Raw genomic sequence first — 143,346 nt, forward strand, 5'->3', positions numbered from 1 at the left:
ACTCACGTTAGGGGGCGCTGTGGCGTAATTTGGGGGCGGCCATTTTGGATTCCATTACAGACCGGCTATTTCACGCGGGGGACAATTTACTGCCACGTTTTCCTGAGTTTTTGAATATGCGAAGTCCCCGTAAAATGCGTTCAAAGTGCTAAAAGAATCGTAATAATAATAATAATAAGAAACTTTCGAAATACAATAGGCCTTCGCAGCGCTTTGCTGCTCGGGCCTAATAATAATAATAATAAGAAACTTTCGAAATACAATAGGCCTTCGCAGCGCTTTGCTGCTCGGGCCTAATAAGAAACTTTCGAAATACAATAGGCCTTCGCAGCGCTATGCTGCTCGGGCCTAATAATAATAATAATAATAAGAAACTTTCGAAATACAATAGGCCTTCGCAGCGCTATGCTGCTCGGGCCTAATAAGAAACTTTCGAAATACAATAGGCCTTCGCAGCGCTATGCTGCTCGGGCCTAATAAGAAACTTTCGAAATACAATAGGCCTTCGCAGCGCTTTGCTGCTCGGGCCTAATAATAATAATAATAATAAGAAACTTTCGAAATACAATAGGCCTTCGCAGCGCTTTGCTGCTCGGGCCTAATAAGAAACTTTCGAAATACAATAGGCCTTCGCAGCGCTTTGCTGCTCGGGCCTAATAAAAAAGAAATCCCCAAAAACATTAAACATTTAACATAACCTACCTTTCAATGCCTGGCAGTTGAAAGTTATTTATACCAGTATGTATTCAGCCTGAACATCCTATGGATGTTTCAGCTCATCATTTTTTGTTCATATAAGCTCAAAATCACTGCAACTAATATAATCTAATTCAAGGAACCTGTAAATATTTAGAAAACAGTTAACCCTTTTTTACACATTGTAACACTCAATTCATGGATTAAATAAATGAATTTTAAAACCATTTCTACATCATAGCATATTAAGTTTTAGTTTCGTCTAAACTTGTAACTGCATTTTAGTTTACTTCTATACCCTCCCCAGAAAATTATTAGAAGTTCTTTAATCTCTAAGGAAAAAACCCAGCTTGGCGCAGATTCCCCCTATTTAAAACTCCCCCATCAGACCTTGTATCCGTGAATGTTAGTGCATGAAAAAAACCTCATTCCCATGTGGACCCTTGTGTGTTCTTCCAGTCGTTAACCGTGTGTGGGCGTGTTGTTACGTGACAGTATGTGTGTGTGTCTATGTGAGTGGATCTATATGTGGGAAACTGGTCAGGAGCCATCCCGCTACTGGTTTGGAAGAAAAAGTGTTTCTTGGAGCAGTGATCCTCTCCAATATGCAAAAAAGTTCGATGTTCGGACAAGTCCATCAGGTTTCCCTCTGTTACCACAGCAGCTTTGAACCATAAGAGTCTTGGGGCCATGTGTCCCCACACCCCCTGAAGGATAAGTCTTTACCTGTGTCATCAGCAGTATCACATAGAGGTAGAAGGAAACAGTGCGTCAAAGGTGTTCCTCCCTTCAAGAGGAAATGTCATATTGAAATGTTCATCTGCTCAGAGCACAGGATTGTACTCTGACTCGCTGCTGCGTTCCCAAAACTCAGCAGTACACAGTTCCTGAAGGTGTTGAATTCGACTGCACCCCCTCTATGCAAAGTGTCCAGCTATAGTCCATTTAAAATATTCTCCAAAAAAGCAGTGCTCCGATGAGAAAAAACAAACAAAACAAAAATCAAAGAACAATGAACAAAATAAAAACAAAAAGAAAAATCTGTTCCAACATCCCCAGAACCAGTCAATAGTTGTCATATCTGGACCCCTGACCAGATCCAAAAATGTGCAGGAAACATAATCTCCTCTTATATGTGTTATCTCAAATAAACTACCATATTAAGTGTGCATTCCCTCTAAAGTATCGATTGCAGCTGTAGTGAAGTAAAGTCAGGTGTTCTTATTGCTTCATGCATGAAAAGTATGGTTACCCATCCCCCAAATTGTATATAGCCCCTCAAATGCTATTTATAACTCTGCTCGCAGTAAAAAAAACAAACAAAAAAAACAAATAAAATTAATCAAAACAAATAAAATAAAATAAAAAGATAAAATAAATGGTGAAGTTTTAGTCCCTGGGCCTGATATTGAATCGCCATAAGCTCATTAACACTAAGTCTTCATCGTTATTGCTTATATTGAAAAGAAACCATCATTTACTTTAAACATTTGCTCCTAAAATGTTATAATTTCCCCTAAATTGCATTCTGTTGATGCAACTTTACCATTCCCAAAAGTTAAAGTTTCAACTTGTTGTCCCTTTAATAATATTATGCTAATTAACAACTGACCAAACTATTTATCAAAAAACCCAGTCTAATTTATCACATAGTAAAACATCTCTAAATCCTCTTTTTTATTCCTCTATGTAAGAATACCCCACCCCCTGATGATATAAAGAAAATTTAGCAGACCATTTAAAATCTGTCGGTAAAGTTACTCCTATAATTTATACTCTATGTTGTTGCCATCGCTTCTGATATTTCTCTTTAAGAAAATAAATAAATAAAGCAATAATACTAATAATCCCCAAAGTACTGCCGCGTTGTTCAGAAAGATATTACATCTACCTGTTGATCCCCGTAAAGCTAATATATTATTCATAGATCTGTATTAATAAACCGGTTTAAAATAAGTTGCCCATAATTTTTCATTGTGAATAAGAAATCTGGTGTGTCAGTTCACTTATCTTTTTTTTTTTCATCCGTCTTGTCCGATGATCCCATGACCTTCCATCAACCCATCACTGCCAGTGTTCTTTTCTCATCTGAAGCAGTGGGCATCCAGTCATTTCCTTAATGTTCGCATCTCAGCAGCTGCAAACCATCCCTCCTTCTGAAGTTCAGGAGCAAAGTTAGTCTCTGTGCCCCTTGTAGGTTAATCCATCCTGCGACTCAAGAAAGAAAGTGTCCAACGTCTCTCCAAACAAAGATCCATTGTTCATTTTGAAACATTCCCATCCGTAGTGTAGTCAAAACTATTCAAAAAATTTAACATGCGTGCCACGTCTTTTTTTTTTTTTTTTTTTCATAAAGGCTAAGATGTTAGTAAACAAACAGAAAAAACAAAAAACAAACAAAGAAACATACAGACACAAACAACGACAAACATGTAAGACAACAAAAACCCCAGTGGTGCCTCCGACTTCTCCAAATAGTTGTTGGTTCATCTTTTCATTCGTTAAATGCCTCTGTCAGCATGACTGCTCTTAATGGGGGTGCAATTCCACCCCAACAAAAGTCTGTGAGCTTCAAACCACCACATCAATCTGTACCTCATAGCTCATATCAGAACCAGAGAGGAATTAAAACAAACTCAGAGCTCACCAGAATGGCCTTCAGCCGGGAACAAAACATGCAGCTCACAATCTCTGCACCCTCTCTCTGGCATGCTGCGTACTTACACCATCTCTCTCATGTCCTGATCCATGGTTCCGATCCAGTCCAGTTACTAACCAAGTCAGTCCAGTCAGTTCGAACCTATTCAAATCCTCCTATCAAAAAGTTTTCAACTATCTGAACCCCTCTCTCTCTCTTGCTCTAGTCACTCTCAGCCAAGTTGTCCATTTCACATGCCAGAACTTCTGCAGCTGTTGGGAAAATAAGGGTTAATGCACATCTTAAACAAAAATACAATGAAGGATGAGACTTTTGTCAGCCTGTCCTGTAAGAAAAAATGTTAACATTTAAGGATTGTTACAAACACAGCCTGAAAAAGAAAAAAGAACATGTTTAAGCAAAATGATCTCCTGATCCTCCTTAAATGGGCCTCTGAATAATCATGCCTGCTCCCTGACAGCCGCACTGTCACCCTCTACAAGCAGGGAAAAAGTAAATGACCCCTCTGGTTTGTTACCAGGAAAAAGCAATCAAACAGTTCATCAATTAGTCAATAGTTAATCACTTCATTTACAGAAATTTGTAAAGTTAGCGGAATTTAACAAGTCATGCAAAGAAGGTAAGGCCCAGATGAACAGTGAAAAGTGTTAGTAATGATTAGAGATTGAAATTAATCAGTTTGTGCTTAGGCAGTTTCCAAGCGGCATTATACACAGATAAAAATAATTATGGATAAAAACTGAAGGCTGAAAAAACCCAGGGTCAGGTCACACCGAAATTGTTCTTAACTCTCCAGCCTTGTTTATAAAAGTTGACCCCGCTAATCTGCTGAGCTCCTGCGGGTATCTTGGCCATATGCTGTGTCCAGTTCCAGCTCGAAGTGTGAATTATCCTGTCCCTAATCAATCTCTAATAAAATCCTAATGAGAGAAAAATGAAACTAATCAATCTCTAATGCAATTCTAATGATTGAAAATGAAACCACCTTTAAATTAAAATCATGTAATGCCCTCGTCTGAGATTTTTGTTTCCCAAAAAGTAAAAACACCCATTCTGCTTCTTTCTGGATAATTACTTATATATTTAATTATTTTTCTAATCTATAATCTATTAATCTACAGTATCTCAGCTGCACTCCACACCCAAAAATTACCTCACACCTTACAACAGCAACCTGCTCTGGTCTTGTCAGGGCCTCTCATAGGTGGGGCCCCTGAGCAACATGTTTGATACGATTACCCTTCTGTTATGCCCCCAGTGCTCCTTCTCAATCCTGTAAAAATGCAAATCATGTTAATGTCACATCAAAAAATATTCTTAATCATTCCCAACTTGACCACACACATTCTACCTCACTTGCATTCCACATTTAGGACAGACAGACAGACATTGGCCACATAAAGTTTGTTTAATCCATCAGTATCAATTTAGATTTATCTTCTTAGAGGATTTTTTCCCAATTTAAACAAAAATCATAATCTTTTCACCAGTTCGGTCTTAAGACCTCTGCACCAGTGTTTGTCAGCCTCATGTTAGGATCCTTGTTAAACTATATGTGCACATTTATGGAAACCTAAGATTTATTTGCTCACGTTAGACACCAAAATACGTTTTCACACCCAATGATTTTTAATTCTAAGCGTCCCCCAAAAATGACATGTTTGAATTTTCAAATATGAGAACACCTCTAAGGGGTTCTGAAAAAGTGGTATGTTTTGTTTTTCTCCTGAAAATCCCATTACCTGTGTAGTTTTTTGGCAGGGGGCACGTGAAGATTCAGGGTGCTGTATCTGGCCCCCGTATCAACCCTAATAGGACAGTTACTGCCCTCAATCAAAATATCTGTCACTGCTGCTGGAAATTTCTAAAAAAAAACTACCTCCATAACTACACAACTAGTGGGATCCCGGCCTCCCTAGTATTGCTGCATTTACTTCCTTTCTCTAATTCTTACTGAACCCGCACTTCAATATTCTTTGCCCATTTCTCCCCTTCTCTATCAAACTCACCCTCCATTTAATCTATCTGCCTCTCTTGTTTTTATCCACTGAACTCAACCTTCCTAGTTTATCTATTTGATGTAACCCACTCTATTTTGAACAGTTGACTGAGTAAAGATCCATTTAATCCACCTTAGAGTATCCTCAGTGATCAGTGTTTAATTTATATTCACTTTGCTACAGTTTGACAAACTTAGCTTGTGTGGTCAAACATTTTCAAATATAAGCTCCTGAATCAGTCACTCTAAATGCAGATTCCAATACCATTCTAGTGTAGTAATTGGTAGATGTCTTTAAGGTAAAAACTGCTTCTAGACTCCTGGGCCCTGCCTCTGCTGTGACCGGCCCTGTGTGCACTCAGTCTCTCTGTGTCTTCTTTTTCTTCTCTCTCCTGCCTCTAAGTGAAGGGCTGCTCTGTGTGATCCACCTTCTGGAGCTCAATGTTGGGCGGGGGTTTACAGCACTGAAAATGTACTAATTGATCTTCTTACCTTTAAAATGTTCATTTCAAGACATCGTAAATTGTAAATATATCAACCTCTTATATTTTAAGCTTTCCTTTCCATTTGTATCATATCTTCCTCATTGCTATCCGTATGTGGCTTCCTCTGCTCATCTCTCCCTCTTAGACTGTCAGCTGCCCCTAGACTGTGCCCTTCATGTTCTGTGCCCATGCTATCAATTGTTGACATTTGCTGAAATGCTTTATTTACCGCCTCCTCTATTAAATCTTGCATATGAAACTCCTTTCGTACCTCTTGTCCCAATTCTTCCTCTGTAGGCCTTATTTCACAATTTATCTGACCTTCACGCAACTCCATAACAGGCATCTGCACACATGGGTTTGATGGAATCATTGCATCACCAGCCTTACGAAAAATTTCTCTATCACCTTGGTGTGGACTGGGGTCCATAATAGGCTCTGTTTCTGCAATATTAGATGTACTCATGAAAGGTTTTTCTTACCCTCTGAAGTGTCGAGTGCCTGCTCACCTCCCTGAGCCCCGTTTTGCTCGACCTGTTCCTGTTCAGGGTCCTTGTCAGAAAAATAGTTACTAAAATTGAACTGGGTTTGTCTAATCAGATCCAAAAATTTTGTTTCTTCCTTCTGGCGTTTGTCTCGTCCGAACACACCAGCACCAGCCATTTTTTCACGAGCTTGTGACAATCTATTTTTTAGCGTATCCAAATAAAAACCACGTTGTGAAGTGTTTGGAGGGGGCCCCTCTAATTCCCCAAACACTCCATCTCATTTTTTCAACCCATTCATCAAATTTTCTAATGTGGTGTTCTGCATCCTTCAATGGATAACTCGCCATGATCATATTTCTCCCTTTATCCAGACTCGCTTTTAACGAGGTGTTTCTGGATTCAATTTCTAGTCCACATGCATCCATCTTTCACACCTTCCGTTCACACAGTGTATAAAATTAGACCTCGACGTCTTACGTGAGATCCCTCGGTGCTTTAAACTTTTTACCTATAAACTTCAGTGAGCCGCTTTTCTGCTAAGGAAGCGCGTCCGTCAAAGAAATGCGTCCGTCAGTGAAAAGGAAAAAAAGAAAGGAAAAAATGAAAAGAAATTTAGAGAAAAGAAAAGATTTAGATATAGTTCCGCCTAGTTCACTCCACCAACTTTTAGGACTAGACAAACAAGTTACCTAATCCGGGCATCAGTCTCTTCTAGTTTTATGAGGAATATCATTTTATCGTCTCTCTCTTTTCCTTTTATAAGAGAAGAGAAGGAAAGAGAAAAACACCTCAAAGGTCCGTTCCAACTTGATCCGCTCGCTTACTTCCAGTCTCGGTTTTTCGTAAATGTCCTTATGGGAGGTACACTATATTGCCAAAAGTATTTGCTCACCTGCCTTGACTCACATATGAGCTTAAGTGACATCCCGTTCCTAATCCATAGGGTTCAATATGACGTCGGTCCACCCTTTGCAGCTAGAACAGCTTCAACTCTTCTGGGAAGGCTGTCCACAAGGTTTAGGAGTGTGTTTATGGGAATTTTTGACCATTCTTCCAGAAGCGCATTTGTGAGGTCGCACACTGATGTTGGACGAGAAGGCCTGGCTCTCAGTCTCCGCTCTAATTCATCCCAAAGGTGTTCTATCGGGTTGAGGTCAGGACTCTGTGCAGGCCAGTCAAGTTCATCCACACCAGACTCTGTCATCCATGTCTTTATGGACCTTGCTTTGTGCACTGGTGCACAGTCATGTTGGAAGAGGAAGGGGCCAGCTCCAAACTGTTCCCACAAAGTTGGGAGCATGGAATTGTCCAAAATGTCTTGGTATGCTGAAGCATTCATAGTTCCTTTCACTGGAACTAAGGGGCCAAGCCCAGCTCCTGAAAAACAACCTCACACCATAATCCCCCCTCCACCAAACTTTACACTTGGCACAATGCAGTCAGACAAGTACCGTTCTCCTGGCAACCGCCAAACCCAGACCCGTCCATCAGATTGCCAGATGGAGAAGCGCGATTCGTCACTCCAGAGAACGCGTCTCCACTGCTCTAGAGTCCAGTGGCGGCGTGCTTTACACCACCGCATCCGACGCTTTGCATTGCACTTGGTGATGTATGGCTTGGATGCAGCTGCTCGACCATGGAAACCCATTCCATGAAGCTCTCTGCGCACTGTTCTTGAGCTAATCTGAAGGCCACATGAAGTTTGGAGGTCTGTAGTGATTGACTCTGCAGAAAGTTGGCAACCTCTTCGCACTATGCGCGTCAGCATCCGCTGACCCCGCTCCGTCAGTTTACGTGGCCTACCTCTTCGTGGCTGAGTTGCTGTCGTTCCCAAACACTTCCATTTTCTTATAATACAGCTGACAGTTGACTGTGGAATATTTAGGAGCGAGGAAATTTCACGACTGGATTTGTTGCACAGGTGGCATCCTATCACAGTTCCACGCTGGAATTCACTGAGCTCCTGAGAGCGACCCATTCTTTCACAAATGTTTGTAAAAACAGTCTGCATGCCTAGGTGCTTGAATTTATACACCTGTGGCCATGGAAGTGATTGGAACACCTGATTCCAATAATTTGGATGGGTGAGCAAATACTTTTGGCAATATAGTGTATACTGGCAAACTCTAGCCGGCTATGTGACTGGTTTCTGTCTGTGCGTCTGTTTTCAGAAGTGCATCTTTCGTGTCTGCAGGCAGACCGGGAATAAAATCACCGTCCCTTTCTGCATGCAGAAACCGTTGGGCTTTCCAACCAACTTATCCTAGTGAGCAGTATAGTTCTTGAAGACGTTTGCGCAGTCGCCTTCAGTCGGACTTTCAACCGCTACCCACAGCAGAACGCACGACTTTCTTCCTCTCTCTCTCTCCTTTTTTTTCTTTTTTTTTTTTTTTTTTATGTGTACACGTTCGCAATGTAAAAAAAAAACAACAAATACAACAAAACAAAAACCGCAAAAACAAAAAACTAAATCACTCTGAGCAATTTCTCTGTCCTCTTTTGCATAAAAAGCTTCAGCTCACTTCAGAAAATCACATCACAGCCAAAGTGTTTTAACAGTAAAAACACTGGAGATATTTTGTAATAAGGAATCTCCTCACCTTATCAGTTGTTTCGGCCGCAGGCTGTGGAGCTTTTTCCATCGGTGGCTCTGTTGTTTTGCTTCCAGGTCACGGGCGGAAACACCAATTTGTTAAAGTGAGGAGATTTGTCCCCTTGGAAGGAAGGCTGTAGCGCCCCGGGGCCTCCTCACACGGTTCTTTTCCTGGGAGCAAGTTATTTACTACTCTTAACTCAAACTCGTTAAAACCATATAAAAAGGACTATAAAAACAGGAGTAAAAAAGTAACAGAGTTTATTCCAAATCAGGTCGTTACAGGACAGAGAAAAATGCTTCGAGCTACGCACAGCTGTGGTCTCAAAAATCACGTCCGCAAGCGTCCGGCAAAGTTTGAGCCCCGAACAACGTCATCACCTGCTTCTTATACCTTCTGAGTCTGTGTCGCATCATGTGGATGCTTAGCTGTCCGTATCAGAAACTGACACGCCATCCATGTCTTGAACTCCATGCAGGTTGCCTCTCTGTCTCAGGGTTACAGATACAGCAGCTCTCCTATCAGACCGGCTCCAAGATGTGCTCATATCCTGTGTACTCTTAGAGACACGAAGGCTGTCTTGATTAGATGACCTCCGTACACACCGCGACATCCACAATGTGAAGGAAGGCCTTCTGCTCTGTCTAATCTGACTAACAAATTAACAGTGCACATGATGTATAAATAATAAACCCTAACAGGACCAAATGATTTTTCAGGGCAAAAAGCTCCTCAAACACAGTTGAAAACACAAAAAACACAGTTGTAGTCTGTTTTTGAAGAAAAAAAATTCCAGAGAAGGCAGCACCTGTAGGGAATCTTCAAGTTACAGGGACTCTTGCGTTACTTTGTGTTTATTTTTTGAGTACTGAACTCAAAATAGTGCAGTAATACTAAAGATGCCCTGGTCATCATCGACTTTTTTACAAAACACGCTGTAGTGACTCCTACTTCCAACCGAAAGGCTCAAACTGTAGCCAAAACCCTGTATAAAAATGCTATCATCAATGAGGTCATCCAGAGAAGTTGCACTGCCATCAAGGGGCACATTTTGAATAAAAAACTTTCAAAGGCCTGTGCAACCTAGCTGGGATACAAAAGGTCAGAACAACATCCTACCACCTATCTGGAAACCCAGTGGGGATGTTTAAAGGAACTTTTCTAGGAAGTTAGGTAGCTTTACAGATGGAGAAGAGAGACATTGGCACAACTTTTTAAAATTACTGGTACATCTTTATAACTGCATCAAACATAAGATTACTTGTTTTACGCCTTATGAATACATTTTTGGTAGGTAGCCTAGACTATGATTTCACCTTTCTTTCAATGTTACTCTGAAGCAACAACATGAACAATTCCACTTGCTCACTATATCAAAGTCCTTAAGTCAGCATGTTCTATTAGTTCAATCAGTGAGGTTGAAAGTCTTTTTTTGCCACTCCTTTTTTAAGTTACTCACTTCATCAATTGTCTCTCACTAAAAACTATCAACATTTTCCCTTTACCTATCTGAGAAATTCCGATCAAAAAACATTAGCTTTGTCAACACATTTTCTAGTTGTGATAACAATAATTGAATATTAGCAGAGGCCTTCTTCACAAAAGCAAGGGAAAGGATTTAGATGGGATCTTCTGGATATCTAGGCTTACTGTAATTTAGCCTCGACTTCATTTTACAAATGTAGTGACTGGGGGTGTTATGTGCTTCGGGCACATTATGATTTTTGTCCATTTCTTTTCTTTGTTTTCTTATAAACTTTAGTTGAAGGATCTTTTGTTAATATATTTTAGGATTCTTTTAGTAAATTAATTATGTTAATTTGTGGTGCTGTCGTCCGCCTATAAATAGGCTGGCCTTCAGCACGTTAAGGCGCGTTCCTTTCCAACCTCATTTTTGGACGCCGCTTTCCACCTGCTTCCATTTGCTCCATCGTGCGCGGTGCGCACTTGTCTTGTCGCTGCGGCCTGCAGCGGACGTTCCAGCCTGCCATGTGGTTTTGTTAACTTTTCTTACTTTTTTCTCGAGGTTTTGGCCTGGCGGGATCGGTAGTCCTGTTTTCGATTTTTCTTTTGCTTAGGTTGTTTTTTGTCTTTAGTCCGGTATCAGTAGGGGCTTCGACGGCCCTGTATAGGGTTGGCCCCCTGCTGTACCGTTTTATTCTGTTTGATCGGCCTGCCGGGTCCAACTTTCTGTTGTTACTTTGGGTTTCTTTTTTTACTTTTTGGGGCACGGGATTTGAGGGCCGTTAATTATTTTTCTCTTCGCAGAAACATCTGAAGAAGCCGAACCAAGAACAACTAAAACGGAGAGAATTTATTAATAAACTATCTTTTTTTGAACCCTCATTTTCGTCTCGTGTCCTCAAATATGTTGTGTCCTTGGTGGGCGTAACATATTTTTGGGGGCTTGTCAAAACAAAGTTTGCTTTTTTTGTCCTCCAAATATGTTGTGTCCTTGGTGGACGTAACATATTTTTGGGGGCTTGTCAAAACAAAGTTTGCCTTTAGTGCCCTCCGATATGTTGTGTCCTTGGTGGACGTAACATATTTTTGGGGGCTTGTCAAAACAAAGTTTGCCTTTAGTGCCCTCCGATATGTTGTGTCCTTGGTGGACGTAGCATATTTTTGGGGGCTTGTCTTAACGACTTTACTTTGTTTAAATATTGCCTTTCGTGTACCCGAATATGTTGTGTCCTTGGTGGACGTGACATATTTTTGGGGGCTTGTTTAAACAAAGTGTGCCTTTTAGAGACAGGTCGTGTCCTACGGTTGGTTCTTGTTTGTTGGCGGTTGTGCTGGGTTTGTGTGTATTTTTGCGCAGCTGACGCGCGTTGCGCTGATTAGTTAGAGCATTCGGTTCTGGTGGTGCTGTAGCTTTGTTTGTGCAGAGGTGTTCCTGATTTGGTGTGGCTTGATTCCAGGGGTAAACATGGAGTTTGACCTGGATGAGTTTGTTCGAGGGCCCACATTGGACACTTTGCATAAATGCACAAAGGATCTGTTGCTGAACGTGCGCCCGCTCTGCATAACTCTATCAGTTGTGTTTCCAGTGAACGAGATGACGCAGGTGTCGGGGCAGCTGCAGATGCACGGGAAGCCGAGCATTTTGAGGTTATTGTGGATTGGACGATTTGGCTCTGGTGTTTTTGTGGTTTTGTGTGGCTAGATTCCAGGGGTGGACATGGGGTTTGACCCGGATGAGTTTGCTCGAGGAGCCACATTAGATGTCTTTAGTTAGTGCACGAAGGATATTTTTCCTGCTGCAGTTTTAACACAGAGTCTTGATGAATCGCCGAATAAAACTTCACTTGCAGCTGACCCGTTTCGTTTATAGGAACTTCAGGTCAAATTTGGACAGCTGGCTTTGATGGAGAAGGGGCTGTTTTTGGAGGAATGCAGACTGGAGTTGGTGGAACGGCTGTGGTTGCTGCGCTGGGTGGCATTGAGGGCACATTGGATCATGTCTTGGATGTGAAAGCTTTTAACGTGTTTTTTCTTGTAGGAAGAGGGGACAACGTAGTGGCTGACGCACTCTCCTGACTCTAGTCCCGCTTTCCTTTTAACGTGTTTTTATTATGAGAAGAGAGGACAATGTAGTGGCCGATGCACACTCACGACTCTAGTCCCGCTTTCTTTTTTTTCTCTGAATGGGTTGAGTTTTTTCAGACCCCATTCAGAGTCTTTGGGTGGGGGTGTTATGTGCTTCGGGCACATTATGATTTTTGTTCATTTCTTTTCTTTGTTTTCTTATAAACTTTAGTTGAAGGATCTTTTGTTAATATATTTTAGGATTCTTTTAGTAAATTAATTATGTTAATTTGTGGTGCTGTCGTCCGCCTATAGGCTGGCCTTCAGCACGTTAAGGCGCGTTCCTTTCCAACCTCATTTTTGGACGCCGCTTTCCACCTGCTTCCATTTGCTCCATCGTGCGCGGTGCGCACTTGTCTTGTCGCTGCGGCCTGCAGCGGACGTTCCAGCCTGCCATGTGGTTTTGTTAACTTTTCTTACTTTTTTCTCGAGGTTTTGGCCTGGCGGGACCGGTAGTCCTGTTTTCGATTTTTCTTTTGCTTAGGTTGTTTTTTGTCTTTAGTCCGGTATCAGTAGGGGCTTCGACGGCCCTGTATAGGGTTGGCCCCCTGCTGTACCGTTTTATTCTGTTTGATCGGCCTGCCGGGTCCAACTTTCTGTTGTTACTTTGGGTTTCTTTTTTTACTTTTTGGGGCACGGGATTTGAGGGCCGTTAATTATTTTTCTCTTCGCAGAAACATCTGAAGAAGCCGAACCAAGAACAACTAAAACGGAGAGAATTTATTAATAAACTATCTTTTTTTGAACCCTCATTTTCGTCTCGTGTCCTCAAATATGTTGTGTCCTTGGTGGGCGTAACAGTGACACATAAGTTACCTGCTCCAGACCAGGCTAAGAGCCAGGTTTAAGTAATCCTGATGCCTTAGAAGAATAAACTGCATAAAGGAGGGTTTCTACAATAGAAGCACATTAAGGTGATTTTGTTAACAGAAAATCCTAACTTTAAGGTCAGATTGAGTTATGGTTAAGCATGTCAAATACTTACATTTATCATGTGCACTGAATAATCTGAACACCTCTTAATGCTTCAGATGATCTGTGATGCTGACTGCATCTTCAGCAACAGGAAGGCAAAGTGGCCTGCATCCTTCTGTGAGTCCAAAACCTGTCTCTCTCTGGTGTCCTTCAAACACAGGACTGTTGTTGTATACATTAAGGGCTGGATTTATGCAGGAATTAATTTTGGGAATGATGGGCCACAATTAAATATGTGTGAAGGCACTGTCTAATTAAATATTTTTTAATGGCACTGTCTAAGTCATTTGTGCAAGATTTCAATATTATAGTCAACAATTTATCAAGGTATTTCAATTCTGCAATATGTTCATATATTTCAACTTGAACTGCTGTGAGTTTGCTCTGGTCCAGTCATATTATTTCTGTATAAATATGGATGTGTATTAGAATGTGTAACAAAAAATACAATCATCAACTGAGATATTGTGATAGTGTTTATTTCAAAGTGTATCAAAATTAATGAATCCATAACATTGTAATCATTATGAACACCTCCATACCCTTTAAAAAAATAAATCATGGATAAATAATTCAATTATTCTCAAATGAACTAAAAAAAATGTGGATTTTGAGAAATCAAATTTTAATTTTTTAAGTATGAATATACAAAATAAGAATTGACTGCAAAATTACTAGAACTGTGTACCTGGGATATTAAACAACTAACAAATGTGAGTTTTGTGTTTTTTAGGATGTTTCCATCCCTGACTTTGCAGCAATTGTGTACAATGGGACACATAGAGATGCATAATATTCTTTGCATGATATTCTTTGCATAGATAGATATTAGATAGTAGATATTAGCTTCAAGACTGTAAATCTTCACACAGCTAAGATGTTTATGTTATTTTCTGCTTTCACAGCTCCCTGTTGTATTGATCACTTTTAAGCCACAATTTCATGTTCTGCAGCCTAGATAGTCTCTGACCATCCCCTTGTCAGATCTCTGGTTACTCTTTGACTGATTGCAGTTATGCAACAGGATTGATAAGAAAACACGAAGGAAAAACAATAAATTGGATTTTAACTATGTGGTCAGGTAGGAGCTTATCCTGAACTAATGCTTTGAAAACCAAGTTCATCTGGTAAAGAAAAACTGCTTCTGCAGACTGAACACCTGGGTATTTTTTTTACATGTCAGGGGCTGTTTGATTTAAAATTGAAAAATTAGATAAGAGAGGAAAGAGAAATGTAGAATCAACAAAAACTAGAAGTAGGAATGTGACTGAGTGTGTTGTAACTTCCCATGTTAAAACACTAGAGGGCAGTAAAACTCTTAACTGTTTGATCAGCAGCATCTACAATTGATGGAATAAATGAAAACATGCTTTTTATGCTTATTGACCTATATGATGAACACCAATTAGATAATTGAAGAGTCGTTGTAAGCTTTCTGGAGATAACATGTGTTGTGAATTGGTGCTTTATAAAGGAGATTTAAATTAAATTAATTAATTGAACAGATTTTCTTTTTTTCTTAACATTACCAAAACACGATGACATAATTCCTCTTTAGATCAAACAATTATGTCAAAAGAGTTGAAAGTTCTTTTCATGCATCTTTTTATACACAAAAGGGTAGACCAGCATCTATTGTGATCAAGTTCACTGTAGTCACATTGTTGCAGGTATAGCATTTTCCCCAAAGACATGCTGTCAGTATGATAGGAGTTTATATAAATTTAGCAAAACAAAGTGTGACATTTACTTATAGAGATGAAGAAAATCCCTCAGAGTGGACTAAATATCAAGGCAGTCAATCCGTCAGATTTTTTTAGCAAAATTTTGCTTCGAGAACCATAACAGAACTTGTACAAGTTCTGGATACACATTCAGTCGCCACAGCCTGCACTTCATTAAACAGGCAGAAGCTTAGGGCTATTTGAAAAAAAATCCTGATTCCAAAAGATTTTTTTTTCTTTTTTAAATTCTAGTTATTTTCCCATGTTGGCATTACACAATTATTCTTTTTAATCAATACTTTTTCCCTTTTTTTTTTTTGGGGGGGGGGGGTACATAAAGTTGAAGATGACTTTATGGTAAACAAATCTTATAGATGAAACTATTTAAGTGTTACTGGGAGGTTTGCCATACACTTGCAGTTTTTTTTTCACTAACTTTAAATACTGTTATTTTCAACACCTGGCATAAAGTTTTTTTTTCTAAATCAAACATTTTTAAGCTATTAAGTATCTTTATAAGGTAGCATATTTATAGTAGAAACATGACTATAAATCATAATATTTGTAATCAATAGCTTATTTAACAAAAGTAAAAAAAAATAAAGTAACATAAGTTTGACAGTGCTTCTGTAATGTAGAAGTAACTATGGGATTAGCTGAGGGCAAACATACAAACGCAGAGATGGAGACATTTTCCTCATCAAATAATTATAACCAACATTTAGCCAACTTGTTTAATTTGCAATTTTCCATATAAGACAGATTTTTTTTGTATTTTTAGATGACGCTATCACTAATGGTAAAGGGTGGTTTGATTTTATGCAAACTCTCTGGGCACCTCCTGCCTCTGGGTTATTAATACCTCATGTCAACTGAAAGTAAGATCAGTTCCAAAGCACAACATGTCTCCTGTAGCTATTTTGCTGCTGCTGGCAGCTGGATCATGTAAGTAACTCTGCATCAGTTGAGACTAACAGAGTTATTTTAACAGTGCTGGAAAACATTGTCCCTTTTTTTTGTACCAGTAGGTGTGAAATCTGAAAAGCTGACACAGCCAGACTCAGTCAATGTACAGCCAGGTCAGCGACTTACCATCAGCTGTCAGGTCTCTTATTCTGTAACAAGCTACTGGACTGGATGGATCCGACAGGCTGCAGGCAAAGGACTGGAGTGGATAGGATGCAGAGTTGGCTCAAGTACATCCTACAAAGATTCACTAAAAAATAAGTTCAGCATCGACATAGACTCTTCCAGAAACACAGCAACTCTTAATGGACAAAACATGCAGCCTGAAGACACTGCTGTGTATTACTGTGCGAGAGACCACAATAACATAAAACATCAGTCAGCCAGAACAAAAACCCCCTAAGGTCCTAAAATACATAGAGGACTCCTCACACAAGGAATATAAAGACAAAGACGTCAGACAGAATTTGGGCAGCCTATGTGGCTGCCCAGGAGCCTGATATTTACCCTAGTGAAAGTCTGAAAGAACTCTATGATTGTACTTACTGTTAACAAGTGGATACAACTGCTGGAAAAAACAAGAAAAGCTAAGAAAAAAAGTGCAGTTTAGAAATGTATCCTGCTCAGCTAGTAGAAACCTTCACAGTGTGTATGGACACTTGCCACAGTTTGTCTCAAAGGTAGAAACAACAGTTAGTCTTCCCCATAACCCAAAGGCAAAGAGATGCGGCCCTATTGCCCGCCAGGGTAAACTCCAACACAAGATGGCTAAGCTAAGGGGAAACAAGCAGACCCACCGCAGAACTCTGCCTGTCCCAGTGGGTAACTCCAGAGTAGAAAAGAGTCCATCCTCTTTTCAGTAACTGAGTTCCAAAGCCTAGGCTATGTTTTGAGGTGAGCCCAACTATTTTTCTAGCCAGTATCGCTCCACCTCCTGCACAAGTTCCGGCACCTTCCCTCCCTGTGATGTTACAATTCCATGTACCAGAGCCAAGTCACCAAGGCCCCTGCCTTTTGACTGCCACCTACTCTTCCTTGCTTATCTGAGGAACTATTTTGACAGCTGTGGCAGGCAGACTGAGTACTTTGACACACTCAGTAAAGTAGGATGATACTTCTGGATAATCCGGGGATGGTTGTTTAAAAGCAGCAGTTTAGGGATTTAATGGTTGTTAGAAAATATTTGAAAATAGAGGTTCCATAGATTGATCATGGTGGTACTGTACAATGACTCGATGACCAACGGTTGGCTGTAAGTCCTAACTTAGGCATCAGTTTTCTCCAGACCACCTTCCAGGACCACCTGTGCTTGTAATCTCTTGTGTTGGAGATTGGGTATCCTTGTGTTTTTGTATGCTTAAAAAATAAATTATTATTAATGCAACCTCGTTGACCAACTCTTGTTTTAATAGACTTGTTAACATGTAATTATGGAATGCAGTACTTTATTATATATTGATTCTAACCTTTGTAACTTAATTCCTCCTACAAATGAAAACTTGTGAAAAGATAAAGCATTTCCTGGCAATAAATGAAAATACATACAGTTTGTCTCATACAAAAAAACCCAAAACATTAATATAAATTGTATTTTGACTCATGACAGAGCATTGAAAGCAAAAGAGCAAGCTTTGTTGACAAATTATCTAAAAAAATATGTATTGCTTTAAAATCTTTAGACTGACAAGAATAACCTCCATGCATAATCATACTTCCAACAATCAAAGTCATTTAAAAAGGTATTACTGACATCTGGTGGCGGCTCTATCTAAGCAGTTTATTCTGTGGTTAAAACCTTTATACACCTTTTATGGACGTCCATTTTTACAGCATATATAAAATATAAGTTAAAAGAAAGTATATGTGATGTTTCCATATTAAAGTTTTCTTTTTTACTGTATTTGTTGGTTTTATGGCCATCTAATGGTTTTAATTTATTTCAACATTTATCTGAAGTAATTTGATGTAAAAAAAAAAGTTTATATTGACCAGTTATTATTTTGTAATCATATGATTTCTTTGTATTCTTTATTGCAATTTAGTATTTAGATAGCAGGTCCTACACCCAACGTCCATCCTGACTAAAAATCAAGATAATAACCAAGTACTTTTTATCATTTACTTGAGTCGTTTCTTGAATGATAAGTTTTTACTTTAACTCTATCAAATTAAAGTAGTGCTACTCTTACTTAAGTAATTTATTATTATTTTTTTTTTGTATTATACTCAACTCTTACTATATCCTCAGAAATACACTGCAGTGTTGTGGTAATTCAATTACCCATTTTTCCAGCATAGTTAAAGAACAGAGGTATCGTTATACAGATGCATAATTAAAGAACAGATGGAAGCTACCTATGTGCATTATGAAAAAAAATATTGTCTCTATTTTATATTTTCAGTCAACATGCTATATAAAACAACAGAGCCTACCCAGACATTTCCCAGCAAGTAATTGTTGAAAAGGTAAACATATCAAGAATTGGCATTTTACTGTTTGAATATTGTCAGAAAATATTTTATTATATAAAATATATATATAACATATATAAATATAAAACTATTTGTTATAAAAGCTGTAAAGAGTTCTTACTGAAGAAAATAAAATTTTGTTTTTTGTCACTTACCTCCCAATTGTGGCAGACCCGCCTTCAGTGACAAAGAGTGTTATATTTTTGTGCTAGAGTTACTCGTGGTGATTATTACGGCCACAATGAAACACACCCATACAAAAACCTTGGAGGAATAGAAATAGATTTCCTATATCTAAATTTACTTCTGAATATCTGCTCACTAATTTCCAACCTTATTATGATTCCGGACAATATCCCTGCTTTTCATTTATAATCACTGCTTTAAAACATCCAAAAAAATTCGACTAGTTATAGGAAAGCTTTACATTTTCTCAGATTGATAAGCAGTTTAAAAATTAAAAAAAATTTGGAAAACCAACTATTTTCTCACAGATGTAAAATGTAATAGGGAGTCAGTAAGAAATATGCAAGAGAACAACAAAAGAAATAGTACAGTGAATAAGTACAGCAAAATATTACAGTAATTGTACGAAAAACTATGACACATGTACTAGTTTTGTAATATATTAGAACTTCAAGAACTTCAATGTTTTAACAATTCAATAATGAATAAATTGGGGAAGTTACAGACACGACGAACAGAAGCCAGAACAAGAACAACAAAATAATCAAGCAAGAAAATAAAGAAAGAAGCAAGTTCAAATACTCTAAAGGTATACATGCAACATTGGGAACAGGTAAATGCAGTCAAATGAATGAAGGTAGCTAAGTGGTAAGCAAGGCTGTAGGACTAATTAGAACAGACACATTAGAGCATAAAAAAATTCCTGTTCCTATATTACTATAGGCAAAGTAAATAAACAAAGTTCAAATATAGAGCATTGTAATTTCACCAAACACAACATAAGAGCAATGCTGCAGACTGTTGAAAATATGATTTATTTCTCTTTATAGGGTATAACCAAAATCAGTTAACATAGACTATCAGAAAAAAACTGTAGCAAAACCACCATGAATAAAGAAAATAAACAAATACAAATACTGTAATATCAGCACAGTTTAATAGTACTGGAAAGTTAAAAAAAACAAGTACTGGAGAGTAAGAAAACACAAAATAAATCCTGAATAATATATATACTTCAGATCTCTTTTCTTAGCTGGATCTGGGCGGATCATTTCATTTCATAATTTCATTTCACGGGCAAGGAAACGCAGGTAGAACCATCCTGATCCATCCTTGCACAGCTGCAGCATTGATTAGGTCAAAAGCCTCCTCCATAGCCTGAAATGGAGAATATGTTAAAAAGTAGAGTACTGTAAACTGTGGATGTTAACCAGTCCTGCACCAGAGCACAGCGGTGGAGTTACATACTGTCCCATAAGACAATGCATTTTCATCTGGAACAATATGTGTTATAGATATTATACAGTGAATGAAGATGTAAAAACAACAACCTGATATTTAACATCACAACATTCTGATACTGCATCTGTTTGATCTCTCCGAATTCTGCTCAAAACGCACCTTAGAAAGTTGTTTTATATTAACTTCATATCTTTCTAGCATGCATGCTAATGTTATCAGACAGATCTCAGGGGCATTATTGAAGATGTAATTGTCACCAGTAATATTGGGCTGAAGGTCGCTGAGCCTGACGGCATAACTGCCAAAAAGGTTGATATGGTGCATATAGTGCAATAAGCCTTGGATTACTTTGACTATAACTTCTTGTCAAATTCTCTTTATGACAGATGCCAATCTAGAAAGATTTTGCTTAACTGTTAGTCCAGACTCTCTCAACGTCATTCCATGATTTATGACATCACAAAGATCAACTAGCATTGCATAAATTTATTTTACAAGTTTGGTGTTCGGCGTTCTACTGTTCCTTGTTCTGGCATTCCTTGAACTCTACCTGCTATTTGTCCAAAATGGATTCCGCCTTCTTACATCAAACTCTCTCTTCTACATCAAACTTCTTCTTCTGTTTAAGTTAAAAGGAGATTAACTCGACTGCTGCATTAACTGCTAAAACTTGAATGGTTTGTCAACAATAAAGAATCATGTGTTTGCAAACTTGATGTGTGTCTTTAGCAAACTGGCTCATGGGTTGGGATTTGTCAATCAGTGCTCTGGCAATGGAAAGAAGAGACATCATGATACACTTCTGTTTTTAATGTAAACAAGTGTGTTTAGTATTTTACAAATCACTGTTTGTATTGTTTAGCCAAATAAGTGTGTTGTGAATATAGTGGTAAGAATCTGATAGAGTGTTTCGCTTCATGAGTGGAAGGTGTTGGTTATGGTCACAAGGTTCTTCCATGTCCTGTAAGAGGGGAACCCCAGCCTGGCTGGAGATCATAAACCTCCAACAGCCACGATGAGACACCAGAGTAGAGGAATGGGGTGACTCATATGATAAGGATCTAGTGCATTTGGTCCTTAATTGTGCCAAGGTTTGCAATTGGTCAAAATTGCAAGGACATTATCTGTGTTGTAAAGACCCATATTGACATGATGACATAGGAATCTTTTCTTTGAAATGGCGCTAAAAAGGGTGATGTTAACTCTCCACGTATTCTGCCTCTCACCCTCATGCTTATTCCTCTGTCTTGTTCTGTTTTGATAGAAAGCAGGCCAGCCCTACTCCTACATTTTTTAGTGCTTAAAACAGATTTTTATATCTACATAAAGAAATCATGTGTTTGCACACCAGGTATGTGTCTTTAATCATCTGGCTCCAGGATATAGCACTTCTATAGCACTTTGAGAATCTGATTGACTGTTTTGAACCTTAAATATAGGGTATTTACAATTATGCCATTGTTTACTGTAGTTTTTAATGTTTATGCAGTTGGGTGACACAGTGGGTAGCACTGCTGCCTTGCAGTTCTGGGTTCGATTCCCGGCCTGGGGTCTTTCTGCATGGAGTTTGCGTGTTCTCCCTGAGCACGCGTGGGTTCTTTCCAGGTACTCTGTCTTCCTCCCACAGTCCAAAAACACTCATGTTTTTGGACTGTGGGAGGATAATTGGCTTCTCTAAAGTCCCCTTATGCGTTAGTGTGTGTGTGAATGGTTGTCCTGTTTGTCTCTGCGTTTCCCTGTGATGAATTGGCGACCTGTCCAGGGTGTACCCTGCCTCTCTCGTTGGAGATAGGCACCAGCACCCCTTACAACCCCACTTGGGATGGATGGATGGATGTTTATGCAATCATAAAAATAAAAAACTATAATGCAAATCGGTCAGTCAATTTCCTAGAGATAAAAGTATGACCAGGAGTTTAAACATGACTGTATGATCAATTTCTTTTTTTTATAAAGTAGAAGCCAATCATTACTTTCAGCTTCTCATTTTTGAGGTTCTTTCTCTTCAGAGCACAAAGAAAACTCTTTACCCTGATATTTCCCTTTGCATTTACTGTCTTGTTCTTTGGACTTTTTGCTTGTGTGTTGGGCAACACACAAGAATTGGTCCTTGTCAAAAGAAGGCTCTATATATTTTCAGTGTTGTCTATGTGATATGGTCCATAACACTGCATAGGTGCAAGCACACATTCTTAATGTCATACTATAAAATCACTGCAAACATCTTTAATATAAAAAAGTTGTATATAATGTTCATTTATGTAATTATTTAATTCATGTTAGTGGTGTGTTAGTACGTCTGTAAAAAGATAGAGAAAGAATTGGAGAAAAGACAACCTTTTTGTGTAATGATTCAAATATATATATTTAATGTCCTAAATGATATACATCAATAAAAAAATATTTTCCTTTTGCAAACAAAATATAATTTAGTTTTAGTCCTTTAATTTTCAGTTAATCATGTACAGCTGCTTGTTCCACTTCAGTACCCTTGTGGTGGTGTTTTTGTTATAGCATTTATTGTAGTGATGGGCTGGGGCCACAGTGAAATATACTCATACAAAAACCTGAAAAAACTATGGCCTTATTCACAGTCTAATGAAATGTGTAAATCAAATATAAAATATAGTGACCACTCTGTGTACGTTTTATATAGAATAACAACTCATCATAATTTTCTTATGAGGAAATACATTTGAGTTTAAGCATTGGCAATCACAATTGGTGTATTAGAGTACTGTTAAGAATGCTATCTTTATTTTATTTTTTTTCTTGAGAATTGAATCCCCCATTAAAATGACTTTATAACATTTGAAGAGGAAGAACAGACTGCCATTTTCCTCTATAAATTTAAAGAAATTAACACTATCTGCAAAGAGATGCACTTTTTTTAATCAAGGGAACCTTAAAAACATAGATCAGTGCCCTATTTATTCAAACTAACTCCAGCTGTGTTTAGGTTAAAGTCAGTATATAAGTATTTGATATGTTCTGTTAGTGTTTTTAACACTTGATTGATAAAATGTTTTTAAACAGTTTATGTGTGTGAGTTTTTATAAACAACATTATAATTCTGAGAAGAGCTTAGTTTTCCCTGATGCAAAACTCCAATTGAAACTGTTAATCTATCAGACAGTCAGTCCTTTAAAATTGAAAAAAGGTAGCTATTTAAAAAAAAAAAGAAAAAAAAGCATGTTAGGCTTTTTTTACTAAAACCTTATTTCTTGAAGTAGATTATTTTTACTTTGGATTACAAACTTAAATATATTGGCCCATGTTTTATAATCTTAAAATTTAAAGTTTTGGAGGGCGTCTACTGTTTGAAAACAAAATCCCCCAAAATATTACTACTAAGGATGTATATCTGGACTGTGTTGCTGCCTTCTGGTCTATTGCAATAAGAACATTATTAAATAAGCTGCGCAAAAAATTAACACAGTATAGCCTCCGTAATAAAAAAAGCATTGCCATGTTTACCTGTAACTTGTATTGAATTGATTGAAAGTATAAGTAATTTGTAGTGTGTTAATTCCTAAAATAATAGACTATTAATAATCTTCTTGAATTCTTCAACAAGTAGTTTTACACATTTCAAAGCAAGGACAGATATTATAAAACATTTGAGCTAAAATCTTTATAATGATTTAAAATCTAGATTTTTAAAATAGCAAATGCTTTGGCATAATGATATACAATTACACATTACACCTTTTTGTTATTTTACAGAGACCTTTTCTCCCAAATCTGTTCCCACTAATTCCATGTCATCCAAGGGAATGTGCCAAATGCCTAGATCAAAGGATTTGTCTTACACATGTTTACTTTATCACACAAAATGAAACAATGATGTGCAAGTTCAACCTGAAAGACGTACAAGAATAAAGGAGGCAATCAGAAGAGGTTTATTGATACAATTCGATTGTATTAAGTGTTAAGAACGAAATTGAGAACTAGAGAGCACACCTTATATGTTTAAGGCAAAATCGATAGAAATCATTCACTAGAGGGTTTCTTTGACGGCTTTACATGTTTCATAGACTAGAAAATTACTAATCTAGAGTGCATCTCTTGGAGTTTTTGAGTGTCATTTGTAGTTATCTGATTGGTTCTAACCTGATGAGGTTGACCCTGTTAGCCTTTGAAATCAAGATCTACCAGCTCTTTATCTGACTGATATCAGGCTGGCTGGCAAAGCTACAATATGACAGTTGCCTTAAACTGCATTGACATTATAACTGAAGGGTAAGACTTCAAAAGCTTGTGATCCAAAACCTCCTTATTTATCTTCCTCTTCATATTTTCTCTCTCTCAAAACAGGAATATCAGCTTGATTCAGTAAAACATGGAGGGGATTTTTTTTTTTAATTTTCTGAATATAGTTCCACTGAATAAAATTGCTTCAGTATAGACATAAAAACTTGTTTGAGTCAAACATGATTTTCCGCTTGGTTCAGGTAAAAACAGAGATTTTCTTTCCTTAGAATTTAGTTCACACTAGATTCATATTCACATCCTAGCTTAAGGAATAGATTTTCAGACTTGGAATCTATTTATCTCCATTCAAGTCATTCATACCAACCTGTTTAATGACAGCAAACATGAGAAAAAAAGACAATAAAACAGGAAAAACTGCAATGTTCAATTAAAATAGATTTTTTTTCAAAAGGACATAAAAGAGAAGAATGACTAAAACATATATGATAGAGCTTTGATGTCTTCACTGTACGTTTCTTAACATGTGAATCATTTGAAAATAATGCTCTATTCTTTACAGGAAATATATATATTCAGTTATATATTACAATAAACATGGAATTTTGTATTTGTTCCATAGCATGTTTATTTCAAAATTATTCAATTAAGCATGACCTTTTTTGAGTAATGAGATTTTAATGTTATTAACAAAGTTTTTAATGATGTTGTTTTTCTGCAAATATTGGGCTAAAGTTTTAAAGGTTGTCTAAACATAATGTTTACTACTGTACATTTGAATGTGGTTTTTTTACCCCTGGGACCTCAACTGAAACTTTGCTGAAACTCTCGAAGTCGAACTTGCTTGAAGGAACATCTGTCATCAGTTTTATTTTTGCACCTTTTCTTTATTACCTATCGAGTCCATAAAGTCTAAATCTTTTTAATTAAATCTGCAAAGTTGCAATAAATCAGTGTATAAAATTACTGACATAACTCATTAATAGTGCTTCAAATTGTGTTAAAAAAACGTGTATATGCTTGTGTGACTTCCATCCACCGAGTTGGTCAATTCACATTCTTATTCTTATTACCTGCATCCTCCCAGAGAATCATTACTGGGTCTTCTGTTTTAGGCCCACCTGTTTGATGTTGTAAACTGTTAATAAAAGGCTTTGCCATGAAGGGATCTGTGTGAGAAGGTGCTGGTTTTCCGAGCCAGCAGCTTCTCTCCACCCTGCAGACGCTGACGTCACAAAACCCTGTCGTCTCTGTGTTGATCATTTCCTTTTAATCTTTTAAACTCATATTTTTCTGGATTAAAACCCAAAAAAAAAAAAAAAAAAATATATATATATATATATATATATATATATATATATATATATATATATATATATATATATATATATATATATATATATATATATATATATTGGGTTTTAATCCAGAAAAATGTGAGTTCAAATGAGTCATATTAATATATATATATATATATATATATACAGTATATATATATATATATATATATATATATATATATATATATATTGGGTTTTAATCCAGAAAAATGTGAGTTCAAATGAGTCATATTAAAATATATATATATATATACAGTATATATATATATATATATATATATATATATATATATATATATATATATATATATATATATATATATATATATATATATATATATATATATATATATATATATATATATTTTAATATGACTATATATATTAATATGACTCATTTGAACTCTTGAAGTCTTTGAAGAGGTTTCTCAAGCCAGGTGTTTAGATTTTTCTTGTGATGTGAAGATCCAAGGGTTTTTTAAAATGTACTGTATCTGTAATAAACTCAGAATGTTGGACCCCGAATTCGATGCGAGACAGGCAGTGGGAAAGTTCAAAGCGTTTATTAAAACTTACAGGATCACTGGACTGCTAGTCAGCTGAAGGGCGGATCTCTACAGAGATAGGAGAATACAGGTTAGTGACATGATGTGGAGCTGAATACGACTTGGAGCAAAGTCACTGACCTGATTCAAAGTTCAGTCAGTTCACGGAGAACACAACTGAATCCAGATGGGAGGTCTGGGAAGATTGTTACTACTACTCCTCATAGCCCAAAATCTGGGAATGTGAAAATTTTACTAGATTAAGTTACCTCATTTATGCTCTTCAATCGTAACCCCCGCCATGCTTCTGTGTTTTCATCTGAGAGGAAGAAGAATCCTTGTTTGCGCATGCCAACTGAGTGATTTGCCCACGATGGCCGACTGAAAATCAAACATGTTTGATTTTCTCCCGACCTCGCGATTCCTGATCGGGAGGTGGGCGTGAGAGGCTGATCGCCCCTCGTTACCCCCCTGTACACTACACGACACACGACGCATAATGAAGGTGAAAGTCCACTGGAAAGTCACCCTGCAAGGGCAAAAAAATGCACAGTGTATGCCCGGCTTAAGAGGACTAATACATTCGGCCAGATTCCTAGAAAGAAGAGCTGCACCATCTAAAGTTTTTTTTATTTTTTATATATATATATATATAAATATACTCTAATAATCCCAGAGGGAAATTACTTCTCTGCATTTAACCCATCCCCTTGGGGAGCAGTCGGCTGTCATTGTGAGGCGCCCGGGGAGCAGTGTGAGGTTAAGGGTCTTGCTCAGGGACCCAGAGTGGCAGTCTGTGGGAGTGGGGGATAGAACTCACAATCTCAGGATTCAAAGCCCTATGTCCTAACCACAAGGCCGCCACTAAAGTGGGATGGATGCTGTCTCTCCAAATCAGACCAAGCTTTGCCCATTGGGTGCATCACTGAATGAGGAAAATCAATTAGAAACTTGGTGGTGATCACTGGGCAGAGATCTTCAACTTTTTATTTATTTATACTTCTTTCTTTTATTTATACAACGTCTCTGTCGTTGGGTTTGTACAGTAGCACGTTCACCTGCCTCAGTGAGCCGCTGAAAACCTTAACAGCATAGTCTTCATGTTTTTATAGTGCTTCCCTCATATATATGTGCAAAAATTGTGTGTAAATGTGTGTAAAAACACTGTTTAAGAGGATGTCAAAACTCATTAAATGTTGGGGTATTGGCACTATTTCCTTTGTAATAGACACCTTATCAGCAACTGGCCTGAAATACGCTCAGGGGAAGCACGGATGTCAGTCAAAGGGCTATTACTCTAATAGAAAAATAGTGTTTCGGCCTACGTTTCAGTGTAACATTGACCTTTGTGAGCATATTGGCCTGCTTTGCTGAAATATGCTGGTGAGAACCTTGTTTTCATTGCTCACAATGTGGATTCCTGCCATCTTGTTCACAGGTTGTGTGTTGTAGAACTTTAAGTTCAAATTCAATTCCCAGAGGAAATGCTTGAAATAAAGGCATTTTTTTATCTTCAATTTCTTACATGTATCATTGGGTGTAAGAACAAAAAATCTATTAATTGGATTTGGTGTGATAAAATTTAAGATTTATTTTTAAGCCTCATTGGCCAATGTGATTTATACTTTGTTTCTTGAAATCTCAGAGTGTCCCCCCGAATAGTAAATAATGGTTTAGTGACAAATATTTTTTAATGTTTGATGCATGGGCAAACAGTTCCTGTTCTGTTTTCAGCTACTCCTTCGCTGATCAGGAACAGGGTTTACAATTTATTCCATGTCAGATATGGAAGGTGGCAGCTTCAAGGCTGCCTGCGGTTAGATTATGCAGAGGTCAGAAACTCAGTGACCACTGTCAGAATTTGGAGAAAAGCATGGGGAGCATAGTTTAAGAGGCATTACAGGCACATCTTTCAGCTTTCAGACAGAAAGCTGAGTTACAGTTTGTAACTCTTAAAAGGTCTTGACATTTTTTGTATGAAAAATAAAAAAATCGACTCAAGTGTGTTTTTTAACATGTCTTCCTAACCATAATAAATTGAACTTTATTGATCTCACATTGGAGAAACCTATCTCTGCATTTAACCCATCCCCTTGGGGAGCAGTGGGCTGCCATTGTGCGGTGCCCAGGGAGCAGTGTGGGGTTAAGGGTCTTGCTCAGGGAGCCAGAGTGGCAGTGGGGGATCGAACTCCCAATCTCAGGATTCAAGCCCTATGCCCTAACCACTAGGCTGCCACTCCCCCAATTCATGGAGTTCAATAGGGTTAGACCAGTGGTTCCCAACAGGCCCTGACTGGTAATCTGTGATACCGGGCATTTGCCCGGTGGGCCGATCCTAATTTCAGCCATTCCAAATGATGGAAAACTCATGACAAAAGAACACAACAACTTGGACAAACACCAAGGGAATAAGACTTTAGATAGATAGATAGATAGATAGATAGATAGATAGATAGATAGATAGATAGATAGATAGATAGATAGATAGATAGATAGATAGATAGATAGATAGATAGATAGATAGATAGATAGATAGATAGATAGATAGACAAACGGAGGGGTAGGGTCGAATGGGGAGATATGACTGAATGTCGAATATGATAGAATATGTAGAATATAAAGAGGTTTGATGCATTGCCTCTTCCAGTGTTTTGACATATTTGAATAAATATAAATTTCTGCCTTTTTTTTTAATCTAATTATAAATAATGTATTAGTACAAATTACAATTTTTGGTTGTTACCAAGCTTATTTTTTCCATATATTTTGTTACAAACCTCAATATGATGTTTGAAATTTAATTTTAACTCTATTTCAAACTGCTTTTACAGTAGATGTCTTATGTGAGTGCAACAGTTGGAATTTCTACAGTTTTTTTTTTTTTTACATTTGTTTCTTTACCACTGGGATCTGAAAAAAAAACTGTCAAAGCAAAACTTCCTCAAAAGAACATCTGCCATCTTTGATATGTTTCCTAACCAACCATAAAAGTGCTTTACATTGGTTTTCAAGGTGACAGCATATTCAACACTTTAGTAAAATAACATAAACCAACTGCATTACAACCATTTACATTACAGATGCTCACTTACACTTAACTACTATTTTGTTGGGATTTTTTGTTATAAGTTTTATTTTATTGTGGCTGAAAATAGCAAAAACATCACATTGAAATAGGTAATTGTGAAATGTATGGTAATTGTGATCCCCAGCTTTAATCAGGTTAAAAACATTCATTAAATAATGTATGAAAACCAATTAAGTTAATATGATCATCAGTGGTTAGATATGGTTTAAAGTTTCTCTTCGTGTCATTTAAATTCAGCATGAATTTATGTCGGAAGCAAATTCAGAGTTTTTATAGTGTGCAGGTTATTGTTCAAGCAGTAAACGGAGATGCAGCACTGTGACTACTTCGACTACTGGGGAAAGGGAACCGAAGTCACAGTATCTGCAGGTAAGTCACATTTAAATCAAGTGTCCCATCTGGCTTTTTCTAATTGTGAATGTTTTTTTTTTATCTTTTTATTATTTGAAAGGTAAACTGGATATACTTTACTAAAAACCTATACTGAAGGAATATATGAGAAGAAAAAGTGTGTCAGCTCTTTTATTGTATTTAAAGAAAACATTTTAAAGGGATAAATCCTTGAGAATGTTATTCAATTAGATTTTTAATAGATATACCGTAATACTGGTTAAAAAGCAAGTATTCCGTTCGATTGCACTAGATAATATTATTCTTCAAATGTCACTTACATTTATGCTGTATATATTATGCCTTCTGTAGCATTTACAAAAATATGTGTTCTGTGGCAATTTCAAACACATTTCTATAGATATAAAAGGCACTGAACATATTTTGCTTTGAGGTACCGGTGAACTATTTAATCACCTTTGCTGAAAAGAATAATGAGGATAAACAGTCGGATAGTAATAAAGACAATATCCATTTATGACTGGCGGTTGAAAAAGCAGGCATGTTAAGAAAGTTACAATTTTTTTCTGATTTTAGATATCATTCAGAAGACAATTTTACTTTAGAGTTTATATTTTCGATTGTCTTTATTTGATCATATTTAATTTACAGGAAGTAGTCAATTTGGTATTTTCAAAGATGTGAAAAGACTTTGCATATTTAATTCATATTAAAAACAGTGCATAGTATCTCCTTTTTACATTTTGTACACAATAATAAATAGCTCATCTTTTATATTTTTTTTATAAATCAGCAATATTAATAGGTGCATGTTTTTATTTTTTAGTACAGTCTTATTTGATATTGGAAAGAGGAAACATCCAAATTAGGTAATAAAATTATTGCTTTCATAGTTTAAGCGAAGTTAATCTAAACAAAGTTTTCTCTTACCTTAATTTTTTTTTTTTTTTTTTTTTTGCTTGACCTAAAAAAATTACATGTAGCCAAGATATTTCAAAATATAATAGCAGCTTTATCAATATCATCCACAAAAATTTTATTCATTGGAAAGAATATTACAATCATCTTATGACAACATTATGACTTAAGGGACTTATCCAATTTGCCTCGGCAAATCTATAAAACATTGTTAGGTTTGTCAGATAATTGTTAATTATTTCATTTCAACATGTGATCCAAAAAAGTTGAGTAAGTCTTCATCAATTTTTCAACCTTGATTTTTTATTATTTTATTAAGATACAGTTAATGATTGTTGCAATTCATATTTCTGAATTTTTTCAGAAATACATGCAGAATTTTTTTCTGCATGTAAAGCTTTTTGACTTACACCTTTCTGTTATTTTATAGAGACACGAAAACTTCCAGATCTGTTCCCACTAATTCCATGTGATCTTGGGGAAGGAGAAAAAGTCATTCTAGGATGTCTGGCCCAGGACTTTTTTCCAAGAAGTGTTTCATTCCAGTGGACCAGTGACAGCAACACCGAAGTGGATTCTGACAACTTTATTTTTTCTCAACATAACAGCAACAACAGATTCACTGGAGTCAGTGTAATTAGCGTGCCAAGATCAAAGGTTTTGTCCTACAAATGTTCACTTAACCATACTGAGGGAAACAAAAATGTGGAAGTGGGATGTATGTTATTTTCTTTTATCTATGTTTTCTTATACTTATTCATTGTATACTTAAAATGTCTAAATCTAATTGCCTTGTTCTCTAATTTTGTTTAGATGCAATTTCTTTACCCGATGTAACATTGGTGTCAGTGCCAAATGGAGAGAAACAGGTCTTAGTCTGTTCCATTGAAAACATGGCCACAAAAAAAGCATCTTTTACGTGGGAGAAAAACAACAACATAGTCATTTCCACTGCCATCAAAAGTTCTGCTCCCCAAAAAAGCGGACCTCTTTATTCTGATATTAGCATCTTAAAAGTTAACCAAACAGACTGGGACAATAAGGATGTTTACACATGCAAGGTGATGCACCAGGGACAAACTTACATACAGAAGGCATCGAAAGGTAGGCCTACAATATGTTGAGAACATTACTTATTCTAATTTAAACTAAGAGTCATATGACAGCTTTGATATGTAATTTCAGAAAATGTTCTGTTTTATTTTATATAAAGTGTCTTAAAAAATCTTAATGTCTAAATCTGTTTTTGTGTTTTCTCATTTAGCTCCCATTACAGTGACACTGGACCCTCCCAGCCCAAAAGAAATGTTCACAAATAAACAAGTAAAGCTCAAATGTAATGTTCGTGGACAGGATAACAGCATATTATCCAACACTGAAATATCTTGGTTTACTAATGGACAGAATGTGACCAATAACATAATACAAAATAATGGTTCTCCAAAAGAAAGCACATTAACATTAACCCTTGATGAATGGAAGGAAGTCAAAAAAGTGAGCTGTTCTGCTATAAGAGAAAACATGACACCAATCACTCAGAGTCTGATTGTCTACAGAGGTATGTCATTCAGTTGCTTCTGGTTAATTGATATATATATATATATATATATATATATATATATATATATATATATATATATATATATATATATATATATATATATATATTTTTTTTTTTTTTTTTTTTTTTTTTTTTTTTTTTTTTTTTTCTTTACATATACATATATGTGTGTGTGTGTGTGTGTGTTTATTTATTTATAAAAGTAATATATACATATATATTTTTAACCTTTTACTTCAATCTGAAATATTGATATCTTAAATAATTCCAGAATCTCTTTCAGGTGGGGGACAGGCCAAGATTCAAGTCCTAATTCCTTCAGACATCAAAGAAAATGGAGGCACTCTGGCATGTCTGGTGACTAGCCCAGAGCAGCAAGATTACTACCTTGCATGGTCCAAGACTTCTGGACAAAACCCTGAAATATTTGTTGATGGGATCAACTTGCCTACACAGAGGATTGAGACCAATGCAAACCCTCGTTACGTAGTTTCAAGCTTTTACAACGTCTCAAAGGAAGAATGGAACAAAAACAAGTTCAGTTGCAACGTGTGGGCTGCTGGTTCTGATGAACCTATGAACCCCAAAGAAGTGTCTAGTTACTCAGGTAACGCATTAGAATGTCGCTAATGTCTTGCATGTCTTTAAAAGAACTGAGCAGACATGTGTTGTGTTGTTGTGCTTAGTGTGATTTTGTGTAAATTCTGTGTTGTAAAAATCTGTTCTATGTGGTTGTGCTGTTGCTGTACCAAGAACCTGTTGTTTTTGTGATCTTGTTGATTGTTGATTTGACCTTGTTATGAAAAGCTTAATGAATGTTTTATCTGTTCCAAATAAATGTTGCATGGAGACACTTGTTGTATGTGTGCATGTCTTAAAATGACTGAAAACAAACAAAAGGAATCCATTTTGACTCTTGGTGATTAGTAGTCTGAGAGGCTTATGCTGCATAATATTCATTAAACATAAATCTGATGTTTAATCACTTATTTATTGACCAACACTTTTTTTCTTTTCATATATGACAGCTGACATAAGTTGCATTGAAAATATGACTGAAGAAGATGACTTCAGCAGCTTATGGTCCACAACTTCTTCATTCATCTTCCTCTTCATATTCTCTCTCTCCTATAACATGATTTTCAGCTTGATTCAGGTAAACATGGAGGATTTATTTCCCCCCAGAACCTAGTTTCTAATAACTAAAGTTGCTACACATTCACAACCTAGCCTGTGGAATGCATTTTTGGTCTCAAACTGTAATCAACTTAATTCAAGCAATTAATAAAAAAAAAGGAAAAAAAAACACCATAACAAGGGAAACTCCAAGGTTCAATTAAAACCTTGATCATTATTAACTCTGTTTATTGAGGCGTTTTTTTTTTTTTTTTTACTAATATTGCTTTGTTCTGCTTTTGTTGCCAGATGAAGAAAAGATAAAGGTTTGCCCGGACACAACAGAGACAAATGACAGCAGGATATTTACGAGAGTTTTGAATTTTTTTCTGTTCAATTTCTATATGAAAAGCCTGTAAAGCATTGTAATACAAATAAGTATGCTGTTTTTTTTATTTATTTTTATTTTTAGTTTTTGCTTTTCTTTTCATTTTCTGCCTGTTTTTAAAACCCAAATACAAATAAATTAAAAATGACACAATCTATGTATACCTTTTAGCAATTTGATTTTGAAATGGTTATCAGGGAAAGAAAATCAAGAGGATGGGTTAAAAAATTCAAATGAAAATGTAAGAAATGGAAACCCTTTAATTTTCTTCTTCTATTTTTGAAAATAAAAATATAAAGTTACTTAAAAACTAAGACAAGAAAGGCCCATTCAGTGAATCCAGGTGGGATTGGTTCCTACAGACTCCCGGATGAGATGTGTGCAGTCAACCAAAGGGATATCTCTATGGCCAATAGCCAGAATGCATGATCAGTAGGATGCATAGTGACAGGACCACACACTCTCAGATTTACCTGTAGACCCATACTCATTCCTGACCATGATTTAATTACCTCTTTCAACAGTGTGTGAAAGAGAAAGAAATAAAGAAAAAGGGTGTGAAAATGGGCCTTGCTCTGCCATGTCTTAAACTGAGTAAGGTTCTGCAGACATTTATACCTGGCTAAAACAGTACCCTGTCAGCTCTGGTGCTTATGTCACTTCTGGTCTTGGAATATGAATATGAATAAACAGCCCATTTCTAATTTCTGTTTTTCTATATTTTTGTAATCTAAAAAAGAAAAGGAAAGATTTTGCTGATCCCTGTTTGATCGTGAAAATGAAAAATGCCAATGCTGTTCTAAAAGGTGATGGTCTGACAAAAATATATTGCCTCAAGAAGTATAAATTAAAATTCAGCAAATCAAACAATAAAAATATAAAAAGACATTTTTATAAAATGGACTGGAGCAGAAGTTTTTTTTTCCTTCAATTAAAAAAAAAGCATATTGGTTCAAAAGAAAAGAGGAAATAACAAGAAAAACAATGATTAGCATCAAGTTCACCTATGGAAAACCATTTTTACTAATCCAAAAGTAAGAAAAATGGGATGTTGTATGTCTTAATCATGAGATTCAAAGTCATATTTTTGACTTTCATTGTCAATTTGAGAAAAAAGACATAATTATGAGATTTTGACTGTCATTGTTATTAAATATTATAATTATGAGATAAAGTCATATTTATAAAGTCATAATCATGAAGGTTATAATTATGACTTTGAAAGTCATGATTATGACGTACAACATCACAGTTTCAAGTTTTAAATTCATAACTTTTATATACTGAGTCATATCAGATATGAGATTTTAAGTAATTATTATAAATAAAGAGTTTTGATCTTTCAAATACGTAATTATGAGATTCAAAGTCATAGATATGAAAAATAAAGTCATAACTGTCAGATACTGCATCATAAATTCCAAATCATGACTATAATAGATAAGAAGTCATAATTTTGATATTCAAAGTCATAATTATGGAAAAATTAAGTCATGATTATTAGATTTTAAGTGATTTAAACTTTCAAATACATTGGCCCTATTACAATATTTAAAGAACAATATTTAGATGCAGGGTGTTGTTATAAGATATAAAGCTTTAATTATAAGACACAAAATCTTGTTTTTAACTTTTAAAGTCTGAATTTTGAGAACCTAAGTTAAATTCACTTTCACACGCATAATCACAATAAATTTAAAGTCATAATTTTAACTTTCAAGAAGATAAATATGAGATTTAAAGTAATAGTTATCAGATATATGGTCATACTTTGATGATTTAAACTCATAATTTTGACTTCCAAATGGGATTAAATGTAGTAACCAGACAAGTAAACTTATTTAGACTTTCAAAGTCATGATTATAAGATTCAAATTCATATAGCTATGAGATTGTCATAATACTATCATAATACTCTCAAACTATACTCTGTATGATAAAACTGTTTTTTATATCTGAGTAGCTATAAATATATATTTTATCTTTGGTGCCTTATAAAAACTGTATTTTGTATTTACTGTAATGGAATGTTTTTATGGTTATGACTTTGATCCATTAAATTATTTAATAAATTATACTCTGGAGTACTTCTCGGAGCAATGAGATTTTAATGTTGTCAACAAAGCTGTTTTTTATGCAAAAATTGCTTTTTTCTTTCTAGCATGAGTACATCTCTTCTGGTTGTCAGATTAGGGTGTTTGTCTAAACATAATGTTGAGAACGAAGTTGAATGTGTTTTTTTTTTTTCTCCCCTCTGGTACCTTAACTGAAACTTTTCTGAAACTGTCGAAGTTAGACTTCCAAGAAAGAACATCTGTCATCCGTTTTATTTCTGAGCAGCAAAAGACCACCGGTTTCCAATGCTTTAAGCTAAGAACAGGAAACTGAGGCTACAGTTAAAAGAGGCTCACAAAAATTGGACAATTAAAGATGATGAAATAATAAAGGACGGCACAGCAGAAACAAGTGATTGTAGAATATTTACACGACTTAATGTTTTGTGTGTACTGTTTAGTGTCCTTTTTTAAGGTACTTTTTAAAATTTTTAAAAATCAAATGCACTGCTCTACTGTCTTTTAAAACATCGATAGTGAAATAATTTATTATTAGGTATACAATTTAAGCACGTATTTTATTGTAAGGAAAACATTTCTAATTTAGTAAGTTTTACTTGCCATTGTTCTCAGGACTTCCTCTTTCAATAAACCAACTGTAAACTTGTTAATATATTTATAGTTAGTCCATATGACTTTTTCCTTTGCAGCTGAGTCCATATATGCTTGTCATGACCCCTTTTTGTCAGTTAATGGTTGGTGTTTTTCAGGTTTGTATTTTCAAAGATTGGAATGTGTTTTTGTACCTCTGGGACTTGTGCTAAAACTTCATTGAAACTGTCCAACTTAAACTTCCTGGAAAGAACATCAGTACAACTCTCTCAGCCCGTATTATTTTCAAATGAGGAAGAAAAATTATGTTCATTAAGGTTAAATAAAAGATTATGGGTAAAAAAAGGTGAATTTGCAACAGATTCTCATAGCAATATTGGAATTACCTGTAATCAGACCAATAATTCAAATTAAAATGAAAGAATATAAATTTTATCCTCATTTTTTTTAAGAAAAGGAAAAAAGACCATGCATAACCGCAAAAACGTTTGCAAGAACAGTTTCTTTTGAAATGTCCAAATTGTCCAGGTCGATCTTTGTGGTGATATTGATCATTTTAAAGTAAAAATCTTTCAAAGAATAGCTACAGCTCTGAGAATAGTTGTGGCTTATTAACTTTAAATAATATCCCAGCAAGTAATTGAAGCGATTTTTGTCCAAAATATCGTTTATTTCTTGTCTGCTCCTTCAAAAAATTCTATAGGATATGAGATGAAGAAAATAAAGAGCAGGAATTTACTTCTGAGAAGCAGAGCAAAAAGCTGAGGGAGAAGAGAAGGATGATATATCTTCCTTATGTTTATATATCTTCCTTATCTTTATATACTTAGGCATGACTGTTAATCTGTAAAACTGTGCTGTGAAGAATTCCCTTTGAAGTATCTGTGATTCTAAATATATTCTTAGGGTTTAATATTTCAGTGATACGGAAAATGAAAAGCTATTGTCGGCTCCCCATTGGTTCATTAACTCAGGTTATTTTCTGGTACGTACACGTTTGAAAATGCTTTTTCAGAAGGTCTTACAAAGTGAAATTACTTCAACAAAGGCTTCTTACAAACATTTTGGTTCTCATATATCAATCAATAGTGTCCCACCACAGCTGCAAGTTTCATACAGCCGAACTACCTCCTGTCTCCATCGTACAATGCTTAAAGGTGCCTAAAGTTATTCGATAAAACATATAAACACATATTCACAGATTGATTGTGTAAGCATCACATAAAGATTGCATCAAAACTAGTTTCTGCAAGTCCAACTCACTGTCTTCTTTGCTGACCGGCTAGAGATCTTTATTGCACCTATACTGAATAGAAATGTGTAGCTGCAAGCAGAAGTACCAAAGGCAGCGAAACAAAGTACTCTATTTGGCTACTATATGCTCCTTTTTTGCTTTGCTTCAGTGTTGTTGTTCTTCTTCTCTGCTGGTGCATTGCTAAACAAATTCATTTGCACTATTTCATGAGTAATTTGCGCATTAATTAGCTGTTGGGCCCACTCTAGGATGCTATCTGCCTTCTGTTCTGGAGCAGCAGGATATGCCTTTCAGTCTCTATTCGAAATTGCTTTGAAGCAAGCAGTGAGAAAGTAGGGTGCTGAATGGACATCAGTTTCCAGAGCTAAATTGGCAAAACAGGACACAGACACAAATAATTGTTATCCACTCAGATAAGTGAGGATAAATAACAAAACTGCTGTGATAAGTTTAAAAGCCTGCTTCGAACTATTAATAAGCCCATTATATTGTTCAAAAATTCCACAGGGAAATACAAAGTTATTGTTAAAACATTGCATGGAATAGAGAAAAGAATACATAAACCACAAAAACAATCTATCAAAAGGCTAAAAAAGTGAATCTTGCATTATATCCTACTGAAGTCAAATAACAGCTCAGTCTTACCATAAACATCTTTTATGTACTGTAATGTTCAAATATGACTGGGCATGTACTGTCATATTTCATGTTATTTAGTTAATCTGTAACCTTACTGTTGACTTCTTTGAAAACCATTTCTTTCTCCACTTTTAGTTTTGAAGTACATTATGTGTTGTCTCTGTGGATGTTCTAAATCACTAAATAAGATATGAAAAATATCCTTTTGGTTATTTATGTTTTGATAGCAGTTAGCAGTTTGAAATTTTTGATTTGCCTATTGAAAAACAATATATTGTTAAAAAAAAAGCTTTTTTGACTTTTATTCCAGGAGTTTTTGTTTTGATTTGTTTTTCAATTTTTATTATCTTTGATATACAGCATTCTGTTCCAGGTTTGGCTATTGTTAAGGTGCTTTAATGAAATTGTCAGTACTCATTCATGTCTTATATACTTGTAAAGTTGATTGAGTTGTATTTCTTGCTTTGGTGGTTTTTTATCTCATAAAAAAATACTTTTTATCCAATGTAGTTCCAAATGTATAATTTTTATTGTTAGGTACATTTCAATAATAAATTAATTTACAATTTTGCTCCTTTATTATTTCTTAAATTTTATTTGTTGTTTTTATCCTTAATTTCTCAGTAAAAAAATGTGAAGAAGTTTACATTTTTATTCTGATTTTGTTTTCATTATTCATCTTAAGGATCAAATTTAGAGAACATTGTTTAGTAAACATCAACATTTATTAAAATAACAAATAAGAATCGTATGTGTTGAACATAGATGATAAATATTTTTACAATGTTATTTTTTTTTCTGATTGACCCTTTTTAAAGAATATATTTTATACATATGAATGTTGTTAATCAAATAAAATAAATAATGTATTTTATGAGCACTCTACTTCAATGCCTTTCTTTTGATAGTGTCGGAAAACAAATTTATACAGATCAGTTTAATCAGTATTACTGTGAGCCATGCTCAGACAGACAGGGCACAGTGTTTCAGAGCAGTCTTTTCTTCAAACCTGCTTATCTTTAAAGCAAATTAAACAAATAAATAAGTAAATAAATGTATACATACATAAAATTGCAACATTAAAAACTTTGAAAATATCTACTAGTTTAGCTTTAATCACTATTATTTTCTTCACTATCTAATATTACAATACTGCATAAACCTAAATATGTAGAAAAATATTACTTAAAACCAATGTTTTTATATTTCATAATTAAATCTGATATTATATTTCCCTTTCCCTACCACAATTATACGATTAGACAAAACAATGTCTGATATAAAAAAAAGAAATAATATATATATATATATATATATATATATATATATATATATATATATATATATATATATATATATATATATATATATATATATATATATATATATATATATATATATATATATGTGTGTGTGTGTGTATTTTTTGTTTGATTCAGGAAAACACATGCAATTTAAAATGAAACAGATTCAAGCATTGAAAAACAAGAGTTTTGAGTGTGACATAATAAAACAAACATTAATTACAATCAACACACCTTAAAAACTCTGAACTCTGAATTAACATCTAGAGATTCTTCTCTTCGGGGTTTCTAGTTTCTGATCTCTAAGAAATATTTTATTTTCAGACAGCAACGTCCTGACTCTCTGCTCCCTTGAGAAAACACCTGCTGTAGTGAAACTGTTAGAAACATTAGAGCTGTAAATACATTTCTTGGAGGAAAACATATAAAATTTAGTTTGAGCTACAGTGATGCATGATTGGTGTCTGTAATAGCTGCAAAGGACAACAACATACTTTTATGTAATAAAACATGTCAAATGTTTGATCTCATTCACCACCTCCTCCTTTATATTCAGTATGACATTTCCTTTATCCTGTAGTGTTATATTCACCTTGCATCATGTTAAAATGCACTTTAAACAAGTAAAAAACAGCTTGATTTTGACTCACAAACTATATTTCTATTTCTAACTATGTTATATATTTTAATTTATGTTGCATACAGGATTTTAATACGTAAAATCTTTCGAAAGAAATCAGTTCTTAAATACTTTTTCAAATAAAAATATTTTTTTAATATCAAAGTTGCAATTTACTAAGCTTTATTTAACTCCTTTTAGATTAAATACAGTGAAGAATGTTAGCGTGTAGAAAAGTGTTAACTCCAAAATTCACACTTTTTCTTAGAACATTTTTTTTCTAAAGATACACAGGAAAAAAATGCTATGAATAGGATAAAACAAAAGGCTTCTATCTATATTTTAAAGACACTAAAACTAAGGAAGCAAAGAAATATATTTATTATATATTGATTTAGTTTGCTATAAATTTGTAGATAATGGTATTTCTATAAGTATGCTTATAGTGGAGATTGTAGATACAGGGTGTTATATTCTTTTATTCCTTTTTGGACTGTTATTGGACATACTTGGTATCAATAAGGGTTTAAAACATCACTATTTTCATTCAGAGAGAACTGACACATGCACAGGAGAACATGCAAACACTTTGCAGAAAGACCAAGAGCGGGGAATGCAGAACCTTCTTGCTGCAAGGCAAATGCCACAAATTGCAGCCCTACTTTCAGTGCTGTGAAATTTGAATAGGTCTAACGGTCTAAGCAATGTTGCAAAGCACTGTGTAAATTTCTTAATTTACTAGTATTTATTGGTTAATAAATAGATGATTAAATTTTCATCTAACAAAGCAAAACATTTTTAACCTTATACTGGGAAAATAATAAAGCCAATACTGTAGCTCTAAATCAAACAGAACAAAAACTGGAAATATCTTAAAAGATAAAGATTTGGAAATACATTATATCATTTCAAATATTTATAAAAATTCATTTTACTGAAAAATGCAGTTCCCTTATGTCTCTAAATACTCTGTTTAGAGATGGGCCTCCTGACTCACAGGACCCCTGAGACTACACCTGCTTATGTGAAACTTCGTTGAAACCATTAGAGCTGTAAATAAATTCCCTTGAAACCATGTACACATCAGTTAGTTACAGAATTCACCCATGCTTAACCTGTTTTACATACTGTTAGCAAAAATAGTAAGTCCAGCAGTACAGCAATCGAACCAGCACAAACAGTTTTTGAATGTTATACAAAGGGATGGTTTGCACATTGTGCACATTCATCATAGTTTTTTTATTGTGTATTTCAAAATCATGCTTTTGTCCCACCGAGAGACTACAGGGGATAATTAAGATAAAAGTCAAGGTGCCCCTGTGGGCCCAACACTTGTAAGATGTCTAAAGCCTGTTTTGCTTATAGCTCAGGCCAGCCCTTATATGCCTTAGCAGTGATTACAAGAAACTAATCTGAAAGGTTGTACCCTAGGAATAAAGTTAAGTACTTTGTTAATATATGACACATCAATGGAGCCTTGTGAGTTCTGCTGTTTCTTACTTACCATACCAATTTGCAGTGATTCTAAGGGTTTTAGGAATTGATCTTCTGTTAAGGGTTTGTTTTACTACTTCCTTGGTGTTTACTGTGCTTTGTGTCTATCCCCACAAGGTGTTCTTGGATTGCTATGTTTTATTTATTAGTTAATTCTGCTGTGCATTTTTCATAGCTGATCTTGAATTATTTCATGCAGGTTTGATTCCTGTCAAAACAGCATGTGCCAGGAATTCATGGCCAAAGACCTTTCTGCATAGAGTTTGCATGTTATCACTGGCCATATGTGGGTTCTCTCTGGGTACTCCTCCCACAGTCCAAAAACATGACTGTTAGGTTAATTGATCTCTCTAACTTATTCCTAGGAGTGCATGTGCAAGGTTTTTTGTCTCTGTGTTGCCCTTTGACAAATTGGCGACCTGTCCAGGGTGTACCCCGCCTTTGCCCATAGAATGCTGGAGACAGGCACCACCTTCACCATGATCCTGATGAATAAGCAGATGAAGATTGATGGATTCTTCTCTTGTGCTTGTCTTTGGTCTGCTACTCTGGAAAATGATGTATCCATGCTAATGTCCAGTGTCAGCTGTAGGTTTCTCTTTAGTTCATAGTTAAATTGTCACGATCTGTGCACTGATTACTGGCTTAATGGTTCAATCTATTCACCTGTGTAGCTCTGCCCAGTTTGTCATCACTGTTTATTTGTGTCACCTGCTCTGGTCTCTATTTAAACTGCTTGCTCCCTGTCATCAATAGCAGATTATTCGAGCCTTCGTTGAGAGTTCTCTAGCATAGCTGTTTGTATTCTTATTGTCTGATCCCGGGCCTGTTCTGCCTTCTGCCCTTTGAGCCTGCCTGTTGCTGTTTGGGATCTGTTTACCTGACCTGTCTTTGGACTCCTGCTGGTTTCTGCCTGCGGACTGCCTGCCTACTGACTTTGACCTGGATATCCCCTTGGTATCTCTCTGATCTTCTGGCCTGGACTCCTGTGAACCTCTTCTACACTGGCTTTGGCTTCATCTTCCGAAAAGTCCTGCCTTCTTCCATCTGCTTAGATCAGCTCATAAGCCAGTTCAACAGGCTTCAGGGCTTCTACACCCGAAACTCCTGAAACTCGCTTTGTCCTTGGCCACATACAACTTTGGATGAAGATGTCATCTATGTTAGGTGGGCATAGGCCATTTCTACTGTTAAATTATGTTAAAAACTGCTGATATATTGTTATATTTCATATTGTTTTACTGAATAATTTGAATAATCATATGATAAACTTGAATCATCATATAATATATTTCTAATCAGTTACACTAAAATAGTATTTATTTAAATTCTAAGAGTTTATCAACTTTTCTGTTTACCAAAATGTTTTTGATGTGTTTGGTTTTTATTTTCAAATCTAAGCACAAATATGAACAAAGATTTCAAATTCACTTCTAAAATGTTTTTTTTTTTTTTTTAAATAAATGTTTAGAAAAAAATAACTGAAACACCATGTTTGCCTCATCTGAATCTATGCAGGCTGCCTGTGTGACCAGTAATACCAACAAACTGCTCCTGATTAAGTTATGTTAATTTTAATCGGGGCCACACTAACTTTTGCGAATCATCTGTTCAAAGAGACAGTTTACAAAAGAAACTTCTGACTTGCTAAGTGCTGGAATAGGTGTCATCCATGTGGATGGACTCAGGAATAAGGAATAGTTCACTCAAAGTCAAAAATTGTCTCTCAATAGTCTGTGGGCCAGCGTTTATTTATCTCGTAATTCTTCCTCCCTGAGATCAAATAGCAGAAATTATATGACACCGGGTAAATATTACAAAGGATTTTTTTGGAAAACTACAAAGCGGTCTTACATTTACTTGTTTCTGGGCTGCATTTTTTTTTAAAAAGGCAGGTATACTCTAGGGACCACTACATTACTGGTTCTGTTGTACACATACCATGTGCACATATAGAAAAGATCAATATACATATATACAGAGATGATTATAACTCAAGTGAGTTAATGTAATGTTAGGGTCTTTGTGGAGGTTACTCCTAATATATCTGTTAGTATTTTAATGTTTCATTGTGAGAGGTCAGTTCTGGTTTGTTATCCTTGGTTAAATTTGTTGTAGTTGATACCCCTTGTGAGACCACAGTTAGCCTTTGGTTACTCCTAATACAGGACAATACTATACCTCATGTGGCTGGATTGTGCCAGCATGTCCTGCAAGATGAAGGCTTTGAAGCAAAGGACTGGCCTGCCCATTCCCCAGAAATAAGTCAGATTGACAACATCTTCGACATCAGGTCCCGATCCATCTACCAACATCATGTTGCACCACAGAATGTCCAGGAGCTGCCGGATGCTTCATTCCAGGTCTGGGAGGAGGTACCTCAGGAGACCTGTTTTAAGGAGATAATATCAAAGTTAGATCTGTGTGTTTTTCCACATTAATTTGACTCCAGATCCAAGCCTGCATTGGTTCATAAATGTAATTTCATTTTTGTTTATGTCAGCTCATCCAACTTGGTACAGAATAAAGTATTAAATCATAATATTTAATTAATTCAGGTCTAGGATACAGTGATGTTTAAATAGCAGACTTTTGAAATATGTTACATGAGCTCCCTCTTTTGGTGAGATTGTTCCTCTGCTCTTTTTTTCTGTGGTGATTGATCAGTGCAGATTTCAGAAATTGTAAAAATGCAAGGAGCTTCAAATTCCTATTGCTAAAATAAAAAATGCCTTTAATCAAGGCTGATTACCAATCTTTTAAGAGTGGTCTTTGATTAGCAGTGTGGAAACATTTTATGTTTAAACATACGGCAATGTTTTTAAAGTTAAGCAGTCAAAAAATATTATGTAGTGTTTTTTAAGAGAAAAATAAGGGGTCATTTTTTTCCAAGTCATTTTTTCAGCTTTGTCTTTCATTCATTTATAAAATTCTTACTTTATAATATAGTTAAGTATTTAGTTTGTTAAATAAAATTTAGCTCCAAACTAAATATTTAGCTTGTTAAGTAAATATTTAGCTCCAACCTAAATATTTAGTTTGTTAAATAAATATTTAGCTCCAACCTAAATATTTAGTTTGTTAAATAAATATTTAGCTCCAAACTAAATATTTAGCTTGTTAAATAAATATTAATCTACAAATTAAATATTTAGTTTGCTAAATAAATCTTTAGCTCCAAACTAACTAGCAGTCGTTACTATGGCAACACAGTGACGCCCCATGTGCAGCTGAAATAATATGAGCAAATAAAAATTTTAATTGAGTTAATTCATTGATTGCAATTATTATGAATTTTAATTGAAAACCATAAATCAACAAAATAAACAGACAAAAATTACACCACAGGTTTACAAGTACCAAGCGAGTACAAAGGTTGACACATGGTAATTTAGTATGTGTATTATAAAATGGGATTGTTGGGATTAAACTGGGATTAATAATTATTTCCCACAGAACACACTACATATTGATCCTAAATGTTAAGAACATACATTGACTAATGTGCTATAGCTTAAGAAGACAAAGCTAAGAACCATGAATAGGGAAAAAAAAACAGATAATAGTTATTAGGAAAATAATAATAATTTAGATTGAAATTGTTTTTAAACTTCTCATATTTTTACTCAATAGAACAACAGGACAAACAATTATAGAAAGGGGCTGCACTTCATGTTATGGTTTTTGAGTGACCTTGAAACACTGTGGTAACAACCACAGTAATGAATAGTAATACAAAAACTTGCTTTTAGGTAATAACAGATGCTCCAAAAAGTGTTTTTGTTTTTATGAGCAAAAATCTTTAAATAGTAATAAATAATAATATTAGATATCAACAAACATTATAATACAGATCAGATTGTTCATAAAGCATTGAAACAGTTTCACATTGTTTTGCAAAGTAGGAGAATAAAAAAGAATTGAACTCCGAAGAAATCACAGACAGCTTATTTAACTTCAAATAATATACTTAATAATGTAACTGAATGAATAACCATTTTTGAAGTAAATTACTGCTTGGCATAAGGATGGAAAGTGTTTAATTTTTTATGCATTTTATTTTTTTTTTTAATCATCAAATCATGGGAAAGAATCACATAATTAACTGCGAAGAAATACATGTGTAGCTTTTATCAAATGTTAATGAAAGTATTAATAGAGCTGCCTTAAAACTGTTAATTTAAACATTTTTATATAGTGCTTCATCACAGTGTATAATTGCCACAGTGTACATACAGGGTACATACAACCAAATTTCATCAAATGGTGGGTGAGCCTGATCAACTGACATTAAGGGAGCGGGCACAAATGGCCGACCTGTCTAAAGAACTGAAATACATATAAAATTACTTTCATTTCATGGAATGAAATTATAAGTTGATACGAATCTGATCTGTTTTTCCTGCAGTGCCATGGCATGGTATTTGCAGTGAACTGGCTTGGTACAAAGTCTGATCTGAATCTGATTTTAAAATGCAAGAAATTAAATGTTCTCCCTCCCACCCCCTAAAAAAATAAAAAATTCTGAACTTCACTGGCACTATTCATAAAAATAGGTACATATACAAGGAGTACATAAGAATGAGCATAAGGTACATGAAAAAGTATTTAAGGTTTCTGCAGCAGCATGTATCAGTGTGGACAGTATAACTACCACAGTGTAAAACAGCAACACAAAATCCTCTTCTAAATCTTGTGATGGATTTGATGCACAACTAAATATTTTCATGATTTAAAATGTGTTGTAATGAGAATCAGTGATAAAATATCCTAATCAAAATATAGAAACACAACATACAAAACCTTTCCATTTAATGCTTTATTTGTAATACTGCAGAGAGTTCACTTTATAAAGAAAGAAATTAGTCTGTAAAGTCCCATTTGACATGTGAAACATTATCTGAATGAAATTATGTGAAATTATAGGTATATGACCCTGGCCAATTGTTTTTGTAGCCAGAAGAAAAAAACACAAAATATGGGCAGAGTGCATAAAGTACTGTATGCCTGTAAAGTAAAAACCAGTGTGTGATGAGTCAGGATTTTGTAAGGGACTTAGATACTGTGCAACTATAACGGCCACAGTGATATTTGTTGTGACAAAAACCTCTAACAGCTGGAACTCAAAATCAGTCCAATATGCACTACAATAAGAACTTCAGCTGTAGGTTATCATTTTTGATCCTGCTTGTAAAAAATACCTGATCTTTAAGCTTACTTTGGAATTTATTGTATTCACTTTAGTCCTTGCACCTTTTTTGGTTAGGTTTTTTCTTTTGTTTTTTTTTTTTTAAACTTCCTTATTTTTCCTCCAAACACCTTATTCTAGTTTAGTAACATCCACAGCATTTTGAGGATAAATGCAGTTAATGGATTTTAATCCCAGTTCTTCAGGTACTCTATATCAGATTGTGATATATATACTTTTTTCAAGGGATTCAGGAAGTGCATTTTCCCATGTTTTTTTGTTCTTTGCTTCTAAATATAAATGCCTTAATGTATAAGTATAATAAATATATATTTTTATATTCAGATCATCCTTAAAATTTGTTTTCACAAATGATACAGAATTATAATGACATAAAAAAATCACACACGCAGCTTGGTCCAAAGCCATGGAGGGATTTAGTAGTAATCAATATGGAAGGTAATCTTAAAATTTTTTCTAAAAAATTGTGAGATTCTAAAAAAATTATAATATAATAGTGTAGTAGCATGCTTCCATTTCTTTCAGGTTGTTTTATATCTGGCATTCTCTATATTAACTTGTCATATTTTCTCAGTGGCACGCTGCTTAAAACTCACCTCACTTCTCACAAATAAAAAAAAAATGAATACAGAAACATTGAAACTGGATTATATTATTATTTATATTTTAGCTTGGTTCAGATTCAGGTTGGAGTATTTTCTCCTGTTAAGTGACAATTACAGACCCACACGTGAATCCGTAACTTTTAAAATCAATATGATCTATGCATCTATTATGGAATGATTAATCCATATTAACCAGCCTTTCATTTGTTTGGGCTAAAAATATTTTCATTGGCAGTTTTGCTTGTCCAGCAGTCATCACATTTTGATTTTAAAAGACACAAAAGATTTTGATACAGAAATAAAAAAAAGTTACAATTTTATAAATTAAATATTATAATAGTAAATCTTATGAATATTATAGTCGTAGTGGAGGGTGGCGTTTTTTACTAAATATCGGAGGCAGTGACAAACCATTTGTCGAAAATTTGGAAAACTATACAGCTACATATTCTTTCTGCAAGAGGATCATATAAATCTATATGCTTTTGTAGCTTTGATAGATTGATCTATTTTTTCACGTTTCCCCTTCACACTTCCCCTTCTTCCTTCTTAAGACGCAAAGTACTTAATTAAAAATAAAAAAATAATGATATCAGGTAGATGGGCAACAGCAGGTGTTTTTGCTTCGTGCTCTTCCATTGTGTACTATGACTACCACATTGATCTGCTCTGTGACAATAACATGCTCACCCTAAAATAAATAATAAGAACAAATAAGACCTAAAAAACATGGTCAACTTAACAGGCAAAGGTTCTTGTATGAGTATGAATTGCTGTGTAATATGGCAGCTACCACAGTGGGAAACACCAATACAAAATCCCCTCCACAGATTTTTCTATAAAGGTGACATAAAAGGTAACCGGATTATTTTATTTGCCAGAGGAGGAATATGATATTTTGGGGTTTTATTTGTGGTAAAAGAAAATGTTATACAGCTTTATGCCAAAACTTTTCAGAATCATATTAAAAAAAACCTTTATGGCCACGTTTTTTGGAGGAGCTTAATAATAAAAGTGGGAACCAAACACTGCAAGATAGAAAGCGTAAGCATTAACCTAAAGTAAATTTTCTATGATAAAACATATTAAAAAAAAACACAAACAGTTGAAGATTCTCAGTCATCCATGTGATAGTCATTCGGTAAAAGTTCAAAAAATTTCCACTGGACTTGGTTTCCAAGATTTCAAATCTTGGAAACCAAGTCCAGTGGAAATTTTTTGAACTTTTACGGAACAAAAACAGTTAAAAACATGATATAAGTATTAAATTGAAACATTGAGTATATATTTGTCAAATGTAATAAATTTGCAAATTAAAATTCATTGTTATATCATCAACAGTTTTTATGATTATGTTTGCGTTTTGCTATAAATCTTGGATTTAAAAAAAGCATAATACTTATAGTTTTCTTATAGTTTAAACTAATACATGTAACTTTATAATGTAAAACCAGAGCAGGTTCTGTTCATAACATCAGAGAGAACAAACCAAACGTAACTTTGAACTTAAATTAATATATTTGACAGGTACAGTGTGAACTAACATTACTGTAAATTCACCAGAACCAACCATCTATTTATTATCTGCTGTCCATGGATAGTTGGACATTTTTTCCAAAGGAAAAAGTTTACACATTGTACAATAAAGATTTAAGATAAACCCAACAACAGAAACTGAAGATGGCTGTTTATTTTTGAATGGACATAAGTCACTGTGTGGGTTAGCGGCCACAGTGATAAATATCAATACATAAACCCATTTTAAGTAACAGCTTTATGAAATATTAATCTGTTAATTTTTTAAGTACAAAATAATGTATTTACAAAACTCTTAGAATTTATAGACTTCATCAAAATTTTGAAGTATTTTTAAGCAGAGTTTTAAAAGGTGCTTCATAAAGCAGTAGAATAATAACATTTAGATTTTAACATCTACATTTAATTCTAGCTGGAGAGTAAATTTCCATTTCTTATTGCCCTAAAATAACTTATTTATATAGATAAAATGTTTTTGTCTTGGTAATATGTATTGATATGCTTTAAATGTAAACTGTTTGCACACTTTCTGCAGTTGCGGTTGAGAATCTATTTTCTTGGCCATAGTTATGTAACACATGACACTTTATTCACCACAACCGGGTCTTCCACATCTATTTTCAAACTGACACCTTTGACTGAAAGCCAAAAACTTCTATCAGCTTATATTCACTCAGAAACAGATCGCCCACAAGAATTTTTCTTAATAATGGATTAAAAGTTAGCTTAAACAGGAAGAGCATGATTAAAAGATAAGATCTTTTTTATGTGTCTCACTCTTTCTCTGATGTCTCTGATAATTCAACCATGTTCAAGAGCGGTAGCTAATAACTGCAGGAGCTTGGGGTTAAGAGATATGCTTTATCATTTGCTCCTTACAGAGCATATAACAAAATACGCTTTGACAGTAAACAAATAAATAACAGCAACAGAAAAAATTTCAAATAATATAGAATAAATGTATCGTTTGAGGGTTCCAACAGGAATAATTTTTTGCACATACTAAAAAACCTATTGACTGTGAGGTTGTTCTTGCTACTGAAACAGCCATATATATTACAATAACAGATTTTTGGGAGCAGACCTTAGAATAAAACCTTTTTGTGAACAGTCCTGAATGTGTACAATTTTCAACCATACAGAATATGTATAAAAATGGGAAATAATTTTTATCCTATATAAAAAAACAAACAATGTTTTAATTAAACTTCTGATTTGTTTGTGTGCAACAAAACATTTTCTTAATTTTAAAAACCCTGATTTAGTAAAGTCCATTACTAAAGCCATAAATAATAATGAAGGAAGCAGTAATAAATTCTGGCATTAACGGAGAGCACAAATTATCTTTAGATGTTCTAAATATTTTTTACACAATTTTTTAACGTCAGAGAAGTAGTAAAATGAGTCAAATCTCACATGTGTCTTGGGTACATGGTATTCCTCTTTTATTTCTCTTATTTCTTTTTGCTTTTCCTTTTTCAGAAATCGTGTCGACTGATATATTCTCTAGGTTCTGTATGTAAAGTTAGATTACAGAGCAAAGGTTCTCAAACTTAATGATGGAGGGTCCCGATATCAAAGGTCTTAAGCAATTAATGATAATAAAATATATTTAATTAAATTTGATTACAGTTCACACAAAAGGCAAAAAATATATTTTACCAAATTGGTTTGAGACAGAAAGTAGTTCTGATTTTCATATTAAGGTGTAATAAACTTTCTATTTTATTTTTTTTGAAAACTTGACAAAACCTTTATGTCTGCATCATCAAATGCAAAAAAAAGTATCTTGTTACAAAAAGCAGAGAAGGAGTTGTGTTAAAAAGAATTACGGTTTTTGTACAGAGCCAGACTGCAGTGTATACTATGGTAGCGGCCACAGTGATAGAGTCTATAACAAAAACCTACTGCATATTAAGAAATAAATAAGGTAATTAGTTATGATGCAATGATTTTATATATACTATGAATGAGACTGAGGTAAACAAACTTAAAAATGAGCATTTTTCCAAATTAAGTTTTGAACTTAAAAAACAAACAAATATAGCAATGGAAAAAGCAAAAAGAATGTCTAAAGACATATTTAATTAGCCTTGTTGGCTGCTCATTTAATCAGGAATAAACAGCAAATCAACACAAGTTAGCAAAGTGTTTTATTCCAAGAGTCCTTCCTCAAATAAATTGGAGTTTAAATGTTGGTCCCTCTATCAAAGACACTGAGGTATCCCATGTACCCCACAACACAGGTATAAATGTTTAGAAACAACATTAAACTACACAACTTGCCTTTATATATGATTATATTGGCAATAAAGCTATTGGACTCAATTCTTAGTGCAATATTTAATTCTTTTTTTGACACTTCAATTTTATTCTTAATGGGGGGGACTGACCATAGCAATGTTGCTGTACAGCAGAAAATGTATTGTAATGTACAATGTATTCTCTAAACCTTTATACAGTCTGTCGTTACAAAATCATAAACATTGTAGGCCTATATCTAATTTTTAAAAAATCTCTCAAAAAACAGAAAAAGCATAAGATTATATTGTCTTATTAGAAGGTTTTTTGGGGGGGTTTAGTACCAACATCCAAATACCAACAAAAGTTTAAGCTCTTTCAACTTAAAAGTCATATTCAGAATATTAAAGCCATTATACAGGGGCTGTTTTTGTCCAAGGTTGTGTCACAGTGTGGTATAGCGGCCACAGTGATTTGCTCTGTGACAAAAACCTGCCATCACAGAAAGGAGGAGAAAATGAAACTTGTTTTACAAAGGATGCTCATTGTTGCTAATTAAACCTTTTTTTTATCTAAGTATCTGCCAGAATGTATTATTTCAAATGAAAGATGTATTCCATGCACACAGTCAGTGTAGAGGAAGGAGTTTTTGTATTGCACTGTTTTACAGTGTACGACGGCAGCCACATTGATCTATTCAGTTACAAAAACCTCCTGCCTAAAAAAAAAAACTAAAGTCTCTAAACAAACAGCTGTTAATAAATAAAGCAGGAATCTTACTTAGGTTTAACTTTACGGCTTCAAATTACACTATAGAATACTAGAGAAAGTTGTGCAACAAACAACGTATAATACAGGGAAAGTTTGATTTTTACCTGAAAAAATAATGAGAAAATAAATTTAGTCTACTATTAATGTATGACTTATGTTTTGTTTTTGCTAAGACCTTTTATAAAAAATGTGAAACTAGGTGAAATTACGAAATATTCTATGTAGAAATTAAATTTAAATACGCTGTGTGTAGGTCACGTTTGTCTGCTCTTTTTAAAAATATATACCGATATGTATTTTGCTAAATGCCATTTATGATCAACTACATATGTGTGTACAGTAGCTACAGGAGTTTGTTTAATCTGATTTGAATTGGTTTACATTAATTAGCTCACTTTCCATGGGTTTGTTTATTGCCTAAATAAAAACAAAGCAAAAATATCAAAAATTTAAATGCATGTAAGTAGAATATGTTTTACTAATTATCAAAAAACTGATAAAAATATATTACTTTAAATAAAGGTTAAACTCTTAACTGAGCTGCAACTAATTACACAAATACAAATGTTTCATATTTTAAAGAGCTTTTAAGATACAATACATTAGGATTGAGTTATAAACAAAAATCTCCCACAGCACAAAACCGTCCCTATTTAAGAACCCAGTGAATATTGTAGTGTGACTGCCACGCCAAACGAAGCACGTTTTTGTGTGAGTTTCAGTCATTGTGTAAAATGGTGGCTACCACTGTGTGAAACACCAATACTAAATCCTTTCCTGGAATTTCCAATTCCACAAGAAGCTACATTTTACGAAAAATTTTATAAAAATGTTCTGATAGATGATATGGAATATCATATGTCAGTATTGGTTATCATATTACAATATTGGTTTAATTGATTGCATTTTGTTCTTGAAAAGAAATTATATTTATTTTCTGTTCAAAATTTCTTTTTTAATTATCCTAGGCAATAATGATTGGTGTAAACTTTATAATAATACAGTAAACATTTTTAAAAGGTGAAAACTAAACACACAATGCCCAAAATACTTAACATAAAAAAGATTTCAAATTCAGTATCATCTCACATACAATTAGAAATGTAAATTTATTTATAGACATCTCATGGATATTAAATTCAGGTAATAAATTCTTGAATTCAGCAATCTTAGTTATAAATATAATATCAAAAAAATCTTGTCTCTTATTTTATGTTAGATACAATTTTTTTTTCCTGTTAGTTTGAAGTTAGTAATAGTTTATGTTTTGTATTGTATATAATAGTTGTATTGTATTGTATTTCAGTATAAAAATCACTATGATTAAATATTAGCAGAAAATTGTTATTTTAATGTCACTTTAATAAAACGAATGACTGAATAATACTAAATGCAATTTAAAAATGACATGGTTCTTTTCAAAAACCTAGAAAAAATAAAACATTAGGAAATATATAAAACAAAACAGAATTATGTGGGAAGTTATTTTTAATTACAAGTAGTCAAAGTAATAGAATGAAGTTGTTCTTAGTTCTACTACCAAATGTTGTTATATAAATAAAACAGCTATCAAAGATTTGCCCTAATATTCCATCATTTCCATTTTTCCTGTAGAGTATTTAAAAATATAAATGTGTTTTTTTTTTCCTTCAATCAGAAAGAAATTTGTTTAAATAAAGCTTATGATGGCCTTTTATAGTTTGTGACTTAAGGGAACTGAACTCTAATACTAGAGCAACATCAAAATAAGTTGATTTGGAGGATTGTACACTGCAAAAACAATCCAGAAATCAGTAAAAAATGGCTTAAATTAAGTATATTTAGCCTTAATTTGAGCAGGTAAATAAGATGATTTGCCAATGGAATGAGTATTTCTACTCTTAAAATAAGATAGTTAGATAATATTTACTTGAAATAAGACGATAAAATAGTTTTTTCTTATTTTAAAAGGAAATTGTCTTGTTCCATTGGCAAAGTGTCTTACTTACCTCCTCAAATCAAGGAAAAACACACTTATTTTAAGAAAAAATAACTTATTGAGATTTCTATTTTTTGCAGTGTACAGACTTGTGCAATTGGCCAAATATCTTTTGACCAAAACCTAAGGTTACCAGAGATTTACCTCACTGATGAAAAATGTGCATACAGGAAAAATTGTCTGTGTCAAATATTTATTGTTTAGTTAATATAGTTGTAGGCTGTGCTTTATGTTAACTGAGCTTTTTGCTCATTTGTTTACAGTAGTGTGGGATTTTTTTCCCAGTTGATACAAGCCATATATTTTGACTACATAAAAACAAAAATCAAGAATTTAAATTAAAGTTTTCTGGGGTATCTGTTGAAAAGTGATTACCTCCTTTGAAAAGTACATTACACCTCAAAAAGGTTTTTGTAAAGCTACAGTTCACTGTGTGGGGTGGCAGCCACAGTGACATATGGCTAAACAAAAACCAGCCCCAAGCTTAAGTGAAGAAAAACCAATTAGTTTTCGTTTTCATCTTTTCAAACAAGAAATTCTGAATATTAATTCTTTATATGGTAGGTGATCCTTTTCAAAAACTTAGTTACTCAACAATGTGAGCCTTCATTCTCTACGTTTATTTTCTATTACTTAAGAATAAATCTATAATTGAGCAACAGCCTACCCCAAAACACATTGTATTATAATGACATTTGCTAAGTGTCCTAAAAAAAAAAATCTGATTTTTTGAGCACCGCTATTGGAAAAGCAGCAGTAATGTTAATTATTTAATTATCCAAACTGAAAAGCAGCATTTACCAAGGATCTAAGGATCTAAGCAACTTTTGCTCTTTCAGAGAGTTTAAGTAGCTTACAGAGTTGTAACAGCTCTCCTATACTCAAGACAGAAGGGATGTGAAAATATTTACGGTGTAGAAATACTAACTTCTTAGTAAAGTGACTGATAGTCAATGCAGAGGAGAATTTATCTATTCTCTTCTATAGCTACATGAAAAACCGCTCTGGTACATCACGTCTAGTGTGGGAGAGAAGAGAAGTCTGGTTCAGTAAGAGGCAGAGGGTTATGCACAGTTCCATCTACAAAAAGAGAACGAAGATGTTGGTAGCAGCAGCCAGGCCTCCCTTCAGGAAGATACCAAACACAATGATAGGCTAGAGTAAGTACTATGAATGGAAAAAAGTCAAGAACGCACAATGTTAAAGGTTTTGATTATAGTGTGTAATGAGAAATTGGAATAAATAGAGTAGTATGAAGTAGATAGGTGAGGAAATATTGGTCATTGGCATACAGCGATTGTTTTCAATATTCTGGGGGTAAAAGAAAAAATTATGGAAACATAATAATTACTTGTTATTTATTAATTTCAGTCTGTTTTGCCTTTTCAGAAACACCTCAACCATCACCTTGTTAAAAGATTAGCTGATAAACACACCACAGTTTGAATGACTGAAGGGTAAACCGTTTCACCAGGTTATCAGCAGCACAAGAACATCCCAGGAGCACCACAGGGGAATTTGCTGTTACTAATGCTTTTCACCAGTGCAAGGCAATCTTGTCAAATATGGAAATATTCAGATGACACCTTGGGTGGTTCAGAGATGGACAAGTAGATCACAAGCAGCATACAAATGTAGATCCATGGAGGTCTTCAAGCTTAGCTCTTTCAAACCCTCTTGGTACACATCATCAGTGTTGTATCTGATGATGTCTTAAAACACATCTAATTGCAATGAAAGTGACATTTATCAATGGATCTGTGATTTTCTGCATGACTGCCAGTCACATCCTTCAATCCAAACTTCTCAGCAAGAGGATCCCAAGGAAACAGATTTAGCTCCCAAATGTTTATTTATTGAGATAAAATGTTGGTGTGCTACATAACATATATAGACTGGCTGTCGGACAGTGAGGGACCAGGACTTAATGTCCAAAGCTTCAGCACCATGATGAAAACCTATCATTCACAAAGCATGTAAAAAAGTCAATTTAGAAATTTAGTTTTTTTGCTGTTAACTGACCATATATTATTTGTTATTTTGGCATGTTTACCATTTTATATCCAAAATGGTAAACGTGCCAAAATGTAACTACTATTTCAATGAAAAGACGTATTTAAGATTTAAGTTAAAGATTTAGTTCCCTGTTAAATTAAGAAAAAGCCAGAGTACTATTTGAAATTTATATAACTGGATTTTTTTTTATTATCCTTTTTTTTAATGAATAAAAATCTTTTACTTTTTAATGCACCTAGTTAGGCCTTAATAAGTTTTAAATGCAATAAATTATAAGCCAAAACCAAACATTCATTAAAAATTACAAATATCCACATTACAAGACACGGTAAGGATGTTGATGAAGAGCGACAATGACAACTGGAGGAGCCAAATGATTTTGTGTGACTGTCAATCATTGTGTGAAATAATGGCTACCACCATGTGAAATACCAATACCAAATCCTCTATAAAGACTCCTTAGTCCACCATTATTCAGAGGTTATGAAAAACTGAATGACATTTCTCTAATAATAATATAGAACTGTGTTTTACTCGAGAACAATGTTTATTTCTCTTTTTTGTGCAAAAGAATTTTTAAATAAACTTTTTTTTGCTTTTTTCTTGTTTGTTTGATATTTTTGGACAGGAACATCTCATATAAGTCATCATAACGGTAGGATACGTAAATAGTTTTATGATACAATTAATTTATATGTTTGAGAGTAGTAGACAAATTACAAACTAGGGATTATTTTCATGACATATTGATTAAAGTTGTATAGATTGAAGTGCTAAGCTCTGGTACTGCACTAATTTCCTTTTTTCCTGAAAAAAAAGCTACAAAAAGCTTGCCATGATATTTTTCATTAATTTAGAGTAAAAAAATCAGAAAGAATAATCATCAACCTTAATTAAGCTCATTGTGGCATTTTACAATCTATGACTCAAGCAAACTAAACTCTTATCAAAGAGCCATGGATTGTGTCAGTTTGCTGGGTAAGTTTTTGCTCAGTGACATATCTTCTTAACAAAACCTCTTTGTATTTGAAGGAGGCTTTAGTTACATAAATTTAATATTTAATCATGGGTCAATTCTTCCTAACTTTTTTTTGTTTTTTATCAATCCAAAAGCAGAACATTTTTAAATTTAATTTACAGCTTTGTAAAGGAATCAGCTGAATGAATAAAATGATTGAAGTAAATGACTTTGACACTTATTAGACCTCAGAAAGGTTTTTGAATGGCTACGATTAACGGTGTGGGATAGCAGCCACAGTGATATATGGTTGAACAAAAACCTGCTCCAAGCTACGTGTAAGCAAAGGGCCTTTCTTTTCCTTCACATTCTTTCTTTGATTTTCTGGATCGAGAGACTGATTATAGTCTCTAGATCCACGTGGTTCTTGATTTTTGTTTTTTTAAATGACCCTTAGAGTTACTCAAAGATTACCCCCCCTCACATTGTAATACTCCCTGAAAGTAAAGGAATGCTACCTGATAAGTGGCCACAAATATGTTATTTTGGTTATTTGCGAAGATACTTTTGAATTACCGGTGAACTTTAATCTATTTCAATTGCCCTCTGGTTCCGTCATATAAACCAGCAGCAATGTTTTGGGTATGTTACCCCTCCTTGGAACTGATCTTTTTTTACATTATGCACATCATAGACTTGTGGTTGGTAACATCCTTAATGTGGGATATTTATGTAACAGAGAGGAAACAGTGTTTCACCACAACAGGTGCTTCCACATTTCACAAAGAAACTGAAACTTAAGCAACTAAACCTTAAAAACAGAGCCGTACCCCAAGGCAAAAAAAAAAAAAAAATGTACTTGTGCATATTAAGCATGGTGATACATTTTCAAAACAAAAGCTTATCTCATAGTTTTTCAAACTTAATTGTACTTTTTTTTATAAAGTCTCTTTAAACTGAAAAAAAGTTACTTAAACTACTCAGTTTCAATTAAAGAGTTGTCTTCAGGCTTTTTGCTGGAATAAAATTAATTATTCCAATTAAAAGTGAAGTTGCTAAGGGTTGATATTACATTATTTTAGTAATTTCACAATAGCTGCAACTTTTAAATAATAGTAGAGTAAATTTCGATTCATCAAGTTTTTTGGTCACTTAACAAAATCCATAATTTAAATGGCCTGTACTTCTATAGTGCTTTGCCAAGGTAGGAGACTTGACCAAACTGCTCCTAACTACATTCAATCATTCACCCATTCACACTAGAGCATGAAACGGGCCTTGAAAGTCAGCCCGAAACCGACCCGAGTCCGAAAGAACCAGGCCCGTGCCCGGCCCGGCCCGTTATGATTGACAGCTTCGTAGAGCCCGACCCGTTTGCAGCCCGACATTTTTCAATTGTGCGCATTGTGCGCATTGTGCGCATTAAGGGCTAATCTCCGCCCGGCCCGAATGAAATAATAAAAAGAACAGCCCGAACCCGCCCGAACCCGGCAGGACCTCTCGGGTCCCGTCGGGTTCGGGCTAATATTCCCTGCTCTAATTCACACACACTGCTACATCTGTCTTGGGGTTCACTCACAGAAGTGAAGTTGCCATACACTGGCACCATCAGTAGTCAATGTGGGTGAAGTGTCTTGCCCAAGGACACAACGACACTGAAAGGTGTAGCTGGGCTTTGAACCATCAATCCTTAGGTCAAAAGGCAAACTACCATTATTTATTATCTAAGCACTCTTATGGTTAAGTGGCAGTCAATTGTATTACGTAGTTAAACTTGCACGTTGAAAAGCAACATTTGGTCAGAGAATCAGAGTGTTTTGCTCTATCAAAGAGTTGCTCTAGCTTACATGGCTGTTTCATATGTCTTCTGCTGCTTTGCGGTGTATGATAAAGATTTGTTTTTATAAAGGGGAATGCCGTTTTTTTTACATCTGGCCCTTGATTTTACGTTATTACATCATGTTCTACTCACCCATATGAGTCTTGTGTAATTTGGAGCTGTTCTGAAGATATTCCTTTAGGCTATATCCAAGTAACGTCTTCCTATGTTGAAAGTTGAAGGCACAAACTAAACTGTTCATAATTTATCATCTATGGTAAGCCAGCATTGATAACATGTAGGCAAATCACTGTCCCCCAAACATCCGTGGTTATATTTTTTATATTTATATCTTTTAAAAACAAAGCGGCGCAGCTTTAACTTTTTTGGAATGACTATGACCTGGATGACTGAGAATCGTTACCAGCATATGGTAAATATGACATCTTCCATTTGTAAAGTGAAAATTACCTTCCAATTGTATTCAACTGCTTATGTTGTGGTAGAGGAGACAAATATTATGGATTCTCAGGTTATCCTTACCTGCTATTTGGGCAAGACTGTTCTAGACTTCCTAATTTATCTGCTACAGAAGAAGAGGATGCATCAAATCCATCAACTGACTGTTAGTGAGAATTTGATCAAATCAAATGATAACAGTCATTTTAAATATGACATGTTAAAAGGAAAATATGTGTTTTCTTAAGTGTATGTCACTGAATTGTAAAGGCTCCAAACTCAATGGGAAAGAACATTTAACAATGCAGTACTCACCATAGAGTATAGTTTCCGCTGCTCTGTTGCTCTGTTTAAAGGTCAAAGTTTACCTCATCTCAGCAACTTGGCTATCATATCATTTCTTCAGCTTCCAATGAAAGTGTCAACATGACTGGGTGTTCAAGTGCAATTTTAATGTCGATTTTTGGTATTTACTATAGATAAAATAACACATGAAGAGGGTGTGAAAATATATACAAGCAAAGCATCTGCAAGTGACTAACTTCTCAGTGATTTACCTGTAAACTGGCTATCCTCCCCTGGTACAGAACCTTTACTGTGGCAAAGAGGAAAAGCATGTCTCACCAAGAGTCATAAGTTAAGCATTGAAGGACAGAGCCAAAAGTACCAACTATAAAAGGAGAAAATAAAGGTGTTAGCAACAGAAACTCAGCTGATGCTCCCCTTCCAATATAATGACACGGCTAAAGAGAGTCATAGGTTAGATATAACAACTGTGAATTGAAACAATAAAGAGCATAACAAAAGAGACATAGGGATTTCAAAGACTTGAGTCCAAAGACAACTTCAGTCAAAAAACATGTCATGCCTGTACTGTTTTCAGCCAATCACAGCGGCCATAGCAGCTGAAATAACATTCTTAATTTGTTTCACAGAGTTAACACTGGAATCAAACTCTAGCCAAAATGTCCTTTTGCTCGTTTTTCAAAAAGAAATTGAGGGTATTCCAACCAAAAGCGATGCAGCCATGTCATTTTGCTTTGTCCTTCCACTTCTAGTTGATGTGTTAATGTCATACACATCACTGCATTTCATTGGTCCAAAATATGTCTGCCGAAACATAAATCTGGTGGCTACTGGCAAGCAGTTTTTTCTGGAGATTTTCAATTCACAAATCTCTCTAAACTTCCCTTGCATGCCAGGTAATACAAAAGTTAAATATAATTTATTTAAAATAAAGGTCACCTTATTTGGTCTTTTTTATCTAAATAAATTAGTTTTGCTTAAATATCACATTCCCAGTATCATCAGAGTTCGCAGGTTCCCTGTTTTTGTACTAAGCTTTTTTGCTCATATTTTAGTCAAGCTATTTTGATTTGAATTTAAAAATGAAGTCAATCCCTATGATGCCACTTATTCCAGATCTTATCCCTTTTTAGAAGTGACAATTATTAATTTAATTTGTATTGTTGGTGGCAAGAAACTGCCCCTTTATGCCTTATTAAATCCGTTATGTAGATAAGGACTCAATTTTAGTTTAAGTTATTTATAAAACTTATCAATTCCGTCGGCCCTGGACTTTTGCTGTTTTTAGAAACAGAACAAAAATAAAAACCAAAACTTTGCTTTAACAGTTTCCTCACATGTAATTTTGGCATTAAGGACTTTAAGACCTGACTGTGCAATGCCTGGAAAGAATCTGGAGAGCCGATAATTCAAGCGATCCGAGGAATAAGCATAAGAGAAGAATTTAAACTGTTGTTTGGGAAACAAGACGTGACTGGAACTGTTAGTGGCCTGGAATAACTCAGTGATGTTGAAGGTACAATAGATGAAAGCCATGAACCTTCTCAGATGCCGGAATATTGTGCTAATCATTTTGATGATTCAGATCACTGATTGACTGATCCACATCCTGAAAGTGCTGGACAGAGGAGGCTAGCTGGGGAACATTGTAGTGAGGAGGGAAACAATACACAGGGCATTTACATAATACACATTTCAAGAAGGGCTAGACAAGTGGGTAATCTGGGATCCAGGCCAGAGAAACAGGAGGCACACTAACTGTAAGCAGTGTCACATGTGCAGACTGAGGCTACACACCAAAATTAGAGTTGTTATAAACCCAGGTTCATAGTAAGTAACATTGCATATTGAAATAATAAAGCATTGCAGCAGCAATTTCCATTAGTTTACTTAGGGTGACCAAACGTCCGTATTTCCCGGGACATATCCGTATTTCACGTCCTGTCCCGGGCTTCCCGGGTTTTTTTTAGAAAGTGAGGAAATGTCCTGATTTCACTGCGCACGACGCTCCGTGTGACGTAATCCCTGAGCCGCGTCAGTGCGAGCAGCCCTGTTCTTAATCAGAGGCTCTGTTCGAAAACCTAGGACACATTCCCAAGGACGCGGTCTACCTAGACTGGATCCTTCGAAGTCCTTGAAAATAAGGAGGCCGGAAGAGTTTTGTCTGTAAATTCGAACAGGTCCTCCCTTCAGCGGGTTTTACCGACGTATGCTCTGTTGCTTAGCAACCGTGAAAGTTGACACACAAAGCAGGAAATGAATGAATACCGAGGTTTTCAAAACTGTTTGTTTATTTATTTATTTTTTTTAAAGTTAAAGCCAACAAAGACTACACTCACAAGAATCTAGAGTGGAATAAAGATTCCAACCACCGGGAGCAGGAACAAATAAAATCAAATGTAATGATAGAAACCTTAGTCAGTTAAATGACCTGCTGCTGTCATTCTGCACATCTCTGATGTTGCTGCTATTTTCAAATATCCATTACTGTAAAAATGTCCATAGCTGCATATTGGTTATTAATTCTCCAGTTTTATATTGTTAAAACACTTTACAGTATTTTATTGTTTATATTTTAACTCTTCCCTATTATGTTATTCTTATACATTTTTCTAAGGTCCACATTTGTGTGACCATTTTCAATAATTTCTGCTGCTGTAAATTTGCCCATTGTGGGACAATAAAGGGATTTTCTATACTATAAAAGGGTTAGAAATACATAAGTAAATCTAAACAATGTATGTATAAAAATATATCTGCAAAATCTCTAATATTCAACAACAAAAAATACGTAGTTAAGCATATTGTGCAAAACAACAATAAAAAAATTAAACTCCTATCGGATTTATTGTTCCTACTCTGCAAATCTATTAGAATCTGTCCTTAAATTACAGCCAAACTCATTTACACAGTAACAGATAAAAACCTTTAGATAAATCAAATACTACAGCCTCATATCTGACTCAATAACCATTAAAACAACTATTTTCATTTATTTCAGACGGAACTATTCACAGAGTTGTATTATATTAAACTGAACTTCCAATTTTCACCACTGTTCTGCGCCAAGTAACATCACGGAGCAAATCCCGATGATGAGACATTTGTTCTTTCAAATCTCGTTATTCATGTTTGTCCGATGTGTTTTCTGTTTCGTGAGTCATGTCTGTGGTTCATGTCATGGCTCTTGGGGGGCCTGTGTGTCGGAAGGGTATTAGTATTTGTCTCCTGTCTCCCGGTCGCTTTCAGGCTCCTCTCCACTGAGCCTGTTCTGGTCATGTTCGGCTCGACGTGCGGCAGAGTCAGTCTTAAGTCCTGTGATCCTGGCTGCTGGATGGTGCCAGTTTAAAGTTCTGCAGTTTCTCCTGGTACCATGTCTTGTCTCTGTTCCTCTTAACCACTGGGCCTTTCTCCATCTGAGTGGGTCAGTCTGATCTCGTTGCTGGGCTCATCAAACTCTGAACCTGCATGGGCACTCCGTGGATTCCTGGAACCCTGGATCTGTCAGTTCTTGTTCGGATTGGAACCCCTGGTAGGGCTAGGGATTCCTGGATCTCAGAACTATCCTGTTCTGAGCAGTTTCCCTGAACTGGATCAGTCTCCTGCCTGCTCACTGGGGTTGCAGCATCTGGGACACACTGACGGCTCAGCGCTGCATCTAGTTGGCAGTCCATCCGCTGGATCCTGCCTCACCCAAGAGGATGAACTGAACTGTTAAACCAGGTAAGTGACCCACACGAATAATCATCTTCGGTCAGATTATCGTGGTCAGTTACCTATGTTTCTCCCACAACCAGAGTGCCAGTGATGGGTGTTACCCCACCTCCCCCCACAGCCGCTGCATGTCAGCAGATCCACAGCAGCCTGTTTCTGTTCTGTTTCAGTTTTGTCTTTTGTCATTAAACATTTTGAAACTTCCCACTGTTTTTCTCGCCTGAATTCTGGATCCATTTGCCCCGTTTTATAACAGTAACTCTTTGTCAGTAATAGGCTACATTTAAATACACTGTTGTTTAGAGTTTCTGCTTACATAAATTATATAACAGCATAACCACTTAATGATTGATATCCATAACAATAAATAAAGGTTAACAGAATATGAAGAAATATGCAATTTCAAGACGATTTCTAAATTCTGGTTTGATTTGATTTATTAAACAAAATCTTCTTTCACAATCAGCACTGGAGGCTTGAAATGTAGCACAGATATCCACAAGCTGTGAGATCTGCTTCAGCTCCTCACATCTACAGTAATTGCTGCAGCCACCATATCTGAGAATGTGCAAATTGACCCCGTTTACATTTTACATCATCATGTACTTGAATTTATCAAAAAGGAACAAAAAACATCAGAACAGCTGATATTCAGTAAAGCCAGCTGGCACATCCAGCAGGAGGTCATTCATGATGAGATGAGATAAAGATGGGAATCAATAGAAGTTTAAAGTGACATAAAAATAATAGGATTTTAATCACTATTTATTTTGATATATATATTTAATTTAGTAGATCTATGGCAAGCAAATCTATGGCAAGCAAAATTTACTGTTGTCCATTTTTTTATATTTTGTTACCAAATTTGGAGGCAAAAAATGTTTCTCGTATTTTCTTGTTGGTTTTCAGTTAAAAGATGATACGCGGATTCAAAACTATACTAAAAAAATGGTATTGGTCTAAATGATTTAGAGATTATGTTGAATTTCCTTTGCACTGAGAATGCAGGAGCAGTGTGCAATTGCGTCTTATAGTTCAGTCCGAGCCCAGAAGGTGAGGTTGCTTCAGCCGGTCTGCTGCCAACACAAGTGCGGGCGCTGCCCAGAGTCCTAGATGCTGATGCATCATGGTTGGAGGACAGGCAGGAGATTAGAACCAAACTGAGGAAGGTCGGCATGATAATCCAAAGGGCCAAGTAAAAGCCAGTGCCTGTGAAGTGATTGGTAGTTCCTGGTTCGGTACATAGACAGGCAGAGATCCAGCAGGAGTCCAAAGACAGGTCAGAAATAGATCAGATCGGGGACAGGCAGGCTCAGAGGACGAGAGGCAGACAGGTCAGAAAAGGCAATCAGAAACACAGGAATGCGTGAAAACTTCTCACCAGGGGCTCGAAATAATCTGGCACTGATGACTGATCTGAAGGCTGGTTAAATAGAGACTGAAGCAGGTGGATCAGATGAACGGTGATGAGAACTGGGAGGACATAAGCAGGTGAATGAAATAAGTAATCAGACCAGGTATCAGCGCAAAGATCCTGACAACAGCCCCATTCCCATAATTTATCTCAACTTGATTAATCCCCAGTTGTACAGTGTATGTATGGGCAGTCACCCACCCTGCCCTTCCAAAGAACACTGTTGGACAAAGAGAAAACTGTGCAAAACCTTTTCTCTTGTGTCAGACAAACATAAAAATCTGTAGTTCTCTTCATGGCTTAATTGAAAAAAGTAAGCATATAAGAATTTTAAAGGGTTGAAATCAGATCCCAGGGGTTGGGATCCCGGCATACAGACTGTTTCTACAAATATTTGTGACAGAATGGTATGCTCTGAGGAAAGTGACTTTTAGCGTTGTACTGGAAATAGGATATAAAACAAGTCAAATTGCTCCTAAGTACTCCAGACTATGCTGCATTTTCTGTGCTACTGACTTGATACTGATATTGATTCTGCAGTGCAGCATTTAAAATCACACCACCTCATTCGAAACCTTTCTGTCACAATCAACTCAACTCTGACAAACTCTCCTTCATCAGCTGTCTTCATGCTTCACTCTTTTTCTTTACTCACTGAACAACTATTCTCTGCATGCTTGACTTTGTCTCTATGCACTCAGCTCAATTCCAGGAAATTCTGCCTTTAAATCAAAATACTTCTCCTACAGTGGCAGAGATTAGAAAACCAAGCAGCGGGATTTTTGAAAAATGACGTGATTCATTTACATACAATTAAACAATGATAACTTGCAGAGATAAATGGCCTGTACTTATATAGCGCTTTTTCATGTTAGGAGACTTGACCAAAGCGCTTAACACTACATTTAGTCATTCACCTATTTACGCACACACTGATGGTGGCAAGCTACATTGTAGCCACAGCTGCCATGGGGCTCACTGACAAAAGCGAGGCTGCCATACACTGGCGCCACTCTAACCACCATCAGTAGACAATTTTGTTTCAGTAGACAAGTTTGTCTTGCCCAAGGACACAACAACACTGAAAGCCAGAGCTTGAACTGTCAACTCTTCAATTTTGGGGCAAACTCCTACACCCTATGCCACTGTCACACCAGATAAGTCAAGATGAAGTCAAACTTGCACACAAACATTGTTGAGCATGTAAAGAAAAGGACTGAGCAAGAGCACAGGTGGCAGAGCAGAGATATCAGAGTTGAGAGCATGGCAGATAGATTATGAGCAACGGATAGTAAGTTTAAATGCTGTACATATGATACACTCAGGTAGGTGGAACAAATATTATGTCATATCAAATAAGATCAAGCAGCTTATAGATGGTTTAATGGAATAGTTTTTTTATGGCCAATCAGTTGATTCAAAGGCCAAGATCCGCAAGTGCTATCCAAAGTGTCATCATATAAAGCCTGCCACCACAACAATCTATAAAAGTGGAGAACCATTCTCCCGAGTGACAAATCACATGACTCCGTCCGGCAATATGATCGATGGGTCTGGGATTGGGGATTCTCAGTAGAAGTGCATTGTGCAAAGTGTAAAGTTTGGTAGGATGAAGGATACAATGTGAGACTGTATTTCAGCCAAAAAGAGATGGATTAAGATTAAGATATTTGTAGAGTAAATTATTTTTTTCTCTCAACAGCACTCTATTTGCAGAAAAGCGCCCTTCATTTATTTAAGGTATTTCTCAGTTAGTGTATCTTTAAAAAAAAGAAATTAAGGGGAATATGACAAGTCTAATATTTTTTCTATGACTTTATTTCTCTGCTCTTCAAATGAATAATTCACTTTGAAACAAAATATGATTTTTTAATATTAAATTAAATCGCTTGAATAATTTTTTTTGCTGTGAGAAACGTCTGACCAAGTTTTGGCTGGCAATAAGCTCAGGCACAGAGGTAGTAAATGCAGCAGCAGTTGAAAAAAAACTGGCATCCTTTTATATGACCCAGACCACAGGAAATAAATATCTCTAGGGAGATGGAAATAGTACAAAATGAAATTCTTATTCTGTTCTTTTTTCATACAAACTGATTATTTGTATTAGAAACAGACTAAAGTTTACCACTGTGATAGCTATGGCTACTTTGACTACTGGGGGCAAGGAACACAAGTCACAGTGACTTCTGGTAAGTTTTAACTTTATATGTTTTAAAGTGACATAATTTAATATTTATTTTCCTGCATGGTTAATTACTTTATTCCTTATGAATAGTGAATTATCTCTATCAAATACAAAAACTGTGGAAAACAGGTAGATACAGGTGAAAAAACATCTTTTCATATAAGTTTTAGATAACAGGATATTTTTGCACTAAAGTGGTATTGTGATTTGTCACCGTGGCAACTACTTTGACTACTGGGGACAAGGAACCACGGTCACTGTCACATCAGGTAAAATACAAAATTAATCATCGACATACCTATATTGAAATAATTATGCTCTGAATTTCTTTTATTTAGCCTGAAAACATAGATGTCTTTTTTTCTACTTTAACTGAACTTAAATCAGACATCATTTAAAATCCTGAAAAATGAGACAAATCATAATAGCGAAACCACCAAAGTTGTAATCATTAAGGTATTTAGTTAACCATGTTTTAGACACATTTAACTGTACATTTCGACATTTTGGTGGTTTTTGTATGTTGAATGTATCAAGTTATTATACTGTGACAATGCTTTTGACTATTGGGGAAAAGGAACTACAGTTACAGTAACATCAGGTAAGTCAATCCTATGTGGTCAATCTAATTTTCAATTTTAACTTTCAGACGATTTTCAGCAAATATTTGTTGAAATAGAGGTAAGAAAGTTGATAGTTTCAATTGTTCCTGCCAGGTTTTAATTGTTTCTGCCAGACCTTTAAATCATGCGCTTAAAAGTTTCTGAGGTTTTATTAGAATTTTAGAAAGATTGAAAAAGCCTGTCTGTGGAGGTAAATCCTTGGACAAGTTTTAGTATGGGATAGATTAAGTCTTCTTTTACTGTGACTACTATGCTTTTGACTACTGGGGACAAGGAACTACTGTCACTGTCACCTCAGGTAGGAAAATATTTTATTTCTAATTTCGATATTTAAATCAAATTGAAAATAATAGTTAATTTTCAGTTGAATTCAACGATGAGAATTTGGATATAGAAAGACTATGAAGTATTTTTACTGTTGAGGGACAAAGTGGACAAAAACTAAAATCTTCTGGTTGTTAAATTCCTGTGAATTATCATTAAGTGGGTAGATTTATACCAAACAGCTTTAACATAGTAGGTATTAATGTGGTAGGTTTTTGTTACAACTTTGAGTGAACTGTATTACTGTGACAACTGGGCTTTTGACTACTGGGGGAAAGGAACGACTGTAACAGTAACATCAGGTAAGAATAGTCACTCTAAAAATATGCTACTGTATTTTGTTAAGTTTTACATTTTAACCTACAAATCTAAATACTCAGTTGTCTGGACTCAATTCATTTTACTGTAAAAGTAATACTTCACATGCGATATTGAATTAGTTGGTAATTAGAGATAATAACCTTTTAATTGGTTTATAAAAAAAAGTTGAAGGTGATTACATGTCAAATAATTTTTTGGTCACCATTAGACTGTTAGGCTTTTCATACTAAGCCTTAAGTAGGTTGATCACTGTGCTATGGTGCTTTTGACTACTGGGGAAAAGGAACCACAGTCACCGTCACTTCAGGTAGGAAATTAAACTGTTTCTAATCGGCAAAGTAGATTTTCATTTAAAACCGATTTTTGTCATATTTTGTCCCTCAACTGTGACATTAGGGCTGGTTAATATAAAGACTTGTGACTTAGTTCAATAGGCTGAAACAAGCGCTTCTTAAATATTGGAATGGGAAAATGATTTCAGAGTGATTTCCAGAAAAAATTTTCGAATGGCTCAATTGGGTTTTTGTTAAAAATCGTAATGAAAAGTTATTTTGGTAATATTCAACAATATCATCAAAATGAACTTTGCTAAAACCTGTAATCTAAATTGACTCATTGCCTTTTAGCATTCTAAAAACAGGATTACAAAAAATAATAAAAATATTTAGGTTTTAAACAATTGGAAATTCTAGACTATTATTTGGAGCTTTTTATGTACAAGAGTTAAAGAGATTCATTACTGTGCTACGATGCTTTTGACTATTGGGGAAAAGGAACGACAGTCACCGTAACCTCAGGTATGAAATTAAATTGTATCTAAATAGTAAATTAGGTTGGAAAGAATTCTACAGGATTATATTTCTAAATTAATTCAGATAGATTTTCTTTTTTTTTCATGCTTAAATTATGTAATTTGTTTGTGATGTCTAAAAGGGAACTTTGAAAAGATATTTGTTTTAATATACCGATGTCCTTAAATTGGATATTGGTATATCTGATAACATTTACTCTATTTTAAATTGTTTAAATTGATTTAATGTAACAGTAAAAACGCTATGGTGTTACAAGCTTGAGTTCACAATCGGTAAATTCGACTTTTAATGTTAAGAAGTCAGTCTGATTAGTCACAGTGTTACTATGAAGCTTTTGACTATTGGGGAAAAGGAACCACTGTCACCGTCACTTCAGGTAGGAAATTCAACTGTTTCTAATCGGCAAAGTAGATTTTCATTTAAAATAGTTTTTGTCATATTTTGTCCCTCAACTGTGACATTAGGGCTGGTTAATATAAAGACTTGTGACTTAATTCAATAGGTAGAAACAAGCGCTTCTTAAATATTGGAATGGGAAAATGATTTAAAAATGATTTCAAGAAAAATTTTCGAATGGCTCAGTTGGGTTTTATTCAAAGATCGTAAATAACTGTTATTTTTGTAATATTCAACAATATTATCAAAATGAACTTTTCTGAAATCAGTAATGTTAATTCACTCGTTGCTTTATAGCATTCTAAAAACAGGATTACAAAAAATAATACAAATATTTAGGTTTTAAACAATTGGAAATTCTAGACTATTATTTGGAACTTTTTATGTACAAGAGTTAAAGAGATTCATTACTGTGCAACGCTGCCTTTGACTACTGGGGCAAAGGAACAACAGTCACCGTAACCTCAGGTATGAAATTAAATTGTATCTAAATAGTAAATTAAGTTGGACAGAATTCTAAAGGATTAAATATCTAAATGAATTCAAATTCATTTTCTTTTTTTTCTTGCTTAAATGATGTAATTCGTTTGTGATGTTTAAAAGTGAACTTTGGAAAGATATTTATTGTAATATACCGATGCCCTTAAATTTGATATTGGTATACCTGATAACATTTACTCTAATTTAAATTTTTTAAATTGATTTAATGTAAAAGTAAAAACGCTATGGTGTTACAAGCTTGAGTTCACAATCCGTAAATTCGACTTTTAATGTTAAGAAGTCAGTCCGATTAGTCACAGTGTTACTATGAAGCGTTTGACTATTGGGGAAAAGGGACAACGGTCACCGTCACTTCAGGTATGAAAATGCTTTTTGATGATTATCAAAAGAATGTTTTAGAACCTAACTTTGTATTTTGTCACTTGATGGACATTTTTAATTTAAAGATGTTGTAGGCTCTTAATTAGTTTAGAAAAAAACTCAATAGAAAATGTCTTTATAAAAAAAGTTTCTTATGTAAAAATCGTTCGTAAGAGGTGTAATTTCTTCATTTGGTTAAATTTTCTAATAATATATTTATATTATAGAAATTATTGAGTGGTGACTTAAAGTGAGTTGTCATTTATTTTGGAGGGTATTTACAGTACCGGTTAAATACTCTAAAATAAAACCATTAATATGTATTATATTGACCCCAAATAGTGATTTAGTATTAAAGGATTTTGTCAACATCATAGTAAATTAGCCCTGTAACATAAAAGAGTTGATCAGATCTTTTGGTGTGTTGAATATTTCTTAAAGGTTTGTCTTTTGTTTATGGACCCTTATAAATTAAATCTTATTTAATTCTTTGCAAAAGTTCTGGAACATTAATCAGTCTTTGTAAAACGGGTAAAAAATATATAGATATTTGCTTGTTAAATTTTTGTGAAATTACACATTATTACATTTGTGAATAAGGATGAGATTGACCTTTCAAAATCTGAAAAAAAGTTTTTGTTTTTCCTTTTGTTCAACTTAACATAATTTCTTAGCATGTTTTGGTGTTTTATATCAATGAGAAAAATGTATTGTATGAAATTTGAAACAGTTACGTTGATAACTCAATATTGCTTTTGCAAAAGGTATTTTGGTAACAGTTTCATCAGGTAAGACTGGGAGGGTTTTAAAATTGATGATGTCTAAAGTTTAAATTGTTTTTCTATGTATTAAGCAAATTTGATGGTTGTGTATGCACTAACATATTTTGTTAAAAATGAATTACCTTTATATAATTGAGCGTATATATCTAGGAATTTAAAGTAAGAAGGTATTTAAAGTAAAAAACACAGTAAAACAACTTATAAATGATCAAACTTTTTGCTTCTCCTGTATTTATCAAGTTGAAGATCATTGTGTCCTAAGTTTTGTTTATTTTAAATATTGATGCTTATAATAAGCTTTTGCTTTTTCTTTTTCAGCCACTCAGCATGCTCCAACTGTGTTCCCGCTGATTCCTTGTGGCTCCGGGGGGAGCGACATGGTCACCCTCGGCTGCCTTGCCACTGGTTTCAACCCCCCTTCCATTACTTTTTCCTGGCAACAAGGCAATACTAATTTGGACAACTTCATCCAGTATCCTTCAATACAGAAGGGCAGTGAATACGTCGGAATTAGTCAGGTCCAAGTAAGAAGACAGGACTGGGAAGCAAATAATTCCTTCAAATGTGTCGCAAATCACGCTGCAGGACAACAACATGCTTCAATGGTCAAACCAAGTAAGAATTTTATAAACCAAAATCATTTATAATATTGTTTTAAATACCTTTGGTATTATTTTAAGCTATATTTCAAATAGATTGAATTTTTTTCTTTTACTAGAAAATGTTTCATTTTCTAACAAACTGTAAAACTTTAGTAATCTCACTGGTTATGGATATTCAACAGCTATAATCAGTTTTCAATCTTAAGTTTTGATTTTATTCTGTTTGTAGTCATTAAAGTATTAAATATCTGGATTAATTTAGCTATACATTAATACCCTATCATTACACATATCTGGAGAAGATTTATCTAAATGTTATGTTGAGGAAACTAAGTGACAAACAATTTCTTTTAAGTTTAGATAGATGAAAATTTGATCTTAGAAATGCTTAAATGGGGGAACTGCTTATGAATGTCTTTATTGATATATAGTAATATTAACCTAGATGGAACAATAAGGTAAAGCCAACAGTATTTTCAGTATCTGACTGTTTTTTCTCATCACTAACACCTTTTCTTGTTCTATAATAGTCTATATATGCACCTTCTGCTTTTTTGTTCCTAAACAGTCCTACATGTTTGAAGACTTCTGTCTGTGTCTTTTTTTCTGTCGATTAACACCCTCACTGATATCAATATTAGTCTGTGCTTGCCAGTCAATGTATATGCAGAAGTGAGTGTCTCTTTGGAGTGCATTAAGGCCAATTTTAAAAACACTTATGCCCCTGGTAGATGACATACTTATAGCTGCGTAAATATGATGCATGTTGTCGTAGGACTTTGTTAAAAGAACTGATTATATGAACCAAGCAGCACTTTCTCGGGGCTTCTGCATATATATAGATTTTTTTTCCTTGCTTCTGCATACATATATGTGTATTTGTTTGTCTTTCAGAGGAGGTTTTTCAGGCTCCGACTCTTAAAGTGTGTTCCTCCGTTGATGAGGACAAAGAGGAGGCTTACTTCTCCTGCTTTGCCAAAGATTTTACACCAAATAAGTATGAGATCACATGGAAGAAAGATGATAAAGACATCAGCGAGAGGATAGATGAGGTCAACACATCGGCTCAGGGAAGAAATGACACAAACGGAACTATTCTGTACAGTGTTGGAAGTCTGCTCACACTGAAAACCAGTGAAGTGCTTGAAGACACAAAGATAACATGTATTTTTAAGGGAAAAGGTGAAAATAACACTCCAGTCTACAGAAATGCAACTGTGTCCCACAAGGAATGTACAGGTGGTAAGTACAATGCTGTTTTTTTATTGGACTTATTTATTTTTCCTGTTTTATGCATTTGTTCAATAATTATCATCTTTTTTTTTTCTTTTTTTTTATCTCTTAGCGACTGAGGGTTGTCTTGAAGCAGATGTGGATGTAACCATCATACCCCCAACATTACAAGACATGTTTGAGAAAGGACAAGGAAAATTAATATGTCAAGCCAAATTTAAAAGGGGCAGATTTGAGAACATTTTCTGGGAGAAAACGAACGACAACACAAAACTTGTAGGCACAAACCGGACTTTAGGATCAAGAACATATGAAGCTGAGACTGAAATCACCTATGATGAATGGCGCAAGGGGGAAACTTATACCTGTGAAATCCAGAACAAGGATTGGCTTGAACCATTAAGGAAAGAGTATAACAGAAATAATAATGGTAAGCAAACTTCTCATAATCTTTACCTATATTTAAAGTATATCTGCTTCTCACAGTAAATACTTTATGTGAGCAATCTTTTCAGGAACATAAGTGTTTCACTTATTTTATGTGCTAATTTAATTTGTCATCCAGATCCTAATTCTTTTCTCATGCTTGCAGGAAAGGAAATGAAGCGTCCATCAGTGTTTATGTTGCCCCCAGTAGAACAACCTAGAGAAAAAACAGTGATCCTGACTTGCTATGTGAAAGGCTTCTATCCTCAGGAGGTTTATGTGGCTTGGCTTGTTGATGATGAGGCAAACACAATATATTCATTCAATACCACAGAACCTGTGGAAGTCGACGGATCCTTCTCTGTTTACAGCCAGTTGGTCCTCACAACAGAGGAATGGGAGCAGACTGATGTGGTGTATAGCTGTGCTGTTCAACATGAGTCACTTGCTAAGCCAGCCAGATCTATTGTCAGATCTATTGGATACAGAACCTTTAAAAACACCAACGTGGTCAACCTCAGCATGAACGTCCCTGAAAAGTGCAAGGCCTAGTAGATGTTGACTAGTGTCTGTGCGTCTTCTGCTTCGTTTTTTTTTTTGTTGTTGTTGTTGTTGCTTGTGATTTTTGAATTCAGTTTGTGTGTTTTTAGTGCAAATTAAAAAATCAAAATAAAAAAAAATGTCCGCCAACTGTGTTGATGTTTGTCGCTCGTACTTTGTGTGTACTTGACTTGTATTTGAAACTGAATGTTTATATTGGGTTTTAGGTTAAGTCTTGTCTTTATGCAACCTAAATAAGGAGTTATTCATATTCACATTTTAATTAGTTGTGCTCTAATATTTACGAAGGCTTTTAACTACATACTAGACTGCTATTACCTCAGCAACTGTCTGCGTTTCTGTCATATGTCCTCTTGTGCCTGTGTTTCATCTACTGGGTCTTGCACCCCAACAAAGTTAGATGACTCATAAACTCTGATGATAGGGTTTTTCACAAGCAAGTCAGTATCATAATGATACCCATTTAATTTCTGTAATACTAGTTAAATACTTTACACTATTTTACTAAAGCTTTGAAGGAACAGCAACAGTTTATATATTTCATATAATTTTATGATATTTGCAACTTTATATGTTACTGAAAAACTCTAAAACAACAAGTATGGACCTCACAACATAGCAGCACAATGCACTTACTTGTCATTTCTAACTGTGCACCAAAACCAGACGTCGTGACTGAAGTAAACACCTACAGCGGAATCATTGAAGTAGAGGAAGATGACATGACTAACACAGCTATCACCTTTATCCTTCTCTTCCTCCTCGCCCTGGTGTTCTCCATTGGAACCACTGCAATTAAGGTAACATGTTAAGTCTGTGTTGGCACAAATGTCAATTGATGAGATAAAAACTTGAAATCAAATGAAAGTGACAAAAAAGTACAGTGGGTTTCAACAAAGCCTTTGGTGGAGAGACTAGTAACATCCTTGGATAAATTTGGTTTCTAGCCGCCATGTTTTCAGGCTGCAGCGAATTATGATCACTACAAATGTTTTTATATTAGATTACACACATCCGGCAGTAGTATGCTAACATTAGTGTTTGATTTATATATGTTCAAATATAAAAAAAAAACAGAGCAGAATATAATATACAGGCTTTGCCACGGATTTCTACTTATTTCTGGTTTCCTTTTAGAAAAGAATAAAATAGAACAGAACAGAAGAGAATTCAACTTTATTGTACACTGTCATAAGTAAAAAGCAACAAAATGTAGTTTGCAGCTATCCAGAGGAGCCATACTGGATATAAATATCTGTTTACATTTGCACAGAAATGTATGTATGTATTGACTAAAAATAGTATATATACCGTAAACAGAAAGCAATTGTAAGGCTATACAATATATAAATATGAAAACTATATACAGATTATACAGGAAAGTTAGGATATGGATTATATATATATATATATATATATATATATATATATATATATATATATATATATATATATATATATATATATATATATATATATATATAGATATATATATATGTGTGTGTATTACTGGGGTTATAATACAGGACATACATAATGACAGATAAAAGAAGATAAAAGATTTAGATTTAGATTTTCTATTTACATATTATATTTAAATCTGACTGAATTACATCAGAATAATTTAGAAATCATTAATGCTCATATTTAAGTAAGAAGCCATTCCAGTGACTGCTTTATGTGTTTTTATGTATTTATTTTAGAAATTTAATATATATTAATTGAATGTATTTATTTATTAAAATTAAGTTTTAATCATGTGCAGATTAATGTTGATTATTCCAGTATTGTATAAAAGTTAAAATTTCACCATAAATTATTACCTTAAAATGCTTTTAAATCCCTGTAAGATATCAGACATTTATTCTAAAAGGTTATTGCTTTGGACTTTTTATTTCTGATGTTGACTGTTCATAAGATGTTATAAAATCTAGCTAAGTATTGTTGTATTAATTTGTTAATACAGGAGAGACATAAACTGACCAAGGAATACCCTTATTTAACCATCTTAGAGCAACAAAAATATATATTCTATATATATTCTAAAAGTTTGATAAAGCTCTTTGAGTGTATCAAAAAATAAAGTGCTTTACAAGCAAAATATATTCTTAATTTCAATATTGTTATGATAAATCAGAGTATTTTTTGGCATTCTCAGAGCAACAGTTTATTTAGCAACTATAGCTTTTAAATATTAATGTCTGAGCAGAGGATATAAATAGCCCAGATAAAACATTTCAGACAATTATTCTTCATGATGCAGAAAATGTGATTCTCCACTGAAATATCCTGTTTAGTTTTATTTTTTTGTTCACAAGTCTTCAGAATAAAAAAAATCCAATCTTTTTTATTGCTTTGAAGCACGATATGTGCAGTAGTAGTGACTGAATTTTGATGAGGTGTTTATACATTTTAGGTATTACTAAACCAGACCTTTTAGATTCTATATTTTATAATCTATCTGATGGTTTTTTTGTCCCTTAATTATATATTTATACAACATCGGAGACCAGAGAGGCACTAACACAATTGTTTATAATTTAGGTAAATTTTAGTTATATTTTGGTCAAGGAAATAATTTAATATGTCATAATAAAAAGTAAAGCTTATTAATGCTCATAATTAAGTAAGAAGCCATTCTGGTGGCTGCTTTATGTCTTTTATGTATTTATTTAAGAAATTTAATTTATTATTAATTACATTTATTTTTTTTTATTAAAAGTTAAGTTTGAATCATGTGTAGAGAGCATTTGCTGATTATTCCAGTATTGTATCAAAGTTTAAATTTTACCATAAAATATTACCTTAAAATGCTTCTAAATCCCTGTAAGATATCAGACATTTCTTCTAAAAGGTTATTGCTTCCTTTGGACTTTTTATTGCAGATGTTGACTGTTCATAAGATGTTATAAAATCTAGCTGAGCATTGTTGTATTAATTTGTTAATACAGGAGAGACATAAACTGACCAAGGAATACCCTTATTTAACCATCTTAGAGCAACAAAAATATATATTCTATATATATTCTAAAAGTTTGATAAAGCTCTTTGAGTGTATCAGAAAATAAAGTGCTTTACAAGCAAAATATATTCTTAATTTCAATATTGTTATGATAAATCAGAGTATTTTTTGGCATTCTCAGAGCAACAGTTTATTTAGCAACTGTAGCTTTTAAATATTAATGTCTGGGCAGAGGATATTAATAGCCCAGATAAAACATTTCAGACAATTATTCTTCATGATGCAGAAAATGTGATTCTCCACTGAAATATCCTGTTTTGTTTTATTTTTTTGTTCACAAGTCTTCAGAATAAAAAAAATCCAATCTTTTTTATTGCTTTGATGCACGATATGTGCAGTTGTAGTGACTGAATTTTGATGAGGTGTTTATACATTTTAGGTATTACTAAACCAGATTCTATATTTTAAAATCTATCTGATGGGTTTTTTGTCCCTTAATTATATATTTATACAACATCAGAAACCAGAGAGGCACTAACACAATTGTTTGTAACTTAGGTAACTTTTAGTTATATTTTGGTCAAGGAAATAATTTCATGTGTCATTATAATAAAAAGTAAAGCTTATTAATGCTCATAATTAAGTAAGAAGCCATTCTGGTGGCTGCTTTATGTTTTTTATGTATTTTTTTAGTAATTTAATTTATTAATTACATTTATTTTTTTCATTAAAAGTTAAGTTTTAATCATGTGTAAAGAGCATTTTCTGATTATTCCAGTATTGTATGAAAGTAGAAATTTGAAAATAAATTATTATCTTAAAAATTCTAAACCCCTGTAAGATATAAGAAATTTCTTCTAAAAGGTTATTGCCTCCTTTGGACTTTTTATTGCTGAAGTTGTAAAGTTCATAAGATGTTATAAAAATCTAGCTGATCGTTGTATTAATTTTTTTTAATACAACAAGAAACATAGTTTTTAAAAAAGGTAGAATGCTGTCATTAATGCATGTTTTCGTCTTCTGTTTTTTTTTCAGGTCAAATGAAAAAAAGAAGCACCTACAAAAGACATTTAATTCATAAAAAAACAAAAATATATTTTTTATTACTTTTCTTATTCTTTTTAGATCATGTAAGTAGCCACAATTGTGCTTATATAAAAGCTTCACTTTTTTTTTTTTTTAAAGAACACAATTGTTGGGCTTTTTCTGATTATTTCTCCTTAACAATATTTTAAAACTTTTTATAATTTAGAGGTTTCTGTTTGACATTGTTATCATCATCCCACCACCAGCACCTGGAATCAATGATCCAAGTTGAGCGCTGTATGTAAATTGCCACATTTCACAGTCGGTTACTCTTTTCAGTTTGTTATTACTGGACTTGTAAACTAAAACCTTTGGCAAAGTCATGAGAGATTCTCTGTGTGATATCTTATGTAAACCAAGCTGAGATATTTAAATGTGCTCTCTGTTTCTCTTTCTGGCATAACTGCGCCTCACACCTGTTGTCTGTGCTGCTCTGTTGCTTTCTGCTGTTTCACTTCTGTTTTTTGGTCCCAATTTTGGACTCGGGTGTTACACAAACCTTCCGCTCATTGCATGCCCTGGTTGCTCTGCTCTGTCAAACTGAACATCTGGGCAACAGATTCTTAACCCCATTTTTGCATTTTGATAGAATGTAAAATGTAAAACTCTGCCATCTAGCATAAATAAAAGCAAACTGCACCGTAAATTCAAAGTTGGTTGGTAATTTAAGACCACATTTTGGAGGTATGTATAGATTAACTCTTATTAGATTTTATGTTTTAAAAAATAACTGATAAGACTCATGGTGCAACATTTAATAACTCGTAATCTTTCCTATTCCACAGCTGTAAGGATTATCCAGCCAAATATCACTTTGTACTCTGAAATGGAGCTCTCAAAAGTCAGACTCGTCTGCGATTTGAGAGGGTATTTTCCCAATAAATTGACTGTGAAGTGGTACAAGAATGGCCAAGAGATACAAAACATCTCCCCAAACGAAACAACATTCCAGAGTTTAGATGGGGAGGCGATAACCTACAGTCGAACCACTGAGATTAAAGTAGATATGGAGGACTGGAAGACAGGGTCAAGCTTTACCTGCGAGTCGATTAAACAAGGCACTAAAATTGCAAAAACAACAGACATTTGTCAGAGTAAGTGAAAAGTTCTACCTAAATGTTTCTTTCTCTGATTCCTGGATTTATCTTCTGCATCTGCAGGGACATTTGTTCTTCCATCTGAAAGTATCTGCTGAAAAAATGTTTTTTTGTTTGTTTTAGATCAGCTTTAAAAATGCCTACTCACAAGCAAAGAGGTGTCTTGTAGATCCCAGATTTAAGATTGCAACTTTCTCAATAAGATCCAGAAAAGTAGCTTGCTATAATTTGGATCCACCCTAGAGAGCTGAGAGTGGTTTCTCAGAGTAGAGGTGTTTCGTGAAAGCTACTTCTCCTTCAGCTTGTAATTTTGGCAAATTGTAATTGTCTAGCAGTCCTAGTAATGAGAAGACCCTTGGCAGGTTGCCAGTGTAGTACACAGTGACAAAAAATACACTTGATAAACTACTTTATATACTCATTCATGTCTAGAAGCAATGCAGAATAATTTTTGCTCCAAAGTAAAAACTCCAACAACTTTTCCAAACAGAAGGCACTTTATTTATTTCTCTGTGTTTCTCTGTATATTCCCTTCTTGTTTGCCTATAGAGAGCTTAATCTAAGCAAAGATGCACAACCAGGAAATAAAAAGTAACTGATAACTTTGTGATCATTTATTGGGATTTTAATCATGATTCTTTTCATTTCTTTTTTCTTTCATTTTAGCTTCAAGCACACCTCCTGTCATTGAAATTGTGAATCCAGTTTTTGCTGTTGTAATGACACAATCTTCTGTGAGTGCTACTTGTCTGGTTCACACTTCTCTGAATGCCAAGATCACCTGGCTTTTGGATGGAAATGCTCCTTCGAGGCTGACAGAGAAGGTTAAACAGGTTAAAAGCAGCTCTCTTATTACCAGCAATGTGGAAGTTCCCAGTGATAAATGGAGGAAGCTGAAGTCAATCACATGCAAAGCACAACATACATGTTTTTCTTCTTCTGAAAAGACAGTAACTGTAACAGGTAATGCAACTTTACAAGTAACATATTGCATTGATTGTATGGCTGAGAAACAGAAGCATGAATTCTTGTTCTGCCTTTCTTTCATGACCCAGGTTCTCCAGTTACATCTCCACAGGTGGAGATAAGAAGATCTTTCCCAGACCTGCTAAATGGAACTAGCAATGTCTTCCAGTGTTACATCTCACAGCTCTCATCACACGACCTCTTTGTCACATTCCAGACCAATGGAAAGAATATTCCAGAGCAATATTATGTCAATCTTCCTGAAGGCCCTGTCAATTATTCAGTCAGTAGAAAATTCACTGTTCCCATGGAGAATTTAAAAAACAACCCTGATATGACCTGCACAGTGAACCAAGGATTCTCCAACAGCTCCTTCAAGTCTAATACCATAAGAAATATATTTGGTGAGAATGTTTTTAAATCTACTTGAACATAGTATATATTACAACAAAATTTTTTATAATTTAAATGTGTACATTTTTCAAGAGACATTAACAGTTTGTGGATTTCTGTGAACAACTTTTTAGTGCCACCCTCTGTTGAACTCTATCTGGACTCCAGTAAAACATCGGATGAACAAACACTCCTGTGTTCTGGATGGGGATTTAACCCACAAATTAAATGGCTAATTGGCTCAGACCAGATAGTTACAGCGAATAATGACATCAGCATTGATAGAATGGAACGCGCTGCAGTAACAAGTCGACTGCAAGTTCCTTTGTCAGAGTGGAAATCAGGAATGGTCTTCACATGTGAAGTCTCTGATCCATCTCTGAAAAAGGTTGTCAAAAAGGAAATCAGTGTCTGCTCAGGTAAGCATAAGAAATCCAATAAACAGCACCACTTACAAATGTTTTTACTCCAGTAATGACTAAATGCCATATCAGAAGCTGAGGATACTTGAGCCATGAAGATATATAGGTTTACCTTTTGTTTGCCTGTTCATTTGTTTTCTTCTTCAGTATCTGCTGCGTAGTTTAAGACAGTTCAAGGCAGGAATATTTAGTATTTAGTTAATAAGCAACTAGACTTCTTTTCTCTACTCTAGAATAGATTTAGCCTTTCACCAAACAGGCTTTTCACTTCTGACTATTGTTCTTCAAAATAACATGCCTTTTGGTTATATCAAGTTGTACATTAAGACTGGCAACAAAAATATATCCCTATGCTTATCTATGGAAGTCTACTTTTAACTATGTTGCTGCCTTGTGGTCATCGTTTTTCTTCTGCATCTATATTTGCCACAGTAGACACACTGGGATACACGGGTACATTCATAGCTTTCTCAAAAGAAAATTTAATTGTATTTCAAGAATGAGATGGAAAGACGGTTGTCCAATAATATGCAGATCTGTCTAAAGTAATGGTGGTCGTAGTAGCGGATCATGTCTAAGACATTTCTTGCCAATTACGACTGTGTCTGATATGAAAATAAAAGTTCAAAATTATGTGACATTTAAATTTGAAACATTTTTCTTGGAACCAACTGCAGCTATCAGTTGGTTAGTAGGATCTATGTGGTTTTATATGTGATGTGATGTGATGTGGCACCTCTGAGCTGAGCAACAAGAACCGCAGATTTTAGATAAAGATGCACAAATAATTTTTTTTCTGATCCAATCCGATACCAATACCTGAGCTGAGCGTATCGACCGATATCGATCCTACTCAATAGGAACCATATAGTATCTTGCCATGTGAGTGAAGGATTTAGCGTTGATATAAATATTTGTAGAAAATCTTTCAAATTAACACAGATATAAATTTGCCTTATATTATTTGTTAAGAAATTTGGAGCAAAAGACAGAAACAAAAGTTCCATGTAAAGTGTGCTGGATTTGATCTTTGATATCCAATATCAAATCACAGATATCCCATCCAGGTATAAGTCCATGCTTTTCACGATTAAGGTAGCTTTTATAACTTACTTAATGCTGTTGTAGATGAGTCTGAGTGCTATCCATTTCTTGTATATCTTTAGAGAGCTGCATCTGAGCTGAGAGGCCTAAAAAGGGTATATAAAGTAACCGATCACTTTTTGCTCATTCTATTGAGATTTTACATAATCGTGTTTCTTTTTTTTCTTTCCTTTTAGTTTCTTCAAGCACACCTCCTGTCATTGAAATTGTGAATCCAGTTTTTGCTGTTGTAATGACACAATCTTCTGTGAAAGCTACTTGTCTGGTTCACACTTCTCTGAATGCCGAGGTCACCTGGCTTTTGGATGGAAATGCTCCTTCGAGGCTGACAGAGAAGGTTAAACAGGTTAAAAGCAGCTCTCTTATTACCAGCAATGTGGAAGTTCCCAGTGATAAATGGAGGAAGCTGAAGTCAATCACATGCAAAGCACAACATACATGTTTTTCTTCTTCTGAAAAGACAGTAACTGTAACAGGTAATGCAACTTTACAAGTAACATATTGCATTGATTGTATGGCTGAGAAACAGAAGCATGAATTCTTGTTCTGTCTTTCTTTCATGACCCAGGTTCTCCAGTTAGATCTCCACAGGTGGAGATAAGAAGATCTTTCCCAGACCTGCTAAATGGAACTAGCAATGTCTTCCAGTGTTACATCTCACAGCTCTCATCACATGACCTCTTTGTCACATTCCAGACCAATGGAAAGAATATTCCAGAGCAATATTATGTCAATCTTCCTGAAGGCCCTGTCAATTATTCAGTCAGTAGAAAATTCACTGTTCCCATGGAGAATTTAAAAAACAACCCTGATATGACCTGCACAGTGAACCAAGGATTCTCCAACAGTTCTTTCATGTCTAACACCATGAGAAATATATTTGGTGAGAATGTTTTTAAATCTACTTGAACATTATATATTACAACAAAATTTTTTATAATTTAAATGTGTACATTTTTCAAGAGACATTAACAGTTTGTGGATTTCTGTGAACAACTTTTTAGTGCCACCCTCTGCTGAACTCTATCTGGACTCCAGTAAAACATTGGATAAACAAACACTCCTGTGTTCTGGATCGGGCTTCAACCCACAAATTAAATGGCTGAATGGCTCAGACCAGATAGTTACAGCGAATAATGACATCAGCATTGATAGAATGGAACGCGCTTCAGTAACAAGTCGACTGCAAGTTCCTTTGTCAGAGTGGAAATCAGGAATGGTCTTCACATGTGAAGTCTCTGATCCATCTCTAAAAATGGTTGTCAAAAAGGAAATCAGTGTCTGCTCAGGTAAGCATAAGAAATATAATAAACAGCACCACTTACAAATGTTTTTCCTCCAGTAATGACTAAATTTCATCTAAGAAGCTAAGGATAATGTTTATCCTGTGTCCTGTGTAGTTTAATGATGAGCTGGAAGATCTATGTGCATATGTGTTGGCTTATGTTGGCTATGTGGATTGTTAGGTCACATATCCAAGCTAAAATTTAATTGTAAGGGTCTTTCTTAATTTTGTGCTTTATACTGTAATTTATTTTTCCCTCAGTTATGGCAAAATCCTCTCATATGGCTTCAGTCTTCATTCAAAGACCTGCACTTGAGGAGCATAAAAACCGGGGACAGGTGACGGTTGCTTGTCTTTTTGTTGGAACTAGTCTAAGCGACTTCTCTGTAACCTGGGTAGTGCATGGTCACCAATCTTCACCAAGTCACATCTATACAGAAAGACCAAAAAATCACAACAATGGGTCTGAAACTTTGCACAGCTTCCTCAACGTTTCAGCTGAGGACTGGTACTCAAATAAGAGAGTATCCTGCGTGGGAAAACATCTTTGCTCCAACAAAAGTTATGAAGATCATATCAGCAAAAGTATAGGTATAATATGCACAATAAGAACTATTTAAAATGGTTGCCTGAGGCATAACTTAAACAGTATTAACCGTCTGATTTGTGTGTATTTTTCCAGATCTGTATCAGCCAGTTCTGAGGATATTGAAACCAACTTTTACTGAGCTATATATGTCGAAGAGCATTATGATTACATGCTTAGTTTCAGGGTTTTTTCCATCTGACATAATTGTTCAGTGGAAAGAGAATGGCCAAACACTTCCAGTTTCTCGCTATATTAACAGTCCATCATGGAAAGAACCGGGAACCAGCTATTTTTCAATGAGAAGCAGACTAAATGTAACTAAGGCTGAGGACAATAACTCAACATACTCATGTGTTGTCAGACATGAATCGTCTGAGGCCCCAGTTGAAACCAGCATAAGTGACGTCTTTGGTAAGCTAATCACTAATCACTTTTCAGAAATCATACTTTTGATCTCCAGTTTATTCTAAACAGACTGCAACTTTTCTCCCAGCCTCTGTGACCTACACCAAACCTTCAGCTGTATTGCTCCAGGGAGAGGATGAACTAGTGTGCCTGGTCTCAGGCTTCAGTCCTCCAGCCATTAATATCACATGGTTCCGGAGTAAAACCACAGAACTGTTCGACTATACTTTAACAGAACCTTCTGAAGGTCAGGATGGAAAATTCATCATTCAAAGTCACCTTCGTCTGGCTCCAATTGACTCCCTACCTGGTGTGGTTATTACCTGCCGTGTCACGCATGAAGGCACCACACTGTTATTGAATATGTCCAACCCAGGTATGTTAGCAACATATTTATGAGTATTAAACAGTCATTGTTTTTCTAGTCAGTAAAAGGAGATAATTAATAAAACTCTGTTTCACAGACTCACTGGAACACTGTAATTTTTTTGATGCTATCAAGGACGTGGATGTGGGTGAGGATGCGTTAAAGGAAACCTGGTCTATGGCATTAACTTTCCTCTGCTTTTTTCTCTTCGCCATCATATTTTCTGTTGTTGTCCTAATTATCAAGGTGAGGTTTAGTAGCAACTGTTGCAGCCCTGCTGTTATGTATAGTTTTACATTGATTAAACTCCCTTTTAAGATGAGTATAACATGTTTACAGCATTTATTTTCTTCTTTTTTCAGACCAAATAACGACAAGCAAAGAGCAACTTTCATCTCACTGGATGGCACCATTTTAGGATTTCTGAGTTTGTGTATTTTGATACCGTAGTTTTTTTGTTTTTGGCAAAATGCATGTGTGTTTATTTGTACTATTTTTCTCTAGTTTATAGGAAATCTTTTTTTAAGCGTTGCAGGAAAAAAAAATTTTTGTTTGTTTGTTTTTTTTTGGTGTGGGATTTGTTTAAATGCCTTTATGATTAATAAAGTGAACAATATGCAAGGATCTATGATCGTTTCATATTTGCTTGTGATTTTTTTCTGTCTTCAAACAATGTCCACAAGAGGGAGACAAAGCTTTGAATTTAAAATTTCCCATTTCAACATGTAACAAAGAGGCCATGCAGTTAGATGAAAAAAATCACAGACCTCAAGCTATTTTTTTGCTAAGAAAGAAAAAGAATGAATTTTAACTTACTGAAAAACTAAAAAGAAATTTATGTTTCTATGAACAAATTCTCAGTTGGTCAGTGTACACATTCCCAGTTATTCTCTACCTGAGGCCTCTCCTTGACTTTGTGTAGCTTGTGGGTTCATTGGAATCTATATCTAGTGGATGACACCAGGATCATCAAGGTTTACTATTGGCTAGTTCAGTGATCTGGCAGGGTTTGTGTCCCTGATTGGCTGGGAATCCTGTGGCAGTGGCCCATATCTGTGACGCTGTTGCTGGGGGGGAGTTGCATCGTGCTGCTGCCAGTCTTGTGTCAAGGGGCCAGTAAGAGGGAAGCATGGAAGCATCTCCCTGCCTGAAATATTTTGTCCTCTAATCTTCAACAAACTTTCAGATCTGGCAGTAATTCCTCTGCGTTATCAGGAAATCCTGTTTAAACTGCAAACTGACATCTTATACAAAAGTAGCAATAGTTTGTATGGGGAGTGTTACAGTACCTGAAAGTAAATGAGTTGCTTTTAACACGTCTATTTATTCTTGTTCACTCATCCGCTTTAATGTTAGATCATTCATAACCCAAAACACAAACTGCTGAGCAATAAAAGGTTATTTAAATTTGTTTTATGATGAAGCCCTTTTATTAATAAACAGCTTCAACTACCTATTGCTATTTTAAAATGTTTGGTTTAAACACCCAAGTACTTATCATATAACCTGGGGAAGAAGGACAAGAGATAACAGATAAATTCTTTTTACTTGCGGGGAGAGACCCGGCAGAGATGTCCTCAGTTACAATCTCCTACCGCTCTCTGAAGCACCTCTGCTGTATTCCTCGCTCAATATTGGTATAAGGGAGTCCGTAGTTACAATAGATCATGCCATAACTCTAAAGGAATTTGTGGGAAGTAGGTTGCAGCGTGATAAAGTGATACACATGCATTTCTTCATGCAGACTGTGACCTTGAGTTATACAACATGAGAAACATTCAGTTCCTGGCACCTGCAAAAGAATACTTTCCCCAGAGTCTAATAAAAATAATAGAAAGAACAAACAAGGTCAATACAGGATAAGATAAAATAAAATAGCTCCAACATAAAGCTATATTGGTCTAACAAAATGTGTACCTATGCAGTAGAAAATATTTTAAGAAGACCTTTAGAAAATCTGCAGTTATCTTATAATCACATAATTTGTTCTGCTTTTAAAGAGATAGGCCTAAAGTTTAACATTAGGGTAGTTACGGACATGATGTGAGCTGTAAGATTCCTCCTTGTGAGCTAATCTGCAAAAATACCGGATAGTTGTATTGGTAGAGATAGGGAAGCGTTGCCTGAGGCATATGGCAGCTTTTAAGCCTTATCAGCCAATATCAAGGCAAGGATGACGAGCAAAATAAAGGTAAATTTAGTTATATATGTACATATTTTCTATTTTAAGGTCTTTCAAAGCAGGAGAAAAAAAATTATTAGGTATACAGTCACATTGGCTATGATTTAAAAGGCTGTGTCAGACACATTAATAATTAAATCACTAATTATTGCAAACCAGACAAAGCATAAAAAAATGGCACAGCAAGTTCTAAAAATGAACATCAAATTAAACTATTAATTTCACAATGTAAAGAAAACCTAAGACTTAAGTGTATTCATAATTCGAAGTTCCCAAAATGTTGTCCAAGGAAGGGGACAAATAAATTGTCTAAGTCTAAGGACAGTTACTGCAAGTAATGAAAATTTAACCAAGGAAATAATTTAAACTAAAAAGTAGTTAGGCCAGCTTCTGACAGGTCAATTGAAAAAATTGTGATGCCATGACATGTCAACTGACAGTTTATCTAAAACATGTTTTTTAAAATGATTTGTAACAGTGTCATCTGGTGGTTGTGACTCTTATTACAGCTGGAGCAGAGGGAGTAAGACAGAAATAACTCTATGGTCTAAGGATGATTGCATAGGGAGAAAAATACCTCGGGACAGGAGGCAAGATAAAAAAATAAATAAAAAAAAAACAATAACAATCACTGTAAAATAAACAAATCAATGTCAGTAAAATCCCTTGTCATCCTAAAATTAATTACCATACCTGGATGAGTTAAAAGCACAACCATGCAGTCCTCTGTTAAACCTGTAGTGGATGATTCAATACAACATCAGTCCACGGCTTATATTACTGCCTAATAAGGCAGACAATTTTCAGGAGTGACATTTTCCTCTGTGATTAGTCAACAACCATGCATGCCAATCATTATTTATATTTTTTGGTACAGGATTGTTCCATTTATTATATAAAATCAAAATACGAGGAATTACATTATACAGCTAAATAAAATTGAATACAGTTTGATATACTGGTCAAACAAAGTCACAAAGATAAAATTATTTTTGATTGTTAATATTTCTACAATGTACAAGTTGCAAAACATTTCTGAATTCCTTATCATCCAAGGTAGACAGATAACAGTTGAAAGTTGAATAGATAAAAGCAAAGTCCAATAAAGAGAATTTGTATTTCTAACATTAAAATTATTTGCTCTAAATCCATCTAAATAATATCTTTCTGTCACTTTTAGAAATTTTTCCGGACCGTGAGGTGAATCTCCATCCCAACAGGGTCCATTCTAGGTGGCAAATTCAATTCAAAAATACAATATTAATACCAAGTCAAAATTAAATGTTGCAATAACTCAAAGCTTCTAATTGAAGGCATATAAGAGGTGCAGACAGATGTGAAGGGGGCATCACCATACATACACATATTAATTTGTGGTTGCTTCATAGGATTGGGGTTAGGTGAGTAATTCTGTTCAGTGTTGCCAAATTTGGCAGGTTTCCAATAAATTGTGCTTGTTTTGAACCTGTTGGAGAGACAAATATAGATTTGGATTGGTTTTTTAAAATCTAAGCTCCTCTTCAGAAAATTTGGAAGGTTTAGAAAGCATTCCTTTGAAAATTATGTTAAAATATCTACCTTTGTATCACAGAAAAGTGAGACAATAGAGCATGTAATTTCTATTTGTAGGACATATTAGAAAGAACAGGATGAATAAGTAGTCTTGAAAAAGGAAAAAGATCAGCATAAGTTTACAAATCTCTTAAGGAAAGATCACGTTGATGTATGTAATAGGATTATTTTTTATTATTTAAAGCTACAGTGTGTAATAATTACAGGGATATACAGTCAGAAATGTAATATATTATACATAACTATGTTATTTATCATCATCTACGAGCTCAGCCTCTTAACCTTAATATTTGCGTTGCCTTAGAATTTGTTATTTATAATTACATAGGAGCGGGTCTCACAGCCATGGAGGCAGACATCTTTGCGCTACGGCAGCGCAGAGCCAACAAACTAGCGATTGCAAGATCGCCAAAATGTCACAACGATGTAAAAAAAATAACGGATATATTTATTATCTTAAGTCTACATGAAATCTATACCTTACACAGACTAATGAAATACTATCTGTAAAATCATCTATGTAAACAAACCTCATCACTTGAGAAGGTAGGTGATGCGGACGTCGTGGAAGACATTTTGTCCCGTAACACTCGCCGTACTGTTGGGGGGGAGAAGCGGTGGGGGGGAGATGTTCATGTTGCTGCAGTCTGCAGTCTGACCGCTAGATGTCGATAAAAGTTACACACTGTAGCTTTAAAGTACATTTTATTACTTTAAAGAATATAGTAAGTTTACATATTTATTTTTCTTCTCCTTATATATTTATCAAGTCATTTCGACCAACACTCCTTACTGGTCAGTGGCGGTAAGGTATTGCAAGGTGCTGGTTGCCATCTCCTATTAAGTCTAGAAAGAAAAAAAATGCTACAATACACTGGAGGAGATTTTGAGTGATTTACATTTAAACTTAGGTTAGTACTTTTCTTATTTTGCAAATTTAACAACAACAATATTTTCTGATTGTCTTTGAGGACATAATTGCTTCACAAGCATTTTCAGTTCCTCTCAAAGTGTTTTGCAGGATTTCACAGGTATTGTTAGTTAGTTACGCCTTACCTCTCAGAAACTGACCACTTCCCCTGTTCCTGCCAAAGTCACCCTTCACAACATGTTGTAGGTGTTCAACTCAATTTATTTAGTAAGAGTCAATTTACAACCAGCGTAGTTTCAAAACAGTTAGAAAAAAAACTTTAAGAAAAACAACTTTTGACAAGTCAGAGCTGTTCGATCATATGCATGGATTCAATCAATCTGAATCTTTACATTTTAAAACCATCTTTCCGTCCATCCATCGTTTCATCCATCCCGTCCATCCATCCATCCATCCATCCATCCATCCATCCATCCATCCATCCATCCATCCATCCATCCATCCATCCATCCATCCATCCATCCCAAGTCTTTTACAGCATTAAATAGTAACACAGACACATTTGAACCTAAGAAGTAGAGATACCATGGTTTTGGACTATATGGGGCAAGCCAGAGTATTTATTCATTACATTTCATATTTTTTTTTTAAGATTTTTTATTCAAATGTATAACGAAAAAAAATGCTTCAAAGGAAAAACTGTCAATTCAATGAAGTCACTGAGGCAACTCCCTATACTATGCATAAATGGAGAGACAGTGGAGAAAAAAATTCTCATTAACACGAAGAAACCTCCACAATAGGAGTGTAAATAATAATAGTTTTGTATCGATCCAACAGATGACGATCTGATGCATCGACATGTCCACAAGAGTATCGATTCATGTTATTTTTATATCCATTTTCTCCTGGACTTAATTCTGACTCCCGTGCTGCGGGGGACCCCTAAACCTATTTTGCCCTCCAAGCCCGCTCCCTTTAGCCACTGCCCTCTTTCCGCATGCGCACACACTCGCATAAACACAGAGGCATTATTATTTTTCAGTGAATAAGGTTTGAATAGGCCTAGGTGGAGTACAACTTTGCTGCTTCTGTTATTTTCTGTTTTTTCTCAAATAAAATGCATAACGATATTACAGCTTTCATTGATTTATTTCAAATTTGAAACATTGTCTAGCCTGTAAGGTAAAAATAAAAAAATTAACCAATTAATCATTTGAATCGTATCGTGGTGTATTCTTGAGTATCTAAAATAATCGAATCGTTGGGTCAGGAAGTTGATATTGAATTAAATCGCCATGATGGGTGTGATTTACGCCCCTACTCCAGAAACTGCAGCTCTCTCTAGAGGTTAGTAACATTAACAAACAAAAACAAAACAACACAGAGGCATTTGCAGCAGAATTTCATGTATAGCTTTAATCATTAGGGTACAAACACAGAATAAAAAAGAGACAGGCATATAAAAGGATGAGAACATAAAGTTAATTGCAGCAGCAGCTTAGCTTATGCCCCCCCCCACCCCTCTAATTTCTCCACTAAACATAATACCAGGCTGTGAAGAGGCAGAAAAAGTTAATATGTAAAATAACAGCAGATTATTCTAAACTGGAGAGTTGTAGGAAATATAGCAGAAATTAGGAAGAGTGGTTAATATGTCCTCCAGCAATCAGGGTCAGTAGAATAATAACCTTTTACTGTAGATGTCGCAGCTTCAATACACCTTAGTCAAAAAATCTGGTCATTAGCATAACTCTTAAGAACCTAGTTTATGCCAAAGAGGTAGCTCAACCATTTGATTCAGTTTTTCCTCAAAATTTAATAAATAAATAAATTTGATTATGGTGTGGAAGCAGAGAAACATCCAAAATATGCAGGACACCAGACCTCAAAGACCCAAATTAAGGATGCCTGCTATAGGGAGAGGGTCTGCCTAACTTAAGCCGCTCGCACTTGTTTTATTTTTTAAAGGACAGTTTTATTATTAAGGTGTTACATGTGAGAAGTATAATTCTATTAACAGGGAGATGATAAAAAAGATACACTGGGAAATATATTCTCTCTATGTAAACTTCAACAACTTCAGAACTCTTGCTGCTGCATTTAAGGGAATATTTCATAGTAAGAAAAATTCAAGAGTTCAGGCTTAAGGTAAGAAATGCATGATTTAGTTTTTCTGCAAATGATATTTCTCATTTTGCCAATGTTTGGGATTTGGTAGAATGAAAGAAGGTCTTAGCAACCTGTTATCGTTCAAAGAATAAACCAAGAATCCTAACTTTTTAACTGGAGGCCAAATTAACAAAATAAGAGACAGGCCAATTGTTTTTCAAGAGTTTAAGGTCCAAAAAGGACAACTAGATTCTGTTCTAAATTGAGAAGATTTATGATGCCATATTTTTGCGATGGACTGTGCTTTCAGTGAATATATTGTTTGTTTTCCCCTAAAAGTTTTGCATGAGGATGTTGGCGTAGTGTTTAGAGCAGTGCGCTTAGTCTAGTCCATCCATTTAGTTTTATTAAAAATACTTTCTTGATCTCATCTAAGCAGAGCAACTTCTTCCATGTATTTGCTATCTACTCTGAAGGATCTATTGTTATAAGGGACTTTAACATCTTTTTTTAGATAACTGCATTCTACTTGAAGCTCCTAAAGAGGCCATAATTGTAATGCTCAACTCATGACTTATGTCATACATTTTGTAGGTTTGAAGTCATGCCATATTCTTTTAAAATTTTAATGATGAATTAAACAGTCAGACTGAGATTTCAGAAATTTGATCTAAGATAGATATACCAAGCTAAGGCTATTCTAATACTTTAAGATAGTAATTTAACTATTTTATAGATTTTAACATAATAAATTAGGGCTGAAATTTAACCCATTAATTGTTGAATTAATTGTTTACTGGAGTGTAGAGACTCTAAAACAGGCCTTTCACTTGCAGAGCAGCCCACTTAGGGCAGTAATTATACCAAAATTGTAAATTAAAACAAACAAAAAAAACAGATAAAAATCTTTTTTTGTCTGTTAATATGCTCTATCAAGAACTCTTAAAGTGGAAAAAAATTTAGTTTCACCTGGTTTAATTTAGCAAAAAGTCTTCTTTAAGGAACCTTTGTGTCATGGTTCCTGTTTGTGGGTTAGTGTGAGTTGTGCATCTCTACTATAAAGGATCTTTGTGGAGAACTTGGGTAGCCTACACAGGTGAAAGAAATCTTTATAATCATAGTGCTGAACTTAAAAGAGCACCAGAGCCTTCTTTCAGTGCAAGTTTCCTCTGTTTTGTAGAAGATGTTTAGTCTCTTGCTTCCCTTGAGTGTTTTTTTCTGATGTTTATTGGTTTTGTTTAGTTTTCAGTATTTTTTTATTTTGGCCTCTGTTTCCCTCTGACTTTCATTAAACCATCCAAACTCATCTGTGCCTACTCCTGTCTGCATTTGGGTCCTCAAAACCTGCACCTATCTTGAAACTTTGGCTATCTGACTATTAATCGATTAATCAAAGAAAAAAAATCAGCGGATTAATTGATTTGCAAACTAATCACAAGTTGCAGCCCTAGTATAAATGCTTTTTGCAATGGATGTTATTCATCTGAATAATGTTACAGTAATTGTGACTTGTGTCATATTGAGTACTTTTCAGCATTATAAGAATAACCAAGATGTGGATATGAGCACCTTACTAAAACGATAGACCTTACTCGTCTGTCATTAATACCCAGAACAAGTTTCTTATAGTTTTTTTATTAATATGGGTTGAAAAAGGAGTTAATGAGGGTGAGAAAACAAGGGGATAACTAAGGGCCTGTTTAAGCCACTATGCTGAAACAATAGACTGGACATAGTACAGATAATAAACTAAATAAAGGCTGGACTAACCTGAGTCAGTTTAAACTACACTGAAAGGTAAGGGTTTGTTGAGGCTCCCGACTGTACCCTGCATTTGCTCAGATGTTTTTTTTTGTTTTTTTTTGTTTTTTGTTAGTGTATATCCCTGCCCAGGGCTTAAGTTAGAAAAAAGTGGTTTCACTCGGCCTACTTTCGCCCCTGACAGGCGTTAAGAGGGAAAGAAAGACTGGGAACTAGTCCTTCTCATTGCAGCCTTTCTGCTGTGCCAATGCGCAAACTGTCTCCGCCGTTCAGGGATAGGTCTCTCCCCAAAATGAGGCTGCGCTCTCAACGATCATGCGATTGAGTGACGAGGACGTCATGCTCGCCTTCCTCCCTCCTCTGCTCTGTGCGATCAGTGGCTCTGTGTTCCGCAATCCCTCGGGATACTGTACCGCCCTCGATGGCTCTGTTATCGCCGTTTCTTTCGCACTGAATGGCCGGCTGGACTGAGGGGAAAAGGGGGGAGAGAGCGCCGCGTCTCCTCCTTTAAAGCAACGCTCCGCATCGGCTTCCCAGTGAGGGGGTGAGTGTCTCGCTTTATCTTATAGCCGTTGCATAGGGGGGTGGGGGGGATGATGATCCACCAGGAGCTGCGGAAGTGAGGGTCAAATGGGTCCAGCGGATGCAGGATGATTAAAGTTTTTAGGGGGTAACCAAGCTAAGAACGCGCATTTTTGAACTTTCAGATTGCTCTATCTCCGGATCAGATCGCACTACATGTTAAAGATCTACTCCATATGCATCACCAAACTCTCATTTGGGAAAACAGTCTCTTCCCAAATGGCTTTTCTTTTTAATACTCGGCTCGGTTTTGAAGAATCGTGCCTTGTTGTGCTCCCAGCGGCCCCCCCTGCGCTCCGTGGCGCACTGGTTCCGTCTGGCTCCCCCTCAGCTGCTGCGCGTCCTGGGATGACCTGTTGATGTCGGTAGAATGGAGGATGGCAGAGGGGGAGCCCATTTCCCCCATCATCAAAATATTCAGCTAAAAAGAAGACTAAAACCGGCGCGTCCCTCTGCGCGCACCTAACCCTCCTCTCGGGCAGTAAGTCCTGCTTTTGTTTATGTTGTTCTTTCTCAGCGCGGAAACGTGAATCCGGGAGGAGAGCAGCTGGCTGAGCTGGGATGGTGCGCCCAAAATATTTAACAGTATTGTTAGCTTAGCCGTTAGCCACCTCTTCCTAGGCCTGCTGCGGATGGGATAGTGCATGCAACATTTCACATCTTCATCACAGTCTGGCATCTTTTTTAGAACATCTTTCCAGTGGGGCATGCATAGGCAGACATTCAGAAAGGAGCTTTAGGTCTATATGTCTGCGCTGCTTTGATATGACTAATCATTCATCAGTGCTGCAGCTGTATATGTCTTGACATGAGAGAAGCAGCACAGGTATGCAGGCATGAAGACATGCAAACCAGGAAATGCCTTTACAGAGGGGATCAACTGTGTTCCAGTGACTCTGCATTAATCATCCATGTTGCAGTGTAAGAAATGGAGGTATTTGTTGATGAAGAGCAGGATTAACTGGACTTCTGTGTTTTTTATGAAATTACCTTTGCATTTTAAATCTGTGTTTATTCTCTGGTTGTTGTTTTGTTTATCACTGTTGGGTTTGAGGTCAGTTTGACCTTTGGCATTTCAAACCTAAACTGTACATTTCATCCTTTATTTTTCTACCAGATGCACAAACAAGTCATGCAGGTAGGATTTAAGGTTATGACTTAAATCAATACAAATCAAGGTAATCCCCATCGATCCGCACAGCCTCCATTCTGGGTCCCTGAGCAAGACCCTTAACCCCACACTGGTGCCGGGACACCACACAATGGCAGCCCTCTGCTCCCTAAGGGGATTGGTTAAATGCAGAGATAAATTTATCCAGTGTGAGATCAATAAAGTTCAATTATTATAATTATGTATAAATGAATCTCATGTGGCTGCATATTATTTTCAAACCACTTTAAATTGCACCCTACACTAAAAAAAATAATGCCTCCTCTTTCGGCATTTAATTAATCATATTTAGTTACTTTAACTCAATTGTTTATGTCCTACCCTGCTAAAATGAAACAATTGTGTTAAAGTAACTAAATATGTAAATGCCAAAATTGTTTGCATTTTTTTCAGTGTATCTCTATGTCCGTAAGTTCAGTTCTCTGTTCATTCTGATGAAACAGGAGTCACAAGCAAAATAATTGTATTTTTTATCATTACCATTATTATCGTTACATGTTTCATTAGTGCAGAGTATGAGGATACTATAGAAAACCTGATGCCAAATTTTCTGATATCAAAGCAAGTATGAAACATCTGTCTGAACCCAGGGGCTATTCAACATATACAAGATAGTTGATTAAACTAGGATTTTCCAGAAATTCTGACTTAATTAAGCCTCAACTTGGTTTAATCAAACCAATAACACATTAGTTACCATGGTAATCTTAGTTAATCCTTGGTCCTTATCTGTTCAGTCAGCAGTCACACTGATAAGACTGTGATTTGCCTTTGATCCCGTAATCTTATTTATGTTTTTCTTTTATCTGCCTGTATTGAGGTACCACTGATACATATTAACACCCAGTCAAGCAGCGTTATGGTAGCCAATACCATTATTAACTTTCTATTTATCCATATTGGATTGTTCTAAGTTTGACAGCAGGCCTTTAAAAGACTGTTAGAACATAATTAGAGGAGAAATGGCTGATAAAGCAGAAGAGGTATCCATGCTCTCTGTTCATTTAAATAGCTTCGGGCACATGTGTCCTGTTTTCCGTGGCATGTCTAGTTTTGAGTTTTTTACCTGGAATAGCTTTACAAGTGTTGGATCCCGACGTTCAGACCAAGCAATATACAGAGCTAATGCCCATCTCCTTTTATACAGTAGAAGATGCTGAAAAACTCTGGAAAGCACTATTTGCCGCCACAACAAAAGTTTGTATTATATGATATTAAAACTATATATGCACATCTTTATAAGCTGTCTCAGACACAGAAGAATAAACCACACGAAGTAAGATTCTAAAACATTGTGGGTTGCAGGAATATGACTACACATCAAAGAAGCAACTTTAGAATAGGCAGACTACCTTTTAGTCTTTTCGTACAACCTTAACGTGTGGCACTGGACTGCACACATGTCAAGATAAAACACCCATCTAGAGCACATAAAGGTGATTTTGTTTTTTCGAAAATCCTGTCATATCATCAGGTTCTGGTGGGTCTACTGTCTGCCTACTGTCAAACGCATACATTGATTATGTGCATTAAATTATGTTAGCACATCTTGCTTCAGATGATCTGTGATGCTGACTGCAACTTCAGCAACATGGAGGCAAAGTGGCCTGGCTGAGTCCATGACTCCACCTTTTGTTTGTATCAAAGGCCCAGCTCTTCTGCTGCTGTGAATTCTGGGGGATGGTTGGCACCCGCTGTGCCAGCCACATAGGTCTTTTTTAACACCTAAAATAGGTAAGAGAATGGTATACGAGTACGTTGACCCAGAATTTATACTGTGTTCAGCTCTGTCCTGCTCCACTGCTAAATCCTCCACCCTCTACAAATTACAGTCAACATTTTATCCAGATATTAGCAGTCTGCAAAATTTAACTACATTTAATCTTGACCTGTTACGACACTGTTAAAAAACTAAAAAACAGCTTCCCTTTTTTGGGCTGGAAAACAACTATATTTTGTGGTGTAAACCTAAAAAAATAAGTGTTAAATATAGGTACAGTTGTTTAGGTCCAATCAGACATCATGGTAGTTGTGATTTTTAACATTATGAAATGAGAGACCAGTTCTTATATCTTTACATTTCTGGTTATTTCAGGAGGTGAAAGTTCAGCTAACGTTTAGATTATGGCTGTTAATACCCACCTTTGAAGTTAGCTTTTGAGTTAGAGGGTCAGATTTTCTTTTACTGTTTAATTTTGACCATGCAAACTTCTGCAATAGAGATGCTGTTTATCAAAATAAAAGATCTTTTGTAAAATGGCAACAAAGCTTCAGATTTACTTAATTCACTGCAAGCTATAGTTAAGTTACCAGTAGTCATGGTGTGGAACCTCCAAAGTTTCATGGAGTAACCACTAAAGTGGGTCCCATACTTAGACTGTTATTGACTGCATGAAACAAACTTCCCTACTGTTGGACGATAATCTCTAAATGGGAAGTATGATTCTTAAATAAGAAATAAAACAATTATAGTTTATTCAATATCTTTTTAAGTCACCACAAATTTTAGACAGGTTGAAACAATTTAGAACAAGAATTTCTTTATTAATCCCTTTTGGGAAATTATTTTCTTGCAGTGCAACCATTTACAGAAGAGAAAAAATAAGATTGTAAGTACTATAGAACAAAATAAAATAAAGCATAATAAGTAAAATTTGTAAAATTACAACCAACACATTAAAATGACACCCTTCCCATATAAACAGTGGAAAATAAGATACAAGAATAAAATAATGTAAAGATAAGAATAAAATAAGATAAGGATTCAGTATTCCACGTTACAATAAAAGAATTCAAAGCTTAGGAAAAATTAAAAGTAAAACTTAGATGGCTTGGCTGAACTTATAAAATAAAAATTGCCTTAAAATGTTAGATTTTTTTGCAGTGCAGATCTCCTTTGGTTCAGTCATATTGGTTCTGTATACATATTGATAAGATAAATATACTAATTATAAGATTAAAATAAAAAAAAACTTACATCTCAGCTGCTTGACAGAATTTTTTTTTGTCAGATACCATTATTGATGCAACCAGGCTTCAGTCCTAGGTTCCCTACATTGAAGTCGAAGACTTAAGTTTCTACACCACAGAGGAACCAAATCAAACTATCACCTGTCAGACTTGCACGTTATAATATTGACTTCCACTCCCAAGATTAAAGTTCAGTTTAGAAAATTACTACTAACTCCTTAAATTATTATGTTTTCAGTTAAGAGAAGTGATTAGAGAATGTGCATTTTAGGCTGTTTGGGTAATAAGTTGATATGCTATTGTTTACTGCATCAATCTATGATCGAGCTCATGGTCTTTAAAGAAATCTGCACATGCATTTATCTGGATAAATTAAACCTGGATTGACAGCCACATTTGTTGAGTCTGGATTGTTCTTTGTGCAACTTATTAGTCAGGATGCCCACATTATGCAATAGGTCAAGCCTGGCTTCATGTTAGGTCTGGATTTCTAAATACTGCTTTAATGAAACACCTATCTGGTTGTCAGAAAAATAACCAAAACTGCAAATATAGAAAATAATACAGTGGAAAAATAGAGCTTTGACAAGCTTATTTTGTGTCCTCATTGGTTCATTGTTTTGCCCTCTTCCCAACAATGCCTTACAATTGTTGTTTCCTAATTTGATTGCATAGACTTAAACAAAAAGTTTAGTTTTGGATGTTTATAGACGAGCAGATATATCCGTAATGCTTTGCGAGAGCTATCCTAGCAAAGCATCATGGGATTTCCTGTGACAGCAGCCCGCTGTAGGGTGAAGATGACGACAAATAACAAAGACTACACTTGCACCGTGCTGGGAGACGGAGTTAGTCCATCATTCAACAGCTTGCTAACTTCACTTACTTGTTACTACAGCAAAGCGTAGTATCCCCTCGCTTTGCATTGCCTCGTTAACTCACTTCATTGGATGGAAACACCTCTCATTCACATTTTCACTTTTAAACTTCTTAAGTTTGCTCAAAATTCACACCACATTTGGATGGAAATACTGCTTATGGCACCTTTAGGCTGTTGATTAAGATACCCATAAGAAACATTGCCAGTTAGGCTTTGTGGATGTTAACATTCCCAGCTGCAAGGCACTTCTAAGACCTTTATTATTACATAAAATAATCAGACAGGGAGTGAGGCGATGGACAATCTGAAAGACCCCATTGCCAACCCCAAACCTCTAAAGTAGATGGTACGATTAGTTTGCTGTTTTGACAGGAATTCTCTAAGTTAAAACTACAGAATAGTAAATGGTCAATTTACCAGGAGATGTACAGCTACGATGACTGCTAATTTAAGATGATAGCTACAACTTTTTTTGTTTTTATTAAAGGGGTTGATTTGTCAAAAGTAATATATCCACAGAATGTTTAGAGTGGTGGAGAAAAGTAAATATTATACTGAGTTAAAAAAATATATTACAGCTAATTGTTTAAACTCAGCAGGATGATATGGCCAAAATTTATTTCTATGAATTACTCAATTGTGGTCAAAACGATACAGTTTCAATATCGATAAACAAATAAAGGCCTTAGAAATACTGCCTAGAATGCCCACACAGTATCCTGTACAAACCTGACATTCATAATTGCTCCCACGGTTGATTTATTCACACCGACCTGCTTGCCTAGTCTAGATTCACTGTTCCTAGTGCAGGTCTAAAATGTTCTTTCCTTCATATTTCCTGTCCAACAGCTCTTTGGCCTTGGCCGTGGTTGAGTCTGACTATTTAAGGCTGTTGGCCGGTGTCTTTTTTTTTTACACAAAACGGGTTCCAACAAATGCTATTAATACAGGTAAAAATCCACGGTATTTGAAAAGCAGTCTGTAAATCAGCGCCAACTCCATTACCAATGCTGTCTCCAGTTAAAATAAACTCTGTTAAAATGTCCCAATTCTGCCCAATAAACTGCAAAGGTTTCAAAGATACTATTCAGCAGTTAAACTCGTGTTCCTGATGATTTACGCACAGGGTTTATTAAGAAGGTCTTACCTGTTTTAGAGCCTGATTTGAATTAAATCATAAACACATTCCTCATGTCGTGTTTTTTCCCCCCTGAGTCTTAAAGACAGCAATTATCAGTTATTGTTGAAAAAGTGAAGCTTGGACAAATTGGTCCTTCAGAGCTATAGACCCATCTCAACCCCCCCCTTCAACAGTAAGATGAAAAAGTTGTGTTTCAACAGTTAAATGCCTTCTTAACAATGACAAGCTGCTTTGATGTCTTCCAATCAGGTTTCCGTGCCAACCACAGTACAGAGACTGCCCTAATTAGGTTGTTCAATGACATCGTATAAACTCAGATGCTGGAAGAACCACTGTGCTGATATTGGTAGACTTTAGTGCAGCGCTTGATACTGTTGATCACTTGATTTTACTAGAGCGTTTGCAAAACTGTGTTTGAGCTTTTCTGGTACAGCACTAGACTGGTTTAAATCCTTCCTGAAAGAAAGTGATTTTACCTCACATGTGGGGTTCATCAAGGCTCTATCTAGGGCCCCCCCTATTCAACATCTAGATGTTCCCCTTGGCTCAGAATATAGCGAACAACCAAATCCGTAACCATAACTATGCAGACGACAGACAGCTTTACATCACAATGTCACCAGGTGACTATAAACCCATCAGAGCATTGGCTAAATGCAGAACAGATTTATATGTGGATGCAAATTAATGTTCTACAACTGAATAAAAACAAAACTGAGGTAATAATCTTCAGACCAAAGAAGTAGAGATCAAGAGTTAGCTCACAACTATTACAGCTAGCAAACCATTGATCCGAAATCTTGTTGTCAAGATGGACTCAGACCTGAACTTTCAGAGGCACAGAAAGGCAGTTACTAAGTCAGCCTTTTATCACCTGAAAAACATTTCCAGGATTAAACGATTAATGTACAAGCAGGATCTAAAAAAATCATTCATGCATTTATCTTCAGAAGAAGTGATTTCTGCAAAAGTGTCTTCACAAGTTTGCCTAAAAAGTCCATTAGACAGCTGCAGCTGATCCAAAACGCTGCTGCCCTTATTCTCACTAGAACTAAGAAAGTAGAACACATCAGCCTGGTTCTGAAGTCCTAACATTGGCCCCCTGTAGTTCAGAGAATAGACTTTAAAATCCTTCTGTTAGTCTATAAATCATGGAAAGGATTAGCACCTCAATACATAACAGATTTGTTGTCAGTGTATCAACCTCCCAGACCACTCAGGTTGTCCAGTTCAAGCCTACTCTGCACACCCAGAACTAGAACTAAACATGGAGAAGCAGCATTTAGTTCCTATGCTCCACAAATCTGGAACAAACTCCCAGAGAACTGTAAAAGTGCTGAAAGCCTGAGTTCTTTAAAGTCAAAGTTAAAGGAGAAGTTCGGTTTTTTACACTTTAAGCCCATTTTCTGTAGTGTCCAGGATGAAATCGAATGATCGACACCAAAAGTTTGACAATTGCTCCTGTCTCTGCTTTTTGGCTCATTTAGAATCCCCCCCTGGCTGCTTTAGAATGGCTTGCATAGAGCATGTCCAATAATGTCCTTAAAACAACCTTAAACGTTCTTTTTTTAAAATATGCTACTCACCGGGTCGTCAGCGCTGTTCAATGACGTTCCAAAAAAAGTTTCGTGAAGAAAAAACGTTCCTGTAGTGTTTTATTTAGCATTTTGTAAATCCCATTGAGTTCTGTTGGAATAGTCAATATTCCGCTGCCACCGGAAACGGAAATGGGGCCTGTTTACACAGTTGTAGTCTTTTCGCTTCACTCTGTGTACTCCGACGTCGAGAATCAAGAATCCACCTTTCGTATTCCATTTTCAGAGTTTTTTAAAGTGTTTAACAGAGACGTTAGCACCTCGACGTCGGAGTACACAGAGTGAAGCGAAAAGACTACAACTGTGTAAACAGGCCCCATTTCCGTTTCCGGTGGCAGCGGAATATTGACTATTCCTACAGAACTCAATGGGATTTACAAAATGCTAAATAAAACACTACAGGGACGTTTTTTCTTCACGAAACTTTTTTTGGAACGTCATTGAACAGCGCTGACGACCCGGTGAGTAGCATATTTTAAAAAAAGAACGTTTAAGGTTGTTTTAAGGACATTATCGGACATGCTCTATGCAAGCCATTCTAAAGCAGCCAGGGGGTGATTCTAAATGAGCCAAAAAGCAGAGACAGGAGCAATTGTCAAACTTTTGGTGTCGATCATTCGATTTCATCCTGGACACTACAGAAAATGGGCTTAAAGTGTAAAAAACCGAACTTCTCCTTTAAAAAACCCTTTATTTAGAGCTGCCTCTGACAGTTGAAGTTAAACTGCTAACTGAGGTATTATTAGTTTAAGATTGTAATCCAATTGTGTTATTTTATTTCTACCTGCTTTTATCATGTTTTTTTTACTTGCTTTTATTTTGCTTGTTTTGTCGTCCAATTTTTTTTATTTGTTCTACAAGTGTTTTTGATTTTATTCTGCTTTTATTTTTTTTTGTTATCTAACTCATATAAAGCACTTTGAATTGTCCATCTACTGAATTGTGCTATACCAATAAAAGTGCCTTGCCTTGCCTTGCCTAGGAAACCAAGGACGAAAACCGAAACACAGAAAGAAATTGTGTCAAATATTAGATCCATAGCATTTTTGGCTATGATGTGTACTAATCCTCTTATTTCTTTTTTTTTTTACTCAAGGCATTTCAGTAAACCAAATACAAAAGTGTCAATATATTTATTTACTAGTGATACGTTTTTTTGTTATGTGGCAAAATCACTGGGAAACTTTTTTATGTTTTCGAACATGTCCACCACAGTTGGAGTGTCAGTTTCCCTTTCTGTGACACATTTTTCTCATATTTTGAATAGTGATGTAGGACATTTGTATTTCTTTGATATACATTTCTTTCCCACTGAACTAAGTGCACAGTGAGACTGATGCGCAACATTTAAGTTCTTACACCATCACTCAAAATCTGTCTGCCACAGGCTCAACTCCAACAAACTCTGCTCCACGACCTGTGCTCTTTTGCTTGAGTCCTTTTCATTGCACACTCAACAATGTTTTTCTTCATGCTGGCTGTTCTGTTAGCGTATAATTTTTTCCTTGTTCTGGATGTGCTTTTTCGTGCCACCATCAGAAGTTTTAGCTGAGTTGTTCCCGTGTTACATCTCTATTGGCTGACAACCGAAAATGCATTTTTGGGTGAAAATTTTCAATGGTTGAATTTTCAGGGCATCCCTAAAAACAAGGGTAATTATTGGTCAAGCTTTTGAATGTTGGTGCCATCTTAATGAAACAAAGGGACTCAGAAAACCAAAGGTTATTGCAATTTTGCAATGGCTAGACACGGCAAACAGTAAAGTTGAAGGCTAAAACAAGAGCTGGTAAACATGCATGCCGCTGGAGGAGGTAAAATTGTAGCTACATCCTAAAAGCATTTATAGTAAAAGACACAGTCACAGAGTTGCTGATAGTACTATACCTATTGAAGTGATATTTAACCATTCCCCTGGCTCCACATGCAATTTATGTCTCAAAATTTCTCATTCATTTTGTCAAATGAGTCTAATTTGGTCAACCATGCCCTTGGTTTATCAAGGCATGCAATGGCAGATACCTTAAATATTTCCCCTTTTGTAGAGCTTTCAAGAAACCAAAATTGGAATGTATCTGTATTAAAAGTTGGGCAAATGCTGATATCCAATATTGATGTTGCTGATATGGCCGATAACCAATATTTAATGATATTTTTACACAACCCTTTTGGAAAAGATGAAAACAAATAACTTCTAGTGCTGACATTGCTCTTCTATGTCAGTGACAACCCACACAATTCTGTCCTTAATTGCCGCCTCTGTCACATGGTCATATACCACATGACAAATTTATCATAACAATAAGTTGCGTAAAAAATTTTTTTCATCCATGATAAATCCTATATCGGTATACCAGCCTCTTCACACTTTTTTTTTACTACCAGGGGAGAACACACCAAAAAACAGAATTAACTGAGTTTCTGAAAAGTAAATCTGTAGGTAGTCCCATTTAAAGCATGTGGTAAAAATATTCCTAAAGCATACTGTGAAAATGTGTGTGTATGTTGCAAGAATGTTTGACCTACTTTTTTCTCCAGGCTGACTGGTACAAAAGTTAAGCCACAGTGTGAGATTGACTTGTTCCCATTGCTGTTTTTTTCTACTTTTAATGGCATAATGTCCTAAGATGATCCCTCTCAACTCTGCAGGCCCCACTGTTCCTCCTTAGTGCATAAAGGCAGACATGAAGTAAACCACGCATACACACACACACATTCTCTATCTCTGTCAGGGTAAACTGAGCAAACACACCCTGTTCTTAGCATGCCATTTTGTGTGACTTTACGTGCATGCATGTGTGTGCTGGGCGCAGCTCGCCAAACTGTAAACAAGCAGTATTGTCTAATGTCCATGTGTGACTCAGTGTGCCTTTTGTGGGTTTGTTTGAGTTTGTGTGTGTGTGCATCTGTGTTTTAGTATGAGGGAGAGGGAGCTTGAGAGAGACGGAGACAAAGCAAGCATTTCTCTTTTACCCTGGAGCTTGGCTAGGTCCCAAATGAAGGGCTTTGGATATGATGGAGCTGCTCGCTGCAGCCTTCATCAGTTGCAGTCGCACCAAAACTGGTGGTATACTTCTCACTGGGTGGGTATCAGTGAGTTGTTCAGTTGAAAATATCTAGTGCATATCTGTTCTTCCTGTTTGCCTGATAGCAGCATACATTCAAATAGTATTTTGTAAGTGGAAAAAAATCTGTTTGAAGAAAAGCTTTGGTTATGTTTTTACTGAAAAGTAAGCATATTTGAATAGTGTTAGCTTTTTATTTTATTTTTATCCAGTAGTTATATGAAATGCTCCTTCAGCCCTCTTACCCACTCCATAAACTTTATGGTAGGGTGGATGGCTCTTCATCTCCGGCTCAGGTCTTCTATCAGTATCTCAAATGTTTTTACAACTCTGCTTTTCTAGACTGAGACCTCTGATGTATCTCTAGGTATCGGTTGGAGCCATGTCTCCAGTATGGGGGGGGTACTGCTTTGAGTGCTTTGATGACAATATCCACTACAGTGGGTACTACAGTTGCCTTCACCTACCAGACTGTTTCTAGTTCCTCCCTGATCCCTTGGTAATTTTCCATTTTCTTGTGTTCCTTTTTCCTGATATTTCAGTCATTTGGGATGGGCATATCGATTCCATTGACTGTCCTCTGCAGCTTATCAGTGTTCAAAATGTTCAGTTGATTGGTCATTACCCTTCTGCTGTTTGAATCTAAAGGTCTAATGGGATCTAGCTATGCCATTTTTTATCACTTTGGGAAGTGACTCCCATTTTGACCTGGATTATCTAGTTTGTACTTGCACAGATGTTTCTGTACATTATATGTTCCACTTGCTTATGATATTTTGTGCACTCCTTTCCTATCTTACACCCTGCATGAGATACTGTGTTGTTTGTGCACGTGGGATGTTGCCTAGTGTGGTAGATCTGGGCCTCTATTGCTCAGGTGCTTAAGGCCTGCTCCTCAGATTTTGGTTTTATCAGCCACTTCAGCCCAAACAATTAATTGGATTAATCATAATCAATCGATTATTGGAATAAACCTCAACTAAAACGTTTTTAAGTGGCTTCCAAAAAAGACATTTTTATTTAATCTATGAAGATCTGTTTGTTGCCCTCCCTTAGCACCAGCAAAGATACCAGCCACCTGCACTTGGCAGACTTCTCCAATCTACTGCTGTCCTCCTTTAGCCTCAGGCTGTTGACCTCCACAGCTAGCCCTGGCTATTTACCTCATCTCTCCTTCTCTGGTGCTCTCCCTACCCGGCAAAATTCTCTGGTCTACCAATTTCCTCCTTTGATCTCCTGCTAATTGCCTTTAGAGCTAGCCTTGGCCAGCTGCCGCTTCTCCCCCATCCCTGGGCTCTCTCTGCCCAGTGGACTTCTCCAATCTACAGCTGCCTCCTAAAATCTCCCATGGTAGTTCCTTAACTCCAGAGGAGGGCATGGTCGGCCACCTTATCCTGGTTCTGGTACTTTCTCCACCAAGGTTATTGCTTTGATTCGGCATGAATGCACCATATCACAATAACCCAATAGTGATTTTGGTCTGTTAGAGGAAACTATTGTACTACAACTGAAACAATCTTCCATGGGAAGAATCTGTAAAATCACTGCAACAAGAGCCCATGCCAGGGTTTAAAGTTGGCTCTTCTTGCTAAAAGCAACAGTGCTACCAAAAACCATGCAGCTCCTCAATCCTTCTGTTATAGGTGGAAGGGTTTAGAGTTCTGCCATATTACTTTAGTTATCAGATGCACTCATAAAAGAGAGCTGTGCTTTTATTTGTAAAGAAAATGATTTTTTTTTTTAAGTCAATTCCCCTTAACAGCTTTTCTCTATATTTTGTGTCACATACTATCCCATTAAAATACATTAACATTGTGGCTATAACTGTACAAAATGTAAAATGGTTCAAGAGTACAAATGTTTGTGAAAGTCACTGTAGCTGCAGTGGATTCACTTTATACATGCTTGCAAACACGATCGCAGTTAAACACAGTTAAACCCACGTCTAGCCTTTGTCCCCACATATTTTTACACAGTCTGCTGTTATTGGTTGATTTTTAGTCAGGCGTACCTAAAGCAGTAAGTCTGACAGAAGTGTAAAGTCAAGCCGGTGTGTAATGTTTTCACTGTTGATTGAGGTGAACATAACATGCAATGTGGTTTATGTTCAGGCCACACACACTTTCACACACGGTATAAGAGAACATGACCCACTTATCTGAGGACGTGCAACTTTATAGCTTACACAAAACAGGGGATAATAAAAGGCTTTTAGTAAGCCTAGTCCTGGCAATTACAGTTAGTGTGCAGCGAAGTTATTTACAGAAAGATGGAAATGATGGGTTATATGGGGAAGTTTAAACACATCCATGAAAATTAATAAATTCCAGGAGAAATAAGTTTTCCTTTTAAATGTATACAAAGCCCTTTAGTATTGAGACTCCTGAACAAAGCCCCCCAAAAAATCCTAAAAATATAAATGTAAATGGTATAAATAGTAAACAATTTTTGTGTTGATTTGGCTAAATGTGTTTTTTCAGCAGAGGCTATTTGTATGTTAAAGAGTGGAAGAGAAAATGGCCAAAAGTATCATAGATTTCCTAACACACTTAACCCTGGGAGGCTTCCAAAGATTCATCTTTTGTTTCAGTTCAGTCCTACCTGGAGTTTTTGTTGCTGGAGTTTCTGCATTTCCAACCGTCTACTTAGTATGAATGTAGCTTTCAGTGGTTATTTTAGAGATCTATCTTCTAACATGAGGTTTGCTGAATATTCTAACCATTATTACCATCCTCCTCTGTGGTTGCAATAAACTTTGGTATCTATTCAGTTTTAGTTTCAGCACAGTTTTAGTGGTTAAACCATTACTCTACATATAAAATTATTAATGACTTCAAAGGCAAGGTCTCTCCTCTCTCTGGATTAGAAGAATGGTAAGATAAACCGGCCACTGTCCCATGTCTGATTCATACAATTCAGGGAAAGGGGAAGTCTGGGATTACAAATAAAATATTGTTAACACTGATTTCCTTAGAGCAAATCATTAATGAAAACTGTTTTCTTATATAAAATATTAAGGTCATTATTTCAGCCTCACCTAATGTGATTTTTTTTTCTTCAGAGATCATGCTGGTGCAATAACAAAAATTCTACTTATATGAAGGCTTTTTTAATAAAAAGTCAGGGTTACACTGAGGTTTAAGAACATTTTTTTTACACTACTTTTTTTTGGAATTAAATTATTTTACCAAAGCTATATTAGATTATCTTTATGGTATTAGTTTTATTTGCACTGAATGAATATGAGGCATTTTATGGTGTCTTGAGTGTTGCATTCCTCACCTGTTTTCCTTTCTTTGAGCCTTTTGTCTTTTGACACAGCCTTGTTACATTGCTCCTCCTCCGCACATTACCCTCTGAATTGCTTCTCACCACACAGACATCACAAGAAGAGTTTTTGTCATCGCTTTGAGTGCATCTATCCAAGTTATCCCACTGTGTGGCCTCGATCCTGCTCATAGCTGTGGATAAAGCTGCAAAAATCCATGAATCAAAGCGTTACCCATTGAGAAGCTCTTCTCTTACCATGTGAATAATGACACAGCTAGCCTTGCAGCTCAGTGGATTTCTTGAGGTCTACTGTGGGGACAGCCTTGTTGCAAATTAAAGACTTGACATAGTGGTAGCCTAACTTTTGCACTTTTTCTCTGTCGTTCTTTCCCAGCTAACCCTTTGGTGGTGTGCGTAGGCGCGCCATGGCCCAGACCCTCCAGATGGCGATCCCGAACTTTGGCAACAACATTTTAGAGTGTCTGAACGAGCAGCGACTCCAGGGCCTTTACTGTGATGTGTCCGTTGTGGTCAAGGGCCATGCCTTCAAGGTACTTATCAGGCTTTATGATACTATTGTGTTTATAACTGGAGGGAAGCTGAAAAGAAGGATACAGTTATAGAAGTTGGGAATGTGTTAGCTCTCTGTCACCTTTTTGAATTGTTTTATACAGGGTGTAATATGTTAGATCTTAGAGACTTAGACCTCCTTTATTGTCATTGCACAAAAAAACACAAGGTGAATCTTGACAATGAAATGTCGATTACTTGGCTACCAGTGTAACAGAGCTAAGACCTTATTCCTGCACAATAAATATGTTTTCTATAACTAAGAGCTAGCTATATACAGGGTATAGAAGTTTATATATACATATATATTGCACTGAATTATTGAAGAGACAACCTCCATAAATATTGCACTTAGTTATTGCTAAACGAAACATTAAATTGAAGACAAAACTAAAAAGAAGAAACTCTTAATAGTCACAGAAATAACTGGATTTTGACAAAAGTAATAAAAAAAAGATATAAAAATTAGCAAATTGAAAATCAGACATTGCTTTTCAACCATGCTTGGGGTGCATGATTTTAAGAAATAAATTCATGAAACAGGCCTGGACAAAATTGACGGTACCCACAACTTAATGTTTTGTTGCACAATCGTTTGAGAAAATCACTGCACATGATTATTGGAGCTGTCACTGAGACTTCTGCACCTCTCAGCAGGTATTTTGGCCCACTCCTCTTGAGCAAACTGCTCCAGTGGTCTCAGGTTTGAAAGGTGCCTGTTCCAGATCACATTTTTAGGCTCCTTCTAAACTGTTCAATAGAATTTAGGTCAGGGCTCATACAATTTCTTTTTGTCTGTTTCTCAGAATTCACAAATTTAAATAGTGAATCAAAGAAATTGCAACCAGTCTAAAGTTTGTCATTTGAGAAAACAATTTTTATTTTTGATCCTTTTAAAGTTGTCCTGTTGTCAGTCAAGCATTACAAATGTTATTTTGTGATTTCACAAGAAATAAGGCCTTCTGTAATATCAAATGGAGTACAGAAAAAATATCTGCTAAGAATGGAATCATTATAGTCCAGAGTCTGTGCTAAAGCTGATCAAACGTTGATCATTCAATTACTTATTTAATTATGGATCAAAGGTGTACAATCATATTTTTAGTTTTTTGGTTAAAAAAATGTAACTAATATGTAATAACTCCATATACCGTATATTTTTCTATACATAACTATTAAGACCTGAAAGCCAGCACTCATTTTTGCTTGTTGCACCCTTTTTCTACCTCAGGCTCATCGAGCTGTTCTGGCTGCCAGCAGCTCTTATTTCCGGGACCTTTTCAGCAGCAGCAGCAATGCTGTTGGTGCTAACAGCAACGAGACCAGCCCCATGGTTGTTGAGCTGCCTCCAGCTGTGCAGCCCCAGTGCTTCCAGCAGATTCTGGCTTTCTGCTACACGGGCCGCCTCAGCATGACTGTGGGAGACCAATTTCTTCTTATGTATACTGCAGGCTTCCTTCAGATCCAACAGATCATGGAAAAGGGCACTGAATTCTTCCTCAAGGTAAAGCTACATAAAAAAAAAACTGTTATAAATTGAGCTTTTGATATAAAAGTTGAAGAAAAACATGCTATTATAGTTTCTGTCAGAATCTACTTGCTCATATATGAGGCTTCCTTACGCTAGTGATAATATAACTGACTAACATACTCTTGGAAAGTGGGTCTTCCTGTTTATTTAAGTATTTCACTTTCACTTCAAGCATGATGAAATTGAAAGTTTTTTAAGAGAAGCAGCCGTTACTTTGCTTTGATCTGAAAATAGCTATAAGGCCAGTTTATTTAACTTTAATGTCATTATTTTACAGCAAGATTAATTAAACGAAGGCGACGTTAATTACAGTTACCAATCCCAGAGCCCTAGTGATTTAATCCCAATGTCAGACAATAACATTGGGATAAGTTAAAATACTTGTAAATGTAATCTAAAAACACAAGCTCAGATTGTTTAGGTTTCAGTTACTATATTTTGTTTTTGGACCAAATTAAGCTGGACTCAATAAAAACTTTATTTCAGTGTGACTGGAATACAGCTCAGTAAAGCTGTTTATAAAGGAAATGTTCGAAACAAAATCATATAAATAAATCCATTCACTAGAACACCAGAGCCTGAGAACAGATGGTACCAAAAAGGAGATGCTTGGCCTTAATAAATGGCTCCTGCTGCCATAAACAGTAGAAGAAAGTTCATGATTTGAGTTAGGCTGACACAATTAATCAGATTAATCGTGATTAACTGATTATTGAAATAATGGTTAACTAATCTAGTAATCCATTAATCATTAGCTGTTGTATAGAAGCTCTAAATCAAGCCTTTGGCTGACAGAGCGACCCAATTAGGGCAGCAATTATACCAAAATAAGATTTAAAAAAAACTTTTTCCTCTGTCATTATGCTCTATACACAATTCCACAAGTGGAAAGGTTTTATATACACCATATCTGTATTTATTTTTAGGTATCTTCGCCCAGTTGTGACTCCCAGGGTCTTCATGCAGAGGAAGCTCCTACTTCAGAGCCCCAGAGCCCCGTAACACAGACCAGTAACAGCGCACCGCGTCCCGCCTCCAGTGTGACACCACTTCCTCTCGTTTCACGTCTTAAGACAGAGCAGCCATCCAACCAGACGGAAGCGGCCACTCCTTATTCTGTGGTTTGCACTCCTGTTGCCAAGCGGCTGTGGGAAGGTGGAAGCAGCCGCGATGGCGGCGGGTTAGGGTCTGGTGGAGGTGGAGGAGGTGGAGGAGGAGGAGCCAGAAAAGCGGCCCGTTATTCCCAGGAGGCGGTGCGGGGCAGTGCCATCCAGACCCCTGGATCTCTTGGACTGGCCATAGGCATGAATGCCACAACAACCAGCCTGACGGGCATGGTGCCCACTGGTGGGATCAGCGGAAATGCCGGCAGCACCAATGGGAGTTCTGCAGCAGGGCTTGGAATGTCAGAGGGTGCTAGCCCTGGCACGCTGAGTACCTATGCCAGTGATTCACCCATCAGCTACCATGATGATGAGGAGGAGGAAGAGGGAACAGATGAAAGTGCTGAGGAGCAGTACAGGCAGATCTGCAACATGTATACAATGTACAGCATGCTGAATATGGGAGCAGCAGGTAGTCCATTTTGAAACTATTGAATCCACATTTCTTAGTACACAACATAAGCAGAATATATAATCAGTGTAATGTGGGTTTTACTGTTTCTCCAGCTGCCGGTGAGCGTGTTGAGGCCCTTCCTGACCACACAGAGACTCGCGGTCGGATGCGAGGCCGAGATCTTACTTGTCTTCCCCCAGAACTTATTGCTCAGATTGGCAACCGCTGCCATCCCAAACTGTACGAGGAAGGGGACCCTGCTGAGAAACTAGAGCTAGTCTCAGGTATGTGAATACATTCTTTCATTATAAAATATATTATACAATACTGAAGGATGATTCAGTGAGATTTATTATTCTAAATGTTTTCATGTCAATTCCAAGTAAAAATAAAGAGGAGATATGCCGCTATGCTTATAATCATGTCAAGGAAAATGTAATCAAATGTCAGACTTAATCTACTTATCTATGACGGCCTTTTATTACTAATGCAGAGCATGATATGCATCTAAACATATCCTGTTTTAGAAAAAACAAATATAAACTTAAATCTGCATAGTTACAGTGTGGCCTAAAAAGTGTCAGCCAAATAAGAAATGTCATTTAACGTCTGATGTTATTTTACTCTGCAAGTTACAAAGATTAAAGAACTGAAGGGAATGCAGCACTCTATTTATTTTACTTTTTTTTTTTCAAGTATAGAAATAATGAATTGAATAGGATAGAAATGTCCTCATTGTGACTTTTTTGCCCGTTATAAAGATCAGAGTCAGCCAAGAGTAGAATAAAGAGTCCTGATCTGATAATTAGTGGCATTTTTAGCAGTTTAAGGCGAGCTTCATAAATAGTGTGGTTGCATAATTGGTTATCATTATGTCATGTGATCATTGTTATGCCTATTTGTTTTAAATAGAGATTCTCCTCCAGTGTAACTGGATTACAAAACCTCATGCATTCTTCTGATAGTTACATGAACAGTAGCTTCATTTTTTTTTTTTTTTTGTTAAAGGTAATTGCCTGGGGCATGCTTTGGTGGCGCAGCATTTTGGAACACAACCCATGTACATAGGCTTTAGTCCTCCACGCGGCTGACCGGGGTTCGAATCTGACCTGTGGCCCTTTGCCGTATGTCTCTCTCATACCCCCTTTGGTGTCAGCCTACTTTCGAAAAAGCGAACCACTAGTGCCGTAAAACTTAATAACTCAAACAAAAAAAGGTAATCGCCTATCCTGCTCCAACTTAAACATTTTCATCAATTCCTTGGCTAACGCTAGGACATTTCCTTTGCCTTGATATCTGATGAGAATTTGGCTTTCAAAACATTTTAGTTCCAGTTAATCATTTGGAGAAAATGTTTGCATAAAGTGCTACTTATCTGCTTTGCAAAGTTGCTATTTTGATTTGTTTGTCATAAACTTCCAGAAAGTGTTTTATCCTCTCTCTCATTAACAGGGCAGCCATCTATATCTAAGCTCATAACAGAAACACGGGGACCTTTATCGTGGTCTCTGTGCATTTAAGCATTATTTTAGCTGGTGGAGAATATTTAAGAAATGAAAACGTGTTTCCTAGACAGGGATGACTTTAGAGCTGGTTGACACTTTTTTTTATCTCTGTGATTCTTTCTGTATCTCTGCTTCTGTCTCCTTGAACCTCAGTCAGCCTCAGGAGATGGCCGCTCACACCGAGTCTGGTTCTGCTGGAGGTTTCTTCCTGTTAAAAGGGAGTTTTTCCTCTCCACTGTCGCTACAAGCATGCTTGGTGTGAGGGATTGCCTTTGAGTCAATGACTTGATGCAATCAACTGGTTTTCCTTAGCTAGAAATCTTTGAATCAATCTGCCAGTAAGATCTGTTTAAATTGTAAAGTGCCTATAGATGACATGTGTTGTGAATTGGCGCTATATAAACAAACTGAATTGAATTGAATTATGTGTCTACATTTATTGCTTCCCAAACAACCTACCCTTGAAAAAACACAAACATGTTTGAAAAATTGTGCTTGCAGCATTAAAACTTCTCTTCCATATTTCAACTTGTTAGTTAAAATCTTCTTTTTTCTAGTTTTTAATGTTGAACACAGCATCGCAGTCTTTTTTTAGAAACCAGACCTGTGATGCAGTAATTTGCAGTAGAGCCAAGTCTTTCACATGCCTTCAGTTTATTACCTGGAAATAAAAGCAGCAAACATTAAGCCTCTCCTGTTTAATCCCTTCTTTTAAACCTTGAACGTCATATTTTATGTGTAAAATGATGCGGTTTCCCTTTAATGCTAAACAGCACCTATTCCTTTTGAGGCAGAGATAGTAAGGCGTTCAATATTATTTTATTAGAGTTAATGAGTGACCATTATATTCATCATTAATCCTGTGTTCTGTATGTCTTGTTTTATGTTTCTTATCATGTGGATGGTATATTACAGTAGGTAACAATGTTGCCACAAAGACATAAAGTTCCTGCTTCCTGGTTCACATCATAACCGATTCTCTGGGGTTTCTCCAATGAACTCTCACAGTGCAATAACTTGTTTGTCAAGTTACATTTATTACAAAATTATTAATTGATTATCAAAGATGCATTGTTTGTTAATGTTTGATCTTTTTTTAAACCACTTTTATTCTAACATTGTTTGGATTTAATTTTGTATTTCTTTTTCTTTTATTTTCTTTTTGCAGCTGAGATTACCAAACCAACCTTTCCTTTGCTTATTGTTTTACAAATGAATGAAGAAAAAAGATAATTAGGATTTTGGTGCCCTAATTTTCTTAACTCATCATATAAGCCTGCAAGAAGCCATGGCATGTATCCATATAGAGGAAGCACACTGCAACAAAATTGAACACTAAATAAGTAATTTTTTCTTAAAATATTTAGACACTTTACCAATGGAACAAGAAAATTTACATTTAAAATAAGAGAAAACAATTACTTTTTCTTATTTCAAGTGCATACTATCGAATGATCTTATTTTAAGAGTAAATCTACTCATTTTATTGACAAATCATCCTATTTACCTACTCAAATTAAGGATAAATACACTTAATTTAAGATTTTTTTTAATTATTTCTAGATGTTTTTGCAGTGCACTTAACATGGTTACAAGTAGCTCTGAAGTGTACAGCCGTGTTGCACATGTAGTGCGATTTGTTTGTGTCAAGGACATCCTGTGATAATCACATTAGATGTGGGTGTGGTTGCACCTTACTTTATAGTTTTCTATGTGTGTGGGTATGAAAGGTGAGAAAATGACAAGTACTTAAAGCTCAGCATGCAAGCTACAAAAAACAAGGGTTCTGCTCTTCCACATACTAAATAAAATGAAAACAGTGAAGTACATTTTAAGATGGCGTAAAAGCAGAAGAGATGCCAACAGCACAGTGTCTTAAAAACAGCTGCAGCCACAGCAATCTGATATTAATCACAGCCGTCACTAAATAAACAGCTCCTCTGTTTCTGTCAGAACGCAGCCAAATAAACATGTCTGAAATAAATGATTAGCATTGAGATCATGGCTTCATTTGTGTGCAGTTGCTTTGTAACTGTCTGACATATTATTTTGTTTGCAGGAACTTCTGTGTATATTTCGAGAGCCCAGCTAATGAACTGTCATGTGAGCGCGGGGACCAGACACAAGGTGCTGCTTCGGAGGCTGCTGGCCGCCTTCTTCGACAGGTTTGCTGTGGTCTATTTCTGGAATGTATTTATGTAAAGGCGGATAAGGTTTTAAAATGGAAATTACTGTATCTTTTAGTTATTTTTGCACTCCGTTTAGAAAAATAGGACAGCTATTTTAGTTTCCTCTCTTCTATCTTTGTTTTAATGTACTAGGAATACTCTGGCCAACAGCTGTGGGACAGGGATCCGCTCGTCCACCAATGACCCGAGCCGCAAGCCCCTGGACAACCGAGTTCTCCATGCGGTTAAATGTGAGCATACATATGTGTGATTAACCAGCCTGTTGAAGAATGTGTAAATTTTCTGTCAGTTGTCGATATATTGTACTTTTAAGGGGAACAAACTATCTCTGCTTGGTAAAATAAAACAAAACAAAACAGTCATGGATATCCAGCCTAAAATTGTCTTTTTGTCAAAAACCTGTCAAAACACTGGTTAATTTGTTACGTTTCTGTATCTATTCATGTCCCATCAAAAGACCTTGAAGGCTTGTAACAGCCGTTTAGATAAAAGTCCGAACTTGTGCATGCGGATGTAAAAGCAGGTCTTGTCCTACATTGTTATAATACTTAGAAGCTGAAAAAAAATAAAAAAAAAAATGATTTTTTTTTTATATGCATCCATGCATATGGGTGATAACGAGAATATAAGCTCATATTTTTCAAAACGTCACTCAATTAAATGTAAATGTAACTACCCACCTCTGATCACAAAAAAAGGCAAATAAAATAAAAAAGTTTGTGCTTGAAAAAATGTGCTGAAAATAAGGGAAAGGGAAATGAATAGTCTGGCTTTGCAATATATGTTTTGCATTTATGAGATACTATTATTCATTGGCCACCTCTGTCTTGAGTTGTTCTGAGAAGATGCTAACATTTTCCAACCCATTGACTAATGAGTGGGATTTCACCTTTAAAAGGATTTTTTCGGTGGGATTTTCCCTGAATCTTTTACAATTAGGTATTAATTCAAGGCGAGTTCAGCCCTAAAGGAGATCTTTAGACGTACTTTTAGGGTTGGTTTAACTTTGATTTCCATACAATAACAGGCAGCCAAGTGAAAATCTAATAAATGCATTTTTTAAATGGATCAACAAGTCTAAGAAAGCTCGATAAAGTCATTTGATTCCTGATTGTGTCAACTAAAGACATTAGTCATATCTGTATTTACGGGTTCCAGTATAACTCAATGAAGTACAATTAAAGCACTGACTGGAAAAAGTGACTCCTGTTTTAGTCACCATAGTTTAATGGTCTATGGACACAAATAAATAAATGTATTTCAACTATGATAGATTTTAAGTGTGTGCAACTGTACAGCTAAGAAGATTAAAAATTTCTGTTACAGATAGACAAGGATAATCACCTTTCCAATGCTATACATTTTCATAGATTGCATATTTTGTAAATCTCTGATCTTATTTTGAAAGCATTGTAGATATATTTTTTCCATAGAGGTGGGAGTTGAATAATGTCTCGAGAGAATTCCAGGCAGTTAACTGAAAGTTTTCAATTTGACTGTTTTCTTTCATCTCTGAAGCTTTGTGGAAAACAGACACCATGCAAACTGTCCCACCTACTTGCACCTTGCATGTTGGCGATGTGCCAAAACCACACTGGTGGAAAAACAAATCTGTCATGCTAGGTTAAAAAGTCAAGTGTCTCCTAGGGGTGTTGATTTTGCGATAATGACACTTTTACAAATGAGTGTCCAGGAGCTTGCTTAAAAGTAAAGATGAATGAAAAAAAAACCTACAAAATTCTATAGTTTTTTTGCATTAGAACGATGTAATCAATATTTTAACTTGACTATATCTATTCAGTTGGAATATTTCATGCTAATTGATTTAGTTTTTGTAAAAATTCAAAGATTATAAGCATAAAGAGTGCATGATATTAAACCTATTCTCTTCCTGCACCAAGAAGCCACAGAAGGCAGTTATTTAAGGGATTTTAGATCTTGTGTTGACCCAATGTTCTGGATTAATATCCTTAGAAAAGTCCCAAGGAAAACACATTTTTATTTCTCTGATAGAGACCGCTGGATTTATCTTTAAAATGCCCTGGTATGTTTTAAAGGATCTCACATTCTTTGCCTTCCACAAGGTTCCCAATGTATTTAAAAGAGGAAGAGGCCCACAGCATTATAGATTCTCTACCTTAATGAACAGCGGTCATGAAGTTCTTCTTAACGGATTTGTTGCTTGATTCATGGCAAACCCCCATAATTTTTCTCACTAAATCAATATACCTCTATTAAATGTTGGACCCAGTTTTACATGTTTTCTTTGTGTGTGATAACGCTAACATGAAATATAATTTTAATGATGTGCCAATAATTAGATGCATGTTGTAAATATTGTGATGATAAAGAGCCTCTGTCTTCATTTTCTCTTCCTAACTGTGTCTTCTCCATCTCAGTTTATTGCCAGAATTTTGCCACCAGTTTCAAAGAGAGCGAGATGAACGCCATTGCAGCGGACATGTGCACCAACGCCCGCCGCGTGGTGCGAAAGAGCTGGATCCCCAAGCTGAAGCTGCTGATGGCCGAAAGTGACGCCTACTCCTCTTTCATCCCAGATGGAGTCAAGACGGAGGACGACACTTTAGGGGCGGATCAGGGCTTTGAGTCTGCCTCCATGGAGGCCGCCGGCAGTGCCGGCATGGAGTCCGGGGGCTCTTCAGGTGAATCCCTGCAAGGCGTGGGTGGGGACGGAGGACCATTGTTCTGAACACTCAGCCCCAGGAAGGTTTTGAGTCTGGTGACACACGTACCAGTATTCCCACCAGTTGCGCTTGCCTCCTCACTCTTTGGCTCTCCCTGATCTCTCTTACATCTCGACTGTCTGTACAACACTGCTTGGGGGGGACAGCTGTCTCCCCGTTATAACCAGGACGTGAAACTCACAACTTTTTTTGCTTTACGACTGTAAAACAGTGTTAGCGGAGTTAAAGGAGAATGCATGAGGGTTTGGCCTCTACCTCCCCTTGTCTCATATGGTGTGTAAGTGCAGCTGCTGGTGCATGTTAAATACATTCCCCGAGGTGCAGGTAGGGGGAGCTACCAGTCTAGCCAGAAGACAGGAACGGTATTTTGACAGGCTGGAAGCAGAGGTGGCAAAAAAAAATGAATGTAAGTGTTGCTGGCATTTTTCTCTATGCAAGTCTGACAACTTGTGTTCCAGCCTTTGGAAAGGAACTAAATTTAACCGTATTGAAATACTTTAACACTACTTACTCCTCTTTACATCTTCCTCTCAGCCCACCTCACCTCACCTCACAAAGGGTTTCACTGTGCTGCATATTGTGGACAAAATTCTCCTTTCATTTTTCTAAAAGTTCTTGCATGTTTCTGTCTGTGTGATGAAAAGTAAAAGGCGGGAGGGTGGGCTTTCTACTAAGATGATTGTAAAAAAAAAGGACTGAGAGGAAAGAGGTAAATAAAGATGGGTCTATTTTCAGAAGAAAAAACTATATTTATACAGGCGCCCGTGCCTAAATCAGTATGAGCGACGAGTGGGATTGTTTTAAACTCTCCATGTAAGTAAGCTTTTGTTGAAAGAGTTGTTGTCAAATGAGGAAAAGTGCTATTTTTACAGTAGTATAACAAAGGAGTCTTATGATAGCAATATGTGTCATTTATTTTTAGCTTTATTTCCAAAGTGAAAGAGATGTAACGAGCAGTTGAGCTGCAATTTTTTTTTTTTTTTTACATATTTCATCTTTTGTTCACCAGCCTAAAAGGACAAAAACTAAACCTTTTAGTTGGATTTTGCTTTGTTAAAACCCTTTCTTAGCTCAGATCTGCAGCTTTGATAAAACATTTCCTCACAATTCTGAAGATCACTTGCAGAAATTTAAAGGTATTGACCTGGAAAAAAAAGTGTTAGCTTTGTCTTTGTACAGATATTACAAAAAAAAGAGTCACTAGTAATTATCAGACAAAAGAATGTGCCTTTTAACTGAAAGCAGTAAGAAAAAGTGAGCTATTGCTTGAAGTAAACCGATTTTAATGGTACTATCTGTGTGTGCTATGTAGTTCTTTGGTGTGGATTGTGCAGATGTGTGTGTTAGTATCTTATTTGTTGCACCTCAGCGACGTGGGAACTCAGAAAGGCTTTTATTTTGGAGTTTTAGATGACTTTGCACCTTCCATGAGACAGGGAAACAGATTTATAGGTGGTTTCTGCACCTTAATGAGAAGAACCAGTGGTTCATGCACTTTTTTGAGAAATGTGTAGCAATCAACCCCCCATAGAGCTCCTATGTATGAGGAGCTCTTCCCCCACTCTCCTCTCAAATGCCTGCCTGGGTTTCTTATAGATGACCAAGGAGACTGTTGAGTTAAATCCCAAGTGTTCTTCCATTATGGCACCTGATAAAAAATAGAATCAAATCCGATTATTTGGTTTTATTTTTTGTTTTTCAAACCAGAAAAAGTCTAAGTGCAGCATGTTGAATGCGGGTTGACCTGTCAAACATTGGTCGGTACAGGGGACTGATTTTTTCCTGTTGCAGGTGATCTGACTAAGAATGTGCCGTTAACCTTTGCTTTTCATGTTTTTTAAGCAACTTAAGGGAAATCCATGTTTCCCTTCCAATGCAGTTGTATCTGAAAGTGCTTTTTCTTGCAGAACACATTGCTGGGAGCATTGCAGATGTATAATAACTCAACCTTTTATTGTTTTAAGATTTAACTGATAGTTAAACCATTGCAGAGAGTAAAAAAATGCAGTATTCTATAAGGGTGACAACTTCAAAAACCTCACTTTTTTGAATTTGACTGTAAGTGCCACATGTGCACGCCTCCCCCTCGTACCCCCCCACCCTCTTTGAAGACTGTTCTGAGCTTCCTGTCCTTCATGCTTCAAGTCGTTACGCTTCACCTCCACCAGCTTGATCATGTGTTTCTTAGGGAGGCAAAGCAGAGGTTGAAGCTCATCGGCAGGAATTAGAAGTTGCATCTTTCGTTTATTTTTAATACAATGCAGCACTAATGAGCCTTTATAGTGAGCGTTTAGACTGTTTTTTTCTGTAACCATGTAACATAATGATCCAATGAGACACTTGTAATCTTTCTCTGAGTCATAGCAGATTGACTTTTCACCAGTGATTCGTCCATGTTGGTACAACACACCAGTCTAACCCAAATACACAAAAGAAACCCCACAAACATGTCATTGCATCCCACTGGGTTTTTCTAGACTAGACTGCAGATAAATATTGCTTAAGGCTCTTGTTTTAAATGGAAAGAAGTATGATTACATTTCAGCTTTGCTCACAGCCTATTTGCAAAGATTTATCTGCAGAAGTGCTCATTTAAGAACTGAAAGTTTCTCTCTTTTTTTTTTTTCTTGCACATTTAGGGCAAGCTGTATTTTTTTTTTTACACATCCCAGAACATATAGACCTACACACTTGAATGAATAATTTGTGGCACAGCATGAGGAGTCGTTTTGTCTCTAAGCAGTATATATATAAATATGATTCTATACATGTATACATACATGCTGTATATTATATATAGACACACACATAGAGATCCGATTGTTTGTTGTGCACTCGCAGCATGAGGTATATATTTACCCAGAAACTAGGTGCGTTCTCTCCTGCTCTTTTCCCTCTGTAACCCTATAGCACTAGTGAACCTCCTGTACTGCTCATCCTCCTTCTTTCTGTGTTCAAAGTGCCAATAACTTTGTGAAAGCCCTGTTAACTGTGACCCAACATTACTGAAGATAATTGCACATTAACAACTGTAAGATAAAGACATGCAAATTATAGAAATAAAAGAAAAACTTGTCATGGATTCAACAAAAACAACATCCTAATAAAAGATTTGTAACAATTTCTTTGTATGGTGTTTTTTTTTTTTCTTTGTCTAAATCTTTAACGCCTTTATGTTAATGTCAATCTGATATTGACGTAAATTTATCTCATGCTTAGTGAGTTTGGAATGCAAAAACGCAGTTATTTCCTGGAAGCTGTCATGTGTGAACAGATTGTCATGCTATGTGCAAATGTTCAACACAGCTGTGGCTTTTTTCATTTGGTTTAGAGTTTGGTTTTTGATAAGCTTATTTGCATGCATAGATGGCGGGGCAAAAAAAACTCATCAGGTTGCAGATCAGTAATGTTTTATTTATATATATATATATTTATATATGTATATAAATTGAAATATACTCACTGCAGTGTAGAGTTTCTGGGATTTAACATTTACTTTTTTTAAAGGGGTTTAGAACAAATTTTTTTTGTTTTTTTATATTAACAGAACTTTTGAGGCACAAAATGCTCCTATTTACCAAATCTCTTTTGTAATCCTTGGTAAAGATGTCCTTAAAATCTTGAATCAGTCTCCCATTTGTTGTAGAATCTCACATTGAAAAATAATGCTGCTTTTTAATAGAGTTGCTGATGTCGCAACTACTAATATGTAGTACCTTACTTACTTAGTCGGGTCCAAAGTCCTCTTAGCTGATGAAAGTAATTCTATTTTATTGATTTCACTTTATAAATGTGGATGAAAAGGTGAGAAACACACTCTAAGTTCCACAAAATAAGAGTGCAAAGAATCACTCATTTCTAGTGATATGAGAAGACAAGCTGTTGAATTCATTTTTATCAGGTTTAAAGTCAGCCCAACCATCTTTGCTCTGCTGACAAGTTTTATATTAAAGTTGAAATTTCCAGCAGCATTGCCAGAAACCAATACCTGGTTTAATTAGCATATCTCATTTGTAGTAGATGTGTCAATTTTAAACCAGAAAGTAAACTTACGGAAAGTCCAGAGGAAGAGAGGCAACAGAACCAACTGTGCAGAAGAACTGGTTTTGCATTTTAAACAGCCTACTGAGAAGATCAGCAGAGCCACAAGATGATTGCCTTTGAGAAACCACACATTGCTGCAATAATCCATGGGAAAGTATCTAATAAAAGTACTTTGTGCGTTTACTTTATTGCAGTGCTTCCCAAACCTGTTGGTCTACAACAAACAAACAGAATAGAACCACTGGTCCAAATCCAAAATAAAAAAAGCTATTTGCCAAATGTATACAGATAATATGAACAGCATCAATAACCAATGTATTTGGTTATACAATGTTTTAATATCTTAAAACAAAAAAATATCTTTCATCACTATTGTTTAAATAGTTCAGTTTATTTTCTATAGCGATGTTTAGACCTCAACTTTAGGGATAAATGTTGAACAGCACAGGAAATGCTATGATCCTCATTTTTAACAAACTAAGCTTTAATTTTCCATTAACTGTAATCCATAATCCTCAGGGTTAACACCTTGACAGCCAAATTTATATGCATTTATATATAAAATGAAGTTTTTTGCCTTCAATTAGTTGCCAAATTTACATATATAAATGTTTTATTTATTTCAAAAATAAATAGAAATGTAGGTATATTACAAGTTGTGACATGTTTAATGGTTAACAGTAACATACGCTGTTAGGGACCAGCTGTAGACGAAACAAGAGCTTTCCAAAGGTTCCTAGGTCCAAACTGAATGTGTAAAAACTGCCACTGGGGGAATGCACATGCTATCATGGCTGTGTACATAATACAAATGGTTGCAAATTTGCAACATCAAGGGGTTCCTCAAGCTTAAATGTTTGAAACATATGGAGTTTGTTTTGCATTGAATTAAATGAGTGCAATATGATCACTGGAGTTTCAGATAGCCTGCTGAGTCATTAGTGTTTGTTAATAAATCAAGAGCTTGGTGAGGATGTCAGACTGCACTTGGGATTACTGAGTATTTGGATTCTATATCAATTCCTCGAGGTCTACTACTACTACTAATATGACTACTACAATTTAGGATACATGTCGTTGGGGACTAGGATGATTTGTTTTCCTAGAATAACCTCAACACTGCTTGGATCATTCTGCTCTCTTTATCTGTAATGGGTCCTAATATTGTGAGTGGAAAATGTAGAACCAGAGGGGAGAGTGAAATGTGTGAAAATAAATAAAGGAAACAAGAAGCTATATGGAGATTGAACAGGAAATAATGCAACAGACATTTCAAAGCTCACAGCATCATTATAGGGAATAACTGATTTTAAGGCAGATGGATTGGATGGAGTCACTGAAAACCAGCAATGATGGCTCATCAGTTGCTTAATTGATTTGAACTCAATTTAGACTGTTTATTACAAATATAAACTAATTAAGCCTTCCAGCATGAATTGTTTTTATGTTATTCTAATTTATTATCCCATTGCCTTCCACTCAAAGTGAGACACAAATCACTGTCAAAACAAAGCAGAACGGATTTCTTGGTAATCTCTGTTGCTGCGCCACCTTGTGTTCAAGATACATGTGGTGATCCTGCAGGGAGAATCTCTGCTTGATTAACTTCATCAGGGCCGGACCAAGGCTTGTGTGGATCATAAAGCAGAATCTGATTTAGGGCCCCTCTTCCTATAAGACCATCCCCACCACTAACAGCATTTTAATACAGCATGGAGGAAGGCGCTAAGTTTGATTTGCCAGGAATGAAAACAATCATGGATAAAAGGAATTATTTATGGAGAAGCGTTTAAAGCAAACTGACTACAAACAAAAATATTTCAATTGTAGGATAATACTTTAAATATGTTATAACAAGAATCAAATAAAGATTAATCTTTGAAGAAGTAAACTTTAAAAATCTAAGTTGAATTTCAAATAAGCGTTTAAAGTATACTTTTTTAATCTTTTGCTGTGTCCATGCTCAAATCACCAAATAGATCTGTGTTTAAACCTTTAAAAAAGAAAAAAAAAAACATTTCAGCACACAACAACTTTTTATGAGGGTTTTATACTTCATAGAAATCAATCAACCCTTTAATCATTTAGCAGCTTAAAAAGAAATGGAGGACATTTGAACAGTCGTTTGAACTGCGGGCTGCAGTGGGTAGCACTGCTGCCTTGCAGCAAGAAGGTTCTGGGTTCGATTCCCGGTCCGGGGTCTTTCTGCATGGAGTTTGCATGTTCTCCCTGAGCATGCGTGGGTTCTCTCTGGGTACTCCTGCTTCCTCCCACAGTCCAAAAACATGACCGTTAGGTTGATTGGCTTCTCCCAACTGTCCTTAGGTGTGAGTGTGTGCATGAATGGTTGTTTGTACTGTGCACCGTTTCCAAGGGTGTACCCCGCCTCTCGCCCATTGACTGCTGGAGATAGGCACCAGCACCCCTCGCAACCCCACTCGGGACAAGCGTGTAAGAAAATGGATGGATTGATGAACAATCCTGCCACCATGAGGAGGATAAATAATTTTTTTTATTTTTTATTCTATTTTTTTACTTTTACTTATTTATTTTTATTTTCTCATTTTTTTCTGTAAATATTTTACATATTCTACATCTATGCCTAAGACATTGATGTAGAAGTAAAGCTAAGGATGATCTATATATATTTTTTTCTTTAATACAAGAAAGAAGAAGTGTTTAATTGTCTTCTACCTGAAGAGAGTATAGAACAAACTCAGTTGAATTTAATCAAAGTCCAAACAGGAGACTGTTTATCAAAAGGCTTTCTTCAAAAGATATAAGATTTAAGAAAGGAGGTGAACATCAGTGGGTACTCTTAATCCCTCCAGGTGTGTGTTTATATATTTTTTCAATGGTGGCAGTTGTACAGGCTATGAGCAATAATTGTTTGAATAAAGATGTGCGTATATGCATGTTTATATGTACATAGACTCATTTATTTTCCCACTTACTGGACTTTTGGAGAAGCATGGACTTATACTTAAATCAGGAAGATTGTTGATGTTAATAACTATAGGAAGGTGAATACCCTCTCCGGAGATAAGCTCTAAATTATACATATAATTATAAGTCAATATTTATGCATAATATTTTTGTGTTTTATTATAAGTTTATGTTTAAATTAATTGTCAGAAATAAAATATTTTTTTTAATTCTAGAAACTTGCCAAGGCTAAGAATGATCTTGGTGCAAAAGACAACTCTTTCACTCCTGAGCCTTCCGCCTCTTGTTTTTTAAGCTGATGTGTGTTTTTTAGCATAAGCCAATAATAGTGAAATAATAATAATAATAATAAAAATATAATAATAGTAGTATTTTTTTTATTTGGTTTATTTTTACTCTAAATCTAAAGTGACATTGTTGGACTATTTGTGTTTTTTTTTTTTTTGCATGATGTTGTTTTTAAAACCTTTATCGATGTTAGATGTTTGAATGCTGTGATACTCAATATCAAATGTACTTTAATTCTCTTTATTACTTTAAGGAAATAAGGAATCTTGAGACATAATAGTATGAGACTGTATTGTAAAGATAACTGGTTGTGGCTAGAGAAACTTTGGGTGTGCTAATCAAGCTTAAATAGCTTAAAAGAAAAAACATTGTTGATAAAATGGTTCCTAATAGACAAAGGATTGGGTTAGTTTCAGATAAAGTAAATAGTAAAAAAAAAAAAAAATTATGTTTAGTTCTATTAATCCAAGCGCGTCTTACTGGCAGCAAAATCCATTCTCAAATATATTTCCATGATTGATATTGTCTTTTTAACCTCATACTTAAGACAATAATATTTATAATGATTTGTTGTGTCTTGTTTTTAAATGCTCAATCAGTATCCGGCAGTGTCATTATTTATTTATTTATTTATTTTTATTGCATCTAATATGTAGGTATATGAAGATAAGAAAAACTTGTTTAAGTTTTGAGTTAAAGTGGTGTAATGCTGACATCTTGTGGACAGATTGGAATCCGACAGGTTGTTTAGACAGCTCTGTTATGTCCAGATTTGACGGAAAACAGATGTACAGGCTTGTCAAATGTCTTCTTGTGATATATAACGAATAATAAACAGATGCATTGCTGCTATAACAGCAATATCTGTGTTTACAGTTCAAGGATGACTCTTTACTGAATTGTCAGAAATAAAATAATGTATTAATTCATTCAAGAAATGTACCATGGCCTTAAAATTTCATAAAGGCTATAAAATGATCTCTCTTACTGCTGAGCTCTCCACCTCCTGCTTTTCAATTAGATATTTTTCTTCATTTAACATAATTCAACAATGATTTAAAAAAAAAAAAAAACAGATTTTCTTTAAAGTTCTGCTTATTTTTAATCTAGGTCTGAAGTGACATTGTTGGACTGTTTCTTCTTTTGATCATGTTGTCAAGCATTTGTTGATGATCAAGCATGTCAAGCATTTGTTAAGATCCCTAAATACTGTGATGCTCAAAAATGAAGGTAATGGAATTTTTGTATTAATATAGAGAAATTGTGTATATTGAAGGCAAGGAAATTTTCTTTGTACAGCACAATTCAGTACATGGACAATTCAAAGTGCTTTACATGAAACAAATAAGAAAATATAAGAAAAATGAAACCAGTATAAAAGCAACAAAAAAAAAGCATTGTAAAACAAATAAAAGATTTAGATATTATTGTGTGAGAGTGCAAAAATGACACTTTGTGGATGGAGAAACTTTGATGTGCTAACGAAGTTGTTCCACAAAGAGAGGTGAAAAAACTTTGTTAATAAAAAACATTTTGACTCCTGAAAGGCACCACATTGTGTTGGTTTCAGAGAAATTAAACAGTGAAATAATAATAATAATAATAATAATAATAATAATAATAATAATAATAATAATAATAATAATAATAATAATAATAATAATAATAATAATAATAATAATAATAACTTTTCACATCTGTTAGTCCAGGGGGTTCTATTGGAAGCAACATCCATTCTTAAAAATATAGTTTCATGATATGGATTGTTTTTTACGTAATTATATTTTAGACAATAGTATTTATACTTATTTATTATTATTATTATTATTATTATTATTATTATTATTATCATCAAATCTCTAGAAGTTTTTTTGTATCTAATATGTCAGAATATACAAATAAGAAAAGCTTGTCTAGATATTCAAGATGAAATTGGGTAATGCTGACACCTAGTGGACAGATTGGAATCCGACAGGTTGTTTAGACAGCTCTGTTATGTCCAGATTTGACGGAAAACAGATGTACAGGCTTGTCAAATGTCTTCTTGTGATATATAACGAATAATAAACAGATGCATTGCTGCTATAACAGCAATATCTGTGTTTACAGTTCAAGGATGACTCTTTACTGAATTGTCAGAAATAAAATAATGTATTAATTCATTCAAGAAATGTACCATGGCCTTAAAATTTCATAAAGGCTATAAAATGATCTCTCTTACTGCTGAGCTCTCCACCTCCTGCTTTTCAATTAGATATTTTTCTTCATTTAACATAATTCAACAATGATTTAAAAAAAAAAAAAACAGATTTTCTTTAAAGTTCTGCTTATTTTTAATCTAGGTCTGAAGTGACATTGTTGGACTGTTTCTTCTTTTGATCATGTTGTCAAGCATTTGTTGATGATCAAGCATGTCAAGCATTTGTTAAGATCCCTAAATACTGTGATGCTCAAAAATGAAGGTAATGGAATTTTTGTATTAATATAGAGAAATTGTGTATATTGAAGGCAAGGAAATTTTCTTTGTACAGCACAATTCAGTACATGGACAATTCAAAGTGCTTTACATGAAACAAATAAGAAAATATAAGAAAAATGAAACCAGTATAAAAGCAACAAAAAAAAAGCATTGTAAAACAAATAAAAGATTTAGATATTATTGTGTGAGAGTGCAAAAATGACACTTTGTGGATGGAGAAACTTTGATGTGCTAACGAAGTTGTTCCACAAAGAGAGGTGAAAAAACTTTGTTAATAAAAAACATTTTGACTCCTGAAAGGCACCACATTGTGTTGGTTTCAGAGAAATTAAACAGTGAAATAATAATAATAATAATAATAATAATAATAATAATAATAATAATAATAATAATAATAATAATAATAATAATAATAATAACTTTTCACATCTGTTAGTCCAGGGGGTTCTATTGGAAGCAACATCCATTCTTAAAAATATAGTTTCATGATATGGATTGTTTTTTACGTAATTATATTTTAGACAATAGTATTTATACTTATTTATTATTATTATTATTATTATTATTATTATTATTATCATCAAATCTCTAGAAGTTTTTTGTATCTAATATGTCAGAATATACAAATAAGAAAAGCTTGTCTAGATATTCAAGATGAAATTGGGTAATGCTGACACCTAGTGGACAGATTGGAATTCGACAGGTTGTTTTGATGGCTTTTCTGTTTTGGTCCAGATTTACACCAAACAGGCAATTGTTTACAGGCTTTTCCTGTGTTTTACTGATATATATAAAGAATAATAAACAAATTTAGCAAAAAAGATGTTTTCATTTTTTAACCCTGACGCCGTTATAATAGGCATGTCTGTGTGTACAATTTAAACAAGGAGGATATGATACTCTGTTGCACTCTAACTGAAAATTGCTCAGAATATGTGTAGAGACCAGTGTTTTTTTTTTTTTAAATACGTGGGTAAAATACTGGGATAACCTATTTCCAATATTTTTCTGTTAAACATTTATTTTCTCAAATTTTTTATTACTTGATCCCTGCAAATAGAGAAAACATTAAAATCGGCACAGAGATAATGACAATAAACACCGAATGTGTTCATGTTGTTCCTCTAAGAGCACAGCAGAAAAAAACAGTGCTTAGAAAACTGTTTGCAGTAGTCCAAAATATTGCAATCCTGGTATCTGTGAATCCTTTTTATATTTGTAACTTAAGTTCACTTACAGTGAGGAAAATACTTATTTGAACACCCTACTATGTTGTAAGTTCTCCCACTTAGAAATCATGGAGGGGTCTGAAATTGTCATCTTATGTGCATGTCCACTGTGAGAGACATAATCTAATACATGTATATAGAAATCACAACATATGTTTTTGTAATTATTTATTTGTATGATACAGCTGCAAATAATTATTTGAACTCCTGTCTGTCAGCTAGAATTCTGACCCTCAAAGACCTGTTAATCTCCCTTCAAAATGTCCACCTCCACTCCATTTATTATCCTAAATTAGATGCACCTGTTTGAGGTCGTTAGCTGCATAAAGACACCTGTCCACCCTATACAATCAGTAGGAATCCAACATGGCCAAGACCGAAGAGCTGTCCAAAGACACTAGAGACAAAACTGTCCACCTCCACAAGGCTGGAAAGGGCTACGGGGAAATTACAAAGGAGCTTGGAGCAAACATTAGTAAAAGGTAGACACTAAACTAGTTGATAATCTCCCTCAGACCTGGGCTCCATGCAAGATCTCACCTCGTGGGGTCTCAATGATCCTAAGAAAGGTAAGAAATCAACCCAGAGCTACGCAGGAGGAGTTGGTCAATGACCTGAAAAGAGCTAGGACCACCGTTTCCAAGGTTACTGTTGGTAATAGACTAAGACGTCATGTTTCAAATCATTGCATGGCATGGAAGGTTCCCCTGCTTAAACCAGCACATGTCAATGCCTGTCTTAAATTACCCAATTACCATTTGGACGATCTATAGGAGTGATAGGAGAAATTCATGCGGTCAGATGAGACCCAAATAGAACTTTTTGGTGATAATTCCAGTAACCATGTTTGGAGGTAGAAGAATGATAAATACCATCCCAAGAAAACCATTCCTACTGTGAAGCATGGGGGTGGTAGCATCATGCTTTTTGGGGTGTTTTTCAGCACATGGGACAGGGCGACTGCAGTGTATTAAGGAGATGATGACCAGGGCCATGTATTGTGAGATTTTGGGGTACAACCTCCTTCCCTTAGCAAGAGCATTGAAGATGGGTCGAGGCTGACAATGACCCGAAGCAAACAGCCAGAAAAACCAAGGAGTGGCTCTGTAAGAAGCATATCAAGGTTTCACCATGGCCTAGCCAGTCTCCAGACCTAAAATCAATACAGAATCTTTGGACGGAGCTAAAACTCCATGGTTCTCAGTGACATCCCAGAAACCGGACTAATCTAGAGAAGATCTGTGTGGAGGTGTGGGCTAAAATCCCTCCTGCAGTGTGTGTATACCTGTTGAAAAACAACAGGAAACTGCAATTGCAAACAAAGGCTACTGTACCAAATATTAACATTGATTTTGTCAGGTGTTCAAATACGTATTTGCAGCTGTATCATACAAAACAATACTTTAAAAAAATCATTCATTGGGATTTTTGGATTTTTCGTTTTAGATTTAAGATGTCTCTCTTAATGGATATGCACCTACGATGACAATTTCAGAACCCTCTATGTTTCTAAGTGGGAGAACTAGCAAAATAGTGTTCAAATACTTATTTTTCTCACTGTATCTCCTTAAAATCAAAGTGCAGGTAAAATATAGAATTTAAAATATCAGTAAGAGTTTTATACTTAAATATTGTGTATAAATACATTTCACATTGCTGAGCGTCTCCCTAAGCTCATGTGGTCTCTTAAAAAAAAATTAACAACATTGTCCTAAGTAATCATAAGAATTGGAATAAATATTTTTCTTTCTGCATACAAAAGTTTTTGGATAACAACAACTACAGCAATAATAATGATAAGGACATAACATTAATGTTAAAACAAAAGCAATGTAAATTTTCTCCTCTGAATGTTTTATTTGAACTTAGCTGAAATCAGAAGTTCTGCATAAATTTAAAATAATGTTTCCTTTTACAGGATGCCATTCTGGTTTAATGCTGCATTGATTTTGTCTTTTTCATCCATCTACAGAAAAAACGGTGAAGGTTAACTGATAGTAAAGCAACAAGGGATGGATTCTGAGAACATTCATAGGAATTATACTGTAACACAATATCTAAAGCAGAACATAAAGTCAGCTTCCAATAATCACCCTAATTTTAGGCAATTATTTTTGAACACTAAATATTTGATTTCTGGTTTTGCAATTTTAGTAAAAATTCCTAATGGAGTAAAATGAAGAAGTAGAAATGATGATGACACTTAGAACAGCCACCTTGACTGAGAAGATTTAGGGTTTTGCCCTATGGAGCTTTATGGGGGGAAAAAAAACAACTTTTTTAATTAGTTTTGTATGCATGTTTTAAAGTGCATCAATATGTTAAGTTAGAATAAAATTTTGGCAAAGTTTATGGAAACCAACTTTTGCCGATGGCACATCACTTTAAAAGAAAACAAACAATAAATTTGAATATTGAATAAGGTGATCAGATTTTAAGTATTGGAAATATATTACAAACCTTTTTCCCAACAGTATTGCTGTGGAAATAAGGTGAGGAAGTTGCTGATCTATTTATCATAACCAAAACATAAAGAGAAATATGAGTGAAGAATAGAAATTTAAATCGAGGACGGACTCTTTAGTCCTTACCAGTCTGTAATCAGGATGATAAATGCTGTCTGAATAGTAAGGAAGGAGGAAGAAAAATGAGGTTTTATGCCTCCTGTCAATATTCCCTTAAAATGGGGAGCATTCAATGTTCCTAATTGGCACTAAGGAGCTTCTATTAGTTCCAAAAATCTTTGAATGAAATGGACGGTTCTTCCCATATGCTATGTGTGACACATGCAGATATACATACCTTCATTTGTTTGGTTTGTTCAATGGAAAGCTTCAGCCATTAGCTACATTTGTCCAACTTGTATTTTGTGCAGATCTTTTTTGAAAGACTCTAGTCCCTATTTCACTAGCATCATCCATGTGTGTTTTGGTCACCTCAGAGCATCCAGACGGCTAAAGGCAGCCTGGAATCAGCTCAACAGTAATGAGTTTCCTTACTACCCACAATAGCTTTCTTACTATTGACCCCACAAAATTTGAAGGAACAGGAGAGAGGATCTGTACCAAAGAGCCATAATTTGATGTATTCGTACTGAGACCTTTTTTCTTTTTTCTTCCTAACTGCAATCTTAAGAATTAAATTGTCATTTAAAATAGTCATAAACACAAAGCACTAGATCAACATAGAATTACATTTTTCTTGTAGCCTGAAAACTTTCAAAGCTACATGGGTAGAATATCCCCATTAATTCACAACACATAAGCAGCCATTGTATAATTTTACCCAAAGTCGTCATTACCACCCAGCCTGATGATGTGTGGATAAAACCGAATGGACCTTACATCTGCTGTAGGATGCATTAGTCTTTCATGATTTCTAACAAAAAGTTACCAATCTTATTACCTTCTAGTGACTAAGGCACTTCAGAAGATTTCACATTTATCTAATTTTATAGGGAGTGGGAAGAGCAGCAGGATCTCATGAAATAACTGTGAGTTTAGGTAAAGCACGGTTTCTGTCCTCTGGACAAGTTGTGTATTACAGCTTCAGATTTATGTAACAAACAAGGCTGCTTTTGTTAGTGCTGGAACTTATCTTGATCAAACTGAACAGAGGATGTAACAGTGCATCCCCCTGTCCAGAGCTGGCACGTGGTCCTGGTATGATCAAGGGACTAACTGCCTCATCGTTTCATTGGCCAAAACCTAGATAAAAGGGTATAAAAGGTACAACAGGACAGAAAAAGTATAATGTTTCCTTTATGAAGAGTTAGAGAAAATAACAATCCTGTCTAGATACTCAAGATTTATAAAAAATAAATAAATAACTACAGTACTTGACTGCAATTTTCCCACTAAATTAGAAAAAAACACTCGAACCTCTGTCTCCCTCTTGTGGGCAAATTGTATATTACAGGATAAAAATTCCATCTCATTAGATATTTAAACAGCCCTGCGATGGACTGGCGACCTGTCCAGGGTGTACCCTGCCTCTCGCCCATTAACTGCTGGAGATAGACACCAGCCACTGCATGAAAAGTGAGATTTTCGTCCCCGTAAACTCCCGCAGATCTCCCTGATTTTCGTCAGTTTCCGACAATTTGCTATCCGCGCTTGTCCGCGTTTGTCGTGCCACAAATTGTCGGAAACGGACTCTGACGTATGTGGAGAGCGATCAGCTGTACTAATGGCCCTAATTAGCATATGAATGCAGTAAACCCGCGCGGCTGGCCAGGTCTGGCTTGAATAACCTACTCAGTATTGGCTGAAACCAGTGGCGGCCGGCCCATAGGGGGCGCTGGGGCACCGCCCTCCCTGATAAGAAGAGAGAAACGTAAAATATATTTTTAGAAATTAAATGTCAGTTTTACTCTCTAGACTGTGTACCTATAAGCAAAACAAATTATATAAACTACATTTCCCTATCTACTGTCATTAATTTGTGGATTTCCACAGACAGACTCCTACCGTCTCTGTTCTGGGGGTGCTGATCAGACTGACCCACATTTGCAGAGAATCTGTCAATCATGTACTATTGCTAGGTGAATTTAATGGCCAATCAGCGTCTCGGAACTTTATGGTATTGGGGCGCTGAAAATACTGCGCTTTAACAGGCTTGTGAACCCAAGCGCAGGTGCAGACAGTTAGAGGGAAGATGGCGAATGTAACGACCGAGATGCAGCTTCCACCAAATTCGGTGAGATCCTTATTTATCTACCCGTTTGCCAGAAGAACATCCCTGTTGTAGGATATGAACATTTCATGTCATGGTTATTGTGACTGTGACGAATCCACCTCGTCGCTTAAAACAACCTCTCTAACTTTGCGCACCACACACACATTCCTGTTATACTGTGTTTGTGAGGACCAATACACTCGCGCTGAGACCAGTAGCTCCATGAACTTAAAACACACAAGCTGTTCCTGGTTACCTGCTGGCATATTGAGGGTGCACACTTAATATTTCAGTGGGGTTAGCCGTGTGTGTGTGTGTGTGTGTGTGTGTGTGTGTGTGTGTGTGTGTGTGTGTGTGTGTGTGTGTGTGTGTGTGTGTGTGTGTGTGTGTGTGTGTGTGTGTGGGGGGGGGGGGGGGGGGTGTACGTGTTTATGCTATGGGGACTTGTCATCTTCAGTCTGGCTGCGTCTTTGCTGGGTTCAAACCCCGTTTGGTGTAATTGAATAAGTCAATGAATCTGTGTAAAAGAATTAAGTTGTAAAAATTATTTGTTTTGTTTTACATCAATTGTTTGTGGAGGTAATATATGGACAAAACTGATTAATAAGAAATCAGAAATAAGAGAGCCTGATGTGAGGGGCTTAAACTATTTAATGAGGGCTGTGGGAAGAAAAGCGGCAATTTTTGTTTTCTGTTTCTTTGTTACATTGCTGGTAACTGGAGGGAGGCTGAGGCCCAGAGTATCTTGTATGTTTAGTTTCTTTTGCACCCTGTTTTGAGTTTTTGAGCTCAATAAATCACCAACACCGGTAACCCGACTGAGACTGGATTCTTGGAGGCCAAAGAACCCCGTCACAGTGACCCAAATCATCACTGTTACTGTTATTATATAGTAAATTAAATCATTACTGTTAAATTGTATGTATTGTCCAATTGTTTATTTGAATTCTTATTCCGGATTAGTTGGAGACATACACTAGGCTATATCAGCCCCACCAAAAATATTTTTCACCAGCCGCCACTGGCTGAAACCACTATTCTCAAACAAGTAAAAGCGCTCGTGATTGGCAGCAAAACCAAACGTGGCCACGCCAGGCTTTAATTTTCTTATTGAGTATTGGACGGAACCACTTCTTTTTAAACAAGTAAAGTCGCTTGTGATTGGTTGGCATATATATATATATTTACATATAAATTTACATATATATATATATATATATATATATATATATATATATATATATATATATATATATATATATATATATATTTATGAATATATATTTATTCATTCATATATTTATTCATTCATATGCTGTGTATTTGTTATCCTTCACTACTACACAATTATTAGGCTACCATCAAGGACATGAATGAATTTATACAGGAAATGAACATTTGCCAGGAAGCTGTTTATGCAAAGAAAGAGCTTTATTAAAACACACACAACTATATACAACGCGTATCCAAACACATGCGTATCTAAAAATTACAATTCCGTGAACGTTCCGTTTGCTTCCTCGGGGTTGGAGGTAACTGGCAGCATTCCCTCCGAGGCAGGTCCGATGTGCAGACGCCTACTGTGCGTGGCCCTGTACTTCGGCATCGCTTTTAACCGGGACTGCAGCTTAACACAGAGTTCAGTGAGATCCGGCCTACGAAATGGCGGCGACCGTACAATCCATCCAGAGACACCGCCAACGACGCCATCTTCTTCGTCGGACATGAGGCCAACGGTGGCGGACTTCCAGAGTTCCACTTCCTCATCTGCTAGCACACTCTGCCTCGCTTTCAGCAGCTGAAAAAAAAACAATGAATCAGCGCACTGCGTATGGACACAACACATCTATCAATGCACCTGAAAAATAGTCACCAAATAAAGTCTTACCCTCTTTCTTCTGGCCCGACTCCGAGCAGATTGCTTGGCAGCCTCCGCAAGCAACGAGTTGGCTGGCTACGTATATCTGAAGCTCCTGCGTACCGTCTCAAAATAGTTCTTACAGGCAGCTGGAAAACAATTAAATGAGAGTGGTATGAATAAAAAATCAAACGCAAGTCACAGTAACAAGGAAGGAGAAAACATTCAAACAAGTCACTGACACACAATGTCGTCTTTATCAACATCGTGCAAATCTGGACTTGCTGATATGGCTCCGAGCAAATAGGAGGTCTGAAAACAAAATGTACAGCTGTGATCGGTATCCATCCGTATCCATTTCTTTTTACCGCAGAATGAAAGCATATTCTTTAAATCTTACCCTTGCTCCGGTTCATAGCGCCTGCAATTAGTCTCCGAGTTGTGAAGACGGCGTACTGCTTCCTGTGAATCACAAAAAATACACTTTAATAAAGCTTGTTCTTGCAAGGCTACTATTAGCCGTAGCTTTAGGCTAGGCTGTTATTAGCCGTAGCTTTAGGCTAGGCTGCTATTAGCCGTAGCTTTAGGCTAGGCTGCTATTAGCCGTAGCTTAGGCTAGGCTGCTTTTAGCCTAGCAGGCAGTAATCGAACATATATTTACCGCTAGCATCTCTTCTTTGAGTTCGTCTTGTTCGATGCAGAGTCGCCATCGCATCCAAGAGGAGTTTTACCCCGAAATCCCACATACTCCGCTCCAGACCGCCTGCACAAAGCAAAGCATACATCCTCCACTGTGGCTGCAGACCGCGCCGCTCTGAGTTTCTTGGAGATCGTAAAGAGCATGCGCGAGATGAACCAGGGTTTCCGCGGATCAATAAAAATAATTAAAAAATCATTCATTTTTTTTTAAATCAAGGCCTTAATTGGCACTAAAATTATTTAAATATGTTTATCGAAGTATTTATAATTCTTTAATAAAAAATGCTTATAAAAACAATTTCGTATTATATCGCTCCAGGCGGAGAAAAAGCTAGAGGATATATTTATATGTATATATGTGTGTGTGTGTTTACATACATACAGGAGTCATGGAACTCTGCTTACAGCTCCTTCATATTACATGTACACTAATAACTTGTGTACATGGTTCTTGTTGATGGCATTAATCATTTCTAATTGCATTAAAATAGCATTAAATTAGAGTCACTCATTCCTGTATGAACCCTGTGAGCGCTTAATTTAATATGACATATTAAAAAAATCCCACCATCATCCAGCATATGTTCAGTTTCTGCCCAAATATATATATATATATTTTTGTAGATTTTTGTAACGGGGATAAGGATAATTCAAAACTGCTTTTTTTGAATGAACTTGTTCTCTACTCCCAAACTCAGCATCTCTTTTCATTCCTGTAATAAGAAGTTTCTTTTGAATGGATTTGATTAAAGTTTAAGTCCCTCTGTATAAAATAAATATTTCGATGGAGATGAGAAATCTGCTTCCTCGTTGGTGAATAACCAATAGTTTGGATCCAATCATTTAAATAAACGGTGTTAGTTTTTTTTTTTTTATATATAAGAATTATGCTATAATTTCTAGTCACCGATCTGTTGCTGCTATATTTTAATTTGACGAACCGGAATTTGTCGATGTTCTTTTTCCTGTTTGGTGCGATTGCAATTGCGGATCTTGACCTGGCCAGACTGTATGACCACAGTGTACCAATCTTCTGATGGCTACTTCCAACAGGATAATGCGCCATGTTATAAAGTGAATCATCTCAGACTCATTTCTTGAAACTTTTCCACTTAAGTAATTGTGAATTGAGCATAATGACAGACAACATTTTATTTTTTATCTTAAATGCAATTTTTTTTTTTATATAATTACTGCTCTAAATGTATTGCTCTGTCAGCTAAAGATCTGTTTTGGTCTCTATACTTTAATTAAATAAATCAATTCAAGCTAAAATGTAAGAGGCTATACTGAGCCTGATCTCTTTGTATCAGAGATTTTCTTACCTTTTAGAAAAATGTCACTTGGAGTAAAAACCCCCCTGCAACCCTGATTTGCATTTGTATAGCTCACAGCATGTTCATTTACATGTTAAAGCCTCCCCTAGAATTCCATGGGGGGGAGGCATGGGGGGAACACTGCCTAAGAAAGTCCACGTCAATTTCTGACAATTTACGGGAGTTTTCGGCGAAGCCTGCAAATTGCAGTAAACTGCCGCTAACCTGAAGTTCCACGACAATCTACAGTGCCGCATATTGACGAAAATCACACTTTTCATGCAGTGAGCACCCCTCGCGACCCCACTCGGGATAAGCGTGTCAGATAATGGAAGAATGGATGGACGCTTTTTATTTTCAGGGTTACAAGCCAGAAACCATACAGACGGGACTTTTATCCAGTTATTATTCTATTTTTTTTTTTTCATATTTTAGTCTTATGTAAACAAACTTGCAGATACTGACCAAAATACAACAAACAGAGCCAAAACACTGGTGCAGTAGTTCTAACCTATGTGGAAACCACAGAAAGGAACGAGGGAGAATTCTGACTGATTTTTTGTTTGAGTGAAAAAAGAATCTATACCCTACTTTTTTTAACTGAGAAGTATAAGAAAAGGAGGAAAGTAGCTTGAAAGTAAAGAAAATATTAATCAATGTAGAAACACCAAGTAGAAATCCAGCACAATCCTTTATTTGAACACCCAATGTATGGCTTTTATTCATACCTCTGATTATAAAGAGCCAGAGAGATGACAGGGGGGGAATCAACACGGATAGTCAATTCAATTCAGTTTATTTATATAGCACCAATTAACAACCCATGTTATCTCAAGGCACTTAACAGTTCACCAGATCATGCAGTCAAATTGATTCAAAGTTTTTATCTAAGGAAAGCCAGTTGATTGCATCAACTCATTGACTGGAATGCAGTCCCTCACACTAGAACTAAGCATGAAGACAGACGCTCAACACCCAGCCATAACCATAATGACCAGCAGATGGAGCATTTGAGCCAGACATTCTCAGGGATGCTTTTGAATGATCCACAGTGAAAGACAACTTGAATCTTTGGGGTTTGGTGCACAACTAGCTAAAATCCTTCAATGTCTGTTGTGTTATTTTCCACTTTCTCGAACCTGAGGATAGTTCAGCCATCAAGACCAGTCTGAGCAATATTACCACCTTTTTATATTGTTTGCACATGATTGACTGTCCTTTTAAAACAATTCTTAAAATTAGCTGTAATACAGCAGCTAAAACCTATTAAAACACAATCAAAATCACCTTTTTAATTCACTGAAAGATCCCCATCTGGAGAGTTCATGTGTTGTTTAAACTCCAACACTTTTTCTCAATTAAATGGGTTTTCAATCACACAACCCAAATATTCACCAACGAAAACATTTAACATTTCATATCACATTTCATTTAACATAAAACGTTAACATTTCACAACAGAAAAACTACACATAGTTGTAACACATTCCATGCATTCCTTCAAATGAAATGTTTATCTCAGACCAGAGAATGATCTTCCTGTAAAGTTGTGGAATAAACTTTTTTGCCCAAATATGGTCCTACGGAAGCGGAATCTTTGGTACTGGTGCTTTAAATGGCTTCAGGAAACAAGGGCTCCCACGCACGTCATGGGTTTTCCTCAGCAAGGCCCCACAAGAGCAGGATGTACCTAATATGGGCATCTGTCTGTTAACCCCAACCCCCCCTTCCTCTACTCTCCCTTCCCTTTTGTGTTTCCTGCAAAAGGAAGCAGCACACTGGGGGATGGGTGAGACCAGAAGGAGGCCTGATCTAATAATAAAGCTCCTCTTCTTGAGTGTCAGAAAGCTGCAGCAGCAGAATGACATTTATTCCTGCAGCTAGTGGGTTTAATTATAGACAGGAATTCCTTCCACTGATTTGACTGTTTCTGTTGTTGCATGTAAAAATAAGCCAATTGAGTGCTGTTAAACATGTATGTAAAAACAAAAACGTCTGTGGAAACATTCAAAACATGTTATCTATTCTGAAGAGCCTTCTGGAGAATCTTAAATTTAAATACAAATAAAAATGAGAGTTGCAAAAAACTGGACAAAATAAGATATCTGTTTGTTTTAAATTCTTATGTTGTAGTACCAAAGGTTGGAATTTACCAGCAGCCGAATGTGGCCTTGGTGCTGATATCTAAATATTGATATTGGAGCTGCATGCACCAGAAACCGATGGTGCAATGTCTGACCAGACTATAGCTGAGCAGCTCCTTCACTGAAAGCTTTACACAACTGTGTAAAAAGTAAAAACTTTACAACACCACTTTGAAATAACCTTGTATAATAACTACTGTGTAATAACCCTGTACAATGAGAGCCTGTATTTAATTATTTGTTTACCAAACCTGCATCCGCTCTGTTTACACTTTGATGATCCTTTTCCTTCTTTTGCACCTCCGGTTGTTTATTAGAGCTGATGTCACTAGTGGATTTTTCCACTGTGAGATCAATAGAGTCCTATCTCTCTCTTATCATTTAAGACATTTCAGGAAATAAAGTGTTTAATAGGTTAACCTTCACTACATTGTTAAAGAGAATGACTGATTTAAAAAACAAAAAAAACAGACACATCAAATGATCCATATCTGGTTAGTAAACATCTGTAATTGAAAACTATTGGACATTTTTTCTAATCTGTCAGAAAGATGTTCTGATTGTATTATGGTAGTATCTGCCCCTCCAGATAAGATGTAAATAATGTCATAATTATGTAAAAACAAAGTTATAATTTTGATTGTTAACGTTATACTTTAGACTTTTTTCAAGTTCTGATTTTTTTATTTTAAATTAATGTCACAAATTACCTATTTCAGAACACTAAAGATCAAAAAGCTGATTTTGAATCTTCCAAGTGGAACTTTTAAAGTCAAACATAACCTGCTGTATCCCAACATAATGGAATTGAAACACAAAATTTGGACTGAGAGATCTGATCATTACTTTCTAGATAAAAATCACATAGATACAAAATCACATTCATGTGTCCTGTGAATGTGGTTCTCTAACATCTATGAATTTGAAAATTCATATATTTCTTTCAAATATGTGTTGTTTATATTTTTCCTTTTCGGTGCATTCTATTGTTTACAAATATTTTAGTTTTTTGTATTTTTTCATATTTTATGCACTTTTATGCATATTATCTTTCATTACTGATTTGCTTTGCCACTGATACACCCAGATTTCCCCACTCTGGGACAATTAAGGTTAGGCATATTCTAATGTTAATTTATATCACCAATTTTTAAAGTCTATCATAATGTGTCTTTGACTTTATTAATTGAGGTTTTCTGTAATCTGAATTTTCATCTGAATCCAATACAAATGAGTCTATATCTAATTAATGGCAATTGGTTCTTACCTCCGTTTAGTTTCAAATATACCTTATATCTCTTTATTTTTATGGTGATGAAAAAAATAATCTATACATCTTAGTTTTTTTTTTTTTTTTAATGGTCTTGGTGTCTTGTTATTTACACTATAAGAGCTCTCAGACAAACTAAAGATAGATCACAGCTGCTCCAGGGCCGATGGGCGGGGCTCTGGCCTCTGACGCCCGGTGAGTGTGACGTAGGAGAACTTATAAGTATCTGTCCTGTGTGGAATCCGTATTGTGTCTGAGAGTGGGGAGAAAGAGAGGAACGCCTGAAGTGATTGCTTTATTTCCTGGGACCACTTTCAAAATAAGCAGCGGGATGGAGGTCAGCGTCGAGGCCAAGAGGATCATGGTGGTGGCTTTGGGGAAACTGTACAGCTCGCGCGCGCAGCGCGGGGGCCTCCGACTGCACCGCAGCCTCCTCTTGACTCTTGTCATGAAATCCGCTCGGGACATTTACCACGCGGCGCAGACGTCGACTGAAAACATGGAGGAGGAGCAGGGAGAACGGCGGCCCTCTGAGGCTGAGGTCACCACAGAATCTAGCGGCTCCCAGGAGCTCCAGGGTCCCGCGTCTCCTCCTCACCTGGCCGCCGAATGGGAGGTGCAGACCGGCGGGAATAATGAGGAGAAAATCTCCAGCGGACCTCCGCAACACACGCGGAAAAGACGAGGCAGAGCAACCGCTGAACCAGACTTCCTGCCCTGTAAGAAAGCAAAGCTGGAGTATGACACCGCTGTTATTGTCAGCTCCGTTCTGGTGGACTATACAAACTGTAGCAGTGAGCTGGGCTCTTCTCCCATCCCCCTACAGACCGTCATAGCGGCGTGTTGAACACATAAGAGGGTTTGTTTTGAAACTTTTCTACTGGGAGATGTGAACGCTCACTATAGGTGCGCCTGCTCCAGTTTCACGGCTCGGAAAGCGTGAGCCTGCAGGGGATCCGGCCAGCTTTGGGCTTTGCTCCATCCAGATTGGAGCGCTGCGCTTCCTGTGACTCTCTGCCTCATAGTGACTCCAGCTGAAAACAGGCGGAACTCCACAAAGTCACAAGGATTGAGGCGATTACTGCCGTTCATGGACTTATGAAAACATCCCAACTCTGTTGCTGCTTCCAAACAGCAAACCTAATGTGAACTTGTTAATGTCTGCATGACTTAAAAGAAATGTGATCAAGTGTAACATTCTCATTGAATACAACTACCTCAGTATTTATTAAATCTTTTTGTATTTCATTAAACAGCCTTTCGTTTGTTCTTTTTACCACTCAAAAAGCAAATAACAAAAAACATTTGAAATAGTCCATGGGATTTTTTTATTTATTTAGTGAAAGTGGTGGACTCTGCTTAATTTGTTGCTGAGAAGTTATCTTCCTCCCCCCACAGTTCAACATCCATTCCTTCCATGCTGATTAGCACAATAAAAGCAGGGACAATTCAGGAGACTGAAGTCCTGAAGAATGAAGGGGGGAGGATTCCATAAAGCCATTGACTGGTCAAACGCTGGAAAACAATGAGGGGGGGGTTGTTGCCCTTTACGTCTACTACATGGTTTAGAGGTGCACGCTTTCTGTCACCGTAATGAGCACTTAAATCTTTATCATTAAAGTTTTAATTTTCTTAGGGTAAATGTATGTGATAAATGGAAATTATATGTAGCTGGTTGTGCAGGGATTCACCAGTAGCTGTGTTTGTTTTGGGGGAAGGGGGGGCAGGAATGCAGACTGCTGTGAGGCCCCTACTGAGAGCCAATTCTTCTGGTTGAAACCGGAGCGCCGTCTGCGTACACAAATCTGGTTGAGTCTGGTCATGCCTGTGGATGTGTAAGCATCATATTAACATGAGGCAGGCCATGTTCCCTTCTAATCAACCCATTATGGTGTAAAGAGTCACTGTTGAATATTTTGTCACAATATGAATCAAATTGTAGAAATGTAGCCCTATTTCACTGATTACATGGAATGGATTTGCTTTTATAGGAACATTTCTTATTTAAGGTGGAAGCATTTATTTTATCATGAGTTCAAATTCTTAAAACTGGGCACAGTTCATAACACTGAGTATTTCTTCCCAGGTTGAAATTATGCATAGCCCATGTAGGAACAGAAGACAAGCTCAGACATTAATAGATAACTTACAAGCAGTATTTAAACAAAAGCTATTGGGCCCTGTTATTTAAAGTGGGATAAATGAGAATTCAGAATACGTTCTGAGGTGATGGATGGATGGTAAATCCCTGCATACCCTGCAGGGACAGCTCTCCTCGCAAAGCATCATGGGATTTGTTGTTACAGTGGCCTGCTGTCGCCTACGACCTCACTGCCTGACAGCGGCGACAAATAATAAATGATGACACACAGGGAGGCAAAGTTACGTGACCAACAGGTAAGTGATAAGTAGTGATCATCTATAAGAAACAGTTAACTGAGTTCACTATGAAGTCCACTATATAGTCCCTGCTCTAGGTAGTGATTGAGGGATTTAAGGGTTAGGATTGACGTTCAGACACAGCCTGGGTTATATCTGCTGGTTTAGTGACCATGGATGATCACTACTTCTCAAGGTGCATTGTGGGAAATTTTATGTCCACTCCTTTCTCACCCACCAGACATTGGGACACTCATAAAATGCTGAAACCCCTATATAGCGCTATGTTAAGGCGGATGTTCAGACACAACCCATGATTTTGATCACTGATTAATTGATTCAGCAAACAGCAGATTGACTAAATACCCAGATAGCAAAAGATACATGTTTTCT

General features: G+C 35.7%; 4 protein-coding genes across 6 annotated transcripts; all 4 read left to right on the top strand.

Annotated features, from left to right (window-relative positions):
* The first annotated feature begins 16,110 nt into the window (after window positions 1-16,110).
* On the top strand, window positions 16,111-77,755 carry LOC119772640 (Ig mu chain C region membrane-bound form). Its single transcript, XM_038269127.1, has 8 exons — window positions 16,111-16,153; window positions 16,237-16,523; window positions 69,174-69,237; window positions 71,219-71,515; window positions 72,397-72,744; window positions 72,848-73,165; window positions 74,389-74,522; window positions 77,720-77,755. Exons 1-8 carry the CDS (start codon window positions 16,111-16,113, stop codon window positions 77,726-77,728), a joined length of 1,500 nt encoding a protein of 499 aa, XP_038125055.1. The 3' UTR covers window positions 77,729-77,755.
* Window positions 77,756-78,596: 841 nt separating this feature from the next.
* On the top strand, window positions 78,597-84,928 carry LOC119772646. The gene is made up of 12 exons (XM_038269161.1): window positions 78,597-78,864; window positions 79,534-79,830; window positions 79,923-80,237; window positions 80,361-80,645; window positions 81,929-82,228; window positions 82,321-82,635; window positions 82,757-83,041; window positions 83,299-83,628; window positions 83,720-84,037; window positions 84,120-84,407; window positions 84,496-84,644; window positions 84,761-84,928. The coding sequence occupies exons 1-12, from the start codon at window positions 78,597-78,599 to the stop codon at window positions 84,767-84,769; spliced, it is 3,159 nt and encodes a 1,052-aa protein (XP_038125089.1). The 3' UTR covers window positions 84,770-84,928.
* An 8,198-nt stretch (window positions 84,929-93,126) lies between these two features.
* On the top strand, window positions 93,127-120,745 carry LOC119772645 (nucleus accumbens-associated protein 1). Of its 3 annotated transcripts, none has more exons than XM_038269158.1 (8): window positions 93,127-93,440; window positions 107,962-108,118; window positions 109,369-109,641; window positions 110,595-111,243; window positions 111,339-111,509; window positions 114,790-114,895; window positions 115,052-115,149; window positions 117,319-120,745. In XM_038269158.1, the coding sequence occupies exons 2-8, from the start codon at window positions 107,993-107,995 to the stop codon at window positions 117,627-117,629; spliced, it is 1,734 nt and encodes a 577-aa protein (XP_038125086.1). In that variant the 5' UTR covers window positions 93,127-93,440; window positions 107,962-107,992; the 3' UTR covers window positions 117,630-120,745. The 3 variants fall into 3 exon arrangements, with proteins under 3 accessions (XP_038125086.1, XP_038125087.1, XP_038125088.1); XM_038269159.1 differs by lacking the exon at window positions 93,127-93,440 and adding an exon at window positions 93,493-93,959; XM_038269160.1 differs by lacking the exon at window positions 93,127-93,440 and adding an exon at window positions 104,161-104,315.
* A 20,064-nt stretch (window positions 120,746-140,809) lies between these two features.
* Window positions 140,810-141,827, top strand: ier2a (immediate early response 2a). The gene has a single exon (XM_038269125.1). The coding sequence runs from the start codon at window positions 140,906-140,908 to the stop codon at window positions 141,419-141,421; it is 516 nt and encodes a 171-aa protein (XP_038125053.1). The 5' UTR covers window positions 140,810-140,905; the 3' UTR covers window positions 141,422-141,827.
* Window positions 141,828-143,346: the final 1,519 nt, after the last annotated feature.

The sequence above is a fragment of the Cyprinodon tularosa genome, unplaced genomic scaffold (assembly GCF_016077235.1).
Source record: "Cyprinodon tularosa strain WSP-4 unplaced genomic scaffold, ASM1607723v1 ctg721, whole genome shotgun sequence".
NCBI lineage: Eukaryota > Metazoa > Chordata > Actinopteri > Cyprinodontiformes > Cyprinodontidae > Cyprinodon > Cyprinodon tularosa.

Coding starts and splice junctions, on each gene's coding strand:
- LOC119772640 (XM_038269127.1), top strand. CDS start 16,111: ATGTCTCCTGTAGCTATTTTGCTGCTGCTGGCAGCTGGATCAT. Junction 69,238..71,218: donor CACTGTCACCGTCACTTCAG/GTAGGAAATTCA, acceptor TTTCTTTTTCAG/CCACTCAGCATGCTCCAACT. Junction 73,166..74,388: donor GTATAACAGAAATAATAATG/GTAAGCAAACTT, acceptor CACCAAAACCAG/ACGTCGTGACTGAAGTAAAC.
- LOC119772646 (XM_038269161.1), top strand. CDS start 78,597: ATGGAGCTCTCAAAAGTCAGACTCGTCTGCGATTTGAGAGGGTATTTT. Junction 82,229..82,320: donor AAAGACAGTAACTGTAACAG/GTAATGCAACTT, acceptor TTCATGACCCAG/GTTCTCCAGTTAGATCTCCA. Junction 82,636..82,756: donor CACCATGAGAAATATATTTG/GTGAGAATGTTT, acceptor ACAACTTTTTAG/TGCCACCCTCTGCTGAACTC.
- LOC119772645 (XM_038269158.1), top strand. CDS start 107,993: ATGGCCCAGACCCTCCAGATGGCGATCCCGAACTTTGGCAACAACATT. Junction 109,642..110,594: donor GCACTGAATTCTTCCTCAAG/GTAAAGCTACAT, acceptor ATTTATTTTTAG/GTATCTTCGCCCAGTTGTGA. Junction 114,896..115,051: donor CTGGCCGCCTTCTTCGACAG/GTTTGCTGTGGT, acceptor TTAATGTACTAG/GAATACTCTGGCCAACAGCT.
- ier2a (XM_038269125.1), top strand. CDS start 140,906: ATGGAGGTCAGCGTCGAGGCCAAGAGGATCATGGTGGTGGCTTTGGGG.